Source organism: Rhamphochromis longiceps, linkage group LG14 (assembly GCF_057381845.1).
Source record: "Rhamphochromis longiceps isolate RC_006_pf linkage group LG14, R_longiceps_female_GT1.1, whole genome shotgun sequence".
Classification (NCBI taxonomy): Eukaryota; Metazoa; Chordata; class Actinopteri; order Cichliformes; family Cichlidae; genus Rhamphochromis; species Rhamphochromis longiceps.
The window spans coordinates 21732197-21854286 of NC_140570.1; the positions used below are offsets into that span (position 1 = coordinate 21732197).

Genomic DNA, 122090 nt, shown 5'->3' on the forward strand with positions numbered 1-122090 from the left:
AAGTGTGCACAGATTCACACAGGAGCAGTTGATTTATTCACATTTATTTTTGTACTGGATTTATTTATTTTTTTTACAAACAGTAAAAAAACTGATAATTCCTTAAACTACCTAAAAATACTGGGATACACAAAAATACCAATGTGACAACACACTCTGGGAGGTGTAAATAAATAGATACATTCAAAAAAATATATATATATAGTTTTGCAAGAGAGCTTTATGCTTATTAAGTACTTTAATTACAGTTTTAATTCAGCCATTTCTCTTTTTATCCTCTGTGTATCAAACTTTTTTGGCTAATTATGAAGCGATTCAAAAAAACTCCAGCAACAACAATATCGCTTGACTGATATATTTCTGGTTTTCATGGGGGGGTTTGTTAACCTCTTTCTTTGCGATGACCTGATTAAGGTGTTACTGGGGTTTTGATCCATCTGAGTTTATCCTCCATGCACTTTGTAAACCTCTAATACTGAATAGTCTAATTCATCAGGAGCTATAAGAAGAAATGGAGGCGGAAAAATGTTTCAGACAATAACTATACACGAGCTCTTCTGTCCTATCAGCTGAACTGTGACTGCATGCAGTGAAAATCTCAACAACCAATTTCATCAGAGTCTGTTGCAGCGATGGCTTCAACAGTGGCGTGTCTAGAAAATTTTTGTTGGGGGGCCAGGTAGGGGCACAGATTTGGAGAAGGGTGGCAGATGTAATTGGCAGATAATGTTAAAAAAAAATTCTACCAACCGTTAACCATAATTCAGTAACCCTATAAACCTAATAACCAAATGCACTTTTAACTCTTATTAGAATGAGATTTTAACCACTACGGTGCAAAGTTTTTAGATACTCTGTTGATAAAGTACAAGAGATACAATCAGTGCTTTGTCAGTGCTTATTCAGCATTCAAGGACAGCAATATTTGCATAGTATTTTTACTGACATATAGTGCACATATGTTTTGGGCAAAAATATTTTTGAATATTAAAATACGAACATTTTTAACATACAATTGGGAAATTAGCCAATGCAAAACTTTTTCTGCCTATTAAAAAAAGAAGATAATCTTCTCACAAACTGGTGTTTGATTTTGAAACAGGAAAAAAGTGAGGAAACAACTGAAAAGACTAACATTTGAATAAAACCTGAAAGCAAGTAAATACTTTCTATGCTGCCTTATGGTAAACTTTGGTAATATTGATAAAGAACAACACTGGCTGATGATGAAATACAGTCAGCTGGCATGGTGACACTGCCAGTATTAACCTGCAGGGCTGGACTGGGACAAAAAATTGGGCATTTTGACTACAGACCAGCCCACCAGGTATTAAAGCCATAAAGCCTTTGAATGAAAACAAACGCTGTTGTGACAGTGATGTACAGTCTTTTTGGTATATGTATGATTTCTATACATTTTACGTCAGATAAAAACTTTGTTCGCAAGATTCAGATAATTATTTAATAAAAGCTAGATATTTTAAATGAGAATAAGAAATAAAAATATTTCTTTGTGCCCCCCTTTCCCTGTTAATGCCCTACCTGGCCCCCCTGGCAAAACTTTCCTAGACCCGCCCCTGCAGTTACCAGCTGTCAGCTGCTTAAAAAAGGAGCCTGGTGTTATTTGTCTCTCAGAAACAGTTCATAACTTCAACTCATTCATGTCACCTAAAAGGTAAACCTGTTTCTCCATTACCTGTTCAGCTCTGATGCTTCAGTAAGGACATCTCCTGGTTTCATCTTCATGTTTCCCTCTCACCAGATATACAAACTGATATCATAACCAGCAGGTTTACAGCTGTGGCTCCAGCAAACATCAGCTGATACTAGAAATTAATATTAAATAAATTCTAACAACAGCTGATCAAGCTTAAACATGCTGCTGTTGTTTAGGGCGACATCCGCTGGTTTCCTCTTTCTGGCGCAAAGTGAGCGATAAACAGCCGATCAGCTGATCATTGATCAGTTTCATGATTGAAGTAGCAACAGGAGAGGGAGGGTGAGAGGATGAGAGAAGAAGAGGCAGCTGTGCAGCCTAACGACAGAATAACTCCAGCTTTGTGTCTTTTTTTCATTCTAGCTGAAGTACGGGACAAACTGCGTCTCTTCTCAGCTCAATACGAGACGCATAATATTTTCTCTGAATGAGGGACCATTCCATTTTTAAGGAGCCGTTGGCAACTCTACCAACTAACCTTATGAATACAATAAAGTTCACTATCAGTAACATCATAGCACCCACACAGCTGTATAGAAACTCTGTCATGCTAGCTCACGCAGTACGAGTTATTGTAACTGACTGTAAAAAGTCAGCACAACGAAAATAAACTCCACCTAAACTTGGTTTATATCTGACCCAGATAGACTGCAGGTCATAACTTCTTATCTGAAGTTCAGTTCACCTGACACTCGGACTGGTGGCCGCCTCGGGTCTCTCCTCCTCCTGCTTTCCCTCATCCACCTGTTGCCTCTGTGGAAGCTCCGCCATAGCCACCACCAAACAACTGAGTTATTTTTACACATCGGCCAGCATCTGGCCAATCCACCACCTCTCATTGTTCATGCCGTTACAAAATAAATAAATAAATAAGTCATCAGCCCACCGGACAAATGCCCGGTATGCCCGATGGCCAGTCCAGCTATGTTAACCTGCTAATCTTTCGCAGAAAAATTGTTTTCTGTGGTGCCGTCTTTCGTGCTTGGCTCTCCTACCTTTGCTAACATGATGCTCATAGTGCAGAAGCCGATGCTGCATTCAGTTACACTCGGATATCTGAGCTTCACTATGAAACATAATCATACATTTGATATTTAATTGAATTTTATTGTTTTAGCTTCGGGGTGGCCAGTCTGGTTTGGGGGGGCCCCCCAAGGCCACCCCGCTGGACACGCCACGGGGCTTAAATTACCACCAATCATACACTGTAGTGTGAAACTGCTTGAAACTATATTCCTCGTTCAGACTCACATGGTACATCAAATCCATAGAGCGAAGGTTTACACTAAAGAGACGGATGCAGTGCAGGAGGTCAGATACCCAGCCAAGCTTTCCACTCCTGAATATAATACGGGATTTAGTCCGTTAAAACAGCCATGCTGCTCCACATTTCGCCCTTCGTCCCCGTCCTCGTACTCCGCTTCACAACGACCGCTGGCAACCACAGCTGATGTCTGACTGATGGGAGGCACGACATGCAGGCCGCTGCTCTGGATGTGGTGGTTCTGAGGGACAAAGGTAGCGGACGAGCTTGTGCTAACTTGTGGTTCTGCCACCAGACTGTCGACTCTCAGCTCCTCCCACAGGTTACCTGCAAAAAAGGAACCACAGGTCATATTTTAGAGAGCAACACCAATCATTATTTAGCAGGGATGCTACACTCACACAACAGTTTGCTATTTTGTTATTTTTACAGTTAAAGCAGCCTGCAGAAATGCAGACTGATCTAAAGTTGTGTAAAAGATTATGATGGGCTTTGTCTACCAAGCAAGGAACTCAACTCTTCAGTGCTCTCTGGTGGGCAAACTATGCAACTAAGACACAGCTCCTAAATTCCCTTTTCTTTCCTATCAGCTTTTAAACCAGTTTGTCAGTATCAGTAATAAATATCTGCTGAAGCTTGCACAAGCAAATCTTGGTGCACTCATTTTCCCTCCGTATTGTTCCTGTCTTTCATACCTTGCAGCTGAAGGTCAGTCAGACTGGGGTTGAGCATGTCAATGTCATAAGTGGTGTCTCCCTCCAGCAGAAACTCCTGCATGGTGGTCCTGGGCTCAACACTGTAATCACACTGGAGAGCATTGTTATAAACAGGTGGTATCTTCCCAGCTACCGGTGAGTTGAGGCTTCCAGTGGATGATGGGATACCGGCTGCAGGCTGCTGTCCACAGGGTGAGAAGAGGGCGAATGAGTTGCTGGGGTGTGTGACAGCAGGGGGGAGGTAGAAGGGCTGCTGAGGCTGAAGGTGAGCATAAAGTGACTGGCAAATGGGCTGGCATGCTGGGCGAAGCTCAGCTGGAGTACAAGTAAAAGCGGAGGGGTTGTAGACAGGGGTCGCTCTGGTTAATGTGCCTGATTTGGGGTTCGGTGGCACAGACCTGAGTCTTTCCGGTCTTTCTCCCAGTAGTCGATCAAGATCTTCTACAGGAAAAGTAAAACAAGCAAAATAAGTAGTAGAAAAGAATCTTCTGTATACCTTAATTTCTACTCTGCAATTTCTCAGGTTGGATACCTACGGGACTGACCTGGCTTTGCCATGCTCCTGCGAATAGTAACGGGGTCTTTCCGGCGCCACTTGTGCAGCTCCTCCTGCATTTTCTCCACCTTGGCTGGATTGAGCGCCCACAGGCAGCCTTTACGAGACGTGCTGCCATTCTTGTTCTCCACCTTCTCAAAGCACTTATTCAGGGACAGATTGTGCCGCACAGAGTTCTTCCATCCATCAGGAGCCGTCTGAACACAGGAAGAAAAAGATAAATGAAGAACATTTATGTTAAAAGTGAACCACTTGGCTGCTGGGACACCTCATATTACTTTAAACAAACTGGACAAATTCTCCTGATGGCTCATGAATGTTATTATGATTCATTGTTTCGGGGAACACCCTATACAGAATTCCAAACAGAACATTTTTCCATAGTTTCCACAGTTTTTTTTTTCCACATCTTGAGTATGACTTTGAAAGAAACTCGACCTCACTTGCCTGATTGTCTTCCGCTGCATGTGTTACATTCTTGTTAAAATATCTTGAGAGCAACTATAAATTAATTGTGAACCATCTAATAAAATCAGGGTACTCAGTCCACCCTGCAGGGAATATTACAACACACAGTATATTAATATTGCCACCATCTGCTCTGCCAGTAAATGGTATCTGCATGCCATAACAAGTGTCCACTGAACTGCACATAAGTGATGTGTTGATTGAAGCATTTAGACGTATCTAGAAACAGCTTTTACAAAGTGAACCCAACTTTTCTTCAAATATCATTTCATCTGTCTCATGTATATTCGAGCCCTGCAGCATATGTTTAACTTTTTTTTTCATTCTTTTTTTTTTTTAGGCAGCTGTTTGGAAAACAGCCATCTATAAGCCATCTTTAATATGAATGGCAGCAAGTCTTTCAGCTCCCTCCAGAAGTTACTCTGAACCTATTGAACTGATTCATAGATGGCTGGAAAATGTAAAATATTTGTCGTTTGCAGGGTTCAAGTCCAATAAAGGTATTTTATCCATCCATTTTCTTCCGCTTTATCCGGGGCCGGGTCGCAGGGGCAGCAGCCTAAGCAGAGAAGCCCAGACCTCCCTCTCCCCAGCCACTTCCTCCAGCTTATCCGGGGGAACACCAAGGCGTTCCCAGGCCAGCCGAGAGATATAATCTCTCCAGCGTGTCCTGGGTCTGCCCCGGGGCCTCCTTCCGGTGGGACATGCCCGGAACACCTCACCCAGGAGGCGCCTAGGAGGCATCCTTGTCAGATGCCCGAACCACCTCAGCTGGCTCCTTTAGATGTGGAGTATTTTATGAGCGTAACTAATCTAATCTAATCTGTTACTTAGAACTCCTCACCAAAAAAAGGATGCAATGCATTGATATGTATACCTCCCTCCAACAAAAAAGTGCATCACTGTTTTATTTGTAAATTAATACCGTGCGTGAGAACTGAGAGCAAATGATGTATAGCAGGGGTGTTAAACATAAGAAATGGGCCAGCAAAGTCCCCAATTCAGCCCACTGAACAGCTTTGGAAAGGAGGCATGGGTTTTCAGAAATGTTCCCAAGCCCATGAAGTGATTTCCATGGTTCCCAGAAAAAAATTGCAATATCAGTAAAACACTTAAAATCGCTTAATAATGAAAAATGCTCCATTTAAATATATGAGCTACTGTCTTACAACTATTTTCTGTTACGTTTGTTAACAATTGTATTTTTCTGTCCTTTACCCTGGAACAGCTGTTACAAAATTGCCCTTAAAAAACGTTTCTGAAGTACTGAAAGGTTTGTTTATTTAAACTACTATTAATTAATTAATCACTAAGGAAAATACGCTTGGTATAAACTGCACACATATCAATCAAGTTTTAATGGTAATCTATTATATTGAATCTTTTACACTTTAAATTCGCAAAAAGAAAAACCAAATCAGTTCGTTAATCAGCATTTTGGGCATAAAGATTTTTTTGAGTGTACACTCATGGTTCCACTTCGATTAAACACACAGAATAACATTTAGGAAGCCCATTACAATGAAGTCCCACATGTCAGTTCAGTGTCAAGAGACACTTGTATACTCAAGAACACAACAAAGAGCAAGGGAAGACTGGGACAGACACAGGAAGTTGAGACAGCTGTGAACACAGCAGCGACTAATCTGGAGTAAGGACTAGAGATGGCACGATACCACTTTTTTATGTCCGATACGATATCATAAATTTGGATATCTGCCGATACCGATATGAATCTGATATAGTGTTTTTTAATCAACAACTGTTTTTTTTTAATATCTTGCTGCATTTTGTATAAGTTCATACTCAAGTTTAAAACAACAACTACACTAAAGCTATTCTGTTATACCTGTATGCAAAAAAAAAATTTCATAGTTCAGCAATACTGATCAATCTAATAAACTTAAACCTACACCATCCTCCCTATTCTGGTTTTTTAAAGAGTACTTAGCATAAATATTAAGCAACCTAACTAATAGGGTTCCAACTCCCAGCAACAACAAAAATAAATAAATAAAAAATAGGGAACCACCCCTCACGCTCCACCTCATGATGCTTAATCGACGTAATCAACCTTAATTTGATGCAGTGTGAAAAAAAATGCACAGAAATCAATTATTTTTCAAGAAATATTAAATAGATTCAACATCTTTCTTCAACAAAATTGCAGACTGCACAGATGGTACCTTTCCAAAGGAAAAAGTACTATAGCTTACTAGGGTATATATATATTAGACTTAATAGTCACTATATACAGTAATTGACTTCTATTCCTTTTACATCAAATTAAAACTTTGGGTGTCAGATAATTATTTATTAAAAGCTAGACATTTTAAATGAGAATAAGAAAGAAAAGTATGTCTTTGTGCCCCCTTTTCCCTGTTAATGCCCTATCGGCCCCCCTGGCTAAACTTTGCTAGATCCGCCCCTGCACAGTTACCAGCCGTCAGCTACGTAGGAAAAGATCCTCGAGTAGAAAGTAATATTAAATAAATTCTAACAACAGCTGATCAAGCTTAAACGTGCTGCTGTTGTTCAGCCGCTGGTTTCCTCTTTCTGGCACGAAGTGGGCCAAAAACAAACAAGAGACATGGACTCGACAGAAAAGCCGATCAGCTGATTGTTAAGCAGTTTCATGATTGAAGTAGCAGCAAGAAGAGGCAGTCGCTCCATATATCGCTTGTTAAGCTTAACGCAGGAATGCTTTACAAACATTCAGAGATGGACTTACACACTTTTTTTACTTCTCTCGGGGATAACTTTGTTGGAGATGAAATGCCGGGTTGCTAGCGAAGCTCCACATGCTATCCAGACCACCGACAGGTCCCGCATGCCACAGCCGCTCTATCAGGTGATGCATACTGCTCTGACGTGCTAACGTTCTGAGGCGAGTTACGGCGTGTTGCAAGTTTTGTGAGGTGCTTTTGTGATATTTAATGGATCGGATTACATTTTTTATTTTTCTCCAATATCCGATCCAGTAATTTAGGTCAGTATCGGACCGATACCGATACGTAATATCGGATCGGTCCATCTCTAGTAAGGACACAGAGGAAGAAAAACTGAATGCAATGCGTATAGGAATAAGGGATTATCAAAATAAAACAGGAAGTAACAAACACTGAGACCAAAATTGAGACACATGAATTTGACACAGGGACTGGAAATAAACAAACATGGAAATATGACTGACTGAAGAGACAAACCATAGAGACTAGACAGACTACAACAGGAGCTCTTGATGACAAGACACAGAGACGAGATTAGAAACAGACTGGTCACGAAAGGGAGCTAATGTAACAAAACAAGAATCAGGAACTAGAAATAATAAACTATGATGCACTAGAAAATACAAAACTCAGGACTAACTAATACAAAGCTAAAACTTAAATCCAAGAAAGAGAATCAAAAGTCAAAAATAAACTCAAAGCACTGGGTCATAGTGACTATGTCACATGCTTTGTTTCTATATCACGTGTCTGTATGTTTACCCTTAAAACAAAAATGTCTTTAGCACACAAATGTCTCTTGAAAAGAAACCTTGGTCTCAGTGAGCCAACATGCTTAAGTAAAGTATTTAATAATAACGTTGTGGTACCTTGAAATATGGGAAGTGTTCAGTCATGAAGCTGTAGATCTCGCTGACTGGGAGACTTCCTGTTTTGCTGTTCTTCAGAGCCATGAAAATCAAAATGCTGCCACAATAAAGAATTTTATTTATAATTATATATTTTAAAAAGCTACCCTGCTTGTGATAGCACGGACAGTATTAAATATTAGTAAGTAAAAAAAGGTAGACAAAAGATTTAGCTTCAGACCTGTATGAGTAAATGGGCTTAGGAAAGATGGACTGTGTGGTGTCGTCCTGGTGTGACTGGCTGGAGAGACTATATTTTGAGGTGCTGGACTGGTCCTTGTTAGGATACAGTCTAGAAGAGACCTTTTGAGAACAGAGAAGAAATCATGATCTGACCACTGTGTTATAGTCCAATGTGCACACCATATCATAAATGCAAATATTAGATATTACTCGTGTCCTAAACGTCATGTCCTCTAAAGCATTTCTGAGTGCCTGAAGCAGGACACTCACCTGTTGTTGAGGACTTGCTGAGCTGTAGGATGGATAGCTCTGAGATAGAAAACAGGGAGGATCCACAGGTATGCCTGGTAGCTCTGGATATGAGTTCTGCAAATGTAAGTAAATGAAGGAAAAATGTTTGGAGAAGCTTTCAAGACAGTGTTTTTTGCTGTGATGTGGTGGATCTTTTTTTTTTTGGCCTGTCTATCTTCCTGTGTCAAATCAATCAGGCTGCTTTTGGCTGTACAAAACTTTATTAATATGGAAGGATAAAATGAGAGTATCATAAGGATAGAAACCTGAATGCTGCCATTGTACTGGTCCCAGGATGGTGGCATATCGCTGCTGTGCGAATGACTGCCAGGACTGCACACCTCATGCAGACTGCTAAAGGAAGAAGAGCACTGTTGTAGGCACTCTGTCACTGCTCCGTCACTGAACTGTCGCTGATACGGGTGGAAACGGTCAGCGTCCAGGTCCCCTCGCCCTGACCGTGAACTGATCATTCCATCAGCGCTGTGCCTCCTGCTCACTGCTGCAGTTCTCAGACTCAAGGTGTTGCTCTTTTCCTGGGTGAAGCAGCTGCCTTCTTTGGTCTGTGGTGTGAAAACCATCATCACAGTGATTTGACACAGGCTGGATTTACTTGGAAATACAAATATGCTAACTGCTGCAAAACAGGTGGCACCCATCTCTCCACTTTAATTTTAAACAAAGAATTCAATAACAGTTTTTCCAGGGAATCCCCTAAGGTAAACAGAGAAGTGTGCCATCTTTATTTATTACTATTCTTATTTATTTTATTGTTATTTAGAGTGTGGCCACAAAATAAAATGTGTCAGAAGTCTTTTTGAAGGATTTAAGACGGGTTTATTTATCCTGACAGTAGTTTAAGTTCTATTTAATAAGCATTAAAGTGGCATAAGTTGTATCTGTCTGCAAGTGGGTAGCTGTACAATCCCCGCCCTCATATACTTTGTTCTTGTTATTTTTGAAAAACTCACTCAGTTTAATTCAGAAACACTACACAGAAATGCAGATAGCAGCTAGATGTGACTCAAAGCAGATTCAGAACTGGTTTATTTGCAGTGTTACATTAAAAAAAAAAAAGAAGGTCATTTTGGGTTAAAATAGCAATGCCAGAGGCGGCTGCCTCTGTTTCTACCATCTGTTGATGTGAGGCTCCAAAGGGTTCACAGGTGTGTAGACTCACCTGAGGGGGTGATGTTTGATGATGAGATTTGCTGCTCGGGGAAAATGTCAGTGACTGTGACATCCTGCACCAAAACCTGCTGCTGTGAAGACATTTGTGAAAACAAGCTAAATGAGAAACGTTTGGGTTGTTGTCAGGGGCTTTAGTCAAATTGAACGTTAAAAAAAGCTGTGAAAGTAATTTAGTAAAAACTTAAATGCTGCTGGACCAAAATAAGACAACGAGACTGACTCTGGTGTCATTTTTGTATGCTAAATATAATGATGTTGTATCTGGCAGCTGCTTAGCTTATCTTAGTTTAAGCTAGCAGTGCACAGCTTAAAGACTGCACTGCTTGCTAGGATGTGACAAAATTGGCAAAAGCTGTGCAGTTAAAGCTCACATTTGTTTATATTTTGCTAGGAAAATAGGAAATTGATGCAGTGCAACGCAAAAGCATCTTTAACGCAGCCTTAGGCAAGCTTTCTTGTAATTTCTTCAATTAGTCTTTAAGACATTTAAAGCTCTTCTTTGGATCTTGGCTGCATTTTGTCCTGTTCTCTGTCAAGATTAGTCCACACTGTCGATAATGTTGATCTTTGGGGAGGCCAATCCAAGGCTCATAGTGTTCCACTGTGTTTTAAAGATGGCTGTAGACCAGGGGTCTCCAACTCCAGTCCTCAAGATACAGGGGGTGTCCAAATTCATAGGCTGCACCCTCCTGATGCCGCGTTTGTAGGCCGATTACGTCACAGCGACGCGACAAATGCTGTCCAAATGCATTTAATGTTTTTGTTTGGCTTTTTTCAGTGTTTTATTAGTTCGTGAGTAAATCGGTTTGGCTGAGATTAAAGTTATAGTTTTCACACAGCTGAATAAACGTCAAAAAGAAGACTGATTAAACAGAAGTGTGAGATGATCAAGCATTTACGCCAGTGTCCTGTTATATTTTACATAGCAAGGAGCAGGTGGCTGAATTTATTAAACTCCATCGAGACAGCCATCTATACTCCAACACAGCTGAATTAAATAGCTGAATTACCTCTTCAACTTGCCATCAAGTTTGGCAAAGGATTGGTAACAAGCCATTAATTTGATTCCGATGTGTTGGAACAAGGATGCATCTAAACGCTGCAGGACAGTAGCTCTCAAGGACTGGACTTCTACAGATACTCACCGTGTACCTCTCTTTTGACATTCATAATGGATTTGTATACATCAATTAATAATATCTGTTGACACTGATTTTCAGTCCAGTTGTCCAGCTTTTTCCATTCTTCTCCCTGTTTCCCATCTTTTAAGAATTGTTTCTCGACAGCCATCCTTTCACTGAGAACATTTCCAATGAGACTTGAGTAAACAGAACTGAAGAGCCAACTACATGTCTGAGGTAGTTGGTAAATTTTCATACATTTAAATGACATGATACTGATACTGTTCATCTGCTATAGAGTTTTCTAGGCCTGTGAATTCTCCTTTTCCCCCCTACCGATCCAGTTTCCTAAGTCTTTTAAAGACACACTGAACACTATACTGAGAAATGCCAAGTTTTCAGCTACTGTAATAACTCTTTTGGATTCACCTTGTTGGTGCTAAAATAACATTTCATGTCTGTCAAACTGTATTATCTTTGGCATTTAAGAGGAATCAACATAAGAGGAATCAACTCTGACATGTTTGGGGAAAGCACTTCTGTTCACTGATCCTTTGTGATAATATCGTGTGAGTCATTTCTCTACTGTAAATCTGACAGCACGAATGCAGGCGTGGGAACAGCTGAGTTCATTTTCACCACCAGAGCATTAAAACTCCAAAGTGCTGGTGGACGTATGTGGGTCAGGAGGGTTATCTGAAAGTGTTATGTGATCCCATCAGAGGTGTGAGACACGTGGCCCTGGTTCCAGTAAAGGTAACCTCAGCCTCCACATAAACCAAGCTCATTAAAACTGCCAACAAACCGTGGCGCTGGGTCACGTAAAGTAAAGTAATGCTGAGGCGGACAAAGTGCCTCTCTTAGAAAGTTTGTGTGTGGAAAAGAGAGAAGTAGCAATCGTAGCTCTTTCTGTTCACATCAAAGGAGGCTAAAGTGTCGAGGTGAAAGCTGAGAGATTGACGTTTTCATCACTGTGGCAACAAATCCTCTCATCTGCTTGACAGACACTGTCACCAGCCAGAACGGATGCACTTTTAGTAAGAAAAGAAGGCGCTGTAGCGGTGGCCATAATGTGTGTGTATGTGTGCTTATCTGTGTTTCCATAAATCAATACCTAAAAGTTGTGTAGTTTTTAAAAACTGCATCTATCTTAAAAAGAGAGGTTGTTCCTCTATCTCTTTGCTCATTTTGCACAAAAAAACAAAAAAAGTTTTGTAATGTTACAAAGATCAGTGTTCATGATTTCCATTTTATTTAAACATGAAAGTATACATGTATTAGGGCGGTTGAGAGGCTCCTACACTTGACATGACACTACCAAGACTTTGATGTGAAATTTACCCAAAATGAAAAAACGCATACCTGTTCAGTCTTAAAAATCTTTCTCATATATGAAAAGGATTTTTTATTTTGTCCATGCTTTTTATGGTACTTTTGGATGACTATTAATGCACAAGAGACAGAAATTTAAGTGACTAATCTTGTGTAAGTATTAAATCTGTAAATAGGTCAGCTGTGAGGATTCATCAGCAAGTCAGGATAAAATTGTGCGCTAATAGTTTCAAGGAGCTTCATGACTCTCATGTCTGCTATTTTATTCTATTCCTTTCTATTTCTTATGCTTTCTAAATGTTCCAACTCACATTCCCTTTTAACAATCAGCAATCTAGTGAGTTTTCTATTTTATTTTAGAAAATAATTCTTTAAACTTAACAGAGCATGTGATACTTGTAATACTCTACATGAACAAATAATGTATTGCATGTATGCATTTCCATTTTTGACACTTTCCTGGATTTTACACAGTTAGCCTCTTTTAACTAGCATTTAACTGTAAACCAGGCTTTTAACTACTGAGATAGTTTGTGTCATTTATTGTTAGATTATGACCACTTGGCTTCTTATGTTTAATACATAGAGGCAGAATAGTCCAAATTAAACACAAGATCAGAGTTTTGTGCTAAGAGTGAATGCTGCAACCCTTTGATCTTCAGTTCGGGGTTATTTGTTATGTAAATTATTCAAGCTAAATAATCTTGTTTTAAATTATTGGAAATTATTTTTTTTATGGGTGTAGATTTTACCACAAAGTGTCACAATTTCTGTGGTTGCATCTACACATAAGTTTTAATCATGATATAGAAAATATTGTATAATATACTTTTTGACCTCTGCAAGCAGCAGTAGATGTAGGATGGTGGATGTTATGCATGAAAAAATTCAATTTGTGTACTTTTTAATGTGAATATTAAAATGGGTTTTGTTGTGCTATTATTTTGTTATATTTGATAAATTCAGTCAGGTGGTTCGGTTTGTATGTGCTTCAGTGGAACTGGACAAAGATGATGAAATTTTATGAGCATTTAACATCTATTCTTTATCATTATATGAGTCTTGCAATTGCAATTATTTTTAATGTACTGTGAAACAATAAGAATGAAAGTGACCATTTTATTCTATTAATTCTATTTGATACTATCAACAGTATTGTTTCTCCTCCAACTCAGCATGCTGTGTTACTTTCTGACGAAGATTGTAGCACTTTCCTCAATTACTTTGTAAATAAGGTGATGGACTTGAGATCCAAAATCTCCTCGAGTGCCTCCCCCTATGAAGATGCCCCTTGTTGTCTCGCGTCATTTACTTCTTTTTCTCCAATCACACTCAATGACTTAATTGCAGTAATATATGCTATACAAAACGCAGCAGCCAGACTACTAACTCGCTCTAACAAGCGAGCTCACATCACTCCTATTTTATGTTCTTTACATTGGCTCCCAATAGATTTTAGAATTTGTTTTAAAATTATTGTTTTAACGTACAGAGCACTAAATGGCCAAGCCCCAGATTATTTATCCAAGCTTCTCACAAAATACACTACTGCTCGCCGTCTCCACTCACAGACTCAGAGTTTGTTGGTTGCTCCCAGAACACGTCTGAAGACGAAAGGGGACAGAGCCTTTCAGTCTGTGGCACCAAGGCTGTGGAACAGTCTGCCTCTACAACTACGTTTGGTTGACTCTGTGGAATCCTTTAAAAAACAGTTAAAAACTTTACTGTTTAAACAAGCTTTCTGTTGACCAATGCTTTTCATATTTTTATATTTTTTAATTTACATTTAAACTCTATATTGTGTATATTGTGCATTTTGCTATTTATTGTCTATTTATTGTACTGTTTATTTTAATCTCTGTGTGCAGCGCTTTGTGACTACCTGTCTATGAAAAGCGCTTAATAAATAAACTTTACCCTTACCTTTATGCAATGCTAATGAAAACATTTTGACTTAAAGAACCTTCAACAGTCACATGTCAGATTCTGCCCTGCCCTATGGTGACATATTGAGCTTATAATATGCAAATTCTTCTCTAATGATTGTGTCACAGAAACAACACCGATGGCTGTCAGTGGAATGAATAATAAATAAATCACATGTGAAAGCTGACAAGCTGTGGACAAGACGCTGTAGCTGATTCAAATGTATGAATGTGCCCGCGGCACATTTCCAGCTACAGTGGCTTGCAAAAGTATTCAGCCCACTTGTACTTTCCCACATTTTGTCACATTAAAGCCACAAACATGAATCAATTTTATTGGAATTTCACGTGAAAGACCAACACAAAGTGGTGTACACGTGAGAAGTGGAACGAAAATCAGACATGATTCCAAACATTTTTTTTTATAAATAAATAACTGAAAAGTGGGGTGTGCGTAATTATTCAGCCCCCTTTGGTCTGAGTGCAGTCAGTTGCCCATAGACATTGCCTGATGAGTGCTAATGACTAAATAGAGTGCACCTGTGTGTAATCTAATGTCAGTACAAATACAGCTGCCCTGTGACGGCCTCAGAGGTTGTCTAAGAGAATATTGGGAGCAACAACACCATGAAGTCCAAAGAACACACCAGACACGTCAGGGATAAAGTTATTGAGAAATTTAAAGCAGGCTTAGGCTACAAAAAGATTTCCCAAGCCTTGAACATCCCACGGAGCACTGTTCAAGCGATCATTCAGAAATGGAAGGAGTATGGCACAACTGTAAACCTACCAAGACGAAGCCGTCCACCTAAACTCACAGGCCGAACAAGGAGAACGCTGATGAGAAATGCAGCCAAGAGGCCCATGGTGACTCTGGACGAGCTGCAGAGATCTACAGCTCAGGTGGGGGAATCTGTCCATAGGACAACTATTAGTCGTGCACTGCACAAAGTTGGCCTTTATGGAAGAGTGGCAAGAAGAATGCCATTGTTAACAGAAAACCATAAGAAGTCCCGTTTGCAGTTTGCCACAAACTAGAAGGGGACACAGCAAACATGTGGAAGAAGGTGCTCTGGTCAGATGAGACCAAAATGGAACTTTTTGGCCAAAGTGCAAAACGCTATGTGTGGCTGAAAACTAATACTGCACATCACTCTGAACACACCATCCCCACTGTCAAATATGGTGGTGGCAGCATCATGCTCTGGGGGTGCTTCTCTTCAGCAGGGACAGGGAAGCTGGTCAGAGTTGATGGGAAGATGGATGGAGCCACATACAGGGCAATCTTGGAAGAAAACCTCTTGGAGTCTGCAAAAGACTTGAGACTGGGGCGGAGGTTCGCCTTCCAGCAGGACAACGACCCTAAACATAAAGCCATATCCATGTGTTAGAATGGCCCAGTCAAAGTCCAGATCTTAATCCAATCGAGAATCTGTGGCAAGATCTGAAAACTGCTGTTCACAAACGCTGTCCATCTAATCTGACTGAGCTGGAGCTGTTTTGCAAAGAATGGGCAAGAATTTCAGAAGATGATGGACTTATTTTAAATCACTTACACTGGCCAGCTATCACATTTAAAACATGGGCAGTTGTATTAACAATAAAACCCTATGATGGGAAACCTTAGGTTTTGGGATCCATATGGATGCTTCTTTGACACATAACCAATGATGTAGACAACAAGGACTAGCCATGCAGGTGCCACCCCTCAACCCACAGGATCCAAAGGGTCCGCTGCCAGTTTCACAGGATCATACAGGACACGCCCAGAAATTAATGTGGAAGATTTGGTATGTAGGTCAGTAGTATTTATTTTTGTGTTAGTAGAAGGCAGATAAATTTTCATTTGTGTCAAGTTGAATAATTATTCCCTCTAAACTCAGTGATTCAGCGTTTCAAGAACTCCCATCCCACTCTTCACATATTTCTCAGCCCATTATGAAATCCTAATATGCAAATCTCATGATCTGAGGCAGTGCCAGTAACCGCAAACAGCTAAATGACAGGTAAGCTGAAGACGAGATACCAATTGTCTGGCTAGCTGAGTTGCTTTTCAGTTACGTCTTCACAGACCGGATGATTTTAAAGTTTGTGGTCTGGTGAGCAGGAAGTGGGTGGTACATTTATGGTTGTTGTATTGAATCAGTATCTGGCCTGAATTCATGTGGGATTTGACTGCTGCATAATGTGTCATTTGTATTTGCATTTCATGGGGGTGTGCAAATTAAGGTAATGTTCCAAGACAACCACATCTAGCTGGACTATTTACTGTTTTCATTTTAGTCAACTACTTTAAACCCTTAATTTGAGGATAGGGCATATGATCCCTCATTAGATCACATGTCAGTTGTTTTAATGGAAACAAATCTGGTGGCTGTCACTAAGGTATCAAGTAAAATGTGTTCATTTTCTCATGAATGCTTTTCTTGCTGCAGGCTGAAATTCTCTCTGGGTGATGTTGTGAGGATTACATAATGTATAGGGGTTCTTTTTAACTACTTGCTATCATGCAATTTGTTTGGAATAGATGCCTCCTTACGCCAACATTTTCTACAAAACACGAGGAAGCTTGATGCATATGTCAGCAGTCAACTGTCAGAATAAGCAAAGCTAAATTATTACTGTTTCTCCCCACAAGCTAAGTCTTACGCACACGATTGTGAAGGTGGGTAATTCACCTCGAAGTCTGTTGTTATTGGGGGGGGGAAAAAGAGCAGGCAGATCTGTTAATGGCCTGGATGATACCGATGACAGTTGTGTTGGCATGAGAACGTTGCCACTCAAAGTTCAGAGGTTAATGAGGATTCCTCTCCTGCACCCATGCCAGCAGCAATACTGCAGTGCTGCAACTTTGCCATTAATAGAAGGATAATAAACTAACTCACTCATGGTAAGCATAAAAATAACAATGTCAGAAAATATCAAAGAAAGCTTACAAAAATTTACCACAACTATTCATTTCACTTTTATTTACATAGCGCCAAATCACAAGAACACTCTCCTATATTGTAAGGTAAAGATCCTACAATGATACAACAACTAGTAATTTAACTCACCTAGTTTTTGGATTCAGTGGCTGCTCTTTCTTGTCCCAGTTAGGTTCTCTCACTCAGCCCTCTAACCTCTGTTGACAGCTTAAGTCTATTTCTCCTGTGGACCTGTGCACCTCCCACTTCCTTATACCTGATAGTGAGGTACTTCGATTAGATTGACTGTTTAAATGTGTATGGAAATGGTTGATGGGTTGGTTTCAGATTTTGGCAGCTCGGAATATCATCCTCGTGTGTGTGTGTGTGTGTGTGTGTGTGTGTGTGTGTGTGTGTGTGTGTGTGTGTGTGGGGCACTCGTCCAAGCTAGCCCAGCAATAAGAAAGAAAAACCTGCTGGAACAGGTTTCAAAAGATCTACTTGGTGCAGTCACTGGCAGCTGGCAGCCCTCTCTTCCTCCTTCCATCAGTCTTTTCTCTGAATGTTTGGCTGTCTGTACGGGACATAAAATACAGCACCGCTCACAGCACAGAACGGGCATCTTGCCCTGCTTTCTGAGCTTGCCCATGGCAAAGGCTGCCTTCACTATGATCTGTTTTCATTTAACTATTGAGTGTTCAAACAAACATGTGCACAGGTGAATGCAGGCAACACCGTTTGTGCATTTGAAGCCTGCAAGAATACAAACGCGCCACTGCTGCTGTTGCTAGTGAACAGAAGCAGTCATTCTGGAAATGTTAGTTTCTGATGTAACCAGTAACAGTAAATGTCATACCTCGTGGACATATCCACCAGTTGTTTCTTACGGGCTGCAGAATCTGAAGTCAAACTGATCTTAGGACCACCAGGCAGCTCCCACGTACATTTTAAGATCCCTGATATTTTTAGGAACTAGTGTTTAAAAATCAGCTGTTAAGCTTGAAAAGAAACTGAGGTAGATATTTACCGAAGAATGTGAGAGAGGGAGTAAAGGTATGTCAATACAGGTAGATTCCTATCCTATCCTCCCAATGAACCAGGAACAACAGCAGCCTTAGCTCGTAGCTATACCTTGAACAAACCCTGTCCTCAATGAGAGGGTGAGGCCGAATGACAGAGAAAGACTGAGGATTAGTTACAGACTGAATAAACTCTTGTGTTACAATGCAAGGCCTCTGCAGAGTGAAGATGGTGCCCAAGGCCTTTTCTGCCAAAGATGAAGATCTTGAGGAGGGAGTAATGTGGGAACAGAATCTGGGGGGCTCTTTAGTCAAAGTCTCAATGTCTTCTGGAAAATAATTGCTCTGGTGCTGTTCTCAGTTGCAATATCATGTTTTCTAGAGCTGGAGCAACAAAACAATGCCTCTGACAGCAAGTCAGAGCACAGTTTGTACGGTTTTGAACTTGACATATCTTTAGAATTACATAACACGTAAGCCAGATCTAAAATCATGACAGGTGAGTGAATGTTTAGAGTGAATGTTGTTTTCTTTGAGGGCTTTTGCATATAATTTACTCTCTGCTATATGCAAATAAAAATCCTGCAGAAAAACAAATGCACACTAACTTGCACATCCAGTTTCGTTGTTTGATCAGGTCAGTGATCAGCCTCTAACCTACATTGTAAGCCATTATGAAAATGAATGGGTTAAACAATAAATTAAAAGGATGACATTTTCATGTCTGTTTCTTCTCTGACCGTCCCCTCCATGTCACCACAGACTCGCTAATAGCAGATATGGCAAAATGGTATGTACCTTAAATAGATAAATATCTCTGCTGACACGCTGCCGACGGGCATGTACTTGTTAAATTGCTTCCTGATCTTTATTTAGCAGCTGTCGGCTGGATTACTCCCTCATAAATTTTTTTTTAAACTTTCTTTTTTATCTTTTATCCGCAAAAACTAAAGTCATTCCTGGAAATTAAAAAAAGACCCCAAAATGATCAACATAAAAATGGAAATTTGCTAAACGTGTTAGCATTATTAGCCTGCTAACTTTGCTTTTCAGCTCAAAGCAGAGCTGTGCTGTAATATGTTAGCACACCACTCATATGCAGTACCTGCTTCATGACATACTTTACAATGTGAAACAGACGTCATGTTTGTGATTTGTTGGCTAATATTTGAATTTTGACCTGGTGTTGTTTTCTTGTTCTTTAAAGATATTAGTTTTATGTGTTGTTACCCAAAACATCACTAACAAATTCTACCATCATCACTAGTCCAGTCGACAGTTATCCATCCATTATGTTAATTTAACTAGTTTAGGGTCGTCTGAGTGTCTGGAGCCTATCCTCGCGCTCAATGGGCAAAAACTGGCATTCACCCTGGTTAACTAGCGGGTCTCTCATTGTGTTAGTTATTGATTAAAAGTCACGCATGTATATGTCTACCTTTCCGTTCAATAAAATTTTAATGGTGTTTAAAGCTGGAGTAATAAGACTAGGTACCAGCTAATAAATGAAGCAGTTTTTTTTTGTTTTTGTTTTTTTTGGGGGGGGGGGTTTGTTTGGGGGTTTCTTTTGGGGGGGGGGGTGTTTGGTTTCTTTTGGGGGGGGGGGGTTGCAATGATTGGCTGATCTCATAAACCCTTATTTTACTCATATCAAATGTTTACACTGGGGAAATGTATCATTTTAAGAAAAATGCTCATTTATTTTGAAATCAATGGCAAAAACACATCTCAAAAAGTTTGGCCAGTTTAGTATTAAAGCTTTCAAGTTTTCCCAAAATATTTTGCTGCTGTGGTTCAGAGAAGACAGCAGCATTTCTGGATCACGTTTACATATCGACAGTCATTTCTGAACGTGTTCATGTGTCCATCAGGTGATTTCCATGACAGAATCATGTCGGTTTTTAATTCAGTGCGGTCCGAGGACCTGAAAATTACATAGATGTAATCTTCATCTTTATCCCTTGCACACAGATTTCTCCCGATTCCACTGAATCTTTTCATTTTATGATAATATTGGGCACTGTCTCTACAGACTGGTGAATCTCTGCCCATTTTTAATTGGGAGAAACTCTGCCTCTCTAAGATTGTTTTTAATACCAAACCATGTTACTGACCTGTTGCCAATATAACAAGTAGGTAAAAATGGTTTCTTTGTTCTTTTACAGGATTTTGTTGTCATCTCCCTTCTTTTGTGAGACATAATCCTGTCATCCAATTTAAAATGAGTTAATGTTTCTTAAAATGATCAATTTTCAACATGTTTGTTCTATTGTGAATAAAATATGAGCATCTGAGATTTGCCAATCACTGCATTCTGTTTTTATTTACACTGTATGCAGCGTTTGACGGCCCATCTTTTTCATTTTTTCTTTTTCTTTTTTTTTTGTCTCTTCTTTGTATACATATGACAAAATGTAAACCTTTTTAAGAGGGATGGATTTCCTGTGGCCATCAGATCACATAAATTGTCAATCAAATATCACCTGAAGGCAAACATGCTTTTTTTTTTTTTAAACCAGCTGGTTAAATTAAACATTGATTTGTTTTGTTTTGCATGGCCTCAAACTGACAAATTGGGCATTTGACTCTTTATTCACAAACGATAAAGAGAGATAAGGAATGTTGGGGGAAAGTGGCTGAAACGTGAAAACCATAGTGTATCTACATGTGCTGAGAGTAATCCTTAAAGCTACAAGAACAATGTATACAGCTAAATCTAAGCAGAACTTTACCTGATAGCAGACCTCCTTTATTACAGTAAGCATGAAATATGTGTGATCATTAACAAATCAGGACTATTATAGGGTGGACCTTTAATGGTGTGGCTGCACGTGCTCTTCCCAAAGTGGACGTTATAACACCAGGCCATCGACTATATTTTCTTCCTCAGATCCACAGCTTAGCCATCCTGTTTAATTTAAGCATTTGAAGCTACACACGTGTCAGTACACAGTACACAGCACTTTATCGCACACAGGGGTGTGTGCGATAAAGTGAGAATAGAGCTGAAATTCCACATTAGAAATAATGATTTATGAATGGCCTTTAAAAACTCAGGAAAACATTCATTCAGAGTGCCTGAGGCAGCGAGCTTTATCACAGAGTACTTCACATTTATGGCTCAGTGTACACTTAAATGAATTCAGTAATTACAGTTGGTATCCCAGGGATATTGAATAATAAAATGTGCAGCTGTTTCTCCAAATGACTGTTCTTGGTATCCCATTTGAAAGAAATTACCATTTCATGACCAGTTATTAAAAATCAGAGGTGCATTAAAGCAGTAAAGCTTTCCACTTGCATTTCAGATCATTATGCATCATATTGATTCTCTTCTCACTTATTATTACATGATCAGTAGCTTGAGTCTTGGGATAACCCAGCTGTACTGCAGCATTACAGGGCACAAAACACAACACTGGGATGTGAGTGGTGTAATAACCCCTCACATCCTATATAAAGGCATAAATGTTGAGTCTTACCTCTGATAGCTGACATCAGTTGGACCTTCTTGAACTTCCATAACTGTGAGAATCAAATCCCTGAGAGCGAGTGATAGATTTTCCTTTGTGTGATGCTGTCGTCCAGCCTTTACCAGGAGCATGGTCTGTAGATTAAATAAAAATCTTCTGGGCTTCATACCTGCTTACTCCTTTGACCCTTTGAGTTTTCTGCTTCCACCATTTTAAAGTCCTTTTTGCCCCATGCCTTCACATACAGCAGATATACGGCCCCCTGCCAAGAGGTTCAATGAAATGTTTTCAATCAGCGTCATATAATAGATTTTTCTGACCTTCAATCATTTTGAATTTCTCCCACTTGACCCCTTGAAAGGATTTGCCTCCTGTTCCCATGGCTCTCCTTAAATCAGCCGAGGGGTCAGTGGTCATAATCCTATAGATGGCAATGAGATTTGAGCCCATCATTAGATTTAAAAGTAACTACAACTCTTGGATCTGCAGTGTCGCTATTGTAAAGATGTGCTTTCTTTAAGTAAGTTAAATATTCTACCTTTGATCAAATAATCAAAAGTTTGATTATCACATTTCTGTGCACTACCATGTGCACAATCTAACCATACTGACAGAATTGCAGTTTCACATGTATGCTTAATACCAAAAACACAATTTGTACTGAGGTTGAACAGAGGAACAGCAATCCCCACGAAGCCATTTTTATGTAGATATCCTGTCAGTAGACCTAATGTGAACCATTATGTAAGATGTATAAAATGCAAACACAATAAAATATCCATCCATCTATTCATTCTGTTCTGCTCATCCAATTAAGGGTCAATAAAGTATCATTAAATCAAAATAAACTAAAACGATGCTGCTTGGGAATCAAGTGCAAAATCATATCGATGTTGTGGACATTGAAAGAGCCAATCTAAAATACAGCCAACATAACATTTCAAAAAGCATTTCAATATTGAGTGAATTAAGATATTTTACGGGCCACATTTTGCTCCATGTTCTCTATTTTTCACTGATTTCACCGTGCTTAAATTGGGGCTAACCCTAAAATCATTATCTATATTGCAAAAAAAGGGGGATTGTTCATAATATGAGTAATAAAGATTATACAAATCCCCTATATCTAAAATCAAAAACATTAAAATTAACAATCTACTTCATTTTCATATATATATCAACTATATCAAAACCATGTTTACCAGGTTAGGCAAATAACAAACTGAATGCAGTTTTATACCTGCACAACTAAAACTATTTTTTCTGCTCAGAAATACAAGTAAAGAACTGTTTGTTATTTACTTTGTAAGTTTGTAACCTGCTTGTTGTAAGAGGCCTCAGTGGCTATCAGGCCACATGAAGGAGCTTTGATTAGAACTACAAAGACAGCTGCAAGCCTCGTTGTTGCAGTCCTGCAAAAGTAGGAGATGTTTTTCAAATAATTAGTACTGCTATTAGCCCAGCTTGGAAATACACTCAGCTGAAACGTGGCTATGTTCCCCGCGTTAGTGGTTATGATGGCTGTTATGACTCCAGCGGGATGATTGCTGCCTTCGCTCAAAGAAAACAAATTATGTCTAGTGCTTGACCCGAGACAATGCAATGTTTTGTTAACACCATCAGCTTTCTAATAAGATCGATGGCAATTTATCAAACCACGGAGGCACGTTCACATTGCATTTGCTGCTTAAGCTTCCTGAGATCAGTTTCCATGGTAATATTCAGGACATTATGGCCATGCAATTAGATAATAAAGATCAGATATATGAGGATTAATATAAGCTGCTTATCAAAAAATTGGATATAATCTTTATCCAAAACCCTGTGTGCATATCAACATGCTCACTTATAGAGCTTTGTATGTAAATCTATACAAACATTAAAATACTATCACAGCCAAATGATGTGCATGGCCAGGCTGTAAAGCTTTTTGTTTTGCAATACATTTTTTTTAAGTCACAAATGACCAAAACCAAGATGAACTTATTGAAGTTTTAATACATTTAAAGGTTAAAGATATAAGAGATTTGTATCTCTGCCTCTGAGGGTGATATTCACCATGTTGTGGGCTTGTTTGAAAGGTTTTCATGATATTCTTCTTCTTATTGTTCTTGTTAGTGTCATGTTGTGTCTCACCATGAAGGCCAGTATTAGTACAAAGACCTTGGTGGAAACAACACTGCTGGAACGTTCAGTGAATGTGGCCACCAGCACACACACAGCAATGTAGAAATGCCAAAGCGATTAATCTCTTTCTTTTTCTTCTTTCTTCAATCCACAGTGGAATTTCAGACTTCTTGATCCCAACATCCAAATATTAATAGACTGCATTATCTTTATAAAAATATGGTCTTGCTGAACATCTGGCAAATGCAAATCATCTTCAGCGGAGCATAAAGGATGCTCCGTGGAACCACGACAAGAACAAGGAGACAAAGAAATACAATAATATCAAAAGCACCTCGATAGCTGTTTATTTTCTGTCCGAAAGCCTTCCTCTATATTGTCTCCAGATAATGAATGTATTTCGCAAAGATGAAACACAAGAATGCTTTAATGTGTTGTTGTAACTTGGTTTGTACTTCAACAGGTTTTTCCACTTTCCCAAAGTGACTAATGGACTATTGGCACCCGAAAGTCTGCATCACACCTTTTAAACCAAGTGTGTGTTAATCATTATGTCACCCTTCTGTGTGCAAAACACACTGATGTTTCAGCTTTTTGAGGAGCACCACGGCCTTGTTGCTCATAAGCAGGAGCAAGACATGCTCAACTTAAGTTACCAAGGAAGAAAAATTAATCTTTGACACTGAAGTAGTTTGACTGATGAACAGCACAGCAGGAACTGCTGCACAGGCTTGACCTTGAGGCTATCAGGCTACATCTCTGCAAGGAGTTGGTATAAAGTTAATTAGAAACCACTGAATCAGCGAGATGAGTTGTCACAGGCGGTAAAAGTAACTGACTGTATCTTTGGCTGTTACAGAAAACAGCATAAAATCGTAAAAAAGCTGTGTTTTTATCTTTAAGAGAGAAGTTACAGAGGTTAAACTGTGACGCAACAGTGAAAAGCACACTTTCCTTTGTGCTGCATGTATAATCACAGTATGAAAAGTCTTTTTACTTTAGCATCCCTCCTCTTATCCTCCTAAAACAAGCTGACTTGTGCTTTTGTTTCTTCATCATGACCGTGTCAGTGTGACTCTGCAAATGAAAGCACAAATGTAAAGATGGTTCCATTTCAAGTGAACAGGAAGACTCATATAAAATAGAGCCGATAAACCTTCAGTGTCAGATTTCATACCTTCAAAATCTGATCCTGAAAAAGTGCCAGTCATCTTTTTATCATAAAAGTGTTAATAACTTTATACCTGTTATAAACAACTATACTGATCTCATTAGGTGACCTCTGGACTTCCCACAGCATCAGGGGTAAAGTGGAGACGGTGCAGAGCAACAATGATGGTCTTATTCTGGCCACAGAACATCATATGCCTAATTTCCTATATTAAATTAAAAAATCACGATTCTATTTCAGCAAATGGGTCTAAAAATAAAGCTCCTAGAAACGTGTTAATAAACCCAAAAGATTAGAGAAGCAATTATTACCAGGTTAATACAATAACAGCCCGCACTGATACAAGATGTCACTATTTGGTGATCGGTACACATCCAAAGCTGTGTAATAAACAACTACTGTGCCAAGAGTTTGTCTTTGTTAAAAGGAGCACAGTGGTTTCAGCCAAGTATGAACTCAGACAAAACCAGAAATGTGACTATAACAAGCGCACAGCCCTCTGCGAAGCTCATGCTCCATGCTTTTATATTCATCTTTGATCGCTCCGTTGATTGTTTGGTATGTCTTGTTGCCTTCATAATCCTTTCTGTTCTTTCAGAGTTCCACAGAGTACAATCCACAGAACCCAATATAATGAACTGCAGGCATAACAAAGAAAGGGCGAGCAGTAAAAGGATTTCGGGAGAAACAATTATCAGTCTCTGACAAATACATATAAATGCACACAGACATTACAACAGTTTAAATATATAGCAGCTAAAAACATGCCTGCTATATGGCACTGCTATATTCCATGATGCCCATCAATGGGAAAAGGATAACATGCAGTGGGGTACTCACAAGCAAAGGTATGCACTGTATCCCAGTACAGCACAACTGACACAACACCACTTTGTCTCCTGTGAAGGTAAATAAGGACATTGCTTCATGCATGCTTTATTACCTGAATATGATCCCACATGTCAGTTTGGTCAGAGATTACACGATGCCAAGGGTCAGTGATGTAGGCCTGAACATGTTATAACAAAGAAGACAACATAGAACAATAATATAAATCCAGACAAATGTCTTTTTTGATTACCTCTCAATCTGATATATATTAGGTTGCAAAGTTTGGATACAGATGTAGACTGTTCTGATTTTCAGCCATTCCTTGTAGGATATTCATTGAAAAACATAAGAAGAGGCAGAAATGTAATTTAGATCAAAACACAGTCTGTCTCTACACGTGTATTATTCCCAGTAAGCTACATGTTACTATGTATTGGGAAAATCCATAGTGACATATAACACTATACACTGTAAGAAGTAAAAGAGGACCGTAAGCTCCTCTTAATAAATGTAGGACCAACCTGCAGAGGACCTCCAGAGACCTACTACAGTTTCTAAGGTAGAAATTAAATTTGCATTTTAAGATGTGGTCATTACAACAGTCACATTATCTTGTATATTAGGTCAACTGATTTGGTAGTGGGAAGAATAATGCCCAGTCGGTCGTTATTAAAGTGAGCACAGCACATTGTAAGCAGGTATTCATGTAACAGCATGAATGTTGGACGTCATCCCACCTAACCCCAAAATAGCCCAAGAATAAATCCCTGAATGTGGTTGATTAAAAGAGTTGAAAGATTGGTTATGTGTCAATGCTGCAGCAGGATCATCTGTAAAAACAGGTTTTAGTCGCCGATGGGTGTAACTTACCAAGAAGACCAATGTTATGATTCCAGTGTAAAACCTTTCATGAAATTAAAATGTTGACAATCCAGAGCATTCTCCCCTGTGTGTGCGTGTGTGCGTGTGTGTGTGTGTGAGTACATAAAGTCAAATCAGTTCTGCAGAAAAGAGCGATCAGTGTTATTGCCTGAGGCAAACATGAGTTGTGTAAAAAATAAAAGCCTCTGATATCTGCAAAGATAAAGGTATTTTCAAAGTTTTAAAAAAAAAAGGATATCAGTGAGTAAACTTTTGCTTTAGAGATAATATCTTAGGTTGTGATGACATTTCGGTTTTACTGGCATTGTGCTGATGGGTGGTGAGATTCCTATAAGGCCATTGCTCAGGAATAGCATACAGAGAGTTTGTGCATATGTCAGAAAATCAGAAAGCCTGATACAAACACAAACTCGGAAAAAAAAACTTTACATTTCAGATTAATGAGAAATATATTTTAGATAAATGATAAAAACACAATTACGTACACTCACTGTCGACTTCAGTGGACACACCTTGCAAGTACTGAGTTGGGCCCCTTTCATAGTCAGAGCTGCTTTAATTCTTTGTGGCATAAATTCAACTAGATGCTGGAAACATTCCTCGGATAGTTGCTGCAGATTTGACAGCTGCACATCCTTGATGTGAATCTCTTCTACCCGTTCATCCCAAAGGTGTTCTATTGGATTGAGATCTGATGACTGTGGAGGCCATGTGAGTACATAAAACATCCTTCTGGAAGCAGCCACCAGAACATGGTACACTGTGGTCATAAAGGGATGGACACGATACTCAGGTAGGTAGCTCACTGGACATTTTCTCTTTTTCAGACTGTTCTCTGTAAACCTTTAAGAAGGTTGTGTGGCAAAATACCTGAAATACTCAAACCAGCCCTTCTGGCACCAACAACCGCGCCACGTTCAAACTCACTTAAATTATCTTTTTTCCTCATTCTGATCCTCAGAATCAACTTTGGCAGGTCGTCTTGACCATGTCTACATGCATAAATGCATTGAGTTGCTGCTATATGACTGTCTGGTTAGATATTTGCGTTATCCAGTGGTTGGTAATAAAGTACCTGGTGCGTGTTTCTGTATTGAATACACTATAAATAACAGCTCTTGCTTTCTTTCTTGTAGTGCCATGGCTACAGGCTGCCAACCTTAATAACCACCTACTGAACCTTGTCAGTTTTTTAATTAAACAATTGAATGACAGAAAACGACAGCAAGGGCGGCACCTTTTTGTTTTTTCCACATCCAATTGCACCTACACATTAGTGTGTGGGTGAAATGAAAGCCAGCAAACATTTTACAGGTGTTTTTATTGACGCCTCTGACACCTCAGACACTTCACACCTCCTCTATTCACCCTGCTCACTCCCCCCCACCCCCAACAACAGCATCCAATACACACTCAACACAAGGCTCCAGCCTGTCTCTCTCAACCACCCAGGTTAGGAGGGAACTGAGGAGGATTAATGGCAAGAAGGCAGCGGGCCCAGATGGCATCAGCTCGAGGGTCGTCAGGTCCTGCGCGGACCAACTGTGTGGGGTGATGGAGCACCTCTTCAACCTGAGCCTGAGGTTGGGAAGAGTCCCACAGCTCTGGAAAACCTCCTGTGTTGTACCAGTGCCAAAGACTTCACGCCCCAAGGACCTCAACAGCTACAGGCCGGTGGCTCTGACATCCCACCTGATGAAGACCCTGGAGCGGTTGGTCCTGGCTCAGCTTCGGCGCCTAACAAGCTCATCACTGGACCCACTTCAGTTTGCCTACCAGCCTGGCATTGGCGCGGATGATGCCGTCATTCACCTCCTACATCGTTCCCTCGCTCACCTGGAGACCGCTGGAAGCACTGTGAGAATCATGTTCTTTGATTTCTCCAGTGCCTTCAACACCATTCTTCCCTCGGTTCTAAAGGACAAGCTGGTGAACTCTGGAGTGGACCATCACCTCACTACCTGGATTTTGGACTACCTCACCGACCGACCACAGTATGTGAGGACTCAGGGCTGTGTGTCGGACAGGGTCGTCTGCAGTACGGGGGCCCCACAGGGAACGGTTCTGGCTCCGTTCCTCTTCACCATCTACACTGCAGACTTCTCCCACAATTCCACCCAGTGCTTCCTGCAGAAGTTCTCTGATGACTCTGCAATAGTCGGCCTCATCACTGATGGGGACGACAAGGAGTACAGAGGTCTGACCCAAGACTTTGTGGACTGGTGCCAGCTGAACTACCTCCAGATCAACGCCAGTAAAACCAAGGAGCTGGTGGTAGACTTCCGCAGGCACAAGCATTCTCCACTGCAACCACTGAACATCCAGGGTATGGACATTGAGGCTGTGGACAGCTACAGGTACCTTGGTGTTCATCTGAACAACAGACTGGACTGGACTCATAACTCAGACGCCCTCTACAGGAAAGGGCAGAGCAGGCTGTACCTGCTGCGGAGACTCAGGTCGTTTGGGGTGGAGGGCCCACTCCTGAAGACCTTCTATGACTCTGTTGTGGCTTCTGCTATCTTTTATGGTGTGGTCTGCTGGGGCGGCAGCATCTCTGCTGGGGACAGGAAGAGACTGAACAGGGTGATCCGAAGGGCCAGCTCTGTTCTAGGATGCCCTCTGGACCCAGTGGAGGTGGTGAGTGACAGGAGAATGGCGGCTAAGCTGTCATCCCTGATGGACAACATCTCCCACCCCATGCAGCAGACTGTGACAGCACTGAGCAGCTCCTTCAGTGGGAGACTGCGGCACCCACGGTGTGGGACGGAGAGATTTCGCAGGTCTTTCCTCCCCACTGCTGTCAGACTCCACAACAAAGACTTTAACTAATCAAACACACACATCCACACATGTGCAATAACACTAAGTGCAATAATCTTTTCTGGCATCGTTGTATTTTTACTCAGTTGTATATAGTATTTGTATTTGTATTCTATTTTTATCTTATTGTATATTTTTATTCTATTTTATTCTACTGTATATAGTATATTATTTTATTCTATTCTGTACAGCTGTGTACTGTATTTATTCTTATTGTATTCTAATTTTTGCGTCATAACTTTTGCACTGTCCACTTCCTGCTGTGACAAAACAAATTTCCCACGTGTGGGACTAATAAAGGTTATCTTATCTTATCTTATGTGGTCGAAACTTTAAATAACCTACTGTCACTGTATGTAATAACAAAAAGAAATTACATTAAAATTAATCAGAAAAGCATGTTGTTCCAGCCCCCAAGCTTTTCTTACTGTGACTTTTAAATTACTGTCAGATAGATGTTGATAGGAACCTGAGGGCTAATATAAAAATCCATATTATAGTTTGCGCATTATTAAGCGCTATATAAATTTTACCATCAATTAAAACTAACAATGGCAAAAATAATAGTGACAGCAATGTATTTTGGTAGATGTGTAATTATTTTAAGTATCTTAAATGTCCTCTGTGCAGCATAAAGAAACTGAAATTTGCTTGTGAAGAAGAAAGATCTGCATGCTGCTGTTGATCACTACCTGAAGGAGTGGAGCTTAAAAAAGGAAAGCACCCATCTGAATGAAATAAAATCTGCCTAGAATCACAGAGTACTGATGTGTGCTTTCATTTTCAGCATTGCTCTGTCACCATTTCTGCCAACTGACCTGAACCGCCGCTTGTGATTCAGCAAACAGAAGTGAAATTAGATTTTATTTGGTCTCAAAATAACTCAGAACCATTTTAGCAGCCTAATCGTGCAATTATTTAAAAGAACTTAGATCTTATATTTATTAATGCTCAGTTATTCAGGGGTGAGGAAATGTTTTATTATTAGTGTTCTATTTTATTGCTGCTTGAGGGTAGATTTCTAAGAGAAGTGCCAAACTTTTACAGCCAGTGTCTTTTAATGTTCTCTTCATGTCTGTCCTTGACTCCTCTGTTTTATTCTCTTTTTAGCAGATTATCTCATCAGGCCAGCAAATACAGATGTTCTCTGTGCCTTTTATACTGACTTTGAGCAGAAGAAAAAGAAGAAAAAAACATGTGTGCCCACATGACTCGAATCATGTTAAAATCAGGAAGGATTTTTCAACTGATAGTGCAGTATTTTTGCAAGGCTGTAAATAAGTGCTCTAAAGTTGGCTTCTCGTTTGAGTCTTAATTTTAGACCTCTTTTTAAAAACTACAATTACAGAATCAAGTTATGTAGAAAGTAGGCAAGTAAGCATCAATACTTTTTCTGAGTCTGAGAAAGTACTTCGTGCAATGATGTTAACAAGCAAGCACACTAAGGTTAACCAACTAGGTGTAACTTATCTATACTGCATGAATCCAGCCACATTTAGTTTGATTTACCAGCCAGATCAGCCCCAGGGGTTTAGATGAATGAATTACTCATAATTATATTAATAACACTTATCAAATTACCAAAATCACCATGTTCTTACCCTATTATTGTATTCATGCACTGTCTTGCCCTGTCATTCCCTAAAGATTCCTGATATTTGGATTCTCTGTCTGTCCTGCGATTGTTCTGGACTTCTTTATATTATTATGAGCATTAAAGCTTTTTGTGTCTCCCAAGTCCTGCATCCGGGTCCATAGTTTGCCTTCCACACAGTTCATGGAATAAAAATTCTTCCAAAATAGGTCATTCCTTTATTTTACATATAACCCCTTCATAATGCCTGTTTACTGTAGGCTATTTATCAATTCAGGCAAATATACTTACACATAATATAAATATATTTTTTTGCAAAACACAGCTGCTAGCAAGGTGTAAGTATTGAAGTGGCCAGTGAGTGTATGTAAATATCTAGATATATAGTTATACAAACACACAAATAATAATAAGAAAAATAAATGTTTCGTTAATATTTTCCTTATGTTTCGTTTACGTGTTTGTATCATTTCAACATTTTAATTTTTTAAATAAACTCTTATGTCATCATCATTGTCATGAAAAAAATGAAAGAAAGGCTGTAAGAGTACAATCTAAATATTAGGGGTGCAACGATACTCGTATCGATATTGAACCGTTCGATACAGGGCTTTCGGTTCGGTACGCATATGTATCGAACAATACAAAATTTGTAATTTATTTTATCAATTTTCCTTCTGACGATGCTGTCTGCGTTGAGCGCTCAGTGAATCTGCGTTCGACTACTCCGCCTAGGCTGCACTGTCGAGCGCAGATCCACTGAGCGTTCAACACAGACAGCATTGTCAGAAGGAAGAGCGCAGGGCAAGCTAGCGAGACAGAAGTTAAGCTCCTCTTGCAACATGGCAAATTGAACCTCCCCCACCCTCATTCAGATCTGGCGTTTGGAATTATTTTGGTTTTCATGTGACATATGACCCTGAAGGTAAGCGCGTCATGGACTAAAGTAAAACAGTATGTTGGATGTGCCACGCAATGCTCAATTACATGGGTGGGAACTAGTGTGTTAGCACAGTTAGCTCGTTAATGTGTTGGCCGTCTAGCCCCATGCACGGGGTGATCAGGGGTAGCTCGTTAACGGAGATTTGCCGTGTTGTGGCGTTAAGGTCATTTCAACGAGATTAACGCTGACAGCACTAGTGGGAACACAACGAATATGACTGCACATTTACGCCGACATCATCCTAGTGCAAAGACAAGTGGAAGCAGACAAAAACAACAAGCATACATGCTACAAACCCAAGTCATTTAGACAGCCGTTAGCACATGATTCTCCTTATGGGGACCTGATATGTTTAATATTGTGGCGAGCTCAGACAAGGAGGAGACGGAGGTGTCGTTTGGTCTTGCTTCCCGTGAGCTAGCCAGGGAGCACAGCCGTTTATTGACATCTGCAGAAGAACACTGCCGCTAGCTAACTGCTCAGCGCGGCAACCGCACAGCAACAACAACACACGGGCGCCCTCTGACCCCGGAAGGACACATCGTCGCACCGAGAGGGCGTCACCCGTCACTATGGCAACATAAACAAAACATAACTGTACAAACAGAACCCCGAACAGCCCTGACCCGCTACATAGCCCCCACCAAAGGGGTCAGTCGTCCCCGACGACCCCATTACCGCACACAAAGTCCTGCAAATGTCCAGGTGCCTTCTTTTGGCGCACCGGCCGGTCCCGACCGGTGGGGGAAAAGTCACTCGGGTCAGAACATGGGGTGCCACCATCATCCCACTTCTGACACCAATGTGGCGAGCTCAGACAAGGAGGAGATGGAGGTGTCGTTTGGTCTAGCTTCCCGTGAACTAGCCAGGGAGCACAGCCGTTTATTGACATCTGCAGAAGAACACTGCCGCTAGCTAACTGCTCAGCGTGGCAACCGCACAGCAACAACAACACACAGGACGCCCTCTGATCCCGGAAGGACACACCGTCGCGGCGAGTGGGTGTCACCCGTCACTATGGCAACATAAACAAAACATAACTGTACAAACAGAACCCCGAACAGCCCTGACCCGCTACAATATGCTGCTGAGAATATAGCCCAGAAGAAGCGTATAGTATTGCTTTTATTTTGGAAAGAGCCCTTTCTCTGTAATAAACTCTCTTTTCCAAAGATGAGTGATTCCTCAATCAGATAAAGGGCTTGCAAAATCGCTAGCCCGACGTCCCTGGGCTAGCGATTTTTCCAGTCGGGCTACCAAAATCTATCTCTGCCCTGCCCGTCGGGCTATCGTAGGAAGGAAAAATATATGTCAATGCTTTTGCATTCTTTCGGAAATGTAGCTGGGTAATTATGTCATTGGCATCGGTGAGCCACTGTCAATATGTGACATATTGAAATCGCGTTTGAATTTGCGCTTGTTTTTTGGTTTCACTTTGCAATCGCCCAAACTGTGTATAGAGAGTGATAGTACTGATTGGTGAGTGATGATAATTTGCGCACCAATTCCTCTGACATCGTCTTATCAATCGTTAGCTTACTATGCAAACATGACAAGTGAAATCTCCCGCAGCAAGCTTAAACATATGAGAGGTTGATCGCGCAGAGAATCGCTGACCATTATGTGTGTGTGTGTGTGTGTAAAAGCAGCAGGATATATATTTTAGTTCTGCTGAGCCAAATAAGACAGGTCAGGGTGAAGAAGTGACAGCCAAAGAAAAGCTTACCACAAAACGGAAAAGTTACGACAAATCAGACTATAAGGCAAAAAGAAAGTGCAGCTTTATGGTTTCATGGACAAAAGAATTTCTGTGGCTGCAATATGACGAGCTATATAACCGGGGCTGCACATAAGTGGTCCGCAGGTGCGCATTCGCTGTCAAAATAAAAACAAAAAAAACGCGCACAAGATATGAAGTTGCAACGCGTGTTTGCATACATAAGATTTTCTGGAGGAGGACAGACATTTGTTTAGAACTCTTAAAGATGTCGAAGAAGCAAGCTCCTTTAAGCAATTACTTTGGTGTTCCTCCACCTCCAAACAAATGTCAGAAGGAGTCCGAACCACAAAAGAAGCGCGTATTCTCGGAAAAGTGGTTGCAGGAGGTGAGTTGGCTTCAAACAAATGATGAACGCACAGAGATGTGGTGCGGAATGTGCCGTGAAAATCCCACTCTAGCGGACAAAAACAGCGCTTTTTATATGGACACAAACGCGCGTTGCAACTTCTTATCTGGTGCGCGTCTTTTATTTTGACAGCGAATGCGCACATGCGGACCACTTATGTGCACCCGTGTAAATAACATAATGTTCTGCCGGGTGTGTTGGTGGTTTTCTCTCGATTTCTGAGTCGACAAGCGCCTTTGTTACTGGGACCAGTCATTTTAAGAAAGGCCCCCATTAGAACCCATGAGAAATGCAAGAAATGCATTATTGCTCAGTCTGCAATAGCTTTCCCAGAACAAACACCAATTGCAAATAACATACTAAAAATAAACTTGAAAAATCTGTTTAGAACAGCGTACTATGTTGCAAAGAGTGAACTACCACTGGCAAAATTTAGCAGTCTTTGCAAACTTCAAAAAGCAAATGGCCTCGATCTTGGTTCCACTTTCCTCTTACCCGTGACTTCAGTGGAAATTTCAAATTCAGGATCTGACACAGACTGATTCATGTCCTACACAGTTCTTACAAGTTCATAGAAATTTCTGTTCAATTAGAACCAAGTATTTGAGTTGATGATTGTAATTTTTATACAATGTTGTAATTTGTTTTTCAACAATTTTTTGATTAATGTTTTGTTTCCTTTACAATATTATACTTTAATGTATAATATTGTAAAGGAAACAAAACATCAATCAAAAAATTGCTCTCTTTTTTATTCGGGCTACTTACATTTATTTTGGGCTACCAAAAACTGAAGAGTCCCTGCCCGAAGGGCTACCAGGGATTTTGAAATTTTGAGAGCCCTGAGATATATTTATTTTTTTAATTACTTTTGTTTCAGCAACATTAAATGTAAAAACTGTACTTTTGAGTTAAAATATATATTTATAATTTTAATAAATGACAAATTAAAAAGGCATGAATATTTTTTTGTATCGAAAAAATATCGAACCGTGACACCAAAGTATCGAACCGAAACGTGAATTTTGTGTATCGTTGCACCCCTACTAAATATGAGAGCTGTGTTTGTTATGGGGGGGGGGGGGGGGTAAATTAATTATTTAAAGAAATAGTTCGTTAATTCATTTTGGCACTCGTGACCCACCGCAGTTATCATTTCGGAATGTAGTTCACCTCTTCGTCCAGCAGAGGCCGCAAAGCCCGCGCTTTTACGGTTCATGTTATTGTTTCATTGATTTTGGCTGAGCTGGCAGTAAAGTTACCTTCACTCTCATTAGCGTAACCGTTGTTAGCCAGCCGCACACGCTCTCGTTTTCACTGTATACTCCGTTAACAGGCAGCTTAAACTAGTCAACACACTTAATGTTTACAGTTGAGTGGATCCAACATGGACGAGCAGGACACTGCGGCGATCCTACACGGAGATGTCCTCAGTGACACAGCGGAGGAACCACAGCTCGACGTAAACAAAGAGGAGCCTGGTGTACCGTCCACCGACGTCGTACGACCGCCTGTTACATGCTCGCTGCCGGTGTCTGTGGAGCCGGTGTTGTTCCTGTCCATGTTCTCCCTGGCCCTGCAGGCACCTCTGTCGACCCAGTACCTGTGGGACCGCATAAGCGAAGACCTCGGCTACAACGGCTCCAAGAGGTCGGAGTGCGGCAACAGCTCAGCGCCCCCCGACCCGCTTCAGAAGGTAGTCCGGTCACCCTGAAATGTACTGCTGCTGCTGTCCACGTCTTTTCTGCGTGGGAAAAGCATTTGAATTACCCTTTAATTTAAAAACCATGTATGCCGTTACAAATAAAGGCTTTTCAACGTGAGTTTAATACATTGTGAAGTATTTTTATAACAGGAAAAGCACAAAAACATCTTTCATTAATATTACGTTACATGTTTATAACCTTAAAAATTCAATGTATTTTAACCCTTTTCTTCAGGCTCTATAATGGCGGAAAACTTAAAGGGGTTGTAGACACTATAACACTGTTGATTGATTTTATTAATGAAGCCATGCATAAAACAATATGCCCACCCCCAATAGGTTTAGACTAGTCCCAAGTAGCACCACAGCTTACAAGCACTAACGAAGTAACCTGACAAAGACCACGGAGAAATGTGTGATTTAGTCCACAGAAGGACTGTGGTACCCTGTTTACCCTCATTTTTTTTGCTACTTGGAATATTTATGCAGGCTTTAAAAAACATTTATACTTAATATCTTGTATATAAAAAAGCTGAAAAACTTCTCACTTAATTTATTATATTTATTTAATTTCGCTGCACACCATGGGTCAGGGAAACACGGCATTTCAATCCTGTGTATACCCGGGACATATTGCAGAATGGACAATAAATCTGACTTTGACTCTCATCTCATATCATGACTCACTAATCCAATATTCTGTTGAACAGCCAGCAAACCTGCAGCATTATTTATTATTCATCACAAGTGAGACACAAAGTAATGCTAACATGCTAGATTTACAGTTAAACTAACTGGTTCAGTAGGAGAGGCCATCCCACTTTGTTGATTTCTTCAGGTTACATAGTTACCCTTAACAAACAACAAAATGAAAACACTTATTGAAGAAACTGCATGCAAAGCAATCCTAAAAATAAGCCATTCCTGTATCATATTTTTTTTACCTGTTCTAACAAGTAAAGCACGCTCATATAGTTATAAGCATCACCAAAAGGGCCATTTTTTATCACGCAAGCCCTTTAAAGATATGCAAGACCTCCTGTCAAGTGCTTACAATTTGGAGAAAACAAAAGCAATGCACAAACTAATACACACATAAAGACATGCAGATGTGTTTTAAAGGCTTTTTTTTTCTAAGTAAATTGATCATCAGCACCTGAATGGCTGCATGTGTAGTCATTTAAGGAAAAAAGGAGTCGTAAGCCTTGAACCTACAAGCAGTTCAACAATGAGGAACAGCAGTCACATGCTGAAAATGGGAAAAAGGAATACAATCTACACGCTCTGCTAAAAAAGGTGAAGCAAAACTAGTGTTTGGGCAGATCAGACGCAATGATGTATGGGTCTAATTACGCTGGTGCACAGACAGAGTTACACCTGGGATGCAGCTAAGAAACAAAAAGTAGAAACACAGCATCTATTAAAAAATCTTCTCCACCTCTTCGCTGATCACTGAGATTGATTGTTGTTAAATGTGTCTTTTTCAGGAGGTGGAAACCTTGACAGCACACTGGAACCTGTACATCAGTCTGGGGGGCTTTTCTGTCGGGCTCTTGGTTGTGCCTCTCCTGGGCTCTTGGAGTGACCTCGCTGGTCGCAGACGAGTCCTCATCCTCCCTAACCTTGGCCTGGCCCTGCAGACGATCGTGTACCTTGTGGTGATGTATCTCAAGCTGCCCGTGGTCTACTTTCTAGTGGGACGGCTGCTTAGCGGCCTGTCGGGTGATTTTAATGCCGTCCTGGCAGGCTGCTTTGCCTATGTGGCAGATATCAGTGACAGGCGCTCTCGCACCTTCAGGGTGGCAATCCTAGAGGCGTGTCTGGGCCTGTCAGGGATGCTAGCCAGCATCATTGGAGGACAGTGGCGGCGGGCTCAAGGGTAAGGAATGTGTGTTAAAAGGTTTGTTCACACTGCTCTAATATATATCTAAATCAACCATATAAGCTTTACCTCTCTATTTCTGTGCTTTGTTTAGTTACATCAACCCGTTCTGGCTCGTGCTGGCCACCAACTTGGTGTCAGCTCTGTATGCCTTCCTCTTTGTCCGTGAGTCTGTGGTGCCAGACCCGAGTGCTAAGCTCCTCACTACTCGACACCATAAAGCTGTCTGGCACCTCTACTCATCAGGAGGCAGCAGCAGTGAGGCTGGAGGACAATTTCACAGATGCAAGCTGTGGCTTTACACGCTGTGCTTCTTTCTGGTGGTGACTGTTCACTTTGGCTCCAGAGAACTGTACGTGTTGTACGAGCTGAGCTCGCCTCTGTGCTGGGGCCCAGACTTTATTGGCTACGGATCAGCAGCTCACCACCTGGGCTACCTGAGCAGTCTGGCGGGGATAAAGATCATGCAGCGCTGCATGGAGGACTCCTGGGTGGCTCTTGTGGGTCTTGCCTCCAACCTTGTTGGTCTGGTGGTCTTTTCTGTGGCTAACAGCACTCAGCTCATGTTTACAGGTGAGAGGTGTCGGAGCACATTCATAACCTCCAGATGGTTTATAAACCGATTGTAAAAAGTCAATCTGAATGTACTATGTGAGGAAAAATGTGAGGTAGGATAAATTAAGTGAAGATGACTTTTACTATTGTAGTACTTTACCATGATTAGGTGTTTTCTCTCTTCTATTATGTGTAATGGAATGCGGCCTCTGCCCAAGAAAAAGTTTTGTCTGTGTTAAGACTTACAATATATATTGGTGTCAATTTAATTTGGAGTTAAATGTCACTGCAGCATGGTGGCACAGTGGTTAGCACTGTTGCTTCACAGCAAGAAGTTCAACTTGGCTACCTGGCCGGGGGCTTTCTGTGTGGAGTTTGCAGTTTGCATGTTCTCCCCGTGTCTGTATGGGTACTCTCCGGTGCTCTGGCTTCCTCCCACAGTCCAAAGACATGCAGTTGGGTTAATTGGTGAATCTAAATTGCCCATAGGTGTGAATGGCTGTCTATCTCCCTATCTTAGGCTGGGAACCTGTCCAGGGTGCACCCTGCATGTCGCCCTATGTTAGTTGGGATAAGCTCCAGCCTCCCTTTAGACCTTTTCAAGGATAAGTGAATGGATGAATGTCTGCTTGTTACTTTGATTATCTTCCTGTATTTGTGCTTTTCAAATCCTTTTACCCCATGTTATTGTTATTTTTAAAGCAAATTTTAAACATAATGACACGTCAGTGAACAAAAGGCCACTGATTGTAGCCTTGTACTCAGGGTTGTCAGCCCTGAGTACAAGGCTACAATAAACTGTCTCTGATTGTAACCTCTAGAAATAATTAACACAGTTTATTCACCCGCTCTGGATTATTTCATGGATATTAAACAATTACACGCATATAAACATAAAAATCTGTTTTGGTTTTGGTTTTTTTTCTCCCCAGGTTATGGTCTGTGTTTTCTCTTCATGACATCGACACCTGTGCTGAGGTCCAAGCTGTCCAAGTTGGTGGAGCCGTCAGAGCAGGGTCAGCCCGTGATCGTGTACAAGTGTTACACATTTAAAACCAAAGTTGTGCGGATTGTGTGAGAGAGAGAGCTCAGTGTGTCAGCTGTGCAGTGGTGGAGCCAGTGAACTAATTAGATCAGCAGCACAGTTGAAGCACATGTTCCCTTGTCACGCGGGACAGCTTGTGCTCTGCAGGTTGTATGTGTAATTGTGTTACTGGGTGTGTGTGTGCTTTTTCTTAGGTGCCCTGTTTGCATCTGTTGCCTGTGTGGAGAGCTTGTGTTATCTGGTGGGCAGTGGCGTTTTCAACTCCCTCTACCCAGCAACCCTGCACTTCATGAAGGGATTCCCTTTCCTCTTTGCTGCTATCATCCTCTTCATCCCAGCTGGAATAATAGGGTGAGTCTGTTCATGCCTGTGTGACTGGCTTTAGTCTTATGGGCTGTAAACAACCAGACAAATGTCATTACTGACCATCTTCATGTCTGTATTTCTAGGACTCTGCAGTGTTTGGAACAAAGGAGAGACCAGAGAGATGCCACAGTGTCCTGACCTGCAGAGAGGTGGAGGGCAGGATCACAAAAGAGAGTGCAGGTTCATCCTGGTGTTAGTCTGAAAGGTGAGCAGAGGCATCCGTTGTGTCTGCAGTTTTATTCGCTCACCCAGGGATGGGATATTTCCATCTTGTTACACCAGAAAGAATAAGTAAGCGATGAAGAAACGACATCCTGACTGACAGTTCTGCCAAACCCAAAAATGTGTCTTTATAATTAAAATTTGATGTAATTTTTTAATATCATGAGCTATTGTAGAGCACCGGAGATCATGACACTGCAGTGTCGTCACAGATTCTATGTAACGCGTCAACAAAAACAAAGAAGTTATTTTGTAAATTGCTGCTTTCTGATTTTGTCCAAGTGCTCACTAATACAAATATCTGATCAGCTGATCACATGGCGGTACCTCGTGCATAATAAGTGGAACCTTGAAGCGGATGTGCTACAGCAGCAGAAGACCACACACACTCCTGTTAACTAACTCCTGTTAGTTAAAACCGTGAATGTATGTAATTGTTGTATATCTCCAGGTGTCACTGATTTAAGCCATATGTAGAATCAATCAGGAATGTTTTCCATTGTATGAATGTTAATCATTTTTATCTAAATGACTGCTTCTGCATTACACGCTGATCTGTGAAGTAATGCAGAAGCCGTGCACACAGTGTCACGTCCTAGTTGCACAATGAAGGAACAGGAGCTGTCGAATCAGCTTTAAATGCACAAAGGGAAGTTACTTGGCTGAGTGAAGTTTCCACTGACCTACCATTAACTGATTAGCAAGATTCGCGTGATCATGTGACCAAAGCCATCCTTAGAAAACATACAGTGTGCTACAACTGTCTGAGAAACCTGTCTGTTCTTCTATAATTTCCAATATTTAGCAATCTGAATACATTTTAGAGTACATTTTTTAAGTGATAAAATAAGTGATGTTTGTGTTTTAACTTTTAACATTTTATGTTTTTTCTAAAATTACAAAATGCAATTAAATTATGGTTTTGCACTTCCAGTTCTGTCAACAGAGTGATCTGTTATAATATAAAGTGTGATAATTTAATGATTTCAAACCCCAAAAATCTTGTTAATCGAGTTACACAATTTTATTTAATAAACTTGATTAACACATCTGGATGACTGCTTTTGTTGGTTTTTACAGGTGTACATTTATGCTTCATGAATACAGGACAGGTGTGTCAGATTGCTGTGTTTAATTATTTATTTATTTTCTGAACAAGGATACACTTTGGGGCAGTACAGTGGTGTGGTGGTTAGCACTGTTGCCTCACAGCAAGATTGTCCTGGGTTTGAATCCACCGGCTGTTTGGGGCCTCTCTGTTCTCCAATGTCTGTGGGGATTCCCTCCGGTACTATAGCTTCCTCCCACAGTCCAAAGGCACGCATGGGGTTAATGGGTCATTCTAAACTGGCTGTAGGTATGATCATCTGTCTCTGTGTGTCAGACCTGCGATAGCCTGGCCACCTGTCCAGGGTGTACCTCTCACCCTGTGACAGCTGGGTGAAACAGCCCACCCACTCCCAAAACCCTGACTGGATAAGCAGAAGATGGATGGATGATACATTTTCAGTTCAAAAGCAGACATATAACTATTGGACAGACTGTGGTGAAGTAAGTCTTATGTCAGCAGTAATAATGGATTACACAGTGTGGTAATTCACAATTACACCGTAAAACAGAACAGATATTGAGGTACTTTTTACCCACTTTTATTACAGAACAGTATGTTTAACGCTACATGGAGTTATTCCCGCTACACATATTTCACTTGTTTATGGTTAAATTTGGGGCTTAGATTAAACTCACAGTAGTCACTCATCCTAAACAAATCATCAAGTCTGCCGAGGAAGATTTCTTCTATCACAACACAAACATGAAAACGGGAGAAATGTTGGTAAAGTCAGAGACCTGCTTTGGTCCATTTGATGTACACAGGTTAAAAAAAACGACGACTGCATATAGAGGAGCTTTGATGAACACTGATGTGTTAGCAGTGATAATGTTGCTGGGTGTCCATGTCAGCTGGTCTATCACAGTTATTTTCCTGAGATACAGAAGGCGCTTACTGTACCTGATTACACATATACAGCACTGACTAACATTAAAGGCTTAGAGTTTTTATATACAATCCCCTTATCAGTTCTATTTATTGTTAATAATTAAGTGTGTGCATATCAGGTATTCCGGTCAGCAAGTAATCTAAACATCCGGATTCATTTCACATGCATTAGGTCAGAGCAGGGAAAGCTGCCAGACTATTCACTGTAGGTTATGTGGAATTTTGGCATCATGGATAGTTATTATAGCTGAAATCGGACTGTGTTTATCTCAGTTTATTTCTTCTGCTCTTTGGAGCCGTCTGAGCGGTCGACTTGGTCTTGGGGTCCTTTCAGAAAGCGCAGGATCTTCTCGATCGTAGCCTCCTGATATTCGTGGGACCACCTATGTGAAGAGACGTCAGCAGGCATTAGATGATGTCGATTCAGGGAAAACAGTTCCCTCTAATTGGAATTTTTACACATCTGCACTAAAGTGACTGAAATATTAATGAGAGAAATATGAGTGCTATTGGGAGATTGTAATAAATGCAGTACAAATGGAACAAACAGCTGTGGTTTAGACCTGGTGGGAAAACAGTTTCCCCGCACATCACAACAGGACTGTGTCCACTGTCCAATCGGAGCACAGTATGCAGGGACTCACTTGATGCCGTTGAAGTTGAGAATGGCTCTCATGTCTTCTGGCAGGGACATGGGGTCAGGCCATGCAAAGTTATCTGTGACAGGAACTATGTTCTTCTTACCAGCCAGGGCCGTGACGATCTCCTGCAAGATGAAACAAATGAATTGGAGATAATCTATCTGAATTTCACTCCCCAATGGCAGCAGCTTCCCTCATAAGGGTAAAACTGCCTACCACAACACAAACACTGCTCAGGAACAGTGTGAGCAACACGGCAAAGAGCCCGACACAAGAATCATGCGTTCTCATAATAACATACATCCTAACCATGTTATTATGAACCTCTATGTACGCTTGGTTAACCTCTAACCAAGGATAGGATGTCCTAGAGCAAGTCCAACCCCACAAATCACAGGGAGCAGACACCACAGGACCCCTCCAAGGGTCCCATGTCCTGTTGAATCAGAGGTATTTAATGGCATAATATTAGGCAGAGTGGGATTTCCGTTAATTCAGTTTTTAGTCATGATATTTTATTAAAACCCGCCATCATGAATTTAAGTGGGTGTAAATGGAACTATAAACCTATTCATGAGTTTTAAGAGAGTTGTGTTCCACTGAAAATACAAAAACACTCCAAAAATGACTCCACAGAACAAACTTTAAATGCAAGCTCACAAATCTGATCTGATGTAATCCAATTGCCTCATGAACAGAACTACTGTGGAACATCTCGAGAAGAGTTCGAGGTGCAGTGATCTGACATTTTTCAGCAGAAATTAGACATAATTAGCCCTGACATTTCAACCATCGTGTGCAGGAAATGGAAAACTGACCTTATGCACCCAGTCCTTCATGGCTGTGTCTCCCATACACTTGTCGAGTGCACTGGCAGACAGGACCAGGATGAAGTTACGTGCTCTCTGCACACTCTGAATGAGTTTGTCCTCAAATTTACCAGCCTCCAGCTTCTCCACATCTATGAAGACGCTGTATCCTCGAACCTGCAGGTGCACCTTCAATAGGCTGGGAGCAAAACAAGATGAGCAGGATTTAATTTTAACCTTATCTGATCTCACTCTTCATCCTAAATGACCTTCTGCACAAAATCTTCTCCAGTTCTAACCTGGCCAGCTGTGAGCCCGTGGTTCGTCTGTAGCTGATGAAGACGTCAGGCCCTGAAGGCTGTGCATCGGTGTGGCTCAGTTTTAAGGGCCCGCGGCTGGCAGACAGTATCTTTGCTCTGTGGACGCCGTTCTCAATGTGGCAGTCGTGCTGGAGCTGCTTATCGGTCAGGCTCTGGATGTTGTGACGGTCCACGCCTGACTGGACTAGGCCGTAGGTGTACTGACGAAAACGGGGGTCCACCTCGCTTAACCAGTCGGCCATGTTGTTGGGGTCACATGTGGAGTAATTGGCGTAAGTCTTCAGCACACGCAAGTCTCTCAAAAACCTGGATGATCAGACAAATTAGAGGGTTTGTTTTTTTTCAAGACAAATAAACGCGGGTTCAAATATTATTCACCACTTGCCTCTTGCGAGTAAGGTTGGTAGTCATGCTCAAATCACAGCTCAAATCTTCATCTGTGATGTTCAGAAGAAGGTCTCCATCCACCTGGAGTTCCTACGTAATAACATCACCAAACACATCAGGCCAGTTTAGTCTGATTTTATTTATAAAGCATGTTTACAACAACAAAGTCGGCCAGCACACTGTACGTGAAAATGAGGGTTACACAACATAATAAAAGATACACCACACGCACACACCATTGCCCACACACCTCAATAAGTATATCTGAAGAATCACAAATATACTAGAGGCAATAAAGTACCTAAATACCTACAATTTTCACTCTAGGATAAAAGCCAAGAAATGAAAATGAGTTTTAAGCCTTACTTTAAAAATGTACAAGGTGGGGGGCAGTCTAATTGGCAGTCCAATGATATTCTTCGGTGCAAAAGGCAAAACTGACCCTAAAAACGTTCTCTCCACTAAACCACTCCTAAGACCCAAACCACATCCATGTCAGTTCAGCTGTTAAACTGAGCTGTGAGATGAACGTGTGGATAGATATTTCATCTTTCTGTAGGAATAATGTGTCGCTCACCTGAAAACGATCACAGCAAGCGCTGAAGCCGATCTGCTGCAGCCACGTCTGCACCTCACAGGTTTTCCAGTTGGGCACGCTTGACAGGATTCGTTTCGGTACTTCCTCTCCCATCATGCTCAGCGCCCGCTTAGCGAGGGCACAGACTGTGGCATTGCTGGAGTACATGACGATTCTTTTGAGGCTCTGCACAGCACCAATCTCTTGAAATATCTGAAAAGGAAGGAGAAATTGGGGATCAGCCACAATATATTTCAATTTTAAGTGAAATAGCCACCTGCCACAACAACAAGGCTTAAAAGAATCAGTCAACGCTAAAACATACATCTCTTCATAAAATAAAGGCAAATAATTAACGTGAGAATTTTCTCAAATTTTACTTTCCAATTAAGGTGAGGTTGTTTTGAACTGTTATCCAACTTATACCTGTCGAGTCATGCTAAATACAAGGAGTCATGCTAAATAAAGCTCAGTTATTCAGCTTTTCTTAAGTACTGCTAAATGGTGATTTCAATCAGTAATGTTTCTTAACAACATTAAAATTGCATAAGACCCTGAAGCACACTGAATTTGTTTGCAGGTTTTGCCTCTGTAGGAGGAAGATGAGGCTACTCTTGTCCAGGCTGAACTGAAGAAGCAGCAGAGCCCTTCTTGTGGAAAAACCTAAACTGCTTTCTCTGCTTTTTCAGGCACACTTCCTGCAGATCTTTGTTCTGTTTTATGAGGTCTGTCTTCTCTCTGAAAAGTTCTTCATGCTGCACTTACACCTTCTTACACCTTCTCTCCAGTTCTTCTAAGGTTTCCTGCTTTTGTTCACGTTTTTCTCGCAGTTCTTTGTTTTCCTCTTCCACGTCCTTTTTTGTTCTTCTTTTTTTAATGGATTGTTTGTAAGGCCTCATGTCTCTGCTGTAGTTCTTGAAGTAAAGACTTCATGTCTTTCTGAGATTTGTCCTCCTCAAACATTACACGCAAATCTTCATTGTTTTTCTCCGATACTTGAAGCTTGCACACGATTTGTTGGTATACTGCTTCCTTTTGTTCCTTCTCGTTCAGCAATGGTGCATTTCTTCTCAGTGCTTTGTCTATCTTTCTCTGTGGCTTGGAGCTTGGATTGCATCTCTTCATGTGCTGCTTCCATAAAAGCTCCTTCTGCTCCTTCTCTCTTAAAAGTTGTGTGTTTCTTCTCAGAACTTCGTCGAACATCACTTGCAGGCCTTCATTTTTTCTCCATGTCTTGGAACTTGCATTTTCTCTGCTCTTCATTTTCTTTCAACATTTCTGTAATTTGTTGCATTTTTCCTCTTTCATTTGTTTAATCCTGATCTTCAGGTCTTGTTTCTTCTTGCATAAATGTTCTAAAGCTTTTCTGAGGGCTATAAATACACCCAGGTGAGCAGTGCTGGGATCTTCCCTTTGGCTTGAGTGGTGCTGTGTCTGAGACATTTTGGGACCTTGATACAATAACTCTGTAGAGGATTTAGATGTTAGTAATATTTGTTAAGTAATGTTTTAATGAATATGTTGAATTGTTAATTTATTTTATTAATTTATAATCAGTTTTGATTCAAATATCTATAAAATCCATGCACTTCATTAATCTAAAAAATAAATACTATGTGTCAGCCACTGGAAGTATTATTTATTATTTTATGCATCTGATGTCTTTCCAACTCATTAAATAAGAGAGACAGTTTTACCTTTGTGTTGCGCTGACGGGACTTGATGCTGGCCTCAACACACAGGTAAAAGGCTGCAATGCACTTTCCCTCCACTCTCGTGCCATCCAGTAACGGCAAAAGTTGCTGCAGGTCAGATGCGGTCCTTCCCTGCATGCTGTCTGCACTGTCCAGTAAACTGCGGGCAAAGTCCTCTGGATCCAGAGATGCGATGAATGGCTCCACTAGCTCCAAGGTCCCTGATTTCACCACCTCTTTCTCAATTTCTCTGTTTGCAGCTAACACAGTTACAGCCAAACAGGCATAGAAACGAATGAGTTCATCCTCTTTGGAAAAGGCCAGTGGGAAGAGCCACTCAGCTGCCCGTTTCTCGATCATCCAGCGCTGGCAGCAGTGGCCTCCATACATCGCACAGTTAGCCAGTGCCACGGCACAGTGACGCAGAACAGTGGGGTCCGTACCTCGGCACCAGAAGAGGAGGGTGTCCAGGGCGCCGTTGGTGATGAGGTGGATAGACGTCTCCTCGGTGTGTTTGAACATGTGCTCGAGGATGCCCGAGACGCTCCGAGCCAGCTGAGCATCTTCCTGCTGACGAGTCAGGTTGAGGATGACCCCCAGACCTATGCGAGCCACGTAATCCCTGTAGACAAATTTGGAAGATGGTAACAAACACTAAATACAGACTTCATACGGTCTGGGAGACTGAGTGACAGCACTTCAGCAGCCAAGAAATTGAAGTTCATACCCACCATCCCACATTCTTTATCACTAATTAACAGAAAAATTGATCAGAGTTTATTTACACAGCTAACACCTATATTTGACAACTGTTAGAATTTATATTATGGCATGAACCAATCGGTTAACTAAAGAGAAACGACAGTCTCTCATTGTTTAAAGAACTGAATGTCAGCCAGTCTGAAAAATTGCTAAAATTTTGAATGTGTCCCAAAGTACAGTCGCAAAAACCATCAAGCACTACAACGAAACTGGCTCACATGAAGGAAAGGAAGAACAAGAGTCACCTCTGCTGCTGAGGATAAATTCATCATCATCGCCAGCCTCAAAAAGTTAACAGCACCTCAGATTAGAGTCCAGATAAATTCCAGACAGAGTTCCAGTAGCAGACACATCTCTACATCAACTGTTCCGCCAGAAATCAGGCCTTTTCGATCAAATAGCTGCTAAGAAACCACTACTAAGGAAAGCAACAAGCAGAAGAGATTTGTTTGAGGCAAGAAACACAATGAATGGACAATAGACCAGGGGAAATCTGTGCTTTGATATGATGAGTCCAAATTTTGAGATTTTTGGTTCCACCTGCCATGTCTCTGTGCGGCACAGAAAAGGTGAACAGATGGTTTCTACATGCGTGGTTCAAACCATGGAGCAAGGAGGAGGAGGTGTGATGGCGTGGGGGTGCTTTGCTGGTGACACTGTTGGGGATTCGAACCAGCATGGCTTCCACAGCATCCTGTAGTGACATGCCATTCAATCCGGTTTGCATTTAGTTGGACCAATGACCTCAAACACACCTCCAAGCTGTGTAAGGGCTATTTGACCAAGAAGGAGAGTGATGGCCTGGCCTCCACAGTCACCTGACCTAAACCCAATCGAGATGGTTTGGGATGAGATGGACTAGCAAAAGGGATGAGACAGAAGGCAAAAGTGCCAACAAATCCTCCGCATCTCTGGGAACTCCTTCACAACTGTTGGAAAATCATTTCAGGTGACTACCTCATGAAGCTCATCAATAGAGTGCCAAGAGTGTGCAAAGCAGTAATCAAAGCAAAGGGTGGCTATTTTGAAGAATCTAGACTATAAAGCATGATTTCAGTTATTTTACACTTTTTTGTTTACTACATAATTCCATATGTGTTCATTCATTCATTGTTTTGATTCCTTCAGTGAGAATCTACAATGTAAATAGTCATGAAAACAAAGAAAAAACAATAAAATGAGAAGTTGTGTCCAAACTTTTGACTGGTAGTGTACGTCAGTGTGAATTCAGTCTATTATAGCTTTTGACGTCTGTTTAAGTAAAATTTGTTGTTTCAAACTGCAACATTACATGTTATTTCTGTGACAGGTGTACATAAGAAACGCTGCATGGTTTTAAAAGTATTCAGCAGACAGATCTCAGTACATGCAGGTAGAAGGGAATCACTTACAACTTGGTTAATGCAACTAAAAGTGTGCCCTGGGGTTCAGTTGAAAGAACCCTTTCACTGTAATGATGATAACAAGGTGGATGGACTGCTCTGCACATACTCTGACCCAGCCTCTCCTTCAGCTGCAATCAGCTGCTAGTACATTACAGCACAACATGTTTGAAATCCTGACGACACCGAACTGATGATCTTCTCAAATGCAAACTCAAAACCACTGAACCGTATCACTGCAGTCCTGGGCTGTGAATCAGTATCTCAGTATAAGTGCTTAAGAATTATAATAGATGACTCACTCTCTTTTACACCTCACTTTCAGCAGCTGTCTGTATATTGAGGCAACAAAGAGACTTGTTGCTCCCTCGTCATATCAGAGTTGTTATATGCATTTGTATAATGCCTGCAAGGAAGTTCCTTCAACTAAAACTTCATACGATTCCAGGTGAATATAACTGATCAGTTACTTCAGGCTGTAGAAACAGAGCAGAGGTGTCTGGCACAGCTTCATCTACTTTCGAACTGCATGGAGACGCTCCAGCAACACTTGTACTATAAAAATGAACTTTATCGCTTGACTGACGCGTTTCGGCTTGTAGTCTTCATCTGGATCTGGAGAGTAATCATCTGGATCGTGGATGCCAAGCAGTAAAGTTGTTCTTTATGCTACAAGTGTTGAGCTTCACCTTCTTCATGCTGCAAATATTTGACCACCCCTGTGTTCTGGCCCCAGACGCTGACGTTTAAATTGATGACTTGGAAATGTACTACACTTATTTTGTGTATTTTTGCTGAGCACTCATTTCTGAAACTGTACTGCTGCCAGTCTTGGCCAGCTTGCTTGTGGAAAGGAGAGTAATAATCTCAAGAGTCACATTAACCCCACTAAATAAAGGTTCAGTAAATAAAGATCACATTTTATAATCATTTACTAAGTGATTACTAGAATACTCAGACAAATATGGAGACACACAAACACAAATACTGCACTACCCGCAGCAGTGTTTAAACTTTATGTCTAAGTACAAAAACAGACTGCAATGTAGTACAGTCTACTGCGGTCCTGCACCGCATCACACCGTTACACCATACCTGTTCTCTGAGATCAGTATCTGCTCCAGCAGTTTTGCAGACTCGTAAGTTATCTCCACAGCAGGCGACTGCTGGAGCTGAAGCAGCAGCTCCAGGCCTCCATGCAGCCGGATCCTGTTGCAGATCTCCTCGGCCACTTGACGACCCACGGTAGGTAAAACCCAGGCCTCCTCCACCAGCTGGAAGATCTCCGCGATAGCTCTGCGGGTCTCATCTGAATTCGATGTTTCCCTGGATGACTTCAGCCTACTGATGGCGGAGCGCAGGGCGGGAAGTGACGTGTCCAAAACCGCCTGGACGTCGGCATTGATCCCCGGAGAGATGGCCCTGGGGTCGCATGCGGAGCCGCTCCTCCCTCTCTGCAGCCGGCTGACGTAATCCGGGACTGTGAGCCGGTCAGAGCTGAACATGATGTAGAAATGTCGGTAGAGCCTCCACAAGAAGAGCGTCAGGGAGAAAAGCATCTACCGGCACAAACAATGTGATCGATCTGGATGCGCACTGCTAGAAGCAGCACTGCTGTGTTCACTTAAGGCCTGTGATCCGTGTTCAGCCTACTGGCCGCCCTGTAAACAAAGCCAACTCCTGCAGAAAAAGCAAGGCCTCGGTTATTAATCAAAAGTGACACCTTTCACCAAATCGCACATCACCTCTCTCTGGGTGTCATACGCGCCAGTAAGCCATTAAAGACGTCTGAGCAGATCTTGAGCAGATCAGCGGGTATTTACGCTTCACAGTTGCTGCTTTGTCTCTCTCAGTAGATGTGTTAGTGGGCACAATTTGAGACTTTTAGTTCTCATAGTTTCCCTTCCAACGCATCCAGCGCGCTGCCGCGGATTGTTTTCTCCAAAAATATCAAAAGTAACGCTCGTACCCTGCGGAAGTTCCTCGCCTGACATCCTTTGGTCAGCATCCGCAGGCTGCCTGCATCTTCAAGGCTTCGCACCGCCCACCGGCGCCGGATATGTTATCAGTGATGTACAGTGAAAGAAGCAGCACCGCTCCTCATCATCTCTCAACTCCCTGCATCACAGCCGGTCAGAGCATGCGTATAGTGGCAAGGGCGTTTGTAAACACTGCAGGCCCTCTGTAGATATAGAGGGCCAGGAGTGGCGAAATGAATGAATTAAATACGCCATTAAATAATTAATTAAATATGTCGATAATTAATTGAAATTTGAAGTAATTAATTAAAGAAATATTTAAATAATTAATAAAATGCCCATTCATTTCATTTAAAACATTAAATACATACTTTTTATTTATTTCAAATTTTATTTAATTAATGACACATTAATTAACAATTGCTTAATTGTATATTTGATTAATTAATTTTTGACAAATTTGATGAATTATTTATTTATTTCTTATTTTAATTAATTATTGAACCGTTTAATTAATTACTTAATGATGTATTTATTTAATTCATTTTGGCAGTCCTGACCCTGTGGCTGTCTTGATGAATTCGTTTTACCTGTCAGCCTCACCCATCAAACTCAGGGGGCGGGGTTAACGCTGTTCAAGTCAAAGCCATTGCTTTGGCCTGGTGGCCATTCTTTTGGGCATTTCTCCACACCAACAACCAGCATATGGAAACTAACTAAACTGTACTTTGAAATACCCTGTTTTTGTCTCACCAAATGCACTGTTATTTATTTTTTTTAGCCGAGAATGTAGTGGTTTAATCTTCAGATATCTGGTCGGTTTGTCATGATAGAGCCTATTTGCAAAAGTTCTTCGATGATTTCGGAGATGTCTGCCCAGCCCAGACTCACAGCAAAGCATGTGATAGACCTGTTCCCCTCATAAGCGCTTGAGCTGTTATACCACCGACAAAGCTCAGGTCCTGGTACACAACTGTCATAACCCAGAGTTTCCTAGCTGACATGAAAGTGTTGGCATCAAACTAACCTAACGGTCATCTATGAATCCAATTCACAGGTCATATCAATATTCTTTTACAGAAAATTATCCTCATTACTATCAACTATTCCAGAGACTCGAAAATCTAAAGCATAAAGAATTTAAAAATATACCAGTCTGAGACCACACTGTTGTAAAAGAGATGAAGGCTTTAATTTGTCGCAGATCAGATTCATGATGTGTGTTCTGTGGTATCTGCATTTCCATCAGCGTAAGACTTGTTAATTAAGACTGCTAATTAGCAGCAGATTAGAATCAAGTATAATAACATTTATAGGCTACGTTTAATAAATCACCAAATTAATACCTGCATGCTCCCGTGACAATGCCAGGCACCATGCTAATTTACAACACATTCCTCCATCATTCCCCCGTTTAAAACACTTAAATCGTGCTGTAAATAAAAGACTGAGTGAAAACGTGGCGCTTCCAGATGACTTTAAAAAGAAATGATCAATCGGTTTGAGTCTGTATTCTCTTAGCAGCAGACTTGCTGCTGTTTAAAGGTTTGAGAGTAAAGATTAGATATAAAAACAAACGTCAAACACAGACTCAGTCCACGTATACATTTGATATTAGGTCAGCAATTACAGTGTCTGTGTCCTGTTTTAAGATCTTATATGTAAAAGTTGTCTGACCTGCGTCGAGCCAGCCGCTCAGAGTCCGTGGTTACCATGGTTACTTGCATACGCTCCTGTGAATTAAACAGCCGGCACTGCGGTAACTAACCGGTGATATGAGTGTTTATGTCTTTCATTGCAAAAGAACCGACTGACTTGGTTAACTGATGTGTACTTGGATAAATTATAGTTTAGAAATATCACATAGATTATGGTTATGGATAACGCCCACGTGGCCACCTGTGGCCTCGGAAATTTGAATTCGTGTACACCACTATACTGAAATAAACAGCCTATTACTGAAATACACGTGCAATATAATAAACTGTGATATAAATGTGGAGGTGCTGTTAACATGTTTAGTTATAAAACACACCTCCTTGCCTTTAGTCTCATTCATGAGCATTATTAATTGTCTTCTAACATCCAGAAGTCTGTGACGTGTTTTATAGTTTCTAACAAGCTTTTGACAATTAAAGGTAATATTTCAGTTCAATTGAATTTTATTTATTTAGCACCGAATCTCAGCAACAGTATTGTAAGGTAAGGGCTACAATAATACAGAGAAACCCAAACAATCAGACAACCCCTTATGAACAAGAACTTTGGAGAAGGAAAAACTCCCTTTAAAGAGGAAGAAACCTCCGGCAGAACCAGGGTCAAGAAGGGGCAAACATCTGCCATGACCAGCTGGGGGTGAAGGGAGGAAGACAAGACAAAAGACACACTGTGAATGAGAGCCAGAGATTAATAATAGCTAATAACCAAATGCAGAGTGGTGTATAAAAGTGTTAAAATGATATGTGTATGTGGCGGAGGTGTGGTCCCGGGCGCGGCTGCAGGGGAGGAGTGGTGCAGTGGGCTCAACGGGGCGGTGCTGGAAATGCCGGTGAGAACAGCTGATGGCGATTTGGACTGATAATGGTTTCCTTCCCTTTTTATAGTGAGACGGAGAGGAGCGGAGGGAGAGGGAAATCAGCTGGGACCGACAGCTGTCAGACTGTGTTCATATCATAACCTGGGAAAACTATAAATAAATGTGGAAGCTGGTGATAAAGACCTGTGTGTGTGTGTGTACCTGTGTATAGTGCATTTCACAGTGTACAATAGTTGCTTACAGTGAAAATATCTCTAATTAATATATTGCTGTTCATAATTTAATGCCAAAAATTCCTATTTAGCAAGAGACCAGATTATTGATACATTTTTCATTTTTTTAAAAAGTTACAAGGAATCCCTGAAAGATGCTTTTCACCATTTTTTCATCAGAAAAGGCCTTTAAAGTTATTATCAGCCAGAGTAGAATATCTGTCTTTAGAATATTTAGAGTCAATGTTGATTTCAATAATTGAAATCTGTAAAAATGACCACAAACTACTTAAAATGTACAAACATCTTTGGTCAGAGGTCAAACAGTAATCCACACACCCACCCCATTGATCTTTTCCCCCTCTCAGTCTGTGTTTATTTGTCCGAGTAGACAGAAGTCTGCAAATAAGGTTCAAGTGAATGAGGAGGTGGGGTGACTGGCACATGCTTCCAATGATAGGGAGCACACAGGCCTTCATTATTTCCTCAGTCTGTCCTCGGACACAGAGGAGGCAACATGGACCTGTGGGCTGTGCTGCTGCTCGCTCTGCTCGCCGACACTTTGGCTTCAGACGGTGAGTCTAACAAAATCTATTTTTGACTTCATAGAGTAGCTTTGTGCTCTGTTCAGGACCCTGCTTCAGATCTGATTTGGGACCTATTGCGTACAAATTTGGGTGGTAAAAGTTGAATTATGTTCATTAACTGTTGTATTAAAATGTCTGACGCATAAACTTTGAGGCACTAGCAAACAATTTGCTTAACAAGTAGACATATTTATTATTGTCAGTACAGCTAATAAAAAACAATTCATTTGATTATTTTCATAATAAATTAATTATTTTGTTTCCAAAATGTTGTTAAATATGTGGAAAAATGAGTAAAGTCTTTAGAGCACTTTGTTAAATCTACAAAACTGTAATCATTTTGAATTATTACAACTGTCTTTTAATATATTGCCTAATTCACTGTAAGATTGAGTTTTTGATATCACATGAGTCTGTGCCGCTGGCATACAGTCAAAGCCTCATGGGAGCTGTAATCAAATTTACGTTTATTATCCAAAGGAGGAAATGAATTTTGTTCTGAGGTGCAAACAGCGGAGAGAGGGAATGACTGAAGCATGTTGTTTTATCTCCAGAGTCATGTTTGGACCGCTGCGAAAATGGCTTTGACGCCCGGAAGAAGTGCCAGTGTGACTCCATGTGCAAGTACTACAAAAGCTGCTGCTCTGACTTTGAATCCACCTGCAATATGATGAGTAAGAAACCTCCCTGCTCATTGGTTCATTCATTCTGTTAAGAACTCACAGGTCAAAAATGGATGTTGACATTTCTCTCACACACCCCTCAGCTCGCGGAGACACATTTCAGTTTGCTGAAGACGATTATTACGATGGGCAATCTGAGAGCACGCCTCAGCCCACACGTCGTTCAGCACGCAACCAGCTGAGGCCTACACAACCGCCGGACTTCAATCCCAGAGCGCAAGAACGCCCCGAGACCACGCTGGAAATGACCAGACCGACCAGACTGAGAGTCTCTAACATCCCGCCGACACGTGCGACACACCCAGACACCCACACATTGGAGGACTCCATCACGACCAGCGCAGCAACCGAGGTGACCACAGTTCCTGCCACAACAGCCACCACCGTGGCCCCTGACCCAGATGCTGAGGTCTGCAGTGGCAGACCTTTTGACGCCTTCATGCAGATCAAAAATGGCTCCATCTATGCTTTCAGAGGTCAGTGAGTGAATTCATCTGTTACAAGACAACCTTTCAGGCTCTGTCATGGTCTCGCTCATGTTTGAAAGTAACAAATAAAACAGCATGATCGCTCTGGCTTTGTTTTCCAGGGGAGTACTTCTTTGAACTTGACCAGAAGGCAGTGCTCCCTGGTTATCCAAAGCTCATTAAGGATGTGTGGGGCATCAGCGGATCCATTGATGCTGCGTTCACCCGCATCAACTGTCAGGGGAAGACCTACATCTTTAAGGTGGAACCAAAACAAATCAAATCCAATTATCTTAATAATTTTGATCACTTTAATTGTTTGCAACTCTCCAAAGAAATCAAAAGCTCTAAGAGAATAAAAATAATAATTCAACAATAGAAAAAAAAGGAAAATTCAACACAACAATAAAGTACTGTTGGGCGAGGAGCCATATTTGGTGACTTAAGTGGACATGAAAATTGGCCTCCTCGTGACTCACTGGGAGGTTGTAGAAACACATGGATTTCTCCCAGCTAATCAGCAAAGATCAGCTTATGTGACATTATTGCATCTGACCAATCATTAAAGGCCTGGAACATTTTAAACTTCCAATCAAATTCTTCCTGAATTTAGGAAATTGGCTTTTCCCCCGTACCTACTCCCACACTTGTGGTTAAAGCATTAAAACTAACAGGGGTTGGCAGGGCTGCACTCTGATATGTGTGTTATATTTATGAAAATTGCCAGTGTGAAACCAGGAAAATGTTCAAAAATAAATCCTCCTTTAAATATGTATTTTATTCTTATAGTCTTTTGTAGAAAAAAATGCTCTAAATGTGTGAGGAACCATATATGATAACTTCAGTGACTTTGCACTATAAAAAAGTAAAAAAAACTTTGAAAAAAGTTTGCTTTTTTAATGTCCTCCAATAACACTCAAATTTTCCATTTCCATGTATTTCAATGACTGCCTTATAAAGGGCAAAGCCAATATTGGAAACATTATGTCATAGTTTAGGTTTAAAAGTATTTTAAAAAGCTAATCTACTACAAATTTGATGTTTACCCATGTAGGGAAACAAGTACTGGAGGTTTGACAATGGCGTGCTGGATGATGACTATCCCCGATACATAAACGTTGGCTTTGACCGGATTCCCGATCATGTGGACGCAGCGTTTGCCCTTCCTGCCCACAGCCACGACGGAAAAGAGAAGGTCTATTTTTTCAAAGGTACAACCAGACGCTTTGGTTTGCATACATCTCCAGCTGTTCCTGTAGTACTGAACATCAGTGGCTCATCATACCATCCTTTCTGCAGGTGACCAGTATTATGTGTATGAGTTTTTGCACCAGCCGTCTCATGAGGAGTGCATCAAAATGTCTGAGAGCTCTCCGTCCACTCCCTTCAGGCGCTACACTGATGTGTACTACAACAACTATGAGCGTTTCTTCGGCGAGCTCTTCTCTGACCGTGAGTTGTGCAGTTATAGACCTATTTGTGCAGACAGGAGTCACACGTGTGTGTGGTTTAACTTATTTTTAATCTTCTGCAGTGCCTCAGCATCATAGTAAGCACCACTTTATTAACAAGGACTGGAAGGGCCTCAGGTCTCCAGTGGATGCTGCCATGGTGGGCAGAATCTACATCAGTCCTTGGAGGTCGACGCGACGCCGCTACAACAGCCAGCAAGACCAGCAGTGGGACCAGCAGTGGAACCAGCAGTGGAACCAGCAGTGGGGTCGGCGGAGACAAAATCGTTCACCCTCCTGGGGCTCCTTTGCTGAGCAGGGAATGAACATGGGGCGGGAATTTGCTGAAAGAGGGATGGAAATGGGTATGAGACTGGCAGAGAGGAGGATGGAAATGGCAGAGAGGCTGGGACAAGGCTGGGACAGACGGTGGGATCAAGACTGGGACCAGGACAGACGGAGAGATCGTTATGGCCAGAACAACAGAGGCAACTATGACTCCAGAGATGACCGATACGGCTACGACTTCCAAAGGGAGATGCCCATACAGACCATCTACTTCTTCAAAGAAGGTAACAGATTCAGAATGGGACGCACCGTATCAAACAATGTTTCTGAAAATGTATTCAATCATTCATTTCCACTGCCTTACAACATGTGGTTAATTGGTTATTTTGTAATTCATAGTAATATAAATTAGAAAAGCAGCAAAGCATTGCATTTAAAAAGAACAGTTTAACATTTTCTTTGTTAAATTAAGCAACAGTTTGTAGATTTCAGTCCATATTGACATGATAGCATCACACAGTTGCTGCAGTTTTATCGGCTGCACATCCACCACATCCCAAAGGTTCTCCTGGAGATCTCGTGGCTGTGGTCATTTGAGTGCAGTGAACTCGTTGTTATATTTAAGGAACAAGTTTGAAATGATCTGAGCTTTGTGGCATGGTCTGCTATCCTGCTGGAACCAGCAATCAGAAGATGGGTTTGCTGTGGCCATAAAGGGATGGACATGGTCAGCATTAATACTCAGGTAGGCGGTGTTTGAGAGGCCTGAAGTAAGCAAAGACACCACCACCACCCTGAACTGCTGGGAAAAGGCAGGATGGATCCATGTTTTTTTTTACAACAAATTCTGACCCGGCTATCTGAATGTTTCAGACTAGGCAACGTTTACCCAAGCTTCTATTAGCCTCAGTTTCCTGTTTTTAGCTGGCTGAAGTGGCATCCAGTGCGGTCTTCTGCTGCAGTAGTTCATCTGCTTCAAAGGGCTGAGCGTTCAGTGATGCTCTTCTGCATACCTTGGCTGTAAAGAGTGCCTTTTTTGAGTTACTGTTGTCTTCCAATCAGCTCGAAGCACTTTGGCTATTCTCCTCTTTCCGCTGGCATTATCAAAGCATTTCACACAGAAAATGCCACTTCCACACTCCAACACTCCATCTGTTTGTGGCAGAGGGCTGCCCCTCCCTGAGCCTGGTTCTGCCAGAGGTTTCTTCCTGTTAAAATTGAGTTTTTCCTTCCCACTGTTACCAAATGCTTCCTCACTTGGGGCTGTCTAATTTTGGGGGTTTTCTGTGTTTTGCTGTAGGGTCTGTACAATTTAAAGCACCTTGAGGTGACTAACAACCATGCGACAGTCAAAAAGAACCTAAATCACCTTTCTTCACCATTCTACCCCTAACTAATGAAGTTATCAGTGAGTGTACATTAATCATTACAAAGTCAGCTAGAGCAGAAGGAAAGAGAAAAGGCATATCCCATGAGTTATTGTCTTTATTTCAAGGTTTCCTGGGAACTGTAATCAAATCAAATCAATTTTAAGGAAGATGAGGATGTTAAAGAAAAAGAATATCTCACGCTCACAGCAAAAGCAGGGCCGTTATTAACAGCAATGCTTATGAAGGCTAGTACAATAATGGTTAAATGACTAAATAACAATGATGATTTTATCATTGTTCAAATATTGTGTGTTTGGTCTTCACACTGCTGGCACATAAACTAAGAGCTGAGTCACAGCTGTAGACGGCAGACAGCTGGGGGAGGCAACAGGAACTAACTTGCTCGGCTCTCTCTCACCACACACTAGTTTCATTACATTTTAATGCTGTATATAGTTCATACAGCAAAAAACAGATGCCTAACATTGTTTCTGTTTTATACTTTACTCCAAGTGCATTTCTGTTTGTAATCTTTACGTCATATTCAGTGTCATTCTGGTTTATGTTTAACCACTACTCCACACACTATAATAATAGTATAGTATGTGTACAAAGCAGACAATATGAATACTAACTGTGACTGGTAAGCATGTGTTGAGTGAGTTTTTGTGTTTTCTAGATAAATACTACAGAGTGGATATCAGGACTAAGAGAGTTGATCCTGCTGTTCCTCCGTACCCCAGATCCATCGCCAAGTACTGGCTCGGCTGTTCGGACACCCCTGGAGCAGAGAAGAAGTAGTTTCCAGAATTTTAGTTTGTTATTTTGATCAGTGTAACCCAGTTAGCGTGTAATAGAGCTGTTGTTTTTACTGCAGTAGGCAGTGGTAGGGGTTAAAAGTGTCGAACATGCGCAGTGTAACACACAGCTAGCTGACTTCAGCAAATATTGGTGTATCGGTGAGAGTCCACATGCAGCTTAGGGCCAAAGTTCAGCTGGCTGACTTTCAGTCAGCTTTATTAAACGCAGCTAAAGTGAAAAACACATTTAACAGAGAGACCCAGAGACAGCAACGTTTATCCGTCTGAAAGCTAAACTCTGTTAATGATAATTAATCTGCAATTATTACTGTATTCATTACTTATCGTGTATTTTGAATAATGTATCTACAAAAGCCAAAGTGTTTATTGTCTTTTTATTAATCACGGTCATGTTTATACAGTGAAATAACAATACTATAAAGTATTAACACAGACTTCAGGGGAGGTTTAATTCACCAGTGGTCACAAGCAGGGCAGCAATGTGTTTCTAACCCCACAGCAGTGTTCGTGCGCTGTGGACTCGCAGGAAACTTTAACATCGGGTCACAGAAGTACAAACATTTTTACAATTCCAGTTCTCTGACTGATTTATACGATAGAATAAACAACCCTGCCGGGCTTTTCCCTCATGTGTAAAGCATGTACTGATTCTGAGTGAATCGCGACTACAATCTGTTACAGCCTGTTCTTACCTGAGTTTCATCCAAGACTAATAAAATATCCACAGAGCAGCAGACTCAGATCCTTTCCTCACACTTAACTGAATCAATCAAATCAATCAAAAAGTTCATCACACTCATTTTATTATCTTCTGGGAACCCACCCAGATGTTCATCACTGCTTCTTTTTCCACAAACTTCCACTCTTTACTTCCATTTATCCTTTCTGACTATATAAGCACAATAGGTGCAGATATTACATCTGTCCATCCATCCATCATGGGGGTGCTGGAGCCAATCCCATCGATCGTCACACATTCACACTTTCAGCCTATTTAGATTCACTAATTAATCTAACATACATGTCTTTGGGCTGCAGGAGGGACTCAGAGTACCCAGAAAGAACAGAAAGGCCCCAAAACAGCCAATGGATTCAAACCCAGGACCCAGCTGATGTTGCTCCTAAAGCTGTTGGCTAATGAAAGTCTAAATGCAGGACTTTCACCCACAAGACTGTAAGTTTGTGCTAATGTAAAAGTAAATATTTAGATTTTTAGGCTTAGATTAAAATAATACTAAAAAGAGTAGTTTCAGTTTTCAGTTGCAGTTGTTTTTAGGTTAAGCCAGAAACACTTGGTTATAGGTTTAGGGAAAATATGTTTAGTGAGTATTGAAAAGGCCTGAAGAAAAACTAAGTTACAAAGATAAAAATTCATAACAGCATGATCGGTCAGTTCAGGGTCATGGTACTGGGGAAACATGGGTTACAGTGTGGGAACAACACCAAGGCAACAACGGACTGTGTAGCGTTCTTGTTAGAAAACACCCTATTTTCTTGTTCCATCTGTTGTTTGAAATTTCATTAACGGTTGCTATTTTTAAAATCACAATTTCTCTGTTATTTCAGTCATGTGAGCTGCAGCTGCACAAATCTCTCAGAGAAGCTTTCCCCATTGTTCAGTTATAACTGCAGGATAACAAACATGCGGCTGTTTTTCGATCAGTCCTGCTGACCCGTTTTCTCAGAGGTCACGAGTTTTTGATCTGGACATTTTCGTACCAGGGTTCATCAGTCATACTGACCGCCGCTCCTTCGTTGGTGATGATTTCAATGGGGCTTGTGCCATCTCCCACGGGTCTCAGAGTCCGGTAGGAGCTCTCAATTTGTTCTTCATGATGCGAGGCAGCGTGCTGCCTTTCGTCTCCTTCGGCCCGCAGATTAGACCCCGAGTCGGCTGACGCCACTTCAGGCACGCTCTTTAAAATGGACGACAGCGGCCGTTTTGGAGTGCCACTCTCTGTTGGCAGTGTGCCATTCGATCCAGCTGCATCAGAGGAGTTGTGGGAGGAGTGCTTCCTCCTGATTGGCTTACAAACTCCAGCCTCCCTTGTAGACGGTCCTCCCTGCTCCCAAACAGCCGCCCGAGCTCCCAGCTTCTTCCTGGGTGGTTTGATGATGCCTTCACTCCCCTTCGGCTTAGGCCTGCCAGACTCCTGCTCTTTTTGCCTCTGGAGGCTGCCCAGTCTTCGCAGCATCGCCTGAACGGGGCCCTCAGAGCTCGGCTCTGTTTTTGTGATGGGCTTACCCGCCTTACCCACCGTCACATACACAGTGGTGACCTTATGAGAGCCCCCTTCTTGAGCATCAGAGGCGGACGATGTCCCTTTATGAGCAGCTGTGTTAGACATAGTCCGTCTCCGTCCTGATGCTCCAGGAACCTGCAGGGTGGACCTTGATGGGGTTCTGTCTACTTCCTGGTCAGCCTCCTCACAGTTTAACTCCTGACTGTCGGTCACATCCACTCCATCTTTCTCCTTCTCGCCCTCAAGTCCGTTCCCCTCCCCAGTTCTAGCTGTGCTTCCCTGACTTTGCAGGGCCGATAGCATCAAAACCCCCCAGGATGATTTGGGTTTGCTGCGAGGGAGAGCACAAGGGTCCTGAGCAGAGCCACGCCTCTCTTTGGGGCTGAAGCGGGTGCCTTCAGCAAATGAGACGGATGGCCGCTTGGCCTTGGCAATGCTGGAGGTGCGAGGGATGTTAAAGGGTGAGGAGATGTCCTCGCTGCTGAAGCCCGATGGGTCTAAGAACATGTTACACTTTGAGCTCATCTCCTGGAACTCACCGCCCGCCACAGCCGGGATGTCTAACAGAAACAGAGCAAAACATCAACCAGTGCCAGAAAGAGTTTTTAAAAGTGGCAGTTCTACCTTGCACCAAAAGAGGGCACTATAAACTTTGTTAACTGGTGAACTTTATTTTTGCCTCTACCTTCCATTGGAGGGACGCAGTAAAGAGCCTCTCCCGTCTCCTCATCGCTGTCGAAGGACGATCCCTCCGTCACCCAGCCAGAGGAAGGAGGCTCAATGAAGCTGTGGTTGAAGGTCAGCTCAGGGTCATGGTGTGACACTGTGTATGTTTACATGAGACATAGAAAGCAGATTAATTTAAAAAGAATAATAATAATAGAACTAAATATCACAGCTTCTGGTCATAATTCATGCACACAGTAGACATTTTAAAAGAATTCAAATCTTAATGATGATTAAAATAGTCTTTTTTGTACTTTTATGAAGTTTGTATACAATAGTTGCATTACACTGTGAGCACTGTGAGTGGCAAGACTGACCGGTGACACGAGGCAGGCCAGAGGACCAGGCAGAGATACACGGCAGGGCAGCGCCAATGTTTGCCAGGACGCTATAAACGTGATACTTCATCCGAACCAAGAAGCCGCCATCAGCAACAGTTGTACTACGACCAAAAGAAATCATGTAAAGTTACCGGTATATAGAATGATAAACGTAGCCTGCTTTCCATGTTTTACCGTCTATGCAAAGTGAAGATAAAATGCCTAAAAGAAAGGTAGCTGCTGACCTGTCTTTGTCTCTGTCACCAGCCGGGCGTCCTCCACAACACAAGCAGCAGCAAACTACAGCAAGAAGCAACAGGAGCAAAGGAACCAGCACACCCGCAAGCACAGCACCTCTGTAACCTGTCATTCAAACACACACACAAACACAAACATGTAAGGGAAAGTACAAGACACACTAATGTACACATTTATACACAAAACTGACAGATAACTGAGTGGATGGATGGACGTACTGTTAGGACAGGCTCCGGTCACAGAGTCGCAGGCCACCCCCTCACCGCAGTCGCAGACAGAAGAACAGTTGAAGCCAAACCGGAGGGCAGGGCAGCTGTTGTTACAGCTGGAAACATCCATGAGTCACAGTGAGTAAGAAAGTTAAATCAAGATTTTATTTTAGTACTGGGTGAACACATAACGGTGACGTACAAGCATCACAGAGAAGAAAGTTAAAGGGGCCACGTTTTCCATGTTTTAACCTACTAACCTCAGATCGTACACTCAGGGCAAGAGAAAGAGTGAAATCAGAAAAAATTTAAATTTGAAGGCTTCTTGAAAAGAGTTCAATGTAGTTTTATTAATTGAAACCTTGACTGCGATTACACCAGTGGGCAATATATGGTTGGATAATGTAAAGGACATCCAAGTCATGAAGGTAGTTAGTTTCATTTTTTTACCATGGTTGGTGTGACTAGAAAACTTCTGCAATGCTACCACCTTTTGGAACATCCCACAACTAATTAGGTTAATTGTAAGTTTCTAAATTGCTGGATTGTCAGTTAAACACAGTCTTTAACTGATCTGGGAGTGCAGTTTAACTATTTAAAATCTTAACCTTTGATAAAAGCTGCATCTGCAACAGTAAGTCTATCCAACAGTAAGCAATGCTTTAATTTTCTCACCTCTCTCCCTGGAAGCCTGGCGCACAGACACATTTTCCTGTCACATGATGGCAGTTGCCATGAAAACAAGGACTACACGTCAAGAGGCAGGCGTCTCCAAACCTCCCGTTAAGGCAGCGCTCCTGACACCTGGACGAGGACAGAAAAACGAGGACAGAGATTACTAACACTTACACTGTTGGCGGTACAAACTTTCCATCCTCTATAAGCAGACTGTTTTTGAGCTTAAGTGTCATAAGCAGTGCTCATGTTTTACCACATGGATCATTTTATTAATTTTGCATCTTTAGGCAACTTAATCCATAAGTTTTAACTCTTCCAAGCAACTCTTTGAATCCGTCATGTTCAAGAGACTGCAGTACAGTTGTAAGCAGTGAATAACTTGGACTTTTTAGCAGATTCATCTCTTTTTGTTAAACTCAAATCATCTCTTGTCTTCTGGGTCTGACTTTCTGATTATGTCTCTAGTCAGTGAAATGCGCTTTGACAGCCAACTCACGGATGTCAGAGCCTCCCACGAACAGCTGTATGCACAAGTACGGAAGTGTTTTCAGTCCCCAGATCACACCACAGGATGACAATGGAGCTTCTGACAAAAATAACTATAATCTGTGACAGACAGACAATTTACTGATTGATTGATTTTTCAGTTTGAGCTAAAGCATATGAACCACACTGATCACAGGATGCTTCCTAAGACCAGTGAGGTGCAGGCCGCTGATCATTTTTATTCTTTTTTTTTAAATAACACAGTGATTAAGTAGCCAGTTATTACATTTTAGCATTTCTGTATATTTAGAACCCCAATTCCCAAAAAACTCAGAAGTAAAGATGGACAGAGGTTCAAAAAATTGAGCCATTAACTTGTGGAACAACTTCAGCTTTGACTAATTTTTTATCTACAATACAGAATCTGGAGAAATCTCTGTGTGCAAGGGACACTACCAAAAATCAAAACCCGTGATCTTCGAGCCTTCAGACAGCACTGCATTAAAAACAGACATGAGGGATGCTGCAAAGCCGTAAACATGACCCTTTCACAACATTTTTGAGATGTGTTGCTACCATCAAATCAAAAATGTGTAAATATTTTTCTTTAAATTGCATTTTCTATGTTCTACTGTGACTAAAATGTGAGTTTATGAGATCTGCAAATCATCACGCGTCCTACTTTTTTGGAAATAAGGTTTTAATTTGAAAGCTAATTCTTTCCTTTTACCTATTAATTGCTTTGATTATGTCAAAGTGTAAAAACGCACCAAAAAAAGGTGAAAAATAATGACTCGTAATGTACTTTGTAAAGCAGTTAGTTGTAAATAGTGTAAATTTTTATGTATTGTTGCTAATGTTTCCCCAAAATATGCGCGCGCACCTGGGTCCAGTCCATCCGGGATCACAACTCTGACACAACCCAGTTTTTGGGTCACAGGGTTCATTGTTCCTGCATCGTGGACACCCTTCTTTGCAGCCATCACCATGGAAACCAGATGAACATGGGCGGTCGCATCGCGTACCGTTCCAGCCCGGCTCACAGGCTGCACATGTGCCATCGATCAGAGAGCAAAGCTGGTTGTCTTTACAGTGACCACAACTGAAGACAAGGGAGTGAGCAGTGAGAACACACACATTCACGTGTATCCACCTTTCTTTCCACACACACACAGTCGTGTTTTTATATCCTTGTGGGGACATCTAATTGATATGATCCTTTCCCTAGCTACTTACCCTAACCATCAAAAATGAATGTCTACCCCTAACCCTGACACTAAATCCACATTTTAAGTCTCACAAATGCCTTCGAACACATGGGAACGGGTTTTTCGTCCTCATAGGGGTTGTTGGTCCCCACAAGTATAGCAAGCTTTCAATTTTTGGTCCCCACAAAGATATGTAAACATGATATACACACAAACAAACAGAGACACAGACACACACACATTGAAACCTACCTCCTTTTACAGTCAATGCCATACTTTCCTGCTTCACAGGGCTGGTTGCAGAAGAGGCCCATGTATCCTGGGTGGCACAGACACGTCCCACTCATTACGTCACAGCTGCTGTGTTTGAGGTCACATTTACAACTCAGGTCACAGCTGGTTCCCCACATGCCAGGCTTGCACTCGCACACACCATTGCGCTGATTACACGGGGACTGGTTACAGTCGCACGGGTTTGTACACCTCATCCCCCAGTGCCCCTTGTGGCACTGACACTTGCCTGTCTGCTGGTCACAGCTGGGGCCTACAGACCCACCGATATCACACTGGCACGGTTTGGCACAGGTTGAACCTGAATAGCTGGTGTCGCAGGTGCAGTTTCCGTGGATGGGGTGGCAGCGCCCGTGCCGGGAACACCTGCAGGTTTGCTTGCATAGTGGGCCCCAACGGAGTGGGTGGCAGGTGCACTCGCCAGTGGCTGGATGACAGCGCCCGTTAGGATAGCACTTACATATCTGACGGCAGTCTGGACCCCAGAACTCAAGAGGACAGTCTAGAAACAACACACCAGTGAGTACATAAAGAGCTATTACTAGATTAAAATATAGTAATTATCAACACTATAATGTTTTTATATTGTTATTTTTCTTATTTCTTCTACAACGAATGGACGTTTTAACTCACTGGTTTTGCACTCAGCACCATAGTAGCCAGGTGGGCAGCGACATAATCCAGGATATAAACAGATCTCACCCTTCAAACAGGCCTGCTCACCCTCACATACAGCTGCACACAAACACAAAGAGAAAACAAAGCCAATGTAGAAGTGGTAACGGCATAGGAATAATAATCATTAGAATACTAGAACTTACGTATTGTGCACTCTTTTCCCTCCTGGCGCCATCCAAGGCAACAGAACAGGTTAGAGGGATCCCTAAGAATTACAGACATCATCAAATCAGCTTGATAAATCTGAAACCTTAGTAGAAAAAACACTCCAGTGCCTGCATTCAGCCATGTCATCCTAAAGAAGGACGGGCCACACAACCCACAAGCCAACAGTACAATCTCATGGCACTAATATTCATCACAAGAACTCAAAGCCAGACGAAGGCCGCCAAAAATGTTAATTCGGTAACCCGCTGTTGCCACTTAAGACTCAAAAGCCAGTATGTGCGAGTGAAGGAAAAGCTGGAGTTTACCTTATATTCTGGCAGACGTTCTTCCCAGCAGGATCCAGAGTGTGAGCGCAGGCCAGCGAGAAGCAGAGCAGAGCACTGAGAGCTCTGAGGAGAAGCTTCATCTCCAATCTGAAAGCACAACCAGGGACAAATATATTCCCGTCTTTATTTCTGCTCCCAACTTGTCTTTGTCTCAACTCGAGGGGAGAAAAACGAGGGGCAGTACCTATCTCTCAGCCTCCCTCCACCCTTCCCTCCACCCTTCCCTCTCTCTTTCTGTCCGGTGAGTCGTCTTGTGGCTCCAGCATAGCCAGAGAGGTCGAAGCCCCCGGGTTTCCTCTTCCCATTTCCTGGGGAAGTCAGAGCCACTTCCTTCTATTCAGCCAGACACAAGAGCTTTTTAAAGATGGTCGAACACTAACACACAAAACTCGCCGTACACAACGATGGGGCGCGTACGAACAAACACACACGTACTGATGGTCACCCTTTTGTCAGAATCTATTGCAGTAGGTCTTACAGGAGATGATGAAGGAAGCCTTTGTCTTCCTTATAAGTCGTGAAAGTCGGTGAAAAGATGCCCATGTGATCAATTTGAGATCCAGTGAAAGCTTATTCAGCATTCTTTGTTCCTTTTCTTATGAGGGTAAAAAAAATGAACTGAGATTGTTTCACTTTTGTAAATATATTCTCTGTTTAATAGATGTTTTTATTGAAATCTCAATGTCACACATTTTTCAGTTGTTTTATAATAAAATTCACTCAGATGGCAAATAACACCTTAAATGTGTTTACATCATAAAAACAAACAAAGAAAATGCTCCATTACAAAGATGCTTACAAAAATAAATTGCCCACAAAGGATGTCAGGAGAAGGTGGCTTTACTCAATGTTCATTCATTCTCCCTTTACACATGCCACTGGCCTGCCTGAGTAGTTTCTACTACATTTAGAGGGAACAGAGGGGTTCATTTAAAGTGGTGGTGCTGAAAGCACACGTTTAGGGCACCACCATCAAATACCCGAATACTGATACATGATTGATTGATTTTTACACTACGAGCACTAAAATAAGGCTTATGGGGTTAAGATGCACTCTCCTAACCTGCACTGCACTCACTTTTCTGTTTCCTTGTGCATAGAAGTGCTTCAGATCATTTAACCTCCTAAGACCTGAACTCTTCCACGGCATGCATTTTTAGTTTCTCTTTGATATTTGGACATATTGGGGCCCGATGAATGTAAAAACAAAGAATTACCAGATTTTTTTTTCTTTATTTTTGTTTTTAAGAAAAATAAGAGCCACATATGAGGATATTCATTTAAAATTTTGATAGAACAGTAGCAGTATAATGTCCTCGTGAGTGGATATCAGGCCCTTGTAGAGCAAAATTGAGTATTTTGGTCTAAATAACCCAAAATGTGATGTCCACATATGTGGACGCCAGGTCCTAGGAGGTTAAACATAGAGTAACCACATGGCTTTAAAATTCCCTCACTGAGGTATGAGTTAGATTGTAATTGTTTGTGAAAATATTTGTATGAGTTATAAAATGAGCAGAACTTAATTTACTGCTTTATGTACTATTAAAGTAGATAATTATATCTATTTAAAACTCAAACTATGTCTTTGGTTTTTTTTTTAAATACATATAAACACTGAATCTGATTTTACTGAATTACCAAAAATACATTTTTTTTCTAAGAATGAAAAAAATCATGATTGTCTTCCTGTACAGAATATCATAGCAGTATTTCTTATATCGTACTGTAGTTACACAATGTTCCTCTTGTTTTCTCCTTCCATGATAAAGGGGAAGGCATCAGACATGAACTAATCATGGTTGAAACTTAACTTCAGGAAATAAGAGGGGATTGTTTAAAAGCGCTTCTTTATCTTCCAGCGGTGCTCTGGGTCTGCATTCAAATGTCCTCATAACCTTTGCCCTGAGCAAAAACCGCAGAGAAGTTGTGACTGAGGTGAGGAGAAAGTGTTGTCTGAGTGTCAAACTTGGAGAAATCTCTCAGTTCAATCTCTGTGCTCAGTAACGCGTTCAGGAAGACCTCAGCTGCTCCGCCTCCTCATTGGCCTCGGAGTCTCTGATGATCTCCCAGGAGGAGTTGTTCACGTCGGTGGGACCCGGGCCGCTGCTTGACCTCGTCAGGAAGCCAAAGCTGCAGGCGACAGAGCAGAAGGGACAGGCCTGAGATCAGATCTGCAGTCAGGGATTACTGCTAAATATAGACTGGGATTGACAAAATCTGAGGAGGGTGACATTGTTAACAGAGCGAGGGAGATGGAGTGATGTCTGCAGTGTTTCTGCTTTTATTCTTTCTTTCTGAGTGGTTCACTTTCTTATTGCATTTGCTCTATGTTTATTGACAGGAACAGTGCAAAGCGCTGAAGCTGTTGAAAATTAATTTATGGTTCATTTTGCCAGCATTCTGTTTCAGTAAATGTGCAGCAGATGTGGAAATGAGACGAATGACAGCTTTAATCAGCACTGTGACCTCATGTAGGAACGAAAAGAGCACTAATATAAGCCGAAACATAAATATAAAACACCACCAGGTTCTGCTGCTTTTTACAAACCAGGACTCTGGCTTCCAGTCTGACCAATGCGGAGTGATTGTCCAACATCGTACTCACAGGTTTCGAATACGTGACTCAGCCGGTTTCACTGTTCCATCCACTTCTGTTTGGCCAAACAGAGAACTCCTGTCTTCCTCATCACTGCCGAGGAAAAAACAGAGTCACTCAAACCCCTTTCGCTTTCTGAACATCTTTTTAAATCCGCGCATTGTTTCCTATTGTTGTTCTAGAAATCATGTCTGTAAGAAATACCTGCTGCTGCATTCGTTGTTAGGAATCCCAAGCATCTTGGCTTTAATGAGCTTTCTTTTTTTCTTGATGGCAGAGCGCACAGCTTCTAAGAGAAAACCTGGACACCTCTCCTCGTTCAGTATTTCCCTGCAGACACATACAGTCCTTTCAGCGTGTAGACAACTTCACTGGCACCATGACCATCAACTAAAACAAGAACACACGCACCCAAACAAGAAAACCCACCTCTGATAGTAGCTGAGCTCCTCCTGCACCAGGAAGAGGTTGGTTTTTAGCTCGTTCCTCTCGAAAAGGATGTCGCGCACCTCCTTCTTGGTGAAGCACGGCTGATCGGGATCCTTCTGATCGGATGTTGGCTTTTTCTTTGGCTCCTGTGCTGTTTGACTTGGTCGGGACTGACGGGACAACAAACAGTGATCAACAGATTAATTCAACCACAAAGCTGATTCAGCAAAGAGCAGCAGTTATTTGATCAACAGTGCAAGCTTAAACTCTCTAAACACTCTAGAGTGACGTTGGAGTCCAAAGTTCACAGATTTCCCTTTTAAGGCCTTAAGTAAATATTAAGGTATCTCTAAGAAGCATCTTATTCAATATGCGGGAAAGTAAAGAAACATATCTGTCGTATCCAGTGTGAAAGGTGTGCATACCGGCGTGTTGCTGTTGGTTCTGTCGAGCTGTGCTTGGAGGTTTTCTATTTCTTTGTTTTTCTCCTTCAGGTCGGCCTCCATGTCGGCCTTCCTCTCCACGGTGCTCTTCAGCTGGGCCTGCAAAACATTCTGCTTGTGTCGCAACTCTGCATTCATTTTCATAAAGCGCTCCAGCTGCTCCTGAAGCTACACACACACACACACATAAACATACACATATATATATGATTTACAAATTTGCATCATGAGCAGTACTGCAGACAGTTATAAACACAGCTCATGGCTAAATCAATGAACCAAGGCTGACCCACAAAAATGGAAATTGGAAATGTGGTATATAAGATTACTCTGCCTTAATATAAAGGATTAAAAAATAGGCATTATTTAAAATAAAATAAAAAATACTCCTTGGTTAACCAAATCAAAGCCAACTCTTTTACTTCCCCCAGTTGACCATGAAGTGAGTTTTTCTTTCTGTTTAAAAGTCAGCTGATTGGGTGCAAAACGCCAAGCATTAACAAACACACCCAGTTATGGCCGCTATTTAAATCATGTGGTATACATGCCCTGACACACATACAGCCACGTGCAAACACTCACACAATAGCACACACCCACACTGTGGCTGTACCAAGATGAAAACAGTGCCCTGACTTGTCTAAAGTGCAGCTTAAATCATCAAGCAGTAACTGTGCGGATAATCCCTGCCCTCTTTTCCTGACAGTTAGCACACTTTCTGCCTTCCAGTGGCTCCGTTAGAGCGGTTTACATGATGCAAGTTCTCTTGTGTTGCTGTGCGACACATGACTCCACGACTGTGTATGTGAGTATGTATGATATATATAGAAATAACACAATACATAAAACAGGGTTTGAGAATAATGAAAAAAATGCTACTGTTTCCATGAGAAAAGTCAGAAAGTCTGTAAGGAAACACAACTTGCAGCCATAAATCTGATTGAGTGTAACCTTGTGATCCACATGGACAAAGAACACTTTTTATTATTTAAGGGCTGCACTTCATACATGTTTTCATCTTAATTCTCAAGTGACCGAGCCAATATATTTTAATGTTTGTTTATTTATACTTCTACTATTTCCTTTCCCTTTAAAAGAAATGATAAAATGTTTTGATTAAATTAAAGATGTTTTCAGTGAAGAGTTAACCCGACCCAGCTCCATCTTTAGATTAGTTTCCATTGTCACCATGGGAATCATCTGCCTCAAGGCCTCTGCAGCAGTCAAACTTGTTACTCTAGGTCACTAAAATATTTGTAAGTGGAACATCACAACAGAAATGTCAAAGCTTATAATGTTATCAAAAATAGATAGACACACTAGCCACTTTATAAGGTATACCTTTTAAGCACTGCTTGTTTAAACAAAGATCTAATCAGCTGATCACATGGCAAAAACTGAAGTTCAAACTGAGCGGCAGAATGTGAAAGAAAGGTTATTTAAGTGACTTTGAACGGGCATGGTTGTTGGTGCCAGATGGGCTGCACTGAGTTTCTCGGAAACTGCTGATCCGCTGGGATTTTCCCACACAACCATCTCTATAGAGTTTACACAGAGTGGTCCGAAAACGAGAAAATATCTAAGAAAGTTAATCTATCAGCCTCCTAAAAAGAAAGAATGAAAAAAGGTTAAGAGTGAATTATATCGTATGTCTCCTTACCGCCTCCACCTCTTTGGTGATGGTAGTTATCTCCTGGCTTTTGGCCCTCAGGTCATCTCTTTGTTTATCCACCACCTCCTTCAGCTTTAGCATCACCTCACGCTCCTGCCGCTGAACACGGTCTAACACACACACACACACACAAATTCACAAAGTGTATCAACTTTGTGTAGCTACTTTTTTAACTACTTTTGTCCCTCTTTGTCTTCATAATTTCATAGCTTACGCTCATTCAAATTGGATTTAACATTTAACCTGTGTTTTATTGTTGCTAATGCTCATAATAGCTTACTCGTGTCATCTAAAATGTAATAAACTCATGAGCCCAAACTCTTTCTAAGAAAATCTGCACTAAATAATATCGAAAGACAAAAGTCAGCATAAGTAATTACCACAAGACCTCAACATTACACGAGCTTAATACCTTGATCCCATTTGTGTCAATGTGCACGAGGACAGCACGCTGCACGTAATCTTGATTCATTCTACAGAGACTTGAGATTTCAGAGCACAGACAGTATCTCTTGCTTGCATCTACTGTTATCTTGCTTTGCAAATAGTTTTGCTTTCACATTAACAGATTCTGAGAAGTGCATCTCTCAAATGATGCCAACAATTCAGCAAATGAGTTTCATGTAGTTCACCCAGCAGTAAAAATGAGCAGATAATAATAACATTTCTTTTTAACCCTTACACTCTGTGACCTTTCATCAAAACTGAAATAACTGAAAGCATATTTGCGGTGAACCTCAGTGGCCAAACAGCCATTTCACTTTTACTACATGAAATGAATAGTCACGTTCACCTGCCTCAGGGCGTCCTGTCAAATAAATCACAAAGTTAAGACGGCATGAGTTTATCTGCCAGTACGCAAAAACTGGAGCCTTACTGTATATTATGTTTAAAAGACTATTGATCGTATCTCTCTGCTGTTTAATTTTTATAGTGTACAGAGTAATTGTTCAGGTTGTTGTCAGGGTTTAATTTTGATGTTTGCTTTTTCTGAACACTTTCACAACTATGAACTTCAGCCAGCAAAAATAACTGCACTATACACACAGCGATGGCCAGTTGGACTGGTTTCAGCCTCAGAGAGTATGATGGTTAACCCACTGCTTTAAATATTTACTGGAACTGGTTGATGTCACATTTACAGACTAGAATGAAGTAAAAAAACCAACATAACCACAAGACCTCGAGGTTGATTTACCTGTTTGAAGAGCACGCACTTACTGCACTTCTATAACATGTTGAATTTTTTTTGTTTTGTTTTGTTTTGTTTTGTTTTGTTTTTTTTTGGGGGGGGGGGGGACTGATTTTCACATAGTTCCGATTTTAGAAGCCTATGATATACCTTACATTACAGTTCACTTCAACAAAAATAATTCCTCATACATACCTTCCTGTGCATGGCTGCCTCTCAGCCTGCTCTCCAGCACCTCCCTGTCTTCCTGGAGCTGCTGTATCTGGACCTGCAGCTCTTCGCACCTCGTCTTCCACTGCTGCTCCTTCTGCTGAAGTTCCTGGATGAGATGACAGGAGTCAGACTGTGAAACTAAAACCTCAAAAGCAGGTTGTATTGCATTTTTAGAAGGGGGAAAAAGATCTGATGTAAGCTGTAGAAAATCTCTAAAGCATTCAAAATCTGGATTCAAGTTAACCAGTTGCGTCCAAGCAGGTGTGTAGTGTTAAGTCATTGCAGATGTTTTTCTTTTCCAACTTTGTTTTATTGATTTCAACCATGACATACATGACATCATGACAACAGCAAAGTCGATCTTGATTTCAGAACAATTGTATGTCCATTACACCCTCCAACCCCCCATCCCGAATTCTCCCCCTTCAAGGTCCACACTAGACAAGACACCACAGAGATCCAGTCTCTGCACATAAAAAATATCTCAAGACCCATACACATAAGCATAAATTGCAGATGTTTCTCTAATGGCTATGAGACATCTAAACAGCAAAGTCTGACTTCCCACGACAGCAGAGCTTTTCCATATAATGGCAGCACAAACACTAAATAAAGAGAGAAATAGTCTGACAAAAGACATGACACAGGACCTGAGAGATGCATCTAAACCTTCGTTTGATCTACAATCTGCTGCTTCATCAGATATGCTCTCAGTGGAAGGGTGGCTGCCAAGAGGCCATTCTTAAAGAAGGAAAACAGGAGAAAAGACTGACAAAGAAGAACTGGGCTGAAAATCAGTGGCAACAGGCCCTATAGAGTGTTGAATCTGAATTTGATCCATCATGCAATACCAGCATAGCTTCACTCTTCAGCATGACAATGATCACAAACACAGGACCTCAACATCCATGAAGCAGTGTGAGATCCAAAGCAGAGCTTTGGGTGTTGGCTAAAGGTGGCCAATCCAAATACTGACTTTGGAGCTCCTTAGAATTTGACATGTTCTGTTTTTACCTTATAAACTGTATTCCCATGTATGTATGCACATAGTTTCAATAAATCGTTGCATTTTCCAAGCAAAATATAAATAAATGAGGTGGCACAAAACTTGTGTACAGTACTGCAGAAGCTCCTAAATGATGCTATGACCTCATGAACGTATTAACGTGGTTCTTCAACATTTATAACTCTATAGCTACAGTTATAATTAACGAAAAGTCCCTTTTAAATGTGGTACTTTACACCAAGTGATTACTGGTAAGATGCTACTTAAGTGGCTGACTGCTAATTAGCTAGCTTCTTTCTAGTGTGGGTGGTAACACTCCCAGTGCTAAAGCTAAAATCACTGCTGTGTCATCATGTGATTTATAAAATACATTTTACAATATATAACAGGGGACATAACAATTAAAGTTAAACTATGCCAATGTTAAATATTCTCACTGAAAACTGTTAAATTACAGAGTCTAAGAATAACTGTCGGTCTACGTGGTTGCCTTGACGACACGGGGCGGAACTTCAGGTATTTAAAGGTGGCGGTGGATTGATATCAAACAGGCAGTTATAAGGTTTATATCACGCGAGGTCATGCAAATATATATGCAAGAGTAATTTTAGTTTCACAGTGACATAGTATCACAGAAAAAAAGAGTTATGGAGCTACGTTTTCACTACAGTTGGGAGCAGTAGCATGTAGGTTACCCAAACGGCGCAAAATCACCTCGAAATACATCAGACTCGTTGTCAAACAGCTCCATTAACCTGCTGTTATAACACAGAGACGCACACTCGGTGAGTAACACGCACAGGCGCCGTTGTATTATTTACAAAATGGTGGTGTGACTGAAAATCCCCCACGTCTCTCACCCGTATCTCGTTTTTATCGTTGGCCTCGTCGTTTTCCTTCCCCCCGCGTTTCTTCTGCTGTTGCAGCTGTATGGTCTCGAAGGTCTTCAGAAGCTCCTCTTCCCTCAGTTTGTGAGCGTGGTTCCTCGACGCGAAGCTCTCCAGCAGCTCCAGCACTTTCACTATCTTCGGTACTAGACCCTCAGCGCTCTCTTTGCCGTAACCGTCGATGAGTTTCTCCACATCGGTGCCGATCACTTTGGCTATCTTGTACACATCATCGACGGTGAGAGCGGAAAACGTCCTGCCGAAGCAGTCCTCCAAGTTTTTGGTCTCCGAGAGCGTCTCCATGTCCGAGCAGCTCGCTTCACATGCTCGTCACAGGCTATCGAAACCGACAGGAGACGTGACGGCAAACCGTCAACCAAATCAGCGTGCAAACTTTAAACCTCACCCTCTGCCGACACGTCTAAACTTGACCTGCTCCGCTCACGACGATGCCACTTCATTTATTTAATGTGTGGTCACATTACATCAGCCTACCCAAAAAAAAAAAAAAAAAAAAAAAATAGACACCGAGCACAACAGTGGACAGTAGGCTGCTGTGTACTCGCTGCTGGGTCCTCCTACTTTTCTGACCAATGTAGTGCGAGTACAGAGAAACATGCACAAGTATGCCTGCTAGGTCGAGCTTACTGATGCATGCAGCAAAGCGTAAACTTAATTTCCTCTGCAGATCTGCGGTCAGAAATGCTGGCCTAGAACTGTCTAGGGAAATAAAATAACGGCAGAACTGCACATAAACCTGGAAATATAGCTTCATTAACCAAGACTAAAACAGAAAGTAAAGTCCTGGCTTATTATGGGGATACCAATATGCTTAGGCAAGCGCAACCAATATGAGTGGTTCAAGAGAAAGCAATTTGACCTCTCAAAACAGGGGAAGTGAGCCAGAAAGTCCCTGTCCAGCCTTACTTCCCCTCTGGGGGCCAAAAAAACCCCAAACCTGACATTAACACCACACTGTTCATAAAAATTGAGATCTTTATTTAAACTCAAGCTATGGTGTGACAGGATGTACAGTACACATACAACACAGTAATAATGGGGCGTTACTGGCATGAAAGAACAACTTTCAGTTTCAATTCTCAAAAGAGTGAACAGTAAGCATGTCATTTCCCCTTCCTAAACAGAGGTCTGATCAAATATTATACCAAATTACTGTGTACTGAAAACTACACAAATGCACATGTGAGATGCCACAAAGACTGAAGTAGCCTTACTGTAATAGAGGGGAGGGTAGAGTAATATCAAATATCAAAAAGGATCCTAAAGCCTTTACATTAAAAAACAAAACAAGAATTCCATCATCACAGTTACATCTTTTTCAATAGCAATATTACAGGTTCTGAAATCTGAGCGCCACATAATTCTGGCAGAGCTTTCAACGAAACAGGTCAAGTGCAGCGCGTCTGCCCTCAGGCGTACATGTCCTCGCGGTCGGCATTGTAGATCTCGCCCTCCTGCAGAGAGGCAAAGTTTAAGAAGTGCGAGGGCCGGTGGACTTCGTGGTAGAACTCCTTCGGGTTGGCCAGCTGGAGGTCGTACTTCATGTTTGGATCGTGGCGCACGCCTGTGGTAAAGGGAATTGACAGGTTTATTATTAGCATATATAAATAACTAGAGCAGGGGTGCCATAAGGCGAGCGACCAGAACTAATTTTGTCATTTTACACATTTATCATGTAGAAAAAGAAGGCATACTGTTGTATATCTTACATTAGAATATGTCAGGGATTAAACGTTTAGCTAAATGTCTTCACATTTTGCCTAAATGTCCAGCCAATTTAAGGTTAAAGTGCAAAATGAGTTTCACATCCCTGAATCTAAGTAATTGTGAAGCAAATCTGCACACTAAAAATCAATGAAACAGACACTGGGGCAGTGGAAACATCAATGTATCCTACTGATCATTCAAAAAAAAAAAAACAAAACAAGAAAACAAAACGTTGCACTCAGGGCAGATTTGGCAACAGATATATAGCAAGCAATACTAATATAAATACAAGAGCTTTGAATACTGACCCATGAAGTTGTAGTTCCAGGAGCACTGGCCAGGTACCATGAAGAAGCCCAGGAAACGATCAGACAGCAGCATCTGCACTCTTTCATAGTGAGACGGTAGGTAACCTTTGGGGTTGTTGCCCTTGTCCGTGTTCTGGCGACCCCATTCGTACCCGCTGGGTGTCAGCTTGTAGGCTGTGAGCGTGCATGAACCTGGGGTGAAGCTGAAAAGCACAGACAAGACACTCTTAAGTACAAGTCAACTATGTCTGAAAATACAGTTATAACTACAATTTCTTTTAAAGAGTCTGGTGCATTTTTAAAATTTATTTTAGTAATTAAAGAGTTTTTTAATAAAATTATAATATAAATAAATGGATTTCCAATAGAATCACTATACTGCGTATTGAACTTGCAATACTTTAAACTCCATTCAAGTTAGTTTCTTTTAAACTGCTACAGATTTTACCTTCCTACACTCTTTTCATAGCAAAGTAATAAAGCCTACCTGCAAGTAATGATGATGGTCTTTTCTCCATCCCATGAAGGGTTATCAGCCATGATCTTGGCGTGGGTAGTGACATCCTGTGGGGACAGCTGCGGCGATTCATTGGGCTGCGTGTGAATCCAGCCAAGGGGTTCCATTTCCTGTTTAGGGAAAATAAAAATAAAGCTTTAAAGCTGGAACAAAGCAGCCAGCAACGCTATCATGTATCAATTGCTAAGAATAAACCGGAACTTACTTTCAGGTATTCATGACCAGGCAGCTGGTTGGGCAGGTGGACAGTCTGGTGAGTCCCCCACTGGGGCACCATGACAATACAACGGATCTCCTTCACCTGGGGGTTGTCAGGTGGGCTGGTGCCATACAGGTAGCCTGCAATCTGGAACAAAATAATATGGTCAGCATATATACCTGAGCATGTTGTTACAATGGGCTCAGTTGATGAAGTGATGTGTAATATGATGAATACATACCTGTGCTCGCAGATCTGAGATGCAGATGAATTTCTTGAGGACATTTTTGGGCAGGATGTAGGTGTAACCCGTCTCCTTGATGTCATCAGATGAGACGTAGATGTGGTTGGTTCGGAGATGAAGGTTCGCAGCAGATATGGCCCTGACATGGGGGAAAAAAAAAAACAACAACAAACAAACATGATTTATAATAATAATGGATTGGATTTATACAGCGCTTTTCAAGGCACCCAAAGCGCTTTACAATACCACTATTCATTCACTCTCACATTCACACACTGGTCTTCCTATTAGGGCTGCACGATTTTGCATAAAATGAGAATCACGATTTTTTGGCTTAGAATTGAGATCACGATTCTCTCACGATTTTCTTTTCCAGTATAAATATTTATTGCACTTATTAACTGCACATCAACTTCGTAACAGTTGAGACTGAACATAAAAACAAATAAACATAAAAACAACAAATGTCTCACGTTTTGTTGTTGCCGCAAAATGTTGTACTGCTTGAAATTCCGTCTCCACCGTTGCTCGACGCTGCGTGTATAGAGCAGGTAGTGCAACAATAGAAAAATAGTTGCGGGACGGCACTGTGTAGCATTTGTCTAGGGTGTTGATCATTTTCCTAAATCCCTCGTTTTGCACAGTGTTGATGGGAGCCATATCTTTGGTCAGGTGATAAGTAATAGCCTCCGTAATTTCTTTGTGCCTGCGGGAGTTCGACGTGTATAGGGAAGCGCTGTATAAGGTTCCCGTTATTGATGTATGGGTGGTTGACCGGGACGGATTTTCTCCTGTCACTTTCTCGTCATCCCTGACGTGCTCTCCGTTGTTTTTTCCCTGCTAATTTTAGCATCACATGGCACAGCTTCTGTATCACGTGGTATAAGACTCCGCCCTTGTCATTTGTTGAGCAGGAAGAGTGAGCGCTTGTTTTCATGCAGAGTACGTCCCGGATCAAAATGCGGTACAATCGTCGTCTTTTTTTTTTTCTTTTTTTTTTAAATCGTTGTCATTTGGAAATGAGATCTCACATAAGTATGAATCGCGATTTTCTAGCGATTAATCGTGCAGCCCTACTTCATATTTTACTCAATCACGAGTGAGCTCTTAAAACAAAGTCTGAACCCCACAGAAGCTGCATTCATACCTGACTCTCCATTCAGTCTTGGATGAGAACGTCTGGGTCTCGTAGTTGGAGGTGGTGGAGGTGATGATCTCGTCTCCATGCTTGTTGACCGTGCGGGTCTGTGTGGCGGTAAGCTGCGACTGTTCTTTGGTCTGTTTCTCGATCTCAGCAATTTGCTGGCGCTGTTGAGACGGAGCTGAGATCTCCATTCCCAGGATGATGTCACGGATCTCAGACTGGGTCAGTGAAGCTACGTTCACACTGAAAGGAGACACAGGAAGTATTGACCACAAAACTGGTTATATTTAGCTCCAAGTTAAAGAAAACAAGCAGCTATTTGAGGTACATACAGCAATTAGTTTGTGCAAAACTTGGGAACTCAAACTGAAGACTTACTTGTTCTTTTTGCCATAATCAGCCAAAATTAGATCTTTGAGTTGCACTTCCACCTTGATCCACTCCTCATCAGTGAGCGTGGGCCAAATGTGATGGGGCTCGGTGATAGTTGTTTTGTCAGGTTTAAGGATCACCTTGGCACGGTCATTGTTGACGTGGAGCGCTCTGAGGATCAGGATAAGTCGAGAGAAGGCCTACGGAGCAGACAACCAAACACAAACTACTTACACAGGGAAGAGAGTAAGGGGGCTTTAACAAAAAATTAACAAAAAACCACCATCATTGTAAAACAATTACAACCCTGGTGTGAAACTCACTGTGTAGGACGAGATGGTCTTCAGCCAGTCATCATAAAGGTTGAACAGCACCATCTGTGGTTCTGTAGCCTTCAGGATCAGGTCTCCAAACTTCTCCACTTTCAGACAGGCCTGGAAGGGCAGCTGCAACTCCGAGCCTTTGATCACAATGTTGGGGAAGTCGAGCAAGTGGACCTGCACAGGGAGAACAATGCATCACAAACTGGAAAAGTGCTGCAGTCTGGTTTCACCTTTGAAATATTACACTGAGCTAATCTTCTAAAGTTTTATTAGCATAAAGAGTCTCACCTCCAGAGGGTCGAGCATGCCCTTCCTGGTCACAATGATCTGTTTTGGCTGCTCCTCCACTGGGAGGGAACGAATCAGAGCAGCCACTTCCTCAGCTGTTTTCCACTTGGCCAGCTACAGAGAAGAAAAAAAAAAAAAAAAAAAAATCAAGTTAAACACCTTTGATAAAAAAAAAAAAAAAAAAAAAAAAAAAAAAAAATTAACTTACTAACTAAAGCCTTATATTTCATATCTCTGCCACAAGCTATGCTGTATTTCTGAGTGTAAGGGATGTACCTGTCCCAGACGTTTCTGCCCAGCCCACACAGAGGTGTGAATGATTTTGAGGAAGAGCTGACCGGTCCTCGGGTTGAAGATGAAAATGGCTCCATTGATGGGCTTCGTGGTCAAGTTACCCTCAAAGGTCTGTTGAAATAGGTGGAGAATACATGCGACTACATTTTTTGCATTTTTTTTTATATTATTATTATTATTATTATTATTATTATTATTCAAAAGCAAAATACGCTTTACTTTCCTAGAATTACAAAAACACCCTTTTACCTTGTGGATAGTGACTCTGTAGACATTCGTGTCATCCACAAACCAGATGATCTGGTTGGAGAACAGTTCACCGTAGTTCTGTGAGGACAGGTACGGCTCAGTGGGCTCAGAGGAGTACAGCTGCAGACCTTTGCGGATGCGTTCCCTGAGCACATACAGGGCAGGGTTGGCCTTCATGATCTTAGCCATGGCCTGCTGGATCAAAGGCTTGCCTCCAGGGAACCAGTTACCATACGCACTACAAAACAAGAACACATAAAATGCTGGGTTTAAGTAGATGCTTAAAGATTGAAGATAAGAATCTTGTTTCCTATCTTCAAACAAGACAGTGCTCAAAACCTGGCCCTTAGACAATACTAACCTGTGGAGGTTGTAGGCCAGATCAATAGCAATGAGCACCCCAGTGGGAGAGGGGTAGATACTCATGTTGTCTGTGGTGTAGTCGAGGAACTTGGCCCTGGCATAGCGCTCGATGTCATGGGAGTCATAGTCACCCCATCGGAGCTGAATGTCAATCCAGTACTTCTGTGTGGTGGTGCTGTCCATCACGTCCCTGCAGGAGGAAGTGAACATTTCAATTTAAACAAGATTTTCACTTTTCTGTTTTGGACCTCATTATTCTATTATAAACTAATGTTTCATCCCCTAAAAAACTTAAAATCATGCTAAAAGTCATACTTTGAGTCAGCAAGCAGAGAAGGCCGGGAGACGTTCCACTTGTATGATGCAAAGAGAAGTATGTCAGCACAAGATGAGTTCATCTTGTAGGACTTCCTGGGGTGGATGGTCTCCTTCTGCACAGTCTCAATTTCCAGAGCATCCAACTCCTGGTCAAACACCTGAAAACCAGAATCAGAAAAAACATACAAATTTACGTTCTGACTTGCACAATAATTCCTGTGCTGAGGAAAAAGTTTGGTAAATGAACAGAACCTACCTGACAGAGATCCATGACAATGCTCTCATGGATCTTCTGCCACAAGTGAGCCCTGAAGATCTGAATGAGGGAGATCTTCAGCGTTGGGATCTTGCCGTGCATGAAGATTCCTGTCAGGTCAAGCTGCACTTGGAAACCCACATACACCTAGAAATAAAAACATACAAACTAAGCCACTACAGACAATCTTTAGTTTTCCTACACAACAAAGACTCATATGTTCTGTAAGATGTTTCTTTTCCTCTCTGGTTCCTGGTTGTACTTACATTGGCTCTGTTGATGGTGGGTGACCACCAAAGAGTGAAACGACGGTTGGGGATTTGGTTGAGACCAGATCTCTGGGCATTAGTCAGCTTCTTCCATTTCATGGACTCCTCAAAGCCACTGGCCTTTTCCCTAAAACGCACAGAGAGAGAATCTGTTTTTAAAGGCAATTAATTAAATTTATGACAAATTAGTTTCCTGGCAGTTATACACTCGCCAAGTGTATCGAGAAAAGCACACAAAGTGATCCAAGTGTAAAGTCTATTGTGTGATGCTTGCAATATAATTAATTCCTGTAAACATTTAAAGTGCTCTCACCAGAAGAGACCCTCCCAGGTGGGGAAATAAGTGCCTTTGAAGAGTGTGTGCTCCAGAATGCCCTCCACGCCACCGAGCGCCTGGATCATGTCTGTGCGGTAGTTGTTCAGGTTCCACAGTTTGCCATCGTGTCTCTGGTGTGTCCACCAGAACGGATTCTGCTTCAGCACCTGCAACCAACCAAGGAAGAAAATACAATTAATAGCTGGAAATAGCTAAATGATAAACATCATGTAATAGCATACAGACACGTGCATTACAAATAAAACTGTAAACAGTCTTGTTGATCGGTAAACCATTAAAGTCAACACAACTGCTGCAGAGTGCAACTGAGACCAAGAGTCCCAACTATTTTTAATCTGCTTGAGTTTACTTAGAATGCCTGAATTATTAAAAGGCACTTCATGTTTTTATGTAGAATCTTAACACTTCTGCTCTTTGCACATCGCTGTCTCCATCATACCTGGTACTGTTTAAAGTCAGTTCTGACTCTCCAGCCTTTGTCATAGGCCAGTGTGTGTCTGTCCTTCTGGAAAAGAGTGTTGATCCTGGGGATTCCTCTGTCCCAGGAGTCCTCCAAATCCTCCAGAGTTAGACGCCTGGGATAAAGATGAAACACCGGTTATTATGGTGTCTAAACTAGCTGCAGTGAGTCCAAATCAGATAAGAGAGTAATCTGCTCTACCTGTTCTGGGCAATGGCCTCCTGTCTCTTGAGCGCATACTCAGCCCAGACCCTCTGAGAGTCGATAAACTCGCTCTCCCACGGCTGAATGTAACGATACAAGTTAGGGATCAGCTGGTCTTCTTCGTGGCTCATTCCAGACCTGAAGTGGGTGATGCCCACATCTGTCTGCTTGGACCACCTGTTAAAGAGTGAGACAAATGAGTGTGTGATTGGTCAAGACACCACAGCTGAATGAATTTACAGACTAGAAGTTCACACAGATCTGCAAGGAGACCTACCTCAGGTCTGACTGCGGGATAAGCACGTGGCCCATGGACAACATGCCGAGACCACCCAACTCTTTGGGAGTGTAGAAGACCACGGGAGGGAAGCGGCTAGGCATTTTGGAGTTGAGACCAATCTTAATACGTGTCTGAATCTTGTTCTCACACTTCACCAGCAGGTCCAGTAGCTCCTGTGTATTTACCACAGCCTCACGGAAGTAGGTCATCAGACCAATCAGAGCTGTGTTCCACTTATTCACAATCTGAAGATTAAAAATAGAGAAAGTAGTAAGTTTTCCTTGATCTAAATGCAGCTATAAAAGGATCAATGAATGTAACAATAATACTCTAGTTTATAAAAAGCAAGATCTCTGTTAACCTTGGTGAATGTGGTGGATCCAGAGGCCATCAGGATCTGACGCACTCTGTTGTGAAAACGCTGCATTGACTCATCATCCACCCGCAGGAAACACTGTGCTGTCCTCTCTTTGGTCACCTGAACAAATAAATACAAATGTGAACTTCAAGCCCATTTAATCAAAAAAGGGAAAGTCTCTTTAATTTGTTTTCCAGACACTATAGCAGCAGGTTTGTTAGCATTATAAATTTCACCTCATTCTGCAGGTTCCAGACACCATCCTTGTGAGTGAACTCCTCATAGCTGGTGCGACACTTGGGAAGGATGCGGCACTCAAACCCACACATGTTGAAGAGCAGGTTGGGGTTGTCTTTGCTGTACACGGACACAAAGCTGTTCTCCCACTGGACTGTGGTCACAGACCTGGGCAGGCGATTCTTGATGTCCCAGAACACTGCGCGTCCACTGGGAAGATTATTTGGCAAGTTCAAGCCATTTTTCATAAAGTCTAATTTTCGTTATGTGCAATATTCAACAAAGATTAGATCTACATAACAATAATCTACAAGCTTAAGAGTGAAAGGTTGAAAGAAAAACTCACAGATTCACATCATGCTTCATCAGCCTCATCCGGGCATCACGAGGCCAGCACTTCTTATTGTTGTAACCCACAATGTTCTCGTTGTTGGGGTCCGGGTGCTCTGTCAGATACCTCTGAATCAGGTCCCTGGCCTCATCAGCAGAGAATCTAGAGCCACAAAAACAGTGACATCACTTAAATGTGTAAAAACAAACAAACAAGTGAGAAAATGTCATCTTATCACTTAGTGCAATCCTACCTGAAGAAGATGTGGATGCGGTCGATGTAGCGGCAGTACAGTCGGATTGGGTGAGCGCTCTCCGTGGCAGTGTCTTGAAAACTGAGGAAGTCGTTGGGCATCTGAGGGGGACCAGCCATCTCACTGGCACGGTGCAGGCCGAGAACCAGGAGGTCCATCACCAGACCGTAGTACTGCACGATGAACGAGGCAAACTGGAGACCCCTGATGATGCCGTAAGAGTTGGTGTGGTTCATGTCCTATGTGAGAGGAATAAAGATGTAGAGAAACACTCAAAAAATAAATAAATCTAATCAGTTATCTTTAAAACTCCTATATGAAAAGAAATAAGCACCCTTACCTTGTAGTTGATGACCACGTTGTTCTTGGCTGTCATGTAATCAGCAATGTTGTGGTCAACGATAAGACGCAGCAGCCTGTTGAGCAATGTCAGATCAATCTTCTCGTACATCTTCTCATAGCGGGACTCGAGCATCACGTTGCACTCTCCTTCTCCAGTCTCCCACACGTCCTGCAAGTTGTTGATGCCTGAATAGAATAAAGGAGTATTTAAATAAAGCTGAAAATGTCATCACATTTGCCCACAATGTTATTCAAACTGAGATTATATTGTATTCTGGATCCTTTCTGAGATACTACACAACACAATCAGCTATATTCGAGTCTTACCTTGGCACCACTTGTAGACCAGCAGCGGTGGTGGTTCTGTATCAGCAGGTTTGATCCAGGGTGGGAACAGGCGTCTCTTGTCTGCTTCATACCACAGGTACTGGTCCAGGTAGGCATCAGTTATCTTCTCCAGGGGCTCCACATCATACACTGGCACCAGGTGGCTGTACAAGTCCATGAACTCGATACCCACCTGCAAAAGAAGTAGTCACTTAGAAACTAACAAACGGATGTGATGAGAAGAAAGACTTTTACAACAGAGAAACTCAAGGCTGTAACAGAAATCAATTCTTCTGGTGGTTTCCCAAAACGACATCCCAGTAACTATGTATCTACACAGAAGCTAGGAAATACTGCCTCACATTTATGTTACTTATGTTTGTAAACTGACCAGTGAAACAAAAAATAAATTAGAGCAATACATTTTCTTCTAGTGTTCTTGTCTACTGTTTAAAGCCCGAAACATCCCTGTTAACTAAATGAAACTCTTAGAAAGTATCCACACATCTTCTCCCTGACCTCTTTGAAGGCTCTCTGTGTTAGCAGGTGACGCTTGATCCTGGAAAGAGCCTCGTGAGGGTTGTCGTAGGCCTGCTCTATGAGCCCGAGCTCCTCCCTCTGACTCTGGTTCAGACGAGACTTCACGCTGGAAGGATTTAGAGTGGACATGGAAACAAATTAATAATAAGCAAAACATACTCTGGCAATTCTGCTACCTGATGTGAGAAAATATGCATCGCTAAAGTTAAAGGCAATGTTCTCAGCTTGCTTACCTGTATGCTTCTTTGAGCCTCTCCAGCGCCAGGATGAGCAGCTTGGTGTCATGTTTGTAAGACAGTGGGGGGAACGGGATTGGTGAGAAGCGCCGACTCTCCAGCCAGTGCACAGTGGTGGTGTAAATGGCCACGGCCTCTTCTGCAGTGATGTAGGGACCATCCTGTAAACAGAATACACACACTTTCAATTATATGGCAGAAAACTAAAGGATGCAGCCATTTTTACCTTTGATACAGAGATACAATGAGACCTGTTTTCGTATATTATAACATCATGTAATAATCAGAAAAGTGTCTGAATAGTAAAGGGCCAGTGGCAAACGCAACCAGCAATCAAAGAACCACTATTCACTTTAATATTCCTCCAGTTCTTACGCACAGGCAGGCAGTCCAATGCAAGTGCGCCTTTGTAGGAGGACAACAATCATCATTTCACCTTAAATGCGTTGACAATGCAGGGACTTTACTAGAGTTCTTTTTTTAAGATTTCTTCTTAGAGTATTACCTTCAGGTAGTTGTGCTGTCTCTCCTGTTCAGCTTTCAGGTACAGACGGGTCAGTCTGCCCAGGTTTTTCTTGCACACCGTCTTATCCACAGTGGCTCCGCGACGGATTCGCTCACGGTTGTAGTGGGCTGTGTTGGTCCACCAGTCAGCTTTGGCCTTCACGTATCGCAGAATCATGTTCTCAATAGGAGTAGGCAATCCAGGTACCTAAAGTGAAAGAAAAAGATAACATTAGATATTTTCTTCTCACTTAAATTCTAATTTTTAACAATGTTTGTAGTATCTTTGTGAAGTTGTTCCAATATCTAATCAGTGCTTTCAATACTGTTCCCTTTATTATCCAATTACCTGATATTTTATTCATGTTATCAAGAATTTCACAAATCCTTATTTTTCAAACCACAGGCCATCCATTCAAACGTAACAAGACACTCAAATGTCAAAAAGATTCCTGAGGAGACCTGACCTTCCATGGGATGTTTGCTTTCCAGCACCTCCAGGACTCGCTGAGGTGCTGCAGGATGGTTCTGGCCTTGTTCTGTTTGATCCCCTCAGGCATCATGTCCAAGATGTCATGCATCACAGCCGCACGCAACTCCAGGTCAAAGTGAGACTCCACACGCTGTTTGGTCACAGTCTTTGCAACACCCTTCGAGTGACGTCCTGCAGAGGAAATCAAAGCAAAACCGCCGCTGCTGCTGAAACTGCTACGGTTTCCCTCAGAGAATAACTGACCGTGTCAGAGAATCACACAAGTAAAATATGTATGTTCAGACCTTCAAACTGTCTGGCCAGCAGATTTCCGAGCCACCGCTCCAACAGGGGGGTGATGCCCCTCATGAAGAACAGCCACACCCTCCAACCAGGGGCCCAGAAGCCACAACCTGGACCCTTGCCCACAGGACCCTGAAAACACAGACAAGATTAAAACTTAAATGTGATTGTGGAAAAATATTTATACAGAAAACAGCTTCACCTTAAGTGTGCAAATTGTTAACATGGGGCAATTACTCACGGTATTGAAACGGTAGTAGATGAGATGCTTCAGGTCTTTGCACATCCGGATTTGTCTCATCAGCTTGTACTTGTACCGGTACATGCCTGTGAGCTGACCCACATGAGCGAAGATGTACTGCAGTCCGTCAGCCAACTGCAACACAGAAACACACCTTTGGTCACATGTGCAAATCAATACATAAAAATAACTACTGAAAAAAAAATTCAAATAAAATCTTATGAACATGAAAAAGATTTCCCAAAATCCTTTATCAATACAAAAGATACATCCTTGCATTTTATACTGCTTTTCATTAAAGAGCGCTTTTACCGCTACCCTATGAAAGCAAAGCTTGGCCAATTTCCACTTCACAACTAACCTGGAAGGCATCAACATTTCCCAGTCTGTACTGCACGTGGCTGTCAACCACCAGCTTGCTTAGACGGAGAACCTCTCTGCACAGATGAAAGGCATTGCCGAATCGCGACTTCTTTCTCTCCTGAAGGAGGCAAAAAACAGTCATAGGTCAGCAATGGTCAAACGAAGTGCACTTCATACTAGAATACAGTCAGAGACTTAACAAAAACAAAATGTGAAGTTAGATCCTGCTCTGCAGATTGTACCTTTGTGGTCAGTGTCTTGACAGGCTTCAGGTTGAAGTTGTAGTCCAGATGCAGGTAGTTGAGGTTCTTACGATGGATCAGCAGATTGAGCATGTTGTAGCCCTGTCTGCAAACCTGCAGGCCAACCTCCACCCAATCCAGCTTTGTGGACTGGAAGAACTTTGTGGCCTTAAAGGAGCGGAATAGGTATCTACAAGACAACAGAGGGATAACTTTTACAGATGAACTTGGATAATGAGCAAAATAAATAAAGGTTTAATTAAAAATGCGTGAAAGCAGGATATCAAAATAAATCCAAGGATGCACACCTCTTCTTCTGGGCCTTGGGTGGTCTGTGTTTGAGAGCATTGAGCACGTAGTACTTCAGCAGTTTCTGGTATGACACACGTACTTTCACTGGCTGTCCAGCAGGGCAATGCTCGCGGTACCTATAAAATATTTTAGCAACATATGTTTAATACTTATCAGACTTTTTTTATTTTATTTTAACCCTAATGCAAAACAAAATCTTCCACACAGCCAACATCTCTTCAAACAGTAAAGTACTTCAGATTTACTCCTGTCCTAACAGCTTCACAGTTTGCTCACCAGTTCTTGATCAGGGGGATATCGATGGCACGTCTTGTTCGGCCAGATCTGAGGTTGAAGGGTCTCGGCGCCCACAGGAGAGCAATGCCATTGGCTGTGTTGTCTGTGTAGAGTGGGGTTTCTTTGAGGAAGGGTTCCACAAACTCAGCAAGCTCAAACTCCTCATCATCATCTGGCAGAGGCTCCTGACTCTGAGAGGTCACAGGAAAAACAATGAATCACTTTTAAGGGCAGAAGGGCTGGAATTCAACAGACTATAAAATAACTAGAAGAGTTATCTGAATGGTGAAAGGTGATCTGCAGCTGCAGCCAATAATAACAAGTCACCATTCATTTTACTATTCCTCCAGTTCTTACGCACAGGCAAGCAGTCCAATGCAAGTGCGCCTTTGTAAGAGGACTTTGATGCGGGGTGTTATTCACCAAAGGGAGACAAGTAGATAATGTGCAACACTTACCTTAACAGAATGTCTGTGTGAAATGGGGTTGATCAGTGGGTCAAAGTAAAATGCAGGAAGATCGGGGTCTTCTGTTTTGATAAAAACCACATTTGGTGTGTGGTACCTAGGAAAAAAAAACAAAAACGTCACAAATGTTGCTTTTATATAGCCATTATGAAAAATAAAACAAATCTATGACGTTTATAAGCGATGAATGTCTCTCCTGTCTTGAATGAAAAAGGATTTTTCAGTCAGCCGGTATTTCAAGTTCTCACCAGGTGAGGTGGACGTGGTGGGGCAAATTGTTGTACAGGTAGGGGAAGCCGATTTTGTACTCTGTCCTGATGGGCTGTCGGATGATGATTTTGTTGATGTCGTTGAACTCGTTCCAGTCTTCATCCCTACAGAGGATACAGAGGAACCAGTTAGGACACAAAAACGCCAGCTTCTATTTTCACATTATGTTTGGAATCAAACAGCAATATCAAACAATTACAAGAAACATTTAAATTCTGCACTTTAACAGAACATTAATAACAATAAGTCTTTAGAATATTCATTTTATAAAAGGGCAAAAGAACATACTGGAGGTTGATGTCTCTGACCAACGGCTCAAACTTTGGTCCTCCAGGGATGGCCATGTTTAAAGCCTTGGACGTGAAGAAAGCCTTCAGGTCAAAGAGGTAAAAGTAGTTTCTATCAACCAGATCTGTCAGAAGCTGATTGGCCAGACGGTACAGTGTGGACATCATAGGCAGTGTGAACTGCCAACGACGATAGGTGGTCCCATTCACAAACCTGAGCAAGACAAAGATAAATCATCAATTAATGTTTTAAGCAACTTATCAGTTGAATATGTAAACCTGTCTGTGAAGAGAGCCATGGCTGCTTACTTGGCTGTGTCCTTGAGGGGCTGATGTTCATAGAACCAGTCCACAACTGAAGCATCTTCCTCTGGATCAAGCTCCATCTGAATGGCCTCCAAGGGTTCCACATCAAGAATATTGTCAGCGTAGTCCAGTGGCGGCTCCTCATCATCAAAGGGTGGAAAGCGCATTCTTTTGAAGTGCCGACGATCTCTTTTCTCACGACGCATCATGATCCACATGGTGCTGGGATTAAAATTGGGAAAGAGACAAATTTACATTTTATTGAATGGAAATGATCACAGTTGGCTTGAAAGTTTTCAGCAATAGAAACTCTCCCTTACCCCCACTGTGAAATGTAGACTGGCTCAATGACCCAAGGGATTTCATTGACAAATGAAATGGCTCCAGTGATGTGATAAAGCACGGGCACATCTCGAATCTGTTCCCAAGGCATCGGCATGTTTTCCAACAGCTTCAGCACTGCATGGGGCATGTACTTGAGGGCACTGTTCAACAAACAGACACAGAACAAGCATATGAAGATGTTATCAAGATGTAAAAAAAACACCGACTTTTGTTAAGACTTTTAAAAAGGGATAAAGGAGTCATCTTTACCCAAGGTAGACCCTCTTGTCATGGCGAAACTTTCTATTGGTCATGTCTCCATGGTCCCTGATGATCTTGCGGACATGTTCAGGTGGCATATCTTCCTTCTGAGCATCCACAAAGCCAAACTTTCTCTTTTCTGAGTAGCGCTTTGCCTGTAACTGCTGCCATTTTCTTGCTGTAGAGTTGAAAGACATTTAATAATCGCAAAGTTAATCTTGTCCATTTGTGACAACATCTTTGCTAAAAGCTCAAAACATGGAAGTCCCGCTTTAGTGGATACAAACAACATACCCTTCTCTTGTAATTTCTCCTCAGACATGTAGTCTGGGACAGGTGCAGGAGGGGGCACACCAGGCGGTACAGCAGTTGGTACCCCTGGTGGCACACCGGGTGGCATCGCTGCAGGGACCCCTCTGTAAGGAAAGGCAGCTGCCATGGTGCCTCACTATCCAAAACAAAGACAAAAACCAAGGTATTAAAATAAGTGAGGTTTTTGATTATAACTGTATATAATCTAAACCCTGAGGAGAGAGGCGTTACATGTCAAAAAACCCAAATTACATTTAATTTAACTGAAACAAAAAACTGATCAGAAACATATTACACTGGCACATGAATTCCTTGTCTGGCTCCTGCAACCCACAGATTAAATAACAGAAGCCACAAAGTGAACGCGTGTGCTTAATGCCTTGCAAAGTCTAGAAAATAGAATGGCCTTTGACATAAACGCCTTTCAAAAATAAAAACTAGCTTCTTAATTCGGTAGAAAATGCATTTATTTCACATTAACTCATCTGTGTAGCTTCAACATCTTCGTGCTCACAGTTGATGAGCTAGCTAGGTTAGCCTAACATGGCCTCCCGGATGGCACAAAACTGCAACAGCAAGGCGAACTTTGCCCGCGTTTAACTGTTGTTAGCTCGTCCAGAAACAGCGTAAACTCGGGATATCATTCATAAATGGCTACATTATGTTACATGTAACACATTGTACTTCACGCCGCAGCACCTGTTATTAATTAGGCCAAGCGTGGAGGAAGCGGCAACTTCACCAACTGCTAAAGCTAGCACGGTGGCTAACGATTGGGTGAGAGGTAAAACTAAGCAATAACAGAATGCATTCAACAACACGTACCTCGCTTACTTCACTCCCAGTGTTTCTTATCGTTGGATAAAGCCTTAACCCGCACACAGTCAGCTAGCACAACATTTCTTTCTTATTCTCCGTGTTTTCCGCCTCAGTGTTGGGTTGATGTGCGCTAACACAAAACTGCATAGACGCACGACGGCGGACACACGATGAACGAGCTTCAGTAGTATTCACAGACGGCGGTTACGTCCGATATTTCTCAACCCCCGGTAAAGAATCTGCTTTACGTCAGTAAATATGCGTAGAAGTTAAACAAGCGCAATTTTTGCGAATACCCGTATGATCCCGTTTCCGGCGCACTACTGCCCCCTGCAGTGTTGGAGTGCGATCCTGTAAAGTTTGTTGCTTAAACAAAAGCATGATTTGCTGATTTGTTGTATTATTTAATCACATTCCAAATATTTCATTAGTTATTTGCTTCTTGTTTTATTTCTGACCTGAAGTCATTTATTTCTTTCGTCATTTCTCTTTCGTCCTTTGTACTCCTCTCTAGGGACTACAAACACAAATGTAAATCTCCAAAAGTTGATTCTGTTCACCTGGACGTAGCGTTTTGTGGGAGAAACGTTTCCTCACTCATCCAAGTGACTTCTTCAGTCTCACCCGAGGACAGTCTGGAGACTGAAGAAGTCACTTGAATGAGTGACGAAACGTTTCTCCCACAAAACGCTACGTCCAGGTGAACAGAATCAACTTTTGGAGATTTACTTTCCTGGATGATTGAGAATGCATCAAGACAAATGTAGATTGCTTTGCCGCCACCCCCCGCCAAAAAAAGCCGGTCACGACAGACAAACAATGATGCCTTTATTGTGAAAAGACCACACCGGAAGAACGGCCAGACGTGACCCCACTGTCGTCTTTCACACCATTTGAATTTAGTTTTTGTAATTTTGACAGCTTCTCGGAAGAAATGGCGACCAGTGAGGACGTGCGGGAAAATGTGAAGGTACTCTAGTCCTGAGTGTCGCCCAGACACTGCTCAGCTTTCTGTTCATTCACAGTTTATGGACATTTTTTTTATTTTGTCCACAGTTATTCGAGCATTGCAGAATAGTTGCTCGGGCGCCATTAATTTATAACCAGTGGAATTTCTTTTGATTTTAATAAGTTTCTTTTCAGGTTATTTTATGTATTCTGCAAAAGAAAGGTTTGCGGTGTCAACTTTGCTGTACGTTGTCTTAATAAACGTGCATGAGGACAGCTGTTAATGTGGCTGTGCAGAAATACTACGGCAAGCGGCTGGAGTCCTCGGGTGATCTGCAGACAGGTGCCGCCTCCTGCGGATCGTCCTGCAGACCAGCGCCCAGAAGTGTTACCGAAGCTCTGAGTGAGGTTCACCCTGAGGTGACCAAAAGGTGAAATCTCGCTTTGGAATCATAAGCAATTAAAGGTGTTTTTATTCTTACCAGATATCAGCAGTGAAAAAAACACAAATATGAATTTTTCCAAACTTCATTTAAGAAAAGCAAGGCCAAACACCATCACAATCACAAACTTTAGACATCTTACTACCAGACACCACATCTTTCCATAGATTTTCTTCCACTTATCCTGATCTTTTCACTTTTGCTCAGGCTGGAAGCATTTGGTCAGCTGACATGGAATAGACCCAGACAATCAGATTTTTGAGATTCCCACTTATGGGATCATTCTGTACTGCCTGATTAGAGACAACAGGTTTTCCTGTAATGACTGGTGTTATTGGCTCTCTTCAGGTTCTTCGGCTGTGGTCTTCCATTTCCAGCAAAGCTCGAGGGCTGCAGAGTCCTGGATCTCGGCAGTGGCTCCGGCAGAGACTGCTATGCTTTTAGTAAACTGGTTGGGCCGAATGGACACGTGACTGGGATCGACATGACACAGGAGCTGGTAATTACAGGTTTCTGCACAGATGGCACTTTGATGTCTGCCCCTTCCTGATGTAGTTAATTCATGTTCTTTTAGATCACAGCAGCTCGTCAGTATGTTCAGTATCATCAAGATAAGTTTGGCTATAAGGAGCCCAACGTCACATTTGTCCAGGGCTACATGGAGAACCTCAACGAAGCTGGCATTCAGAGTGACTCCATGGATGTAGTGATGTAGGTTTAAATGATGTAGTTGTGTTGGGTGTCAGGTGGAAAAAAAAGGAGCTTTAATTTGGTTGTTAAAGTTTTTTCCCCTCTTTGTAATCTCTTCAGATCCAACTGTGTGATCTGTCTATGTGCTGATAAAAGAGCGGTGCTGCAGCAAGCCTACAACGTCTTGAAGGTTACCCTGACGAATCATCATTAACACAAATAAATGTTAACATGTTGTCACACACACACACAAAGAAATATAGGAATACAAGGTGCACTCACTTATTTCATACAGGAGGGAGGTGAGCTTTACTTCAGTGATATGTTTGCCAGTAAGATCATCCCTGATCACATGAAGCAAGACGCAGTCCTGTGGGGTAAAACAAACACTACTTCTAAATCCAGTTAATTCAAAGCCAACCATCTCTGCCGTCACCGATAACTCTTCAGTCCCCGTCTCCTCTGACTTAGGTGAGGGGATGGGCGGCTCTCTGTTTTGGCCCGATCTAATCTCATTGGCCCGCAGCATGGGTTTCAGCTCTCCACACCTCATCTCAGCGAGCCACATTGTGGTCTACAACAGTGAGCTCAAAGCAAAAGCAGGTAACAAAGAGGCACATTTTCAGACAGCATTCACTCTGATTTCACAACTGAGCAAGCTCTTCATTTTGTAGGCGACATCAGTTATGCTTCAGGCACTTACAGGCTCTTTAAGCTGCCCAGAAGTCCAGCGATGTCAAACGCTACTGTGACCTATAAAGGGACGTTGGCAGAATTCCCAGATCAGCTGGACTTTGATTCCTCCCACTGCTTCAAGGTATAAAAGGCACCCTTTCTCTTATCAGCATGTACGCAGAGACATTTATTAACCTGCTTTTATTCTAAAAACACAGGTGATAATTAGTCTGGAAGTGTTATGGTTTTTAATTTCAGAAAAACGACATATATATCCAATTAAACTCTTTTCCTCTTACACAGAAAGACGTAGCAGTGCAGGTAAACGGAGAGATGGCAGCAGTCCTCCAGAGTTCCCGTTTCTCCTCCGACTTTAAAATCCAGATGTTGGATAAACAGGAGACAACGCCAGAGGTATCCAACACCACAAGTTCACTGTGGCTAAAATGCTTTTAAATTTTAACTTTTTACCCCTTGAGAGCGAACTAAGAAAAACTCTTGAAGCTCTTTTCTGAGCTGAGCGGTCGTCAAATCACGTTTTTAGTGATATTGACTGAGATGTCAGAACTCATTATTAAAGGTACAGGTCGTTAATTGGTGTTTTGATATGGGAAAGAGTTAACGCTTCAGCGTGCTTAAGTTATGATATTAACATAGTTTTATCTTCTCAGTATTGCCACCTCAACCCATTTCTGCTGGCTGACAAACTGGGATCCTCCGTGAAGCAGTGCTCTAAAACAAGCAAATGAAGAGGCAAGTGACTGATCTGAAGGCTTAACAGAAATGTTATTTTTGAATTTCGGCTTTATAAAGACATAATTTTACTAACTAATGGGGAATCTTGTAGATAATCTCACAGATCGTGGCCAGTGACGTGTCTCCATATTTCATATTTAGACATAAAATGTATTTTTGTAGAAAACAAGTATGTTTCTCTGTAACACTATCAACTCAGAGTTTGAGCTTCTTTATGCTGATGTCATAATTACCATGTGAACAACAACATTTACAGAAGTGGAAATAGAAATACTTAATGACATAATAACCCGTGTTTAATATTTGACATGGAATTTTACAACAGCATAATAAAACGACTGCATTATAGGGGATTTAAACAGCAACATTCAGGTACTGAAGTGGATGCATGATGAGCAGCTGCCGACAGGCTGACAGTGTTAAAAACGAAATGACGTAAACATTCAGGGGTGTTGAAACAGAAAAGTGTCGCACATGTTTAACATCTTTACCACCATAAAGGAGTTGTTTATTTTAAGGAACTAAAACATGTTTAAAGATGCCGCACACTTTCTCATATCATAAGGAATACATGAGCTACAACTCTGTTGTATAATGTATTAAGGCACTACAGTACACATAAAAAAAGAGGTCAAAAACAAACTTTTTATCTTATTTATCTTTCATGGGCAGTATTTTAAAGTGTTTTGTAAATGTTGTAAATGTAAATGTTGTATTCTCATGTGAAGTGTAGTGACGTGTGTGTTTAAGAAGTTTTGAGTGTATAGTATGAAATGAAAGACATTTAAGTAACTGAGAAAGTTGATAAAGTCTTAACATTTTCAGCTCATAAAAACATCCAAATGCACTCAGTGGCCACTTTGTTAGGTACACCTGCTCAACTGTACAAATATTGAATCATCCAATCACATCACAGCAGCTGGTTATCTCTTGATGTTCAAACTTAGTGTCTGAATGTGAAAGAAAGCTGCTTTAAGTGACTTTGAATGCGATGAGATTGTTGGTGCCAAACTGGCTGGTCTGAGTATTTCAGAAGCTGCTGATCTGCTGGGATTTTCCCACATAGAAATCTCGAGGGTTTACAGAGAACGGTCTAAAAAAAGAGAACATATCCAGTGAGTACTCAGCGTAAAAATGCCTCGTTCATGTTGGAAGAGAATGACCAGACAGCTTCAATCTGAAGCTGACGGTAACAGTAACAAATAACCATTGGTTACAATCAAGATATCTAGAAAAGCATCTCTGGGAGCACAGTATCTCAAACCCTGATGCAGATGGGCTACAGCAGCAGAGGACCACCAGGGCTATGCGACCAAATTTTTCAGTGGTGCGACTAAAAAAAAATATTCGGTTGCACCTGTGTGACCAACTGTTCGGGTAGCAAAAAAAAAAAAAAAAATCTGCAACCTTCCCTGTGGTCAACAACAGACACACATTATGCCCCTATCGTGGACTAAACCAATCAGAGATAGTCAGGGGCGGGACCTCTCTGATTGGCCGTGGTCCAGTTGAAAGTGCAGGTAGAAGTGGGAGGTGAGTAGCTTGAATAAAGTGATATCAATTCATTAAATCCTGAATCGACTTTTAAATATAACTGTGTTTGGCCAGAAACGCCAGATTCTCAGATTAAAGCTCACAAAACCATTTCAACAACAACCATACAGCAGATGAGAGCAGGTACACGGATTCCACACAAAGACGTAAACACAGAACGGACCAACGCATCAGAATCAACTTTGTCTTTCTCGGCTTTCTCACCCGACGGCCCGTAGACGGACACGCTGTCGGAGCTTAACGATCCTGATGCGTCCGGTCTGCGCTGTGATTACGTCTTTTTGCGCTGATTCTGAGCTGCAGGTTTTGTCTCTCTCCAACCAAAATTCACCGAGCCAGCAGCAAAAGAAGCAGCAAACTGCGCTTCACATTTGACCAATGTCGTCATGAATTTTGCTGTTTTGCTTCCACGACTATTAAAATCACACTTCATGCACAGCTGGCTCTCTCTCTATCTCTCTTTACTTCAAGAACAGTTTTATTCATTCGCTTATTACCCACCAGTCTACCGTTGTTTATAGCGCTGTTGGCTGCTGTCTTTTTCTTTTTTCACTTAAATGACCTCGGATAAGAAAGCCTATTTTTTCTGTTATTCAATACTGAAGAAATTTAAACTTTATATGCAGAACATTGTAGAATATTTTTAAGGTTATCTGCTATAAAAAGCCAGACCAGGAAAATCTCCTTCATGTTTTTCTGTGTTTTATTCTCAGTTACATTCACACAAAGGCATCTGCTGTGATGTTCACAATTCTGATGAAGTCAGTACTGATAAATGATCAGAATTATAATATTTCTGACTGTCTGAGGCTAAGTTGAATCGAATCGGGACTTTGAAAACCGGAATCGAGTGGATTATAGAAATCAGTGATGATACCCAGCCCTAGTGAGCAGCCTAGGCACGACAGAAGTGGATGTAGCTGTAATAGGAAAAGAACTATTGCTAACTTTTCTGTTAAGTTAAGGCCTGATCCTTCTGAAATTCATAGCCAGTGCTCTGACACGGTGTCATCAATCTTTGAATGCTGAAAAAGCACAGTGTATCCAGAAAAACACATTATATTATATAAATTATTATAAAATTTGTGTGCGCCTAACTTTTGTGCCCATGGCAAAAAGTTAGTCTAGAGCCCTGACCACACTGGGTGGCACTCCTGTCAGCTGAGAAAAGGAAACTGAAGCTTCAGTTTACACGGCTCATCAAAAATGGACAAGAGGAACTTTCCTCTCCTCAGGAGCTCCCTCTGCAGGAGGGGGAGATACAGGAGAGGTGGAGGAAGATCTCAGCCTGGGTGTTTATTGTCTTATGTAGTCTGGAAGATGAGTGGATGGTGGGGTGGGTGCAGTTTTCTCTGTGGTGGGGTTGGGTGGACTGTCCCGGGCTCTGTGGGGCCGGGCGGCGCTGCTGCACTGGGCCCGGTCTGGATGGGCCTGGGCCCCCTTTCCCTGGCGGGTCGCGGAGTATGGGGGTGCCTACTGGGGTCAGCGGGGGAGCTGGCCCCAGGGAGGGGTCACCTGCCCCTCCCTTCCTTCCCTCCCCATCTCCAGCTGCCTCCCTCTTCCTGCTCCACCACAACCACCCACACATGCAGGGCCTTGGAGTGGGGGTATGTCACCAGGGTGCAGAGGAGGCTACCCCCCCCCCCCCCCCCCCCCCCTGTCCCCTTCTGGCTGCCTCTGCCTCAATTTTATCCCACAACTTAGACATTCACATTACTCACACTCTCATTACACATACATATAGGATCTTGGGGGTGGGCACGATACACGGAGTCCAAAGTACCATCAGGGTGTACACCCCACCCCTGGCATCGTTGCCCACCTCTCAATTTTAAATACACGTAGACATTGAGGGCTAGCAGGAGGGACCATGCGCTTACCTGCTGCTCTCTGGCAGGTAGCTCCATGCCCTCCTGGGTTTTAAATGCACCTTAGAACACACATGCATCAACATTACAATGAGCGGGTGGAGGGAGGTTTGGAGTCTTCTCTCACCCCCATTCTCTGCGACCTGCTGGAGCAGGGGGGCTAGGACTAGGAGGAGGAGTTGGCCGTCCGACTGCGGTCTGGAGTGTGGAGCCTTCCTGCTGCTGCGGAGTCGGGGCGGTCTGCCTCCCCCCACCGCAGGGAAAAGGGAAACACCACCTGGGTCTGGGTGCAGTTCCCCCCTCCAGGGGCGGGGGCACCTAGACCCGGTTTGTAGAGTACGCTTGGGGAGTGTGATCGTGTGTACAACGTCTCTTTATGTCTGTCTCCACGTTGGTTGAGTGTGGAGTGAGTGCATATGAGAGCATGAGGGTGGGAATGGATGTTTGTATATGTGTGTGCCTGTATGTCTGTGTCTATATGTCAGGTTGGGTGTCAGGCGCCACCTCTCTGGGGACATCTCAGGCCCTCCAAGGTTTGGAGGCCTATCTCCCCCTACCACCACTTCCCCTGCCAGTGGCGGACCCCCTCAGACATCGGTGCGTTGGTGGTTCTTTGTGTCCGGGGATGGGCGTCCAGGTACACACCGGCTCACTCCTTGGCGGCCGCTTATCGGGGCCTGGAGCCTGGGGCTCGCTCGGGCCACTTCGGAGGTGGGGTGCCCCCGGCCTCTCGGCCTGGGGCTCGGTCACTCAGGCGCAGCTGGCTGCCGGCGGAGCTCACGGGCGCGTCACTGCAACTCCCCCTGGCTTCTGCTCCGCGGCTGCTGAGTGAGCCCTCATCTGGGACTCTCCTCAGCTCTTTCCGGGACAGTGGCGCAGCTGCCCCTCTGTTGGTCTTCCTTGGTCTCTTGTGTTCTGGGGGCCTCTGGATGTCTGGAGTTTTGATCTCCTCCACACCTGCTTCACGCCCTGGAGGACGGGGCTGTGGCCCCCCCACACCCTCTAGCAGATTATTACATGAAGGAACCTTTTAAAAAACAAAAAACAAGCGCGTCCATGCTCACAGGTGTACACACGGGTGATCACACCCACAAACTACACCCTTTTTGGCTCCTACCTCAAAGCACACTGTGTTCTGTTGATCTTATGTGCTGCACAATAATGTTTAATATTTAGTATTTACTGTCATATTCCCATATATCATTGTGATGCTGTTTATTCTATTACTCTTGTTCTCTTCTGCTTGCTTTCTTTTTTCTTTCTCAGCAGGTGATCCAGGTGATTGATATATGCATTTTTTTTCTCTGCCCGTTCTGTTGGTTTTTGTCTTTTGCCCTTCTCCCCCGTCCCTCTTCTCAGCTTGTTTCTCTTTCCCTCTTTCTTTCTCCCCTTCTTTCCCCCAGTCAAGTCTGTCCCGTATTCAGTAAGTGAAAATAAAATAAACAATAAAAGGTGAATCAAATGGACCATTACGGCAAGGCTGGGATGGTCAGTTTGGTAAAGTAAATCCGTTGGGCATCTTTCTTTGCCTTTAGACAACAATTCTGATGGCAAAAGAGCCAAACGGGACAGGCCAAAAAAAAAAAAAAAAAAAAAATGGACAAGAGAATGTAAAATGTTACCTGGTCTGATGATTTCTGTTGTGAGGTTTAGATGGGTCAGAATTTAGCGTAAACAACATGAAAGCGCAGATCCCTCATGTCTTGTCCCAGGGATTCAGGCTGCTGGTGGAGTAGATGTGTGGGGGATTTTTCTTGTCACAATTTAATGTTGCCTGCTAACCTTAACTACAGACTGTACCTTCCTAAGACATCACACCTTTAGTAAAGCAACCAGAAAAACATAAAAATAAACTCATTAAAGAGATCAGTGTGCACAAAGAGAGAATTCAATAAAGCTGTGACTGCTACTATAGTAACATGGCTCTTTAATAAGAGCAGATAAGAGAGGCCGGCTGGTTTCCAGGCAGCCTGAGGCAGAAAGTGGATTAATTGATGTCATGTCAGACAGAAGGAGAGAAAACCAAAGCAAGAGATGACATCACTCATCGCTGAGAGGCGTAAATCCTGGTTATATCTGCAGCCAGCTCAGGTCTTCAGCTCTGAACAGAAGAGAAGAGGAGAAAACAAAAATTAAACACTGAGCAGCTTTCACGTTATAAGCTAGTGGCTTGGTTTATTATTTTTTAAAACATGAACTAAGGTTGGTTTCGGTAGCATACAGTAGTGGTTAAAACTGCTATAAATAATAGTTGTCATCAAATTTTACTTTAAGTATTTTTCATGTTTTAGATTGCAGGTTGTTTTAGCATAAACACTCCAATAATACACTTCTCACTTCCTGCATAGCACCATGTGGCAGACAGATGCCATAAGCAGCTAACCTATAAATCATACTGAAGAATTTAGCATCTGAAGGACCAGATGTTCCTCTGAGAATTTAGTGGAAAGCAAACAGAGGCACCAGTGGATTTCAACATGACACATAAATGACAGACAATGTCATCCCGTATGTCCTGCATAGGGTTTGTCTTTAGTCTGTAAAGAAAAGGATATAACTTCCAAGGCTAAAAAGTGACGCCAATGCAGAAGCTGCAGTTTTTCTAGTGACCAGCAGGGGGCAATGCATATGGCTTCTGATCATACAGAAGTCAATGTCACTCCCATCAGTTAGATGGGAGATTAGATGTTCGAACATTTAATTTTAAAGGTAACTGGAAAGCAGCATGGTTCAATTCAATTTTATTTATATGGTGCCAAATCACAGCATATATATATATATATATATATATATATATATGTATGTGTATATATCAATCAATCACCTAAAGGTGCTTTTTTTGGTAAGACCCTACAATCATACAGAGAAAACCCCAACAGTCAGACAACTCCCGACAAGCAAGCACTTGGTAACTGTGGGAAGGAAAAACTCCCTTTTAACAGGAAGAAACCAACAACAAATGTAACTGCTATTACAGTTGAGGAACTAAACATTTTTGTATATTTTACAGTCTAACTTGTATAAATGCAGGACAGCACTCACTGAGCCTGTGCTTTTGTTAAGATTTGGCCTCTAGCCATCAGCTCTGCGATGCAAGCCACGGCAGGATCGAACATCAGGCTGGCCGCTGCCACCACCACATCATCCCTGTTAAAAAAAAAAAGGGTAACGTGAGAAACTTTACACACAGAGGACGAGCTTATGGTCAGCTGTTCGGGGCTAACTCTGCACTCACTTTATGTAGAAAGCCAGAAATTTCCTTTCTTCCATTTTGCCTTTGAATATAATTTCTGTGTATCCTTCCCCATAGCCTAGAAAGAGGAAATGAGAGGAGGAACAAAGATTTAACACAGCCTCATCTTAAAAAAAAAATTACATTTTAAAGGTGACATTTAGAAGTCAACACTCCACCGGCGTATCGGATACTCTTCCCAAGCAAAACAGTCCAGAAGAAAGGAACAGACTCGATTTTTGTGGATTTCTTCAGCATGTTCAGAGCTGCTACTCTTCCTGGTACAAAAGACAATGATAAGGTTTAACTCGGCATTAAATCACCCATTATAAGTTTTCAACTGAATGAAAAACACAGTCCTTTAGCCTCTCACCGTGAGCGTGTGACATTTGCCAGTGACCAATGCTGACCCTCTGGTCGCCTCGAATGGTCAGAGGGAAAGAGGTAACATCTCCAGCGGCAAAAATATCTGGTACGTTCGTCCTCATGAACTGTTAGAATAGATGAATAAAGGCTACAGCAAGAACCTCAACATAAGACGTGTAAAATACATACATGCAGCTATTCCCTCCATTCATCAGGGCACACAGTTAGGGCTATATTTTTTTTTTAGTTTTTGCCTCTGTATGTTTTCAGGCAACGTCTAATCTGGCCTTCCATGTCCTTGAGTGAAATCAGTAGTTTGCACCTTGATGTAAACTCTCTCCATTTACATTCATGACGCTGTCTCTTGATTGTAGACTTTGAAAATAACACTTTCGCCTCCTTGAGAGTGTTTATAACTCTGTTAGATGCTGTGAAGCTGTTTTATTTATTTATTTTAAACTGAGGAAACATTACTATGGTCATGAACCAGACTGTTGATTTGACAGGTTTATTTTGGTTAGCGGTCATCAGATGTGCAGATAATGTAAGAAAGAGACCTTTTTGAAGCAAAAGTTTTAATTTTAACGTAGGAAAAGCAAAAGTGTACTCATATTGACGATGCTGGCTCACCATCAAAGCTTACGGTAACAGTTAAAGAAACGTAGACACCTCTGGGTGCCATGCTTTATGCTTTAGTTATATCAGCATAAGTTCGGCTGTGCCCTCTACAGGCTGCGTTACCTTGTCAACAATCACAGCTTTCCTTGAATCCATTTCCACCTCGCTTCCTGCCAATAAGTCTGAATTGGGGATTACACCTGAAAAACATATAATTGACTCTGATATTGGTGGAACTACACAGGAAGTTTCTGTCTGACTTTGTTTAAAACAGTCATCACTCATAAAGCAATGTTAGCAAACACCACACATCCAAACGTCTCCACACTCAAACACTCCCAAACTTGATTTGCATTTCAGGCAGACCTAAACACTGAAGTAGAAAAATAACTACCAATGCCAGCAATCACAACATCAGCCTCCAGGACTACACCACTCTTCAACACCACCTGCTTCACCTGAAAATCCCCCCCCCAAAAAAAAAAAAAACATCAGTTATGGCTGTTTAAGCAGAATATATTAGACTTCAGAGATAATGGGTTATTTTACAAGCGATACCATGAGGGTTGATGTTTGATCTTTGTTACTAATGCTGCGGGTGACATGTATTCCTGTTCTACAATCATTAACCAAACCGTCCGTCATGAAAATAATGGCAGGCAGAGATACCTTCCCATTCTCTCCTCTGATCTCGGTGACTCGATCGTTCATGTGGAACTTCACATTTTTTTCTTCCAACATCTGAAAGTGAAAAACTGTGTTTTAATTATGTTAATTAAAAAAAATCCAAAAGAGTAGCACTGAAAACTGTTGTCATCATAGTCGCGCACTTGCATACTCAGCTGGCCGATCTCTGACCCCAGAGTGCGCTCAAACGGGTATTGAGTAGTGCCAACCATAGCCACACTGGCAGCTTTGTCTGAAAAGTAGGACGCCACCTCCATACCTAATATGCAAATGAAAAACACATCAGCGACGTGCACATTTGTGTGCCATAGCTGTCAGCTATCTATGAGCAAAGAGCGTCACGTCAACCCCGATGGGCAAAAAGATGAAAGATGTCTCATTCTTTAACATAAAAAAAGAAACCTTATTTAATAACCTATGAAAGACGCTCCGGTAACAACTACTTTCTGGCCAAGGCTGGAGCTGTAAATGTCTTTGGCGTCTTCGTAACTCTGCAGTAACTTTACTCCTTCCAGGTCTGAACCAGGACAGGTGAGCGGCCGTGCCCTGTGAACAAAAAAAATAAAATTTTAAAAAGGGACCACAACTTGTGACATGTTGTGACACATACAATGTACGTTTGCTTTTGCTCATTAAAGACGGTCTCACCTGCAGCCTGTTGCGATGAGGAGCTGGTCGTAACGCTGCAGAGTGCCATCACTCATTTTCACTTCCTTCTTGGCTGGATTTACTGACACCACCTGCAAAGCAACGCACAAACCTTACACATACACAAAAACATACCCCTGTAGTCAAGTCACTTCGCTGGCTCCCAGCTCAAAACACAATTACATTTAAAATCCTGCTCAAGTAGAAAAGTGCTATACAAGAACTTGTCCATTTACCATTTTACCATCTCCAGAATTAGATCCAAGCGTGCTGAGGGTACTTTCAGTTACTGACCCGAGGTCAGTTCCAGCTGTGTCTACATTCAGAAACAGACTTAAAAACCTTTCTTCTCTCACAGGCCAAGAAACTGGACTAAGTGTGTGTGGGTGTGCATGTGTATGTTCGCTTGTATTTTAGTTTTATTTTGCTGTTTTTATTGTAAACCTACACAGGCATTTATGTTTTTATCTTCTGTGCTAAGCACGTTGAGTCTGAGCATAATTAAATATACTAAATAAATAAAACTGCTATTAATACTACACCGATTACCAAACAGCAGACCCTCTTAAGGCCCGCAGATCTTACTATTCCCCAAGAGAAGATTGATTTCCAAAACTTGGCGAGAGTGCATCAAAAATATATTCTAACCTCTTTCTTTGTCCACATCTCCATCCCGTATCGTTGATAAAAGTCATCTGGCCGGAGAAGGATGCTGCTGCTCTCCACATTCAGAGCCTGAAAGAAGGAATGCCACTCACTAAAACCACTCAGAGAGAAAAACACAAATCAAAAGACAGAAATACAAACACATGGGGCATCTACCCCCTTATCCTGGTGCTTACCTTGCTCAGTTTGGGTTTATCAAATGGAGGCACGGAGTCTTTAGTTATGATGATGATGCGACCCTGGTAGCAATTTTGCCGAAGCGTCTCAGCGCAGACCAGAGAGGCGGGGCCTGAAATTACAGTTTCTATGTTCAGGACTGTGATTTTTTTTTTTTTTTTATACCTCCTAGTCTCTGTCTTCACTTTTGCCTGAATACTTTAAATAGTACAAAAAGCTGCCATGCCTTAAACCTGCCTGTCGGTTAAAACAGACTGATGAATATTTCCATCTCATATTCATTACAAAGTTCTCACCTCCTCCTATGAGCAGAATAGTATGTTTGACGTCCGGCACCACACTGCACATCTCTTTTACCCGTTTGGTTACGGTCAGAGACTGAGACAAACACACAGTGCATTGTAACACAACATAAAAGTGCACTTTGGTTCATTTTAATCGTCTTATACCTGATCTGCCTTACTTTTTTGTTGATTGAAACGTACACCTTGCCGTCTTCAACTTTGACCTGTTAAATGAAACCACATTTATGATTGTTGCCTGACTGTAGGTGAACAGAATAGTTTCCCTGAAAACATTTTTAATAGGCAGAAAGTTTGCTGAACCATAATGAGATAGGATAACAGAACCAGACGTGTATAGGTTTAGAAAGAAAAGCCCTTTTCATACATTATTTTTGCCTTTTTTTGATCAAACGTTCCCTGTTTGAGAAGCTCAGATGCAAAAAAAACCACAGCCTATCTCCTAAATGTTTTTCATAAGCTCAAATATAAATATTGTTAAAATGATCTGAGCCCTTAATTAATTTAAACTCCTTTAATATATCTTTATTCTTTATACAATTACATTAAACTGGAACCAGAACTTCAACGGTATATTAGTCAAATCGTCTCATGAGCGATCACAATACACACGTTACTGCCTGTAAAAGTAACATGTATGACCTTGAACTTGAACACAATCTGAGTGAAGACGCATTAGGTGATCACAGTGATCCAATTTTTGACCAAAACTGTAGGTGTAGTGATTCTGGTGAAGCGAGATGGGACAGATGAATGAGGGACACCTCACCATGGCATAAGCTGATCGACTCTTTGGGCAGGTGAGCTACAAAATGAATCCATCAATTTGTGAGAAAATGTAATAAACAATGGAGAAAATGACCCAAATGCAGGAAGCCACAGAATCAGAGGTCAAATCCAAAAATCCAGCTGTTGAATTGAGGTAGGTGTAAACAAAAAGTGAGGGATGAAACAAACAATACCACTCGCAAACTTCTTTAAAGCCTTTGACCAAGAATATCTGACAACATGGCAGTGTTAGGCAGGAGGTGTTTGTATATATACACTGCAGAGACGACTTGAATACAGGTGTGGCAGAAGGAGGGCTTTAAAGAGAAAAAAAAAAAGCCAACAGAAAATATTTCACAATACAGGAAGTGACTGAGCAGAAAACCAGAATCATGACAAAGAAAACCCTGGATGAACTTGTGATAAGTGCCATTTCACCTTGTAGCAGGGCAGACTGTCGAGACCTGGATAATCCTCAATATCTCCATTCCTGACATTGAAGCACGCACCATGAAAAGGACATCTCACTCTGTCACCAACCAGCGTCCCTGAATTAACACAGAGCATGCAACTTAGAAAGTGAAAGAAAGCGAGAAAGATAAATAGCCGAGACGTAACTTAAGTCCTTACCCTTGATCAGAGGTGCACCGTAATGAGAGCACCTGCCTCCAACAGCGCTGTACTGACCCTCGCTGCGGACTAGCAGCACCTTCTGATCCCCCACAGTTACTTCTTTCATTCTGCATGAACACAAAAGGAGCAAAAGAAGAAATCATTATAAAAACCTTTGTTTTTTACCATTTTCCTCTTTTATTTTGATGTTGTATCTAACGTCCCTCTGTTTTTTTTAAACTCCCTGTCTTTGTGCTCTTTCCCAACAGCTTGTAAATATCACATATCGCTAATTAATTTGCTAAGTAATGGATCACACAATTACTGTGCCACCCGAAGGTTGATCTGCACATCTTTTAAGATTAGCAGCAAAGGCCTGGCTTCAGGGCTTTCTACCAAAGAGCTTTCTTATCCTTTAAACTATTTCCTTTACTTCGGCCACTTGGTTTGGTTTAGGAAAATATAACATCTTGGGTTCAAATATATCCTTTCAATTCACCGTTTTGTTAAGAAACGTTGGAATAAGATACCATGCTTCCCTGGGTGACAGATCAGGTCTTTGCTCCCGGTGTTTGTTTTTCTTAGATTTTTCGCTGTGTCGTATATGACCGTTGCTTCTCTGATCCCTCTGCACTGATTTTGAACTTTTGACCTGGTTTCCTGTTTGCAAAGGTATCACAAGGCGGGGATAGCTCAGTAGGTAGAGTGGTTGCCCCATGATCGGAAGGTCGGGGGTTCGATTCCCCTTAACAGCTACCCTGAGGTACCCCTGAGCAAGGTACCGTCCCTACACACTGCTCCCCGGGCGCCCAATGGCTGCCCACTGCTTCACTGAGTGAATGGGTTAAATGCAGAGAGCAATTTCCCCACGGGGCTCAATAAAGTACAATAATGTAATAATAATAATGTACACAAGCAGATGTGGTGAATTGCATTGTGACTTACTGTCCATCTTTGAGATCAGCCTCCTGACACACCAGTTCCGTCACCTCCTCCTGGGTCTCCGTTTGACCGGTTTCTTGGCACTGATTCATCCTGCAATACGTTAACCACCCTAAGTAAACATGTTTGCTGTTAGAATGACTGGGTGGGCCCGCAGACTGCCAAGATTTATGATAATGCGTGTCTAGACCAAAGTCAGCTACAAACCAGCTTAGTAGAAAACAGACAACATGCAGGATATGGCCAGAATAACCACACATGAATGGATTTAGCTGCTGTGAAACATTTTCATTGCAAATACTTCTACATTTCAACTGAAACGCTTCTTGGTAATTAAATATTAAACATTAATCACAGCTCACCTATGTTTCTAATTAACAGAAGGTAAGAGAGCAAATGCAGAAAAAAAAATATGTTGGGTACAGAAAACACTTTCTGCCTCGTTCTGCAGAATCGATGAAGATCATATACAGACTGAGCTGTACAGCAGCCTATTAGTATAACAAGGGTTCAAATGAAGTAAACAAGCATCATTATTTATATATAAGAAGGCCAAAACTTTAGGCTAACACTAAGACCAATAAATGGTAAATGGTAAATGGCCTGTATTTATATAGCGCTTTACTAGTCCCTAAGGACCCCAAAGCGCTTTACATATCCAGTCATCCACCCATTCACACACACATTCACACACACAATAGGTCAATGATGTCAAACTAATTTTACATCATGGCCCACATCTTAACCTTTTCTTTACATGCTCTCTTTAACCTTATTACCCTTCATGCTACAGACAAAATTCAAACCATTTCAGAAAAAAGACGAGCTTTACGGGGACATTCGGTGTGTCATTGTAACACAAGACAGTCGCAAGGCACTGCTGCCTGATCAGCACATGGTGAAATCAGCGCTGCATAGATTTTACCATGTGCACTTCACATTATAGTAACTCCTCAGTGATTTTTTTTTTTTTAGTTTTACAGCCAAAATGACTGAAGTAGTCTATCAGCCTGTATAAATCAGAATTAAGGGTTTATCGCCCTTTTTTTTTTTAGTGTAACAAAGTTTAACTACCTGTTTAATTCCTGAAATAAATTGAGGAAAAGAAGTGCAATTCCAACAGTACATCTCAGGTTTTCTACATGACAATGAAATCCTGCTGTAGAGAGAGAGAAAAAAAACAGGAATTTTGCTGTCATTTAATTGTTTAACTAGCACTTATTAACTTATTATTTGTCATTATAATTATTATTAGTATTATTTTTATTAATGGCGCCATAATGAACAGCCAAGGGGGAACAGTCTTTATCAGCAGGAAAAGCTGTAAAACTTATACAAAAAAAACTTTTGTATACGATTTGTTGATAATCTGTTAAACATAAATCATTGTCAAGACACAATGAGATCAAAAATTCAGAAGCTGCAATCAGTTGTTGCCTGTTGTGACTTTTATACATCTTTATTTATCCAGGTAAACAGTCTCAAGAGAGACTTGGACAAGCTGGCGGCAAAACATAAAAGTTCTGTAGAGATATTTTAAGAAATAAAATGGACTGGGCTGATAACAATGTCAAACACGGAGTGGGGACAATAAAGCAGAGTCATAATGATGCTTGCAAAAACTGGCCACCTCTTTATTTCATATATCACAATACCTGTTTAGCTGTATAAACAATATTTAAACAACGAAAAAACAAAACAAATAACAAACATGTAAATAGCAAAAATCACTTTTTGGTATGACATCGGAGTCTTTGCCGTTAGATTTTGGCCCCCGTGCCCTATGTTTGACACCCCCGCTATAGACTGTGATTTACATCTAGCTTACAGCGATATCGAAATCTCCGCGTGCAGAAACTACGCATTATTTCCACGTATACAATAAAAATACAGCTAGCTGGTTTAAAGAGACAAACAGCGAGCCCCGTGAGGCTGCACTCACTTGTTTCCTTGCAGCTGAGCAGCACGGAGGAGAATGCCAGACTGTCAGATAAACACCCCCCGCGTGACAGCCAGCCGGTCCCGCGAGCTCCTCCCTCAGCCAACCGTAACCGAGGAGGAACAATAAAGGGATTGACAATGGGCTGCACAGCACGTATAGCGTATACAGTCCGTATACGGGAGGAACAGACCGTACAGTTACGCCATGAAAAAAAAAAAGATTAGCGCTGACTAACGAAGGATCAGTACGAACACCTGTGTACCAGAGGATAGATACCTGGAGAACCGCTTTTGCAGGTTTTACTCGGTAGAATAGCCAGTGGCGTGTCCAGCGGGGTGGCCTGGGGGGGCACAGGCCACCCCCCCAACCAGACCGGCCACCCCAGGTGCCACCCCAAAGGCAAAACAATAAAATTCAATCAAATATCAAATGTCCGATTATGTTTTCACGGTGAAGCTCAGATATCCGAGTGTAAGTGAATGCAGCATCGGCTTCTGCGCTATGTGCATCACATTAGCAAAGGTAGGAGAGCCAAGCTCGAAAGACTGCACTGCAGGAAACAATTTTTCGGTGAAAGAAAATGAGGACAGAATAAATGTCCCGGTAAGTAATATTAAGTTTGTTGAGTTTAGTAAACTTCGGTGAAATTAGAATACCAAGGAAAAAATAACACTTAAAGAATTATTGCAGCCATGGAATATATCAGACAGTATGGTACTGAGGGCAGCTAACATAAGAGTTATGAGTTATAAGATATAATCTAAGTCGTAACATTGCTGTATGGAGTTGCAGGTTAACATAACTGGACTGGCCATCGGGCATACCGGGCATATGCCCGGTGACTTATTTTTTATTTATTTTTGTAAGGGCATGAACAATGAGAGGTGGTGGATTGGCCAGATGCAGGTCGATGTGTAAAAATAACTCAGGTGTTTGGTGGTGGCTATGGCGGGGCTTCCACAGAGGCCAGCAGGTGGATGAGGGAAGGGGAGGCAGGAGGAGAGACCCGAGGCAGCCGCCGGTCCTAGTGTCAGGTGAACTGAACTTCAGGTAAGAAGTTATGACCTGCAGTCTATCTGGGTCAGATATAAACCAAGTTTAGGTGGAGTTTATTTTCGTTGTGCTGACTTTTTACCGTCAGTTGCAATAACTCATACTGCGTTCTAGCCAGCTTGACGGAGTTTTTATACAGCTGGGTGGGTGCTATGATGTTACTGATAGTGAACTTTATTTTATTCATAAGGTTAGTTAGTAGAGTTGCCAACGGCTCCTTAAAAAATGGAATGGTCCCTCATTCAGAGAAAATATTACACGTTTCGTATTGAGCAGAGAAGGAACACAGTTTGTCCCGAACTTCAGCTAGAATGGAAAAAGACACAAAGCTGGAGTTATTCTGTGTTTACGCTGCACAGCTGTCTCTTCTTCTCTCATTCTCCCCCCTCTCTCTCCTGTTTCTACTTCAATCATGAAACTGATCAATGATCAGCTGATCGGCTTTTCTCTCTTGTTTATTTATCGCCCACTTTGCACCAGAAAGAGAAAACCAGCGGATGTCGCGCTAAACAACAGCAGCACGTTTAAGCTTGATCAGCTGTTGTTAGAATTTATTTAATATTAATTTTTAATATCAGCTGATGTTTGCTGGAGCCACAGCTGTAAAGCTGCTGGTCATGATGTCAGTTTGGATATGTGGTGAGAGGGAAACATGAAGATGAAACCAGGAGATGTCCTTACTGAATCATCAGAGCTGTGATGGAGAAACAGGTTTACCTTTTAGGTGACATGAATGAGTTGAAGGGAAGTTATGAACTGTTTCTGAGAGAAAAATAACACCAGGATCCTTTTCTAAGTAGCTGACAGCTGGTAACTGTGCAGGGGTGGGTCTAGCAAAGTGTTGCCAGGGGGGCAGGTAGGGCATTAACAGGGAGAGGTGGGGCACAAAGAAATACTTTTCTTTCTTATTCTCATTTAAAATATCTAGCTTTTATTAAATAATTATCTAAATCTTACAACCAAAGTTTTTATCTGACGTAAAATGTATAGAAATCATACATATACCAACAAGACGGTGTACATATGGAAAAGATATATATAAATTTTATAAAGTTTGTAAATGTCTTGTGTGAAACTTGTATGAAAAGCATACAAGAGTAAAAACAGATATAAGATCCCTTGAAAGATTATATAATGAATCTTGTATGTTTTGGATACTTACTAAAACAATATATGAAAGTAATGAGAAAGTGGCCACTTTCATGAGTTAAGTCATATAAGTTTTTACTATTTCTTTTCCATATGGGACTGTCACAACAGCATTTGTTTTCATTCAAAGTCTTTATGGCTTTACTACCTGGTGGGCCGGTCTGTAGTCAAAATGCCCAATTTTTTGTCCCAGTCCAGCCCTGCAGGTTAATACTGGCAGTGTCACCATGCCAGCTGACTGTATTTCATCATCAGCCAGTGTTGTTCTTGATCAATATTACCAAAGTTTACCATAAGGCAGCATAGAAAGTATTTACTTGCTTTCAGGTTTTATTCAAATGTTAGTCTTTTCATTTGTTTCCCCACTTTTTTCCTGTTTCAAAATCAAACACCAGTTTGTGAGAAGATTATCTTCTTTTTTTAACAGGCAGATAAAGTTTTGCATTGGAATGGCTAATTTGTCAATTGTTTGTTACAAATGTTCGTATTTTAATATTCAAAAATGTTTTTGCCCAAAACATATGTGCAGTATATGTCAGTAAAAATACTATGCAAATATTGCTGTCCTTGACTGCTGAATAAACACTGACTGATTGTATCTCTTGTACTTTATCAACGCAGTATCTAAAAACTTTGCACCGTAGTGGTTAAAATCTCATTCTAATAAGAGTTAAAAGCGCATTCGGTTATTAGGTTTATAGGATTATTGAATTATGGTTAACGGTTGGTTGAATTTTTTTTAAACATTATCTGCCAATTACATCTGCCACCCTTCTCCAAATCTGTGCCCCTACCTGGCCCCCCCAACAAAAATTTTCTAGACACGCCACTGAGAATAGCAAGGAGCAGGGGCGTTACTGGGCTGTCGTCAGTGGGGTGGCACACCAGGGTGGGGGGAGGGAGGGCATTTAATCATAAATGATCTGCAGCATGCTGTGACAATGACAATAAAGTTTCTGATTCTGATTCTGATTCTGTGCATGGTTTTCAGGCTTGTGTACAGCCATGTGCCCTATTATTAGCTACATGGAAAGAGGCAAAGCATAAAGGTTTGAAAATTAGTTTCTATTCCTTAAACGTAAAAGTCATAACCCAGTTTTAGTTCAATCACAGCTGTCATGTGGTGAGAGTTGATGATGATGATGATACGGTGGCCCTGAGAGGCCAAACAGACTGCAACTTAAGAAAACACCAGCGATAAGAAAAACACTGCAAAGGCACAAAACACAATGGAAATAGGAAAAACAAAACACAAATAGGAAAAACGAAAACAGAAATAGGAAAGAACAGATTCCCAAAAGCACAAGGGAAGTGTTCCTGGGGAGACAATAACCCGACAGACCATTTGCAGGAACCAAAATATGCTAAGAATTGCGCTGGGTGACACTTAAAAGAAGTGGAGGATCTATCGGTTTTGTGAGGAAAGAAAAGATGAGAGGTAAGTCTGTTAGCCTAACTATTAGCCTAAAACGCCGGCATCTAATAACCAACTCGCAAAATAAAACAAAATAAAAACAAAACAACAAACACGAAAACACCAGACATTATAATACAGACTTATAATTTGCACCGATGTTTTTTCTATAAATTCTATATGCGAAAAGTGAGCGCGAGAGTCCTCTGTGCGCCTGCTTGCTGCTGAAGTAAACTTTATTGTCATCTCCGCTACATACAGTCCAGTATATAGAGAGACGACACGACGAGGCTCCAGTTACAGCAGTGCAAGTAAACAAACAATAAATATAAGAAGAGTAAGAAAATAAATATACACTTTAGGACTCGGGGTAAAGGGATCAATAACAATTTAAAATTTATAATTTACAGTTTGATGATTTAAAGTCTCACACACAACCCGTCGAAACGGGAGGGAGGCCGGCTGCTTCCAAATAGAGCACATTTCATTCATAATGTTTGAAATCCAAGCCTATTATGTATTCATGATTTGAATCCTGGGTTGTGCGAAATCCCAGAAATACACCTTAAACAAAGTGAATCTGTGAACTAAGGTGTAGGTCTATTAGGTTATGTTGTGGCAATCCTCGATATGGGGGATCTTCATACTGGAGTGCAAAATTAAAACCAATGGAAGGTGGACAAGAAAAGTTCAAAGCCATCAGGTGCTTAGTTTTAGAAAAAAATAGAAAAGAAGAGGAGGAGAAACGAGCAAAAGATACAGGTAAGCAGATGTGTCATTGGATAATGGCAGGTCATGTAACCTGAAACAATCAGAATCAGAATACTTTATTAATCCCTAAGGAAATAATGTGGATTACAGTTGCTCCAAAAAGAAATGGTAAAAATAGTAACAGTAACAGACAAAACTCCAAACAATACATTATGTTACAGATTTTAATATTAATTAGTTCCGACAACAGTTTTATGTTAATGTACAATCCTTAATATGTTTTATGTATGCGCGCGTGTGTGTGTGCGCGCCAAACCGCCACTGGTCATCAGTATTATATGGCTGTATCCCAATTCAGGGTCTGCAGCCTTAAAGTACGCAGCCTTAACGGTCCACAAGGGCCGCGTACTCAAAGAAAGCTAAGGCCAGAAGTTTGAGGCTTGTGAAATGGGACAGTCTGGCCTCCATCATGCTGCCCAGGTTGCCTAGCAACCATGACACCAACCGCTGGAAATGTTTCATACAGCTTCGTTTGACAGAAATGAAGGAGAAATCTTTCGTTCATTTGTTTGTTTTCATATGAGCTTTGATTTGGTAAGTATCTGAGGCTGAGACCACAGGACTGTAAAACATGATTGTTGGGCTTAATTTCTGTACTGAACAGTCTTTCTAAGATTAGCTATAAATAACAATGAGCTATAATATTAAAGTTTATGTTAGTTTGGTTAAAAAAAAAAAAAATGTTATCAGAACTTTTTTGAGATTCTGGGTGTCCACACCACTGGGAGTTTACTGCTTTTTTATTATAACACCTGTACACATTTTCCTAAATATTGCCACTGACTTACTCCCTCCATATAATAATAATTAAAAAGATTAAGACCAATAAAAACTAAAATAATACCAAACAGTTTCAAACTATTAAAAACAAAAGTGAAATAAGAGAATCGCATCTGGAAACTAACTGAAACTGAATTTAAAGCAAAAAAATAAATCAAACAAAATGAAAAAGTGTGCGTACTTGCCCGTGAAGTTTTCCTCACAGGTGTACAGGCGTGTGAGAGGAGGAGGACACTAGCGTTGAATTTGTCCAAACCTATCACCTCACCTCTCGCACATACAATGGGTTGCTTTTGTCTTTGCAAACAATAAGCAGTGCTAGGAGTGTCGGGTTTCAGGGTCATCATGACAATGACAGTTACAAGTAGGTTTTTGCTAAATCACCATTGCTGAAGTCTCTGTCCTACCCTTTTTGACCACTTTATAAGGAACATATAGGGGTTTTTTTCTCCATGGTAGGACTCACAGTCAGAACAGATAGATGCTTTTACAACAACAGTGGTTAAGAACACACTTGTTGTGGATAATCAGCTTCGTTTAGAGGTCAAATGATACTTCAGGCGTGTCATTATTAACAGAAAACGAGAGAAGAGAGGGAGGCAAAGAATTGCTCCCTGAGTCTTGGACCCTTGGTTTTTAGTTTTCTGTTCAATGTTTTAGGGGGTTTTGAGGAATTTATGTTAATGCTCTGTAATATTTTATGATTAGAATAAGAAAGGAGAAATGAATGTATCAGAGGAGCAGTTCAGGTGGAGTGAATTTGGAAACAAAGTTAAGAGAGATGAGGCTGGATGGTTTGAATGGATGAACACAAAGCTCTTAGCACATGAAAATGATCACAAAGGATGGTGTGGATATGGTGGGATGGAGCCATACAACCCCTAAAGGAAGCTGCCAAAGGAAGAAGAGTTCATTAACAACAATACACAAGGTTATCAGAGCTCAAGAAACAATCATTCAAATGTCATTAGCCTTGCTGTGAAAAAATACAGTTAAAACATGAGACTGAAATCTGCTCATGGTCTCTTCTTATCTTTTGCTAGTGTGTCTTATCTTTTTAATTGTCTGTTTGTCAAAATCATTGAATATGTACACTGGACAATCATTCCACTCTAGAAAGAGAACAGTTCAAACATATCATTAAAAGCCCTCAAATGACCATTCCCATCACCAAATTACCAATCATGAGGCAATGTGACCTTCAATAATGTAGTACCATATCATAGCGTGCGTGATAGTGAAACCCCTGAAAACTGTTACCTATAACCCATACTCATGGATTTATGTGAATCATTCTTTTATTGGATCATGATGCTGCTTGACATAAGTATGGGTTGTTTCTCACCTCGGTCCAATAGAAAGAATGAATATTCCTGTGCAGACTGTTGAATAAATGCATGAAAACCTTAAAGCTTCTCACCCTCATCTTCTCAACATAACAGGCAATGCACAATCAGGATCCAAGGCGGTGACGCTTTGCCTCTGGATGCTTTTCTCTCTTATCTCTGTTGATTGTGAAATTTATAAAAGAAGCGTGGTTTATGCCTGATGATTCATGTGACTTCTAAACTAAACTAAGCTCGAAACTAACCGCTGTTGTTGTAAAGGCATCTTTCTCTCCTAACTTAGAGTCCTACTCTGTGGGAAATAAAACAACAAAAACTAAATGTTCCTGTGATGTAATCAGAAAAGGGTAGGACAGAGACGACAGCAATGATGACTTAGCAAAAAACAGACTCATTTATTTCCTAGCCCTCTGAAGCTGGACACTCTAATCGTGCCTGTTGTTTGCAAAGACAAAAGCAGCCTATCATATGTGTTCGAGGTGGGGTGACAGGTTTCGAGAAATTCAATGCTACTGTCCTCCTCTTCCACTTCCCACACGTCAGTACAACTGTGAGGGATAGTGGTGTGCGGATCGATACTGAAATATCGATTCTTCTGATGCCAGTAATTTATGTTCTAGAATCGATTCTCATATTAAAATATCGATATTTTAGTACTTTGGGGTAAATTTGTAGTTTTTCATTAACAGGAACACCGTGGAAAGAAACTATATCATTCGGATCATCTAAATTGGAAGGAACTACAATTAGATAATATGTACATAATACAGCGATCGTGGCTCAAGAGTTGGCAGTTCGTCTTGTAATCGGAAGGTTGCCGGTCAGATCCCCGGCTCGGACAGTCTCAGCCATTGTGGCCTTGGGCAAGACACTTTACCTGTTGCCTACTGGTGGTGGTCAGTGTCCGGCAACCTCGCCTCTGTCAGTGCGCCCCAGGGCAGCTGTGGCTACAATGTAGCTTGCCATCACCTATGTGTGAATGTGTGGATGACTGAATGTATTGTAAAGCACTTTGGGGTCCTTAGGGACTAAGTAAAGCGCTATACAAATAGAGGCCATTTACCATAATACAATTATATATTGTATTATGAAATACAATGAAACATTAAGTTTTTGTACAGAGTATCGGTATTGGATCAGTATCGTCGATACTACCGTGAATTTTACTCGGTATCGGATCGGAAAGGAAATCAGTGGTATCGCAAATCACTAGTGAGGGAAGCTGCACACACCCACAGAAAACTTATTAAATATAAAACACCTGTAGCAGCTTTTGGACTTTCGTTTTTGAGCTTTCCATGGGTTTTTTTGCAGTATTAAGATGTGTATTTACACCTCTTGTTCTCAGTAAAAACTCTCAGTGAAGTTTGAAGCGAAATAAGAGAAAAGCATAAAAACAATAGAATAGAATAAGTTAAAGAGAATAACATACTATACAAAATAGAAAGAATGCTATATACAATAGAATAAGTACTATACAAATAGAATAAAATACTTTGTTATATCGGGAAATTACACATCAACGAGAAAGGGCAAGAGTTGTGCGTGTGTGTGTGTGTGTGTGTGTGTGTGTGTGTGTGTGTGTGTGTGTGTGTGTGTGTGTGTGTGTGTGTGTGTGTTGTAGAGTCTGACAACAGTGGGGAGGAAAGACCTGCGAAATCTCTCCATTCCACAGGCCGCAGCCTGACACTGAAGGAGCTGTTCAGTGCTGTCAGAGTCTCCTACATGGGGTGGGAGATGTTGTCCAACAAGGATGACAGCTCAGCCACCGTTCTCCTTTCACCCACCACCTCCACTGGGACCAGAGGGCATCCTAGAACAGAGCTGGCCCTCCAGCTGGCCCTTAGAATATGGAAGTGGGTATATTAATGCCCTGATCTGGGAATGGTATTTATATAACATTCTCACACACACACACACACACACACACACACACACACACACACACACACACACACACACACACACACACACTGTCAACTTGAATTTATGCAATAACTTTGGCTGCCCAAAGACACTTTGACACAAGGACTGGGGAGACAGAGATTGATTATCAATCAGAACCTTCTGATATTGGCCGTCCCACTTTTGAGCTACCCCATATGGAGGAGGTGGTAGAGCTCATTCACCTCTTATACAGCTGAGAAGCTTATTGAATCTTACTTTAACCCAAAGTGTATTGTTTTTTAATCTATGCTGCATTAGTCTTTGGTTGTTATACTGGAATAAAACACTCATCCTACAAATCATTTTGCTCTTCTTTGTAGCTCAGTACGCTTTATGGTTGTGTGCGTTTTTGCTTTTAGCCGCGTGATGTCGCTGTGTCATTAAAGATCACAGCAATCATTGTGTGCATGTTCAGGTCCGGACGTGAATGAAAGCGGCGCTCGTTTGGTCTCTACCACAGGGGAAAAAAACATGAGTGGGAAACAAAACATTAATTTGGCTTCCATGTAAATTCAGAAAAGAGTGGATCATACCACTATTATTTATTTTGCACTCATATATCATAAATATGTCAGAATCAAAGCACCACGCTTTCCCTTATATGATCTGTAGTCACATATACAAATAAACTACTACTCCCATGAATCCGCGGTGGTTTCTGAGCCAATGATTTGCGTTAGAGGCGGTGATGCTTTAAAGGCTGTTTGTAATTTACAACTTTGTTTATGGGAGGTTCGAGTGAATTCTGGAGGATTTGTTTGTTTGTTTGTTTGTTTGTTTGTTTTTGTTGTTCTTTGAATAAAGCAACAATAACAAGCTGTTATAAAAACTGCACATGATGGTCCAGCAATTAATATCTGTTTGCACATTCAACTGCTGTCTTTAACAGTTGGTAGAGAAGGTCGGAAGGAGCTTCACTTTGCCTTTGTTGATATGAGAGGGCATGTGACAGGGTGCCAAGGTAGGAGCTGTGGGACTGCATGAGGAGGTTTGGAGCGGCAGAGAAGTATGTGAGGGTGGTGCAGGGCAGTGAGGCAGTGGGGAGGTGTGTGGTCGGAGTGACCGATGCGTTAAAAGTGGGGGTGGGATTACATCAAGGATCAGCTTGGAAGAGAGTCTGGAAAGGTGGAGGCATGCTGTGGAGAGGAGTGGGGAAAAAGTCAGTGGAAGGAGGACAGAATACATCCGTGTGATGCGGACAGGTGTAGCAGTGAAGCTGCAGGGAGTACAGGTAGTTTAAATCAGAGGTGGGACCAAGTCATTGTTTTGCAAGTCTCAAGTAAGTCTCAAGTCTTTATCCTCAAGTCTCAAGTCAAGTCTCAAGTAATGTCAGGCAAGTCAGAGTCGAGTCTCAAGTCACTGGTGTAAAAGTCCGAGTCAAGTCACAAGTCTGAAACTTTGAATTTCAAGTCCTTTCGAGTCTTTAAAAAAAAAAAACAACGAAAAAATAATGTTGCAGTTATGCTAAATGTAAATGTTAGACCATGTAATTTTAAAATCTGTGTTTTTCTCAACACATGACAAAATAGTGAACTTAGAAAATATACAAAAATTGTGAAATTGCACCTCTTTAAAATGCAGCTCAATTAAACCTAGCTCCAAGAATAATTTTCACCGACAGTTCTGAGATACGCTGCATGTTATTCTTGGATGCGGTTGTAGGACCAGCTTTAAAATCGCATGACAAAAATATCATACACATTAAAAAAAACTGTATCACCAACGTATAGCCTGGACAACATTTGCTAGTTAGATGAAGTCAGCTATCTCATCGTAGCATATTTATATGCATATTTATAATCATACGGTTCTTGGAGTGAGCGCATACACTCATGAAGTTTAGTAACTTCCGGTCACTGCAACAAGCCCAGGTACAGTTTACCGACGGATGGGTAGAGGACCTTGAAATGCACCGTGTAGAAAGTAAAGACCATCGTACGTATCATAAGTTTACCAGTCTCACAAATCGTCGTCATAAATACACATTCGTTAACCGTTTATTAATAGGACCTTTGAGCTCAACGGTAATTAATTAGTAGTGGAAATAATTTCTGGTAGCATCACAGAAATGTAGCAGTGACAATAATATTGTATGCTGTAATCCAGAGGTGTGGACTCGAGTCACATGACTTGGACTCGAGTCAGACTCGAGTCATTAATTTTATGACTTTAGACTTGACTTGAAAAAATGTTCTAAGACTTGTGACTTGACTTGGACTTTTACACCAATGACTTGGGACTTGAATTGGACTTGAACCGGTTTACTTGAAAAGACTTGATATTTTACCCCAAATACAAAATTTAACATGCATATTATATAGAGATTGAAAATGTGACGTCATTCATGGGTAGAACCGCAAAGGATTCTGGGAACTCGTGGCAAGCGGTACTAGCGCACGCAGGCTTTCAATTAAAATCAGTTATACAGCGATAAAAAGAAACACAAGAAGCCGTTGTATTATTAACTGCAATAGCCGGTCGCATGACAGCCACGGGAAGCCGACGGGTAAAGAGATCGGTTGTTATCGGATTACCTCGTTGAAGAGAAATTGTTCGAGCCATGTTTCCGAAGTAACAAAGACGTGACGGGTGGCCTGGATTGCAGCCATTCAAAGACAAAATATAACGTCCCAGAACACTCCAGCTCACAGGTTAGTCTGCTCCAAGCATTTACACAAAGGTCAGTGTTTTTTAGTAGTTAATACGTCACTTTCATAACATAATTGGTGATATAGGTTACAAGCAAGTCTGGCGCTGAACAGAAATTGTCGCGCTATGCTCCTTTATTTATTGTGCATAAATAGTGAATTGTCCTGACACAATATTGCGTTTCGCTTCTGTTATTATGGTACATTGACAAAAACATATACTTTTATTCACAGGATAAAACAGGTTTTTTGTATCACTAATTGCCCAGTACGATTACAGCATACAATATTATTGTCACTGCTACATTTCTGTGATGCTACCAGAAATTATTTCCACTACTAATTAATTACCGTTGAGCTCAAAGGTCCTATTAATAAACGGTTAACGAATGTGTATTTATGACGACGATTTGTGAGACTGGTAAACTTATGATAGGTACGATGGTCTTTCGTTCTACACGGTGCATTTCAAGGTCCTGCACCCATCCGTCGGTAAACTGTACCTGGGCTTGTTGCAGTGACCGGAAGTTACTAAACTTCATGAGTGTACGCACTCACTCCAAGAACCGTATGATTATAAATATGCATATAAATATGCTACGATGAGATGGCTGACTTCATCTAACTAGCAAATGTTGTCCAGGCTACGTTGGTGATACAGTTTTTTTAATGTGTATGATATTTTTGTCATGCGATTTTAAAGCCGGTCCTACAACCGCATCCAAGAATAACATGCAGCTTATCTCAGAACTGTCGGTGAAAATTATTCTTGGAGCTAAGTTTAATTGAGCTGCATTTTAAAGAGGTGCAATTTCACAATTTGTGTATATTTTCTAAGTTCACTATTTTGTCATGTGTTGAGAAAAACACAGATTTTAAAATTACATGGTCTAACATTTACATTTAGCATAACTGCAACATTATTTTTTCGTTGTTTTTTTTTTTTTAAAGACTCGAAAGGACTTGAAATTCAAAGTTTCAGACTTGTGACTTGACTCGGACTTTTACACCAGTGACTTGAGACTCGACTCTGACTTGCCTGACATTACTTGAGACTTGACTTGAGACTTGAGGATAAAGACTTGAGACTTACTTGAGACTTGCAAAACAATGACTTGGTCCCACCTCTGCTGTAATCGTACTGGGCAATTAGTGATACAAAAAACCTGTTTTATCCTGTGAATAAAAGTATATGTTTTTGTCAATGTACCATAATAACAGAGGCGAAACGCAATATTGTGTCAGGACAATTCACTATTTATGCACAATAAATAAAGGAGCATAGCGCGACAATTTCTGTTCAGCGCCAGACTTGCTTGTAACCTATATCACCAATTATGTTATGAAAGTGACATATTAACTACTAAAAAACACTGACCTTTGTGTAAATGCTTGGAGCAGACTAACCTGTGAGCTGGAGGGTTCTGGGACGTTATATTTGACCTTTGAATGGCTGCAATCCAGGCCACCCGTCGCGTCTTTGT

General features: G+C 41.6%; 9 protein-coding genes across 15 annotated transcripts; 3 read left to right on the forward strand and 6 right to left on the reverse strand.

Annotated features, from left to right (window-relative positions):
* Positions 1-2070: 2070 nt before the first annotated feature.
* Positions 2071-21966, reverse strand: foxn1 (forkhead box N1). 3 transcript variants are annotated; one of them, XM_085380069.1, is made up of 9 exons: positions 21809-21966; positions 10013-10094; positions 9099-9395; positions 8812-8907; positions 8540-8661; positions 8320-8416; positions 4234-4450; positions 3677-4138; positions 2071-3308 (listed from the first exon to the last, which is right to left on the reverse strand). In XM_085380069.1, exons 1-9 carry the CDS (start codon positions 21964-21966, stop codon positions 2998-3000), a joined length of 1842 nt encoding a protein of 613 aa, XP_085236195.1. In that variant the 3' UTR covers positions 2071-2997. The 3 variants fall into 3 exon arrangements, with proteins under 3 accessions (XP_085236195.1, XP_085236196.1, XP_085236194.1); XM_085380070.1 differs by lacking the exon at positions 21809-21966 and having other exon boundaries at positions 4243-4450; positions 10013-10075; XM_085380068.1 differs by lacking the exon at positions 21809-21966 and having other exon boundaries at positions 4243-4450; positions 8812-8984; positions 9047-9395; positions 9953-10075.
* A 13497-nt stretch (positions 21967-35463) lies between these two features.
* On the forward strand, positions 35464-41070 carry slc46a1 (solute carrier family 46 member 1). Its single transcript, XM_085379648.1, has 6 exons — positions 35464-35992; positions 37489-37880; positions 37978-38456; positions 39371-39454; positions 39678-39834; positions 39933-41070. Exons 1-6 carry the CDS (start codon positions 35684-35686, stop codon positions 39985-39987), a joined length of 1476 nt encoding a protein of 491 aa, XP_085235774.1. The 5' UTR covers positions 35464-35683; the 3' UTR covers positions 39988-41070.
* An 869-nt stretch (positions 41071-41939) lies between these two features.
* On the reverse strand, positions 41940-50778 carry sarm1 (sterile alpha and TIR motif containing 1). Its single transcript, XM_085379647.1, has 9 exons — positions 50612-50778; positions 49738-50322; positions 46502-47120; positions 44805-45017; positions 44226-44317; positions 43820-44146; positions 43530-43719; positions 42715-42836; positions 41940-42453 (listed from the first exon to the last, which is right to left on the reverse strand). The coding sequence occupies exons 2-9, from the start codon at positions 50199-50201 to the stop codon at positions 42345-42347; spliced, it is 2136 nt and encodes a 711-aa protein (XP_085235773.1). The 5' UTR covers positions 50202-50322; positions 50612-50778; the 3' UTR covers positions 41940-42344.
* Positions 50779-52886: 2108 nt separating this feature from the next.
* vtna (vitronectin a) lies at positions 52887-59423 on the forward strand. The gene is made up of 9 exons (XM_085379740.1): positions 52887-53346; positions 53738-53944; positions 54511-54630; positions 54723-55115; positions 55229-55368; positions 56161-56317; positions 56406-56558; positions 56641-57129; positions 58895-59423. The coding sequence occupies exons 2-9, from the start codon at positions 53887-53889 to the stop codon at positions 59014-59016; spliced, it is 1632 nt and encodes a 543-aa protein (XP_085235866.1). The 5' UTR covers positions 52887-53346; positions 53738-53886; the 3' UTR covers positions 59017-59423.
* A 597-nt stretch (positions 59424-60020) lies between these two features.
* On the reverse strand, positions 60021-66840 carry scarf1 (scavenger receptor class F, member 1). Its single transcript, XM_085379739.1, has 11 exons — positions 66607-66840; positions 66277-66338; positions 66089-66190; positions 65417-65957; positions 64840-65058; positions 63468-63596; positions 62802-62908; positions 62571-62688; positions 62323-62447; positions 61965-62102; positions 60021-61839 (listed from the first exon to the last, which is right to left on the reverse strand). The coding sequence occupies exons 1-11, from the start codon at positions 66705-66707 to the stop codon at positions 60725-60727; spliced, it is 2757 nt and encodes a 918-aa protein (XP_085235865.1). The 5' UTR covers positions 66708-66840; the 3' UTR covers positions 60021-60724.
* Positions 66841-67257: 417 nt separating this feature from the next.
* On the reverse strand, positions 67258-75633 carry rilp (Rab interacting lysosomal protein). Its single transcript, XM_085379741.1, has 8 exons — positions 75042-75633; positions 73158-73281; positions 71759-71880; positions 70081-70266; positions 69656-69825; positions 69431-69556; positions 69236-69319; positions 67258-68760 (listed from the first exon to the last, which is right to left on the reverse strand). The coding sequence occupies exons 1-8, from the start codon at positions 75369-75371 to the stop codon at positions 68640-68642; spliced, it is 1263 nt and encodes a 420-aa protein (XP_085235867.1). The 5' UTR covers positions 75372-75633; the 3' UTR covers positions 67258-68639.
* A 413-nt stretch (positions 75634-76046) lies between these two features.
* prpf8 (pre-mRNA processing factor 8) lies at positions 76047-91767 on the reverse strand. Its single transcript, XM_085379738.1, has 43 exons — positions 91611-91767; positions 90768-90921; positions 90483-90651; positions 90209-90373; positions 89892-90110; positions 89584-89796; positions 89274-89399; positions 89017-89122; positions 88559-88749; positions 88279-88398; positions 87971-88160; positions 87727-87846; positions 87366-87500; positions 87127-87256; positions 86817-87013; positions 86351-86557; positions 85843-86006; positions 85589-85715; positions 85070-85262; positions 84741-84928; positions 84401-84639; positions 84163-84309; positions 83816-84026; positions 83583-83699; positions 83219-83466; positions 82939-83118; positions 82717-82852; positions 82254-82423; positions 81938-82067; positions 81672-81818; positions 81413-81573; positions 81096-81287; positions 80735-80972; positions 80468-80596; positions 80192-80305; positions 79904-80077; positions 79587-79780; positions 79212-79451; positions 78062-78203; positions 77827-77967; positions 77592-77731; positions 77105-77307; positions 76047-76653 (listed from the first exon to the last, which is right to left on the reverse strand). Exons 2-43 carry the CDS (start codon positions 90910-90912, stop codon positions 76499-76501), a joined length of 7053 nt encoding a protein of 2350 aa, XP_085235864.1. The 5' UTR covers positions 90913-90921; positions 91611-91767; the 3' UTR covers positions 76047-76498.
* Positions 91768-91976: 209 nt separating this feature from the next.
* On the forward strand, positions 91977-95853 carry LOC146654013 (arsenite methyltransferase). The gene is made up of 10 exons (XM_085379742.1): positions 91977-92574; positions 92850-92983; positions 93344-93494; positions 93570-93706; positions 93806-93875; positions 93981-94062; positions 94157-94288; positions 94360-94502; positions 94664-94774; positions 95032-95853. The coding sequence occupies exons 1-10, from the start codon at positions 92539-92541 to the stop codon at positions 95107-95109; spliced, it is 1074 nt and encodes a 357-aa protein (XP_085235868.1). The 5' UTR covers positions 91977-92538; the 3' UTR covers positions 95110-95853.
* A 4247-nt stretch (positions 95854-100100) lies between these two features.
* Positions 100101-114936, reverse strand: aifm4 (apoptosis inducing factor mitochondria associated 4). 5 transcript variants are annotated; one of them, XM_085380743.1, is made up of 20 exons: positions 109499-109785; positions 108631-108715; positions 107560-107668; positions 106633-106742; positions 106441-106550; positions 105396-105440; positions 105229-105310; positions 104932-105044; positions 104738-104824; positions 104090-104181; positions 103857-103987; positions 103585-103700; positions 103313-103495; positions 103149-103212; positions 102878-102954; positions 102144-102261; positions 101950-102048; positions 101774-101849; positions 101581-101685; positions 100101-100639 (listed from the first exon to the last, which is right to left on the reverse strand). In XM_085380743.1, exons 3-20 carry the CDS (start codon positions 107646-107648, stop codon positions 100609-100611), a joined length of 1728 nt encoding a protein of 575 aa, XP_085236869.1. In that variant the 5' UTR covers positions 107649-107668; positions 108631-108715; positions 109499-109785; the 3' UTR covers positions 100101-100608. The 5 variants fall into 5 exon arrangements, with proteins under 5 accessions (XP_085236869.1, XP_085236870.1, XP_085236871.1 ...); XM_085380744.1 differs by lacking the exons at positions 108631-108715; positions 109499-109785 and adding an exon at positions 114847-114936; XM_085380745.1 differs by lacking the exon at positions 108631-108715 and having other exon boundaries at positions 107560-107649.
* Positions 114937-122090: the final 7154 nt, after the last annotated feature.

Coding starts and splice junctions, on each gene's coding strand:
- foxn1 (XM_085380068.1), bottom strand. CDS start 10,075: ATGTCACAGTCACTGACATTTTCCCCGAGCAGCAAATCTCATCATCAA. Junction 8,985..9,046: donor TTCCATATTAATAAAGTTTT/GTACAGCCAAAA, acceptor AAAAAAAAAAAG/ATCCACCACATCACAGCAAA. Junction 8,417..8,539: donor AAGCCCATTTACTCATACAG/GTCTGAAGCTAA, acceptor TTATTGTGGCAG/CATTTTGATTTTCATGGCTC.
- slc46a1 (XM_085379648.1), top strand. CDS start 35,684: ATGGACGAGCAGGACACTGCGGCGATCCTACACGGAGATGTCCTCAGT. Junction 38,457..39,370: donor CACTCAGCTCATGTTTACAG/GTGAGAGGTGTC, acceptor TTTTCTCCCCAG/GTTATGGTCTGTGTTTTCTC. Junction 39,455..39,677: donor GGTGGAGCCGTCAGAGCAGG/GTCAGCCCGTGA, acceptor GCTTTTTCTTAG/GTGCCCTGTTTGCATCTGTT.
- sarm1 (XM_085379647.1), bottom strand. CDS start 50,201: ATGCTTTTCTCCCTGACGCTCTTCTTGTGGAGGCTCTACCGACATTTC. Junction 45,018..46,501: donor CCCGTCAGCGCAACACAAAG/GTAAAACTGTCT, acceptor CTTCCTTTTCAG/ATATTTCAAGAGATTGGTGC. Junction 43,720..43,819: donor ACGGGCTCACAGCTGGCCAG/GTTAGAACTGGA, acceptor TTTTGCTCCCAG/CCTATTGAAGGTGCACCTGC.
- vtna (XM_085379740.1), top strand. CDS start 53,887: ATGGACCTGTGGGCTGTGCTGCTGCTCGCTCTGCTCGCCGACACTTTG. Junction 54,631..54,722: donor ATCCACCTGCAATATGATGA/GTAAGAAACCTC, acceptor CACACCCCTCAG/CTCGCGGAGACACATTTCAG. Junction 55,116..55,228: donor CTCCATCTATGCTTTCAGAG/GTCAGTGAGTGA, acceptor TTTGTTTTCCAG/GGGAGTACTTCTTTGAACTT.
- scarf1 (XM_085379739.1), bottom strand. CDS start 66,707: ATGAAGCTTCTCCTCAGAGCTCTCAGTGCTCTGCTCTGCTTCTCGCTG. Junction 66,339..66,606: donor AACGTCTGCCAGAATATAAG/GTAAACTCCAGC, acceptor TGTAATTCTTAG/GGATCCCTCTAACCTGTTCT. Junction 62,909..63,467: donor CCAGGCTTCCAGGGAGAGAG/GTGAGAAAATTA, acceptor GGATGTTTCCAG/CTGTAACAACAGCTGCCCTG.
- rilp (XM_085379741.1), bottom strand. CDS start 75,371: ATGGAGACGCTCTCGGAGACCAAAAACTTGGAGGACTGCTTCGGCAGG. Junction 71,881..73,157: donor AGGCAGCCATGCACAGGAAG/GTATGTATGAGG, acceptor TGTGTGTGTTAG/ACCGTGTTCAGCGGCAGGAG. Junction 69,557..69,655: donor GAGCTCAGCTACTATCAGAG/GTGGGTTTTCTT, acceptor ATGTGTCTGCAG/GGAAATACTGAACGAGGAGA.
- prpf8 (XM_085379738.1), bottom strand. CDS start 90,912: ATGGCAGCTGCCTTTCCTTACAGAGGGGTCCCTGCAGCGATGCCACCC. Junction 89,400..89,583: donor GTCAGAGACATCAACCTCCA/GTATGTTCTTTT, acceptor TATCCTCTGTAG/GGATGAAGACTGGAACGAGT. Junction 84,027..84,162: donor ATGAAGCATGATGTGAATCT/GTGAGTTTTTCT, acceptor TAATCTTCCCAG/TGGACGCGCAGTGTTCTGGG.
- LOC146654013 (XM_085379742.1), top strand. CDS start 92,539: ATGGCGACCAGTGAGGACGTGCGGGAAAATGTGAAG. Junction 93,707..93,805: donor GACTCCATGGATGTAGTGAT/GTAGGTTTAAAT, acceptor TAATCTCTTCAG/ATCCAACTGTGTGATCTGTC. Junction 94,063..94,156: donor GCAAGACGCAGTCCTGTGGG/GTAAAACAAACA, acceptor CCTCTGACTTAG/GTGAGGGGATGGGCGGCTCT.
- aifm4 (XM_085380744.1), bottom strand. CDS start 107,648: ATGAATCAGTGCCAAGAAACCGGTCAAACGGAGACCCAGGAGGAGGTG. Junction 106,743..107,559: donor GCTGATCTCAAAGATGGACA/GTAAGTCACAAT, acceptor GTGTTCATGCAG/AATGAAAGAAGTAACTGTGG. Junction 102,955..103,148: donor TGTTGTGATTGCTGGCATTG/GTAGTTATTTTT, acceptor TATGTTTTTCAG/GTGTAATCCCCAATTCAGAC.